Source organism: Loxodonta africana, chromosome 15 (genome assembly GCF_030014295.1).
Source record: "Loxodonta africana isolate mLoxAfr1 chromosome 15, mLoxAfr1.hap2, whole genome shotgun sequence".
Lineage (NCBI taxonomy): Eukaryota > Metazoa > Chordata > Mammalia > Proboscidea > Elephantidae > Loxodonta > Loxodonta africana.
The window spans coordinates 69,676,407-69,820,585 of NC_087356.1; the positions used below are offsets into that span (position 1 = coordinate 69,676,407).

At 38.0% G+C, this 144,179-nt stretch overlaps 1 long non-coding RNA gene and 1 pseudogene across 1 annotated transcript in view; both read right to left on the bottom strand.

Annotated features, from left to right (window-relative positions):
• Positions 1-44,865: 44,865 nt before the first annotated feature.
• On the bottom strand, positions 44,866-110,996 carry LOC135227722 (olfactory receptor 8G50-like; annotated as a pseudogene).
• Positions 110,997-133,576: 22,580 nt separating this feature from the next.
• The window catches only part of LOC135227822 (uncharacterized), a 12,027-nt gene continuing 1,424 nt past the window's right edge, over positions 133,577-144,179 (bottom strand). Inside the window, exons 1-3 of the long non-coding RNA XR_010318006.1 lie at positions 143,111-144,179; positions 140,901-141,021; positions 133,577-139,450 (exon numbers count right to left, since the gene is read on the bottom strand). The exon at positions 143,111-144,179 is cut by the window's right edge and continues 1,424 nt beyond it. This is a non-coding gene — a long non-coding RNA (uncharacterized LOC135227822). The remainder of the gene's footprint in view (positions 139,451-140,900; positions 141,022-143,110) is intronic.

Genomic DNA, 144,179 nt, shown 5'->3' on the forward strand with positions numbered 1-144,179 from the left:
CGAAACCTTATGTTGGCCTAGGACAGGAACCGTTCCCGAAGACTACTCATCAGACTTGGAAGGGACTGGACAATGGGTGGGAGAGAGATACTGATGAAGAGTGAGCTGCTTGTATCAGGTGGACACTTGAGACTGTGTTGGCATCTCCTGTCTGGAGGGGAGATGGGAGGGTAGAGAGGGTTAGAGACTGGCAAAATGGACACAAAAGGAGACACTGGAAGCGGGAGTGGGCTGACTCATTAGGGGAAGAGTAAATGGGAGTATGTAGTAAGGTGTATATAAGCTTATATGTGACAGACTGACTTGATTTGTAAACTTTCACTTAAAGCTCAATAAAAATTATTTAAAAAAAACAAAACCATTGCAGTTGAGTTTCTTCTGACTCATAGTGACCCTATAGGATAGAGTAGAACTGCCTCCAGAGGTTTCCAAGGAGCAGCTGGTAGATTTGAGCTGCTGACCTTTTGGTTAACAGCCGTAACACTTAAACAGTGTGCCACCAGGGTTCCATGCTTATAATAGTGGCAATGAAGTATAGTAGATAAGCATTTAAAAGAAAATTAATAAGTTAATTTCATTTCAAATCATATACATGAGAGAGTGCAGTTACAACATAAGATATAAACATTCCAGGCAATATTAAAGATAGTGTTCTTTTTCTTTACTCTAGATCCTGTAGTACAACTAGAGTTCTTGTGTTGTATATTAAATATCTAGCATATAAAAATGATCTAAAGTTAAAATAATGTCTTTTCTAGTTTTTTCCCCACAAAGCAAGCCTTGAATTAAATTGCTTGAAAACACATTTTTTACAACTTAATAAATTAATTTTTAGATACTTCTGAATTCCATTTGTTTCAAAAATATTTTAAAAACTTTTTTTTTTTTTTTTTTTTTTAATAGCTAAGAGGGCGCCCTGGTGGTGTGGTGGTTAACAGCTGTGGCTGCTTATCCAAAGGTCAGCAGTTCAAATGGACCTGCTGCTCCTTGAAAATCCTGTGGGGCAGGTCTACTCTGTCCGATAGGGTGCTATGAGTTGGAATCGAATGGATGGCAACCGGTTGATAGCTGAGATATGCGAAGTTCCAAAATCAAGGAAAAACAAGTTTAAAAGTTAGGAAGAATACTTGCCTAAGATATTTGAGAGGAGCAGAGCTTAAATTTCAAACAAAAAATGTGTGTATAATATAAAACAAGAAAAACCAAACCCACTGCTGTTGAGTCGATCCTGACTCATACCAGCAAAACAAAAAAGTCACTGTCTCGTCCAGCCTGACTTATGGCAAGTCCATGCGTGTCAGAGTAGAACAGTGCACCACAGGGTTTTCAGTGGCTTCTTTTGGGGGAAGTAGATCACCAGTCCTTTCTTCTGAGGCACCTGGGTAGACTTAATTTCCAACCTTTCTGCATCTCTGAATGGACTTAAACCTCCATTCTTCTGTTTAGCAGCTGAATAGTTTTACCATTTGCTCTACCCAGGGACTCCAAAGACACAGTAGTTATACTAAATTACTAGCATATTGTATCATAAATTAATTTCAAAATGATCTTTAGATACTTCCAGTATAAATAACATAACTCACATGTCTCCAGAGCAGGTACTAGCCTGGGTGCCATTAAAATATATATTTGTATGAAATGACTCAAGTTAAATCACACATATTAGCAGTGGTTTGCTCCTATGCTCCCTCTTACCTGGGCCATTATTCTTAAAACTGAGGAAAGAGTGCTTGTCTTACACACTCTATCGAGTCATTTCACACTACAGCCTGCTTCTCTGCTGTCACCTAGCCCCCATCTTCCAAAAACAACTCTATACTGGTTCTTTCTCATTTTTGCCACTCACTATTTCCTGGAGCTGATAGGACTGCTCATGCTAGCCTTTGTTTTTTTTAAAACTTTTTTTTTTAAGATGCCTCTAAAACATGACTGGGGAATAGAATACATTTTTATTAAAGGTTTGAGTATAAAGAGTTAATATACCACAGGCAGAATACAACTGCAAATGGAGTAGTAGAAAGCCATGGCCATGAAGAATGTCTTACTGGCATTGTCTCTCCAGCAGCCTGAGTTCGTCTGTAACGTTCTCCTGTCTTCCCTCATAAACAGCTGCAAATCCCTGAACTTGGGAAGAAGTAGTCCAGTAGATACATTTTGTTTCCTAACACAGTGCTTGAGAAATATGTTTGAATTTAGGGCCTTTTACAAAATCTGAATTTTTCAAATCACTAATCTTTATGTCCTACCCCTTTGTAAATTTCTGTTACCCGTTTGATCCATAAAGGCATTCAAGTTTGTGACTCCTCACTAAATCCTTCTTCCAGTTCTCAAATTTAGGGAACCAACTCTTCCTAGAGGGGAAAAATAACAACTCCAAAATTTCCTTTTATTAAAGTACTAAAAATTAACTTTAAGATTTGCCAAGATTCCTCAAATGTAAATGATTCTAAGGGTCAGCTCATAATATTACATCAATCCCTGGAGCTTTGTTTTTCGCGAATGCCTTCAGTGCAGCTTGGACTTCTTCCTTCAGTAACATCGGTTCCTGATCATATGCTACCTCTTGAAATGGTTGAACGTCGACTAATTTTTTTTGGTATAATGACTCAGTATATTCCTTCCACCATCTTTTGACGCTTCCTGCATTGTTTAATATTTTCCCCTACAGAATTCTTCGGTATTGTAACTTGAGGCTTAAATTTTTTCTTCAGTTCTTTCAGCTTGAGAAATATGGACCGTGTTCTTCCTTTTTGGTTTTCTATATCCAGCTCTTTGCGCCTGTCATTATAATACTTTACTTTGTCTTCTCGGGCTGCCCTTTGAATATTTTTTCAGTTCTTTTACTTTATCATTTCTTCCTTTTTCTTTAGCTGCTCGATGTTCAAGAGCAAGTTTCAGAGTCTCCCCTGACATCCATCTTTGTCTTTTCTTTCATGTCTTTTCAATGACCTCTTGCTTTCTTCATGTATGATGTTCTTGATGTCATTCCACAAGTCATCTGGTCTTCGGTCATTAGTGTTTAAGGGGTCAAATTTATTCTTGGGATGGTCTCTAAATCCAGATGGGATATACTTAAGGTCATATTTTGGCTCTTGTGGACTTGCTCTGATTTTCTTCAGTTTCAGCTTGAACTTCCATATGAGCAATTGATGGTCTGTTCCACAGTGAGCCCCTGGCCTTGTTTTGACTGATGATATTGAGCTTTTCCATCGTCTCTTTCCACAGATGCAGTCGATTCGATTCCTGTGTATTCCATCTGGCAAGGTCCATGTCGCCATTTATGTTGGTGAAAAAAGGTATTTGCAACGAAGAAGTCATTAGTCTTTCACAATTCTATCATTTGATTTCCAGCATTGTCACTATCACCAAGGCCATACTTTCCAACTACTGATCCTTTTTTCTTGTTTCCATCTTTTGCATTCCAATCACCAGTAATTATCAATGCATCCTGATTGCATATTCGATCAATTTCAGACCGCAGAAGCTGATAAAAATCGTCAATTTCTTCATCTTTGGCCTCAGTGGTTGGTGCATAAACTTGAATAATAGTGGCATAACTGGTCTTCCTTGTAGGTGTATGGATATTATCCTATCACTGACAGCATTGTACTTCAGGATAGATCTTGAAATGTTCTTTTTGACAAAGAATACAACACCATTCCTTTTCAAGTTGTCATTCCTGGCATAGTAGGCTACATGAATGTTCAATTCAAGATGTCCAATACCAGACCATTTGGCCTCACTAATGCTTAGGATATTGATGTTTATGCTTTCCATTTCTTCTTTGATGATTTTTCATTTTCGTAGATTGATACTTCGTACATTCTAGGTTCCAAGTGTTAATGGCTGTTTGCTGCTTTTTCTTCTCATTTTGAGTCATGCCATGTCAGCAAATGAAAGTCCTGAAAGCTTTACTCCATCCATGTCATTAAGGTCAACTCTACATTGAGAAGGCAGCTCTTCCCCAGTCATCTTTTGAGTGCCTTCCAATCTGGGGGGCTCATCTTCTGGCACTATATCAGACAATGTTCCACATAGATAAAGAGGCAGTTGTTCAGACAGAACAAGCAGACACTGGGTGGTTTAAAGTCACGAAAGGTGTGTGTCGGGGATGTATCCTCTCACCATACCTATTCAGTCTGTATGCTGAGATAATAATCCAGGAAGCTGGAGTATATGAAGAAGGATGGGCCATCAGGATTGGAGGAAGACTCATTAACAACCTGCATTATGCTGATGACATAACCTTTCTTGCTGAAAGTGAAGAGGACTTGAAACACTTACTAATGAAGATCAAAACCTTAGTATGGATTACACCTCAATGTAAAGAAAACAAAAATCCTCACAACTGGACCAATAAGCCACATAATGATAAATGGAGAAAAGATTGAAGTTGTCAAGGATTTCATTTTACTTGGATCCACAATCAATACCCATGGAAGCAGCAGTCAAGAAATCAAAAGACTCATTGCATTGGGCAAATCTGCTGCAAAGGACCTCTTTAAAATGTTGAAAAGCAAAGATTTTACCTTGAAGACTAAGGTGCACCTGACCCAAGCCATGGTATTTCCAATTGCATCATATACAATTGAAAGCTAGACACTGAATAAGGAAGACCAAAGAAGAATTGATGCCTTTGAATTGTGGTGTTGGCAAAGAATATTGAATGTACCATGGCCTGCCAAAAGAACAAAAAAAATCTGTCTTGGATTAAGCACAACCAGAATGCTCCTTAGAACCAGCGATAGTGAGGCTGGGTCTTACATGCTTTGGACATGTTGTCAGGAGGGATCAGCCCACGGAGAAAGACATCATGCTTGGTAAAGTACAGCGTCAGTGGAAAAGAGGAAGATCTTCGGCGAGATGGATTGACACCACGGCTACAATAATGAGCTCAGGCATAAGGAGCATAAGGATGGCGCAGCCCAGGCAGTGTTCCGTTCTGCGGTAGAGAGGGTCGCTATGAGTCGGAAATAACTCGACAGCACCTAAGAACAACAACAAGGATCAGCTGGATGTAAGGAATTAGTTTATGATAAAATACGGTGAGTATATGCTCTGCTGAAAAATATTCCTTTTTGTGTGTGTGTGGAAAAAATTAAAAAAACAGATAACAATACTTAATGCTTAAAGACTGGACTCTTTCCTTCAAGTATCAAGAATAAGAGACTACTCTAGCCATTTCTATTCAATATTACTTACACGTGAGGTTCAGGGCAGAGTGATTAGTCTGAAAATGAATTAAATTTGCCCAGATTGGAAAGGAGGAGGTAAAACCATCTCTACTACAATATTATAAAATTTATATATGGAAAATCCATAAAAAACATATTAAACTTAATTGAAAAGTACAGCAAAGTTGCAGCTTAAAGATCAACATACAAAATTCAATTGCATTTCTATATGCTGACAATGTTGTTTTTAGGTGCCATCTAGTCACTTCTGACTCCTAGCAACCATATGCAAAAAAGAACAAAACACTGCCAGGACCTGAACCATCCTCGTCATTGTTGCTTGTTTGAGCCCATTGTTGCAGCCACTTGTGTGACTCCATCTCATTGAGGGTCTTCCTCTTTTTTGCTGACCCTCTACTTTACCAAGCAAGATGTCCTTCTCCAGGGGCTGGACCTTCCTGAGAATATGTCCAACGTACCTGAGGTGAAGTCTTGCCATCTTCTCTTCTAAAGAGCATTCTGGCTGTACTTCTTCCAAGACAAATTTATTCATTTTTTTGGCAGTCCATGATATATTCAATATTCTTCACCAATGCCATAATTGAAATACATCAGCTCCTTTTCCATCTTCGTTATTCATTGTCCAGCTTTCACACGCATATGAGGCAAATGAAAAGACCATGGCTTGGGTGAGAAGCACTCTAGTCCTCAAGGTAACATTCTTACTTTTTAATAATATGTCATTAGATTTCTGGTATTAGCCATTTTGAACTGAACAACCACATGGTCTATTATCGAGGAATGACAAATTGAAGAGGATTGGAGTCACATTCATCTTCAAAAAGAACATTTCAAGATCTCTCCTGAAATACAACCATGTCAGTGATAAGATAATATCCATACGCCTACAAGGCAGACAAGTTAATACATTATTATTCAAATTTAAGCATCAACCACTAAGGCCAGAGATTTAAAAAAATGAAGATTTTTACCAACTCCTGCAATCTGAAAATGATCAAACATACAATCAAGATGCGTTGATAATTACTGGTGATTGGAATGCAAAAGTTGGAAATAAAGATGAACGGTCAGTAGTTGCAAAACATGACCTTGGTATTAGAAATGATATGGGAGATCACATGATACAATTTTGCAAGACCAACAACTTATTCATTGGAAATGCCTTATTACAACAACATAAATGGCAGCTAAATGAATAGACCTTGCCACATAGAGTGAACAGGAATCAAATAGACTATTTCCGTGAACAGAGACAATGGAGAAACTCGGTATCATCAGTCAACAAAGGCAGGGGCTGACTACAGAACAGAGCATCAATTGCTCGTGTGCAAGTTCAAATTAAAGCTGAAGAAAATTAAAACAAGTTCCCAAGAGCCAAAATACAACCTTAAGAGTATTCAAACATCTCAAGAGTAGGTTTGACAGATTGAACACTAATGACCGAAGACTAGATGGTACCTAACCACAACAACATCTAGAATATGTTAAGAATTCTTTCAACTGAACAACAGACAAACCCTCAATAAAAATACCAGCAAAGAACTTAAATATACATTTCTCTAAAGAAGATATACAAATGGCCTATAAACACATTAGAAAATGCTCAACATTATTAGCTTATACAAGAATAGAAATCAAAGCCAGAATGAGACACCACTTCTCACCCACTAGGATAACTATAATTACAAAGAAAAGCAATAAAAAGTTTTCCAAAGATGTGGAGAAATCAGAGGCTTCATACTTTGCTGGAGGGATTGTAAAATGTTATAACTGCTTAGGCAGTTCATTGAATGCTAAATACAGAGTTAGCCAGCAATTACACTCTTAGGTACATAACCAAAAGAATTGAAAGCATAGGTACACACAAAAGCTTCTGCATGAATGTTCAGAGGAAAGTTATTCATAAAAGCCCAATGTCCACCAAGTGATAAATGAATAAACAACATGTGGTTTATCCATAAAAGGGAAAGTTATTCTGCAATAAGAAGAAACGAAGTACTAAGATCTGAAACATCATAAATAAAATTTGAAAACATTATGTTAAATGAAAGAAGCCATTCACAAAAGGCCACCTATTGTATGATTCCATTCATATGAAAAGTTCAAAATATACAGATGTATGGAGACAGAAAATAACTTAGTGTCTGCCAGGTGGTAGGGCAAGAGGAGAGTGAAGTATAACAATCCAATGAGTATGGGGATTGTTATGAAGGAGATGATGAAAATGCTCTAAAATTAGATAGTTGTGAGGGTTGTACAACTCTATGGACATAGTTAAAAACACTGAATTGTACGCTTTAAAAGGGATAAGTTTGTCGTGTGAAATTATATGTCAAAGCTGCTGTAAAAGTAATAAAAACCGCCACCACCACAGCAACAACAAAATAGTAACTCCATGCTGATAGTTCTCCACCCTCCTCTAAGCCTTTCCCATCTAGGTTACACCTGGTGTATACCTCTTTATTTATTTCAAACACGCCCTTAAGTTCTTCTACAAACAATGAAGTATTACCCTGTCAAAAAAAGTATGCTATAGTTATCAAAAACTATGACTATTTTTTACAATTATAATGGTTTTTTCTCTCTAATACATTAGCAAGAAAAATATAGGTCTTGCTAATCATGAATTGGGATCTCTGGTGGCACAGTGGTTGAAAATTCAGCTGCTAACCAAAAGATAAGCAGTTCAAGTCCACCAGGCTTGGAAACCCTATGGAGCAGTTGTACCCTGTCCTATAGGGACACTGTGAGCCAGAATCCACTCAATGGCAACAAGTTGGTTTTGGTTTCTTAATCATGAATTATTAATAAATTACATATATGTGGTAACCTGACCCTATGAATGCCAGTAAAATTTCATGATCTTTAAACTAGCTCAAGGCAGATTTGGCCTGTCCTGCATGTTCGGAAAGGCCAGCTGTGACCACTAATTGGCGTCAAGAGAGAAAGAAGCAACAGGGGGAACCAATCAGAAGGAAAATCAGCATCTGAACCCTATTCCAAAGCAAGAGATCCAAAAGAACCACATCACCTCCTGTTTCCTGACTGCCTTCTAGAATTTTCCCTTCTCAGTATGCCTATGTGGCTTCCATTTTGCTGCCCAAATCACATATAAGCCCTGCTTCTCCATAGCTCAGGTAGATAGATCTCAGGAACTTCCTTCCTTTCCTTGCTCTGGGCACTGCAATAAAGTTACATTCTCTTTCTCAAAGACCAGTGACCAGATACTTGGCAAGTCTGAGCATTCCAGACAAGGACCCAGCTTCTAGAGTGAGCATATATAACGGTAGGCATATATCCTATTTAAGATTTCCTCCTATGTCGTTTATCACAGAACAGTAATGAACAAATATAAAAATAAAATTATACCTTCAAACCAAATCAAACCCATCATCCATGAGTGAATTCCAACTCACAGTGATGCTTTAGGACAGGGTAGAACTGCTCCATAGGATTTCTAAGGCTATAAATCTTTACAGAAGCAGACTGCCACATCTTTCTCCATTCAGCAGCTGATAGGTTTGGACTGCCACTTCCAGGCAGATTTAAGTGAGGTACCCAGTAATGTGTTAACTGACATAGGCTTTCCTCTGACTCCCAGATAGCTTGCCATTAGCAGATGGCAACATTCCCCAGGTCTGGGTCAGTTCTGTACATTATTATGAGGAATTCAAAGATGTTTAGAGCACAAGTGCTTTGCACTTGGTTACCAACTGAAAGGTTGGTGGTCGAACCCAACAAGAAGTGCCATGAACAAAATGCTTGGCAATTTGTGTCCGTAACAATTTTAGCCAAAAACTGTATGCACCTCAGTTCTATTGTGTAACATAGGGGGTCACCACAAATCAGAACCAAACTGACGACAATAGGTTTAGAGTGCAAACCTGTCCATTCATGATCAAGCCAAAACTGCAGCTGCTTTCGTAACCCCAGAAATTGTGATTTACCAGTAAGTTACTTTTCATAGGAAACCCTGGTGGTGTAGTGATCAAGTGCTACAGCTGCTAATCAAAAGGTCAGCAGTTCGAATGCGCCAGGCGCTCCTTGGAAACTCTACAGGACAGTTCTACTCTGTCCTATAGGGTTGCTATGAGTTGGAATTGACTCGACGGCAGTGGGTGGGTACTTTTCATAAAATCTCAGTTACGTTTTTAAATCAGTCCCTTTATTTGATCTCTTTTAAAGGAGCTGAGTTGCTGTATCCTCCCATATCCCTGACTCTTTACATTGGCCAGTTGACTGATTTTCCTGTATTCTTTGCCTCACAAGGCTTAATAATAGCCCCCATCAGAGAAGCCCCAGTATCTATTGTACAGTCTTTGTAACTCTGATTGCAGATGTAGGGCTGTGATCCATTGCTATAATTTTACATAAATAACATGTGTCTCCTACAGTTGTTTGCCACCCATTCCCTCCCCCACACCCAAGGTATTTCAATAAGTGTGCTAAGCTAATTAGTCTTTACAGAATTATGTTTAAAAAATTGGCATACTGCACTTCTGAAAACAGCTCACAGGGGAAGGAAGTGGCTGGCAAACAAACCTAGAAGGCACACATTATTTGAGTAAAAATACAGTATATGTGACAAGCACTCCCGCCCTTGAAATCTGACTCTGACACATGCTGTTTAACTCCTGCTGCTTTCTGTTCTGCCACCCTGTTTAATACCACCTGTCTGTTCGAATCTCCTGTAACTGCTGTGTGTGGAGGGTTCACAAAATCACCTGCCCTGTATCAGTAGTCTTAGCCGACGTTAACTGACTCACCTTAGAAATCAATGAATCCTGAGCAAAATAGTTCAAGAAAAAATATATTGTGAGCTCTCATAAAGAAAGCAGCAACAATTCAAAGCCAGCATAAGATTGCTAAGGTACCTCAAGCATTTTTGTTTTGAGTTTTACTGGATTGGTAGAATAAAAGAATGTTATAGTCCTAGGTTATCTTGATTTCAGTAAAGTATTTGCTAAATGTCTTGTAATATTCTCAAGTACATGATGTGGTTATGTGTGGTTGATAAAATATAGAAGAGTATCTGTGAATTCAAAGAGGATCCCAAGACTAAATATAAGATGAATAATCTGGAGTTACCATTCCATAGGACTTTATACATAGTTTTGTCTTGAGAAATCATTTTTTGAATAATTGAATGAAGCCATAGAAAAAATTATTACAAAATTCATAGATAGCATCAACATAAAAAATAGTAATGAATGCTTATAAGATAATAATGATTCAAAAAGATATTCTTAGGCTGTGGAAATGGACTGAGATTTAAAAGAATAAATTTAACAGTGATGAACATGAAATTTTCTGTGTAACATAAATTTATTCACTTCATGGATATCTGGACACCTAGCATGAGCCAGAAATTATTTAGAGCACTCAAAGAGAGATGAAGAGGGTGGGGCCAAGGTGGCTGATTAGGTGGAACTACTGCGGATCCCTCCTGCAACAAAGACTTGGAAAAACAAGTGAATTGACCACATACATGACAATCTACAAACCCTGACCATCAAACACAGTACTAAAGACTTGAGCTGAGTGACGGGGAGAGAAAAGTGCACCCTGAAGTAGCAACCACTTCTGGAACCGGCGTCCTGCACCACAGGCTTGAGCCCTCATGGTTCCCTGGTGCCAGAGAGGTGGGGCTCATTGCAACTTACTGAGACAGGGCAAGCACAGGACATAGCCCTAACCCCTAAGTCCTTGGAGTAACCTGGGTAGAGACTCAGCCAGTGCAAGCAGGCTTCACACTGACGTGGCTGACAAGAGAACGAGCAACTACCGGGAAGCAGTGACTGTTTTCGGACCCTGGAGCCAGCATCCCAGTCAGAAAACCTTGGAACCAGGCTTTGGACTGAGCGCAGAGGAGCCGAGTATGGTTTCTTGAGATGGCCCAAGCATGGGATGCAGCCCTAGCCCCCGGAAGTAACCTCGGGGGAAACCCAGCCAGTGCACACAGGCTGCACAACGACGCGGCTGACAGGAGGAGAAATCACTGGGAAGCAACGACTGTTTTTGGAGCCTGGAGTGCAGCGTCCCAGCTAGAAATCCTTGGTGCTGGGCTTTGGACTAGAAGCAGAGGAGCTGATCACAACTTCCTGAGATGGTGCAAGGACGGGATGCAGGCCTGAACCTCGGGGGCAATCTTGACCTAGCCAGCACACATGGGCTACATGCCCCTCTGGAATCTCAGATAAAACAGTCATCACCAACCAAGATAAGTAACTTTGTCTATATTGCTACTCTCCCCCATCTATCTGATCCCTCCCCTCCCTGCCCCAGGCAGCTTCATTAATATTGGAATTTCCTGGACCAGGGCGTGAAGAGCTCAGCGGGTTTTTTTTTTTTTTTTTTTCCCTAACCCATTCTCCTGGCCTGAGAGAAGCAGCAACTAAAAACCAGGAGGGAAAAAATCCTTCCCTGACTTCCCTAAACTGGAATAAAAATGCAGAAGCAGCTCCAGCCAAGCATATGAGATCCACAGTCTTTGGCTTTCATCCCTACAGGGAACAAGGTGGCTATTATAATGCAAAGGCAAGTCTGATAGAGATCTGACTGTAATTGTTTTAGCTTTAGTGGAACAGGGAAAGACAAGTTTTCGGGGTCTGATACCTCTCTACCGATTAAACAGAGAACTCACTGTTCCACAGCGAGGAACTGAAGACTGAAGCTCCACCCAAACCACCTAGCCACCTGCTAAAGGGGACTGAGGATAGTGACGCCTACCAATCTTTAGAGGTACAGGCATTGGGTGTCTTAGGTACAGCTGCAGAACCCACCCACCAAAATGCTCTAGGAATAGAGACACAGCTACCTCATTGGCACGAGGGGGAAGGCTGTCAGCATCCTGATGCCTTTGGAGTGTGACCCTTGCCCCTACTAGAATCTGGTGCGCACAACTATCACCTCTACTCCTCTAGGTTAATGGGTTACAGTCTACACAACACACTTGGTAACCCAAAATCAGAACACCTAAGCTCATTCTATTCAAGAATAGTGAATGGACACTTAGGGTATATATCTGGTAATAGCTCAAACAAACTGGTAATAGCACATAAGTGATTCGAAGTCTCCAACTATCAAGACAGCACAATCTAGTAGACCATTTGGGTATATTGAAACAAAACAAAACAAGAAGATAAGACTCAGTGAGCAAATATAAAATAAATCATTATAATATCTTATAGATGGCCCAGAGAGAGCAGTCAATATCAAATCACATAAAGAAGCAGACCATGATTGATCCTACAAATCCACAAATTAAAGAATCAAAATCTTTCCCAAATGAAGATACAATCCTGGAATTGCCTGTTGCAGAATATAAAAAATAATATACAGAAAGCTTGAAGATATCAGGGATGACCTCAGAAATGAAATAAGGCAATCTACAGAATAAGCCAAGGAACACACTGATAAAGCAGTTGAAGAAATCAAAGAGATTATTCAAGACCATAGTGGAAAAAATAATAAGCTGCAAGAATCCATAGAGAGACAGCATTCAGAAATCCAAAAGACTAACAGTAAAATTACAGAATTAGACAACTCAATAGGAAGTCGGAGGAGCAGAATCAAGGAATTGGAATACAGAGTTTGGGAGTTGGAGGATAAGGCAATTGGCACCAATACACTTGAAGTAAAATCAGATAAAAGAATTAAAAAAAATGAAGAAACCCTAAGAATCATGTGGGACTCTATCAAGAAGAATAACTTGCATGTGACTGGAGTTCCAGAACAGGGAGAGATAACAGAAAATACAGAGAGAATAGCTGAAGATCTGTTGGCAGAAAACTTCCCTGACATAGAGAAAGATGAAAGGATATCTATCCAAGATGCTTATTGAACCCCATAAAAGATTGATCCAAAAACAAAATTACCACGGCATATTATCAACAAACTTGCCAAAACCAAAGATAAAGAGAAAATTTTAAAAGCACCCAGGGATAAATAAAAGTCTCCTACAAAGGAGAATCAATAAGTTCAGATTACTCAGCAGAAACCATGCAGTCAAGAAGGCAATGGGATGACATATATAGAGCACTGAAGGAGAAAAACTGCCAGCCAAGAATCATATATCCAGCAAAACTCTCTCTCAAACATGAAGGTGAAATTAAAACATTTAGAGATAAACACAAGCTTAGAGAATTTGCAAAAACCAAACCAAAGCTACAAGAATTACTAAAGGAAATTCTTTGGTCAGAAAATCAATAATATCACATACCAACACAACACAAGGTCATAGAACAGAACATCCTGATATCAACTCAAATAGGGAGATCACAAAAACAAAATAAGATTAATTCAAAAAAGAAAAAAATGTTCAAACCTGGGAATCGGTGAAGTCATTACGTAAAGGATTACAATAATCCAAAAAGAGGGAATAAATACAGGAGGCACAGAGCTAACATACGGAGAGGAAAACAAGGCTATATAGCACAATACGAGTTAGGTTTTTACTTAGAAAAATAGGGGTAAATCTTATGGCAACCACAAAGAGGCCTAACAATTCCATACTTCAAAATAAAAACCAAGATAAATATAATGACTCAGCAAATATAAATTAAACAACTATGAAAATGAGGAACACACAATTTACAAAGAAAAACTTATCAGCACAAAAAAGTAAGTGGAAAAATAAAACTGTCAACAACACACAAAAAAGTCATCAAAATGACAGCACTAAACTCATCTATAATTACACTGTCTATATGCTGCCTACAAGAGACACACCTTAGACTTAGAGACACGAACAAACTAAAACTCAAAGGATGGAAAAAAATATCAAGCAAACAACAATCAAAAAAGAGCAGGAGTGGCAATATTAATTTCTGACAAAATAGACTTTAGAGTTAAATCCACCACAAAGGATAAACAAGGACACTACATAATGATTAAAGGGACAATTGACCAGGAAGATATAACCATATTAAATATTTATGCACCCAATGACAGGGCTGCAAGATACATAAAAGAAACTTAAACAGAATTGAAATGTGAGATAGACACATCCACAATTATAGTAGGAGGCTTCAACACACCACTTTCAGAGAAGGACAGGACTTCCAATAAGAAGCTCAATAGAGACATGGAAGATCTAATTGCTACAATCAACCAGCTTGACCTCACAAGCTTATATGGAGCACTCCACATAACAGCTGCAAAGTATGCTTTTTTTTTTTTTTCTAGTGCACATGGAACATTTTCTAGAATAGATCACATATTAGGTCATAAAACAAGCCTTTGTGGAATCCAAAACATTGAACTATTACAAAGGATCTTCTCAGACCATAAGGCCATAAAAGTGGAAATTAAAAACAGAAAAACCAGGGAAAAGAAATCAAATACTTGGAAACAGAACAACACCCTGCTCATAAAAGACTGGGTTATAGAAGACATTAAGGAGGGAATAAAGAAATTCATAGAATGCAATGAAAATGAAAACACTTCATATCAAAACCTTTGGGACACAGCAAAAGCAGTGCTCAGAGGTCAATTTATATCAATAAATGCACACATACATAAAGAAGAAAGAGCCAAAATCAGAGAACTTTTCCTACAACTTGAATAGAAAGCGAGCAACAAAAGAATCCATCAGGCACCAGAAAAAAACAAATAATAAAAATTACAGCAGAATTAAATGAATTAGAGAACAGAAAAACAATCGAAAGAATTAACAAAGCCAAAAGCTGGTTCTTTGAAACAATTAACAAAATTGGTAAGGTATTGGCCAGACTGACCAAAGAAATAGAGGAAAGGAAACAAATAACCCAAATAAGAAATGAGATGGGCCATATCACAACAGACTCAAATGAAATTAAAATAATCATATGAGATTATTACGAAAAATTGTACTCTAACAAATTTGAAAACCTAGAAGAAATGGATAAATTCCTAGAAACACACTACCTACCTAAACTAACACAATCAGAAGTAGAACAACTAAATAGACCCATAACAAAAAAAGAGTTTGAAAAGACAATCAAAAAGCTCTCAAAAAAAAAAAAAGCCCTGGCTTGAATGGCTTCACTGCAGAGTTTACCAAACTTTCAGAGAAGAGTTAACGCCACTACTACTGAAGGTATTTCAAAGCATAGAAAAGGGTGGAATACTACCTAACTCATTCTATGAAGCCACCATATCCTTGATACCAAAACCAAGTAAAGACATGAGAAAAAAAGAAAAATACAGACCTATATCCCTCGTGAACATAGATGTGAAAATCCTCAAGAAAAGTCTAGCCAATGGAATTCAACAAACTATGAAAAAAGTAATCTACCATGACCAAGTGGGATTTATACCAGGTATGCAAGGTTGGTTTAATATTAGAAAAACCATTAATGTAATCCACCGTATAAATAAAAACAAAAGACAAAAACCACATGATCTTATCAATTGATGCAGAAAAGGCATTTGATGAAGTCCAACACCCATTCGTGATAAAAACTCTCAGCAAAATAAGAATTGAAGAAAAATTCCTCAACATAGTAAAGGGCATTTGTGCAAAGCAAACAGCCAACATCATCCAAAATGGACAGAGCCTGAAAGCATTTCCCTTGAGAATGGGAAGCAGACAAGGATGCCCTTTATCACCGCTTTTATTCAACATTGTGCTGGAGGTCCTAGACAGAGCAATTAGGCTAGACAAAGAAATAAAGGGCATCCGGATTGGCAAGGAGGAAGTAAAATTATCTCTATTTGCAGATGACATGATCTTATACACAGAAAACCCTAAGGAATCCTCCAGAAAACTACTGAAACTAATAGAAGAGTTCCGCAGAGTCTCAGGTTATAAAATAAACATACAAAAATCACTTGGATTCCTCTACATCAACGAAAAGAACATCGAAGGGGAAATCACCAAATCAAAACCATTCACCATAGCCCCCAAGAACATAAAATACTTAGGAATAAATCTTACCAAAGATGTAAAAGACCTATACAAAGAAACTACAAAGTACTACTGCAAGAAGCCAAAATGGACCTACATAAGTGGAAAAACATACCTTGTTCATGGATAGGAACACTTAACATAGTAAAAATGTCTGTTCTACAAAAAGCCATCTATACATACAATGCACTTCCAATCCAAATTCCAATGACTTTTTTTAATGTGATGGAGAAACAAATCACCAACTTCATATGGAAGGGAAAGAAGCCCCGAATGAGTAAATCATAACTGAAAGAGAAGGAGAAAGTGGGACGCCTCACTCTACCTGATTTTAGAACCTATTATACCGCCACAGTAGTCAAAACAGCCTGGTACTGGTACAACAACAGGCACATAGACCAATGGAACAGAATTGAGAACCCAGATATAAATCCATCCACATATGAGCAGCTGATATTTGACAAAGGCCCAGTGTCAGTTAATTGGGGAAAAGATAGCCTTTTTAACAAATGGTGCTGGCATAACTGGATATCCATCTGCAAAAAAATGGATGCATACCTCACACCATGCACAAAAAGTAACTCCAATGGATCAAAGACCGAAACATAAAGACTAAAACGGTAAAGATCATGGAAGAAAAAATGGGGACAATGTTAGGAGCCCTAATACAAGCATAAACACAATACAAAACATTACTAAAAGTGATGAAGATAAACCAGATAACTGGGAGCTCCTAAAAATCAAACACCTATGCTCATCTAAAGACCTTACTGAAAGAGTAAAAAGACCACCTACAGACTGGGAAAAAAATTTCAGCTATGACATCTCTGACCAGTGCCTGATCTCTAAAATCTATATGATTCTGTTAAAACTGAACCACAAAAAGAAAAACAACCCAATCAAAAAGTGGACAAAGAATATGAACACGCACTTCACTAAAGAAGATATTCAAGTGGCTAACAGATACGTGAGGAAATGCTCTCGATCATTAGCCATCAGAGAAATGCAAATTAAAACTATGATGAGATTCCATCTCATTCCAACAAGGCTGTCATTAATCCAAAAAACACAAAATAATAACTGTTGGAGAGGCTGTGGAGAGATTGGAACTCTTATACACTGCTGGTGGGAATGTAAAATGTTACAACCACTTTGGAAATCAATCTGGCATTTCCTTAAAAAGCTGGAAATAGAACTACCATACCAGCCAGTAATTCCACTCCGGGAATATATCCTAGAGAAATAAGAGCCTTTACAGGAACAGATATATGCACTTCCATGTTTATTGCAGCACTTTTTACAATAGCAAAAAGCTGGAAGCAACCAAGGTGTCCATCAAAGCTTGTTGTTGTTGTTAGGTGCTGTCAAGTCTGTTCTGACTCATAGCGACCCTATGCACAACAGAACGAAACACTGCCTGGTCCTGTGCCATCCTTTCAATGGTTGTTATGCTTGAGCTCATTATTGCAGCCACTGTGTCAATCCACCTTGTTGAGGATCTTCCTCTTTTCTGCTGACCCTGTACTCTGCCAAGCATGATGTCCTTCTCCAGGAACTGATCCCTCCTGACAACATGTCCAAAGCATGTAAGATGCAGTCTCGCCATCCTTGCCTCTAAAGGCATTCTGGCCGCACTTCTTCCAAGACAGATTTGTTCGTTCTTTTGGCAGTTCATGGTATATTCAATATTCGTCGCCAACACAATTCAAAGGCGTCAACTCTTCTCCGGTTTTCCTTATTCATTGTCCAGCTTTCACATGCATGTGATGTGATTGAAAATACCATGGCTTGGGTCAGGCGCACCTTAGTCTTCAGGGTGACATCTTTGCTCTTCAACACTTTAAAGAGGTCCTTTGCAGCAGATTTGCCCAATGCAATGCGTCTTTTGATTTCTTGACTGCTGCTTCCATGGCTGTTGATTGTGGATCCAAGTAAAATGAAGTCCTTGACAACTTCAATCTTTTCTCCGTTTCTCACGATGTTGCTCATTGGTCCAGTTGTGAGGATTTTTGTTTTCTTTATGTTGAGGTGTAATCCATCCTGAAGGCTGTGGTCTTTGATCCTCATTAGTAATTGCTTCAAGTCCTCTTCACTTTCAGCATACAAGGTTGTGTCATCTGCATAATGCATGTTGTTAATGAGTCTTCCTGCAATCCTGATCCCCCATTCTTCTTCACATAGTCCAGTTTCTCATATTATTTGTTCAGCATACAGATTACATAGGCATGGTGAAAGAATACAACCCTGAGGCCCACCTTTCCTGACTTCAAACCAATCAGTATCCCCTTATTCTGTCCGAACAACTGCCTCGTGATCTATGTAAAGGTTCCTTATGAGCACCATTAAGTGCTCTGGAATTCCCATTCTTCGCAGTGTTATCCATAGTTTGTTCTGATCCACACAGCCAAATGCCTTTGCATAGTGAATAAAACACAGGTAAATATCTTTTTTAAACATCCTTCTGGTATTCTCTGCTTTCAGCCAGGATCCATCTGACATCAGCAGTGATATCCCAGGTTCCACGTCCTCTTCTGAAACCAGCCTGAATTTCTGGCAGTTCCCTGCCGATATACTGCTGTAGCCATTTTTGAATGATCTTCAGCAAAATTTTGCTTGCTGTGATATTAATGATATTGTTCTATAATTTCCACTTTTGGTTGGATCACCTTTCTTGGGAATAGGCATAAATATGGACTTCTTCCAGTCTGTTGGCCAGGAAGCTCTCTTCCATATTTCTTGGCATAGGCAAGTGAGTACCTCCAGCGCTGCATCTGTTTGTTGAAACATCTCAATTGATATTCCATCAATTCCTGTTGCCTTGTTTTTCGCCAATGCCTTCAGAGCAGCTTGGACTTCTTCCTTCAGTACCATTGGTTCCTGATCATATGCCACCTCTTGAAATGGTTGAATATCGACAAATTCTTTTTGGTATAATGACTATCTGTATTCCTTCCATCTTCTTTTGATGCTTCCTGCGTTGTTTATTTTCCCCATGGAATCCTTCACTATTGCAACTCGAGGCTTAAATTTTTTATTCAGTTCTTTCAGCTTGAGAAATGCTGAGCACGTTCTTCCCTTTTGGTTTTCCATCTCCAGCTCTTTGCACATGTCATTATAGTACTTTACTTTGTCTTCTTGAGAGACCCTTTGAAATCTTTTGTTCAGTTCTTTTACTTCATCAATTCTTGCTTTTGCTTTAGCTGCTGGACACTCAAGAGCAAGTTTCAGTGTCTCCTCTGACATCCATCTTGGTCTTCTCTTTCTTTCCTATCTTTTCAGTGACCTCTTGCTTTCTTCAGGGATGATGTCCTTGATGTCATTCCACAACTCGTCTGGTCTTCGGTCACTAGGGTTCAATGTGTGAAATCTATTCTTGAGATGGTCTCTAAATTCAGGTGGGATATACTCAAGATCATATTTTGGCTCTCATGGACTTGCTCTGATTTTCTTCAGTTTCAGCTTGAACTTGCATATGAGCAATTGATGGTCTATTCCACAGTCGGCCCCTAGCCTTGTTCTGACTGATGCTATTGAGCTTTTCTATCATCTCTTTCCACAGATGTAGTCAATCAATGGACAAAAGAATCAATAAATTATGGTATATTGACACAGTGGAATACTATGCATCATTAAAGAACAATGATGAATCTGTGAAACATTTCATAACATGGAGGAACCTGGAAGGCATTATGCTGAGGGAAATTAGTCAGAAGCAAAAGGTCAAATATTGTATAAGACCACTATTATAAGATCTTGAGAAATATTTTAAACTGAGAAGAGCACAATCTTTTGTGGTTACAAGAGTGGGGAGGGAGGGAGGTTGGGAGAGGATTATTTACTGATTAGATAGTAGATAAGAACTACTTTAGGTGAAGGGAAGGACAACACTCAATACAGGGGAGGTCAGCACAACTGGACTGGACCAAAAGCAAAGAAGTTTTCTGAATAAACTGAATACTTGAAGGTCAGTGGAGCAAGGGCAGGGGTTTGGAGACTATGGATTTAGGGGACATCTAAGTCAATTGGCATAATAAAATCTATTAAAAAAACATTCTGCACCCCACTTTGAAGTGCTGCATCTGGGGTCTTAAATGCTAACAAGTGGCCATCTAATATACATCAATTGGTCTCAACCCACCTGGAGCAAAAGAGAATGAAGAATACCAAGGTCACAAGATAATTATGACCCCGAGAGAGAAAGGGCCACATGAACTAGAGACTACACCATCCTGAGACAAGAAGAACTAGATGGTGCCCGGCCATAACCAATGACTGCCCTGACAGGGAGCACAACAGAGGACCCCTCAGGGAGCAGGAGAACAGTGGGATGCAGACCCCAAATTTTCATAAAAAGACCAGACTTAACGGTCTGACTAAGACTAGAAGAATCTGGCAGTCATGGTCCCGAAAACTTCTGTCGGCCCAGGAGAGGAACCATTCCTGAAGCCAACTCAGCAGACTTGGATTGGGCTGGACAATGGGTTGGAGAGGGTTGCTGATGAGGAGTGAGCTACTTGCATCAGGTGGACACTTGAGACTATGTTGGCATTTCTTCTCTGGAGGGGAGATAGGAGGGTAGAGGGGCTTAGAAACTTGCAAAATGGTCACGAAAGGAGAGACTGGAAGGAGGAAGTGGGCTGACTCCTTAGGGGGAGAGTAAGTGGGAGTATGTAGTAAAGTGTACATAAGTTTATATGTGAGAGACTGACTTGATCTGTAAATTTTCACTTAAAGCACAATAAAAATTATTTGAAAAAATAAGAGATGAATATGGTAGAATTCCCTGTTATTCAGAATCTTACAGTCTGAAAAGAGAGAAGGGCAGACTGGGAACTGTAATCAATGTTATGACCTCACAGGCCCAATAGGAACACTGTGAATATGGTCCCAACTCAGAATTTGGGGGAGAGGGGGTTCATTGCAGAGACATAGCAGGAGGGACAGAGAGAAGCATTTGCTTCTGCATACCAGACAAAGCTCAGAAGAACATTAAGAGGCAAGGCAAATGGGAAAGGCACCTGACTGAAGAAATCTGATGGCAGGGGGGTTGTGTAGGGAGGGGGAGACATTTGTGCTAACAGGTCATGGCTATCAATGTCTATTCTTCAAACTGCGGTGGAGGTAAAAATTAGAGATTGCCCTTGTGCACTTTTTACCCTCTTTTCCCCCAGGTCATTGATGACTTCTAAGAGAAACCTGAATATAGAAAGGGAAGTAGGAGTTAGCCCCTTTTGCACAATGTTCAAAATTGAGAAGCACTGAACTAACAGATCTTCATGTTCTGCATGAACAATCTGCATCAAGAGAAAAACCAAAAAAACCAAACCCGTTGTCGTAGAGTCAGTTCAGTCTCATAACGACCCTATAGGGCAGAGTAGAACTGTCCCATAGGGTTTCCAAGGAGTGCCTGGTGGATTTGAACTGCTGACCCTTTAGTTAGCAGCCATAGCACTTAACCACTATGACACCAGGGTTTTCATCAAGAGAAAATCACCTGAAAATGCAATTAATCCCAAAGGACTCATTAAAAGGATCATAATATTCACAATAAGGGACGTGATAGCCACACAAGATCAACTGCATCTGGTGAACCGTGCTTAGTTCTAGGTGCTGTATTTCAGGAGGGCCATTTACAGATTATAATTATCCAGAAAAATTGAAGATTTGGATCACGATGATTCACAACAAATATCCACGATTAATAACTCAGTACAGAGATTGGACTTATTTATGTTACCTCAGGTGGCAGAGCTATGTCTAATGTCTCAACATCAAAACATTTCTAATGATAAATGTGTCTGAAAGTCGGATAGTTTAAAATGTGAAAAAAGATAATTTTCTATATTCGAATGCATTACATGGAACAATGGGTAGCCGTTTGGCAGGTCCCCTGTGACAGGCAGCTTCATGAAATTCCTATATTGTTGTAACAAGGCTAAGGCTTCACAAAGATTAAAACGTTCTAGAACAGATGGGATTCAGATACTTACCGTTTCTCTGTGTGGAATGCTTAGCCAGGCTGCTCTGTTTGCTTTAGATCAAATGCCCCTGAAGGAAATAGCTCTAAGTAATGTTAGTGGCGGCAGTTCAAAATACAGACTCCTTGGTTCTCTTTTACTGAGAGTTCAGAATGCACATCTCAGTTTCTGAGTTGCTCATGAAAATATTATGAATCCAAGTTGTGATTCCCTAGTGTAACTCCTCAAGTGCTACCTGAGACACACACAAGTGGCATGTTTTTATCCAGGGTTTGGATATACAAGAGGTCTCATCAAAACCATATAGATAGAAGGTCCCTCAAGATTTCTGTTTACCAGGGATTCGCTATTGGGAAAAAAGGAGCAATTAAAATTTCCTTTTCTCATCATTAGCTCTCCTGTGTATAATATTCTCTCTCAGTGTTAAACAGTAGACAGTCATTAGATTATTGACTAGAAATTAAGTCCTGGCAGACATTGTTCTAGGAGGTCCTCAAGACAACAGCTTCCAACATGAATATAATTTCTGAAATATTTGAAGCCATGTTTTAATCTTTTTCTGTTTATTTAAGGTTTAGAGAAATAGTTCATTTTTTTTTTTATTTTTAGTGTTCTCTTTGTGGTTTTGAAGACTATTTTTATTGAACACTTATTATGTTCCATACACAATTCTAAACTTGTTACATTTATTAACACATTTAATCCTCACACAGCCCAGTGTGGAAGATAATATTAGATTGGATTAAGCAGCAATTTCATATGACTTAATATATTATGCTCTTTTAAAAAATAGTGGAGCTGAACCACAGAAACATAATTTGCCTATACTTACCCAGGTAGTAAGATGAACTTCAGTTTGCTTATAAATGATCATATTTAGGATGCTATAGTTTTAAAGTATTCATTCATTTATTCATTTAACACATGGGCAAAGCATCATGTTGTGTGTTACAATACAAAAACCCATTGTCATCAAGTCAATACTGACTCATAGCAACCCTATAGGACACAGCAGAGCTGCCCTATAGGGTTTCCAAGAAGCTGCTGATGGATTCGAACTGTCGGCCATTTGGTTAGCTGCAGAGCTATTAACCAGTGTGCCACCAGGGCTTTGTGTGTTAAAATATACACTTAGATTTACAAAACTATATTTTTAAACAATCTGTCTTTTTAGCTGAGCTTAATATATGTTTTGTAAACAGTTACATAACACTTGCCCTGTTGGTGCAGTGGTTAAAACAATCAACTGTGAACCAAAAAGCCAGTAGTTCTAAACCACCAGTGGCTCTGAGGGAGAAAAAGGTGGCAGTCTGCTTCCTTAGAGATTTAGGGCCATGGAAACCTTATAGTCAGAATCCACTGGGCAGCAGTGGGTTTGGTTATTTTGGATTTGTACATCAAATGTTTGAAGCACTCTACCACTTTAGTCCTCCCATGCTTATCAATATGCTTTATTCTCTTTTATGAATCAGGAAACTGAAGCACAGAAAGGTTAATCAACTTTTGAGCATGAATGCACCATTAATAATTATGCAAAGACCAGGTATAAATCAAAATTGTGCATGGTAAGCTGAGATATGTGGTAACCTATTATGAAAAATAAATAAATAAATAAAACTGAATTTATGCTATCATTAAAGACTCATAAAATCATTCAGTCATTTGTCCATTAAAGGTATTTATTTCCTATTATGTGCAAAGTTTGTGCTGGATGCTAAGTTTATAATGGTGAGCAAACTAAATGTAGTATTTTTCTTAGGGAGATAACTGTCTAGAGCTGTGCTGTGCTCTCCAATACGGCTGCCACTAGCCACGTGGGGCTATTTAAAATTTAACTAAATTAAATTAGATTAAATACTTAATTTCACAGTTATGCTAGCACATTTCAAGTGCTCAATAGCCACATGACCAGTGACTAATGTATTGGGGAATACAGTGAGAGCGTTACCATTATTGCCGGAATTTCTACTGGACAGCGCTAATCTAGTGGAAGAGGAAGAAATGATGAAATAATTTAACGTAAAGTCATAACAGTGATACTTGCTGTGGAGTACAGGTCCATTTGCTAATGAGGCCTCAAGCATCACGTATTTGCGTAACTAGAGGAAATCACTCAAGTGATGGAGCCCAGAAGCTCTACTCCAAGGTTATGTTATATCCATCTTGACAGCAAAGTGGAAGAGGTATGGGGAATTTCTGGTTTCCACTGCACTAAAGTATCTCCATCTGTCACATATTTCTCATGTCACATTTCATGTAACATTTCTCAAGCCCTCAACATTCTGGGCACTCAGGTGGGTCCTGATAGTTTGTCAATTTCCGTTTCAAAGATATTGTCTAGAAATTATCAAGATACATGTAATCTGACTAGGGCATTCCGTTTTACCTACCAATTGGCACCTTCAGGCCTTCCCTGACCTTAAAAGTCTTTGGTCATGTACATCATTCACAGGCTTTTGTCTAGAAATGTTTTTCTATCCTATGGGAGATAGTACTAGTTAAGAACATGAACTTTGGAGTCACATGAGTTGTAGCTCAGGTCCTTGTCCTGCCCTTTATTGTTGCATGACACAGGAAAGTGACTTAATCTGTGTAAAAGTCAGTTTCCTTACCTTCAAAATGACACTAATAACAGTACTTATGTCATAGATTTATTGTAAGAATTAATAACATAATGTATATGCCTGAAATATAGTAAGTATGAGGGAAATGTTAGTAATTATTAGTATACATTAGCACTTTGGCTACCATGGACTCAGTAGTATTTCCAGAAAAGTTATTCTAGACATATCTTTAATTTCTTTTCTGTAGCTACACTAAATTTTCTAAAAGTAATGAACCTCTTTATTTTCTTTCAAGTCCGTTTTCTTTACAGGACCAATGTTTCAGGTTTTCTACTTCTTGATTTCAATTTTTTGTTTTTTTGCTTTTGCATCTGAAGAGTGTCCAAAAACCAACACTACTTCCAGTGCCTTGACCATAATGCTCACAAAAAGCATTGTCCAATACGGTCCATGAAGCTGACAAATCAATAGCCTGAGCTCAGGGACGACGCTGGTGTGCGTCTGATGCTTTCGGAATAACTTCACGCTGTCTGCTGCAGGGACTGCTTTATTAGAATCATTTTGCTATTTTTAATCTAGTACATTTGTTCCCTTCATGTGTCAAATCAAACTTCTAAATAATCCAACATGGTGGCTAGAATCAGAACTCTGAAAAGGGCTGGATTTATTCCTTGAAATATACATCGCAATATATGTGGTGCCCTTGAATTAAACTAAAGTTTTCCTTTTGCTAGGGCTACCTCTACATTTATAAGAATCATATACAATCAAAAAATATTGTTTGAGCAACTAAAATGAGATTTGTCTTGAAGGGATACAGGGAAGACTCATGCCTTCATGGAGTTCAGTTAGAAGGCTAGACTAAAACCTGTCACAAAACAGTAAACAATGCAAGACCCAAGTGTATACTTGAGTCAGAATTAGAATGACAGACCATTCATTATGTGCTTTAGCAGTCAGAGAAAGCAGCGTGGAGAAAGCATCAACTAGGTCTTGAAGACAAAGAAATAAAAGTTAAACAGGATATAGAAATTGTAATTTTAAACAAACGGAGTAGAATGTTTATAAATAGGACATGGGATGAAGCAGTGTGCCTGAGGAATATGAAGACTGTTTTGAGGAGAATGAGCATTTTTTTCCTGTAGAATAGTAAGAGTTGAAGTGGGTGGTAGTAGGTAGACAGGGCTTTGAAAACCATATGGAGACTTTTTGACATGAAATTTATTAATTCATTTATTTTCATTATCCGGTAAACATTAAATTATTATTATGTGTCAAACAATAAACCGGGTGTCATGAGAGACATAAAAATGAGTTAGACATGGATGCCATTATCAAAATGTTTACTCTTTGAGGCTGTAAGGAGACATTTACTTATTCTTCTATTGTTTTCTAATTCTATCTTCATTCTTCCCTCCTTGGTGCCTCAGTTACTTTCCCCTAGCTCTATAGTTGACTGTGTTGATTAGTGAATAGTTATTCTCTAAAATTAATTGCTTCTTTATAGAACCGTGAAGAATAAATATAACCATAATCAGTTATTTCAGTTTCAATTTCTAGATGTGATATTGAAATCGACATTGGTTGTCAGAAATCAGGAATGAACCCAGTTGGACAGAGGTGCAATCCTGAATGATGAGTCCTAAGTCTGTTGCATCTTTTGGACTCAATAGCCTATTTTCCTTCAATGGTATTTAATTCAGTGGGGAGAAGTCACAATATAAAAGCATTTATTTATGTGACGTGTCCTATAGGGTCTCTAGGAGTGGGAATCAACTCGACAGCAGTGGGTTTTTTTGGTGGACTTGTCATTATCTTTGTTGCCTCATTTCCAAAGAAAAACACTTGAACTCTATCGCCTTCATGGTCCCTTCCATTGTTATCAAGCTTTGAGAAAAATGTATTCCACAGAACAAGGGATTGAAGGGCTATGACACATTGGTCTAGACAACTAAAAAAAAAGACAACTAACAATACTATAAATTCCTTTCTTGGAAATTTTAAAAATTATATAATTTATGGTTTACTTTCATTTCTCCTTAGAGACAATTAACTTACTGATTGCTCTTTCTTGTTTTTGAGCTTTTTCTCACATTTAAAAATTGAAACCTTTCACCATCCCCCTTCCATGGTTTTGGCCTAGTTCATTCTCAGATCTGTTATTTCCTTGGACTGAATATGGATTATACCCTGAAAACCAAATTTACCTGCAAGGCCATTGTTTTAGGCATCTCATAGCACAGTTTTTTTTTGTTTTGTTTTGTTTTGTTTTTTTTTACCTTGGACTGCCAGGAGACAAGGAACCTTGAAATCAATGTAAATGTTGTTTTGCCCCTCAGAAAAACTTAAAACAACTGGTACCATTGGTGTCAAATTGATTTCAACTAATAACAACATTATAGGACAGAATAGAACTTCTCCATAGAGTTTCCAAGGAGCAGCTTGTGATTCAAACTGCCAATCTTTTTGGTCAGTGGCTGAAAGCTTAACCAATGCCCCATCAGGGCTACCTGAAATACTTACCTACTGTCTTTGAGTAGATTGTGACTTATAATGACCCTAAATAGGACTGAGTAGAACTGCATCATAGGGTTGGAAGCACCTTTTGAGACGGAATTGCTGATCTTTTGGTTTGCAGCTGAGCTCTTAACCACTTAATCACCAGAATGTTAAAATAGTCAATCATTTAGGAAAAATATCTCTGAGTCTCTATTAGCCAGAAACATCAGAGACTTTAATTCTCTTAGATAGAAGTCAAAATTCAGGAAAGGAATATTTACACTGACTCTAAACTATTAACAGCATTTATCGTTATACAGCAATGATGCCTTTATTTTGGCTACTTTTCTATATCTTGAGAGGCAATTGTAAGTCAGTTCCATTTGTAACCATCTGGTATAATCTCTACATTTAGAACAACAACTATGAAGACCAGAGAAGCCTGTTGCTGTGGAGTTGATTCTTATTCATAGTGACCTTTTAGGACAGAGTAGAGCTGCCCCATAGGATTTCCAAGGCTGTAAATACTTACAGAATCAGACTGCTACATCTTTCTTCCAGGGGCAGCTGGTGGGTTTCAGCCATCAACCTTTTGGCTAGCAGCTGAGCTCTTTAGACATTGTGCCACCAGGCCTCCTTAGCAATAAGTATAGTAGCAAAAATTAATTTTGATATAGCACAGAAAATGGAAAACACAGACTGGAGTTCCAGGGAATCACAATATCAGTCAGGATGCTACCCTCTTAAAAAAAAAAAAAAAAAAAAAAAATTTTTTTTTTTTAATTCCTTCTTCAATTCACACATTCTATACTTTTTTTTTTTTATATACTCGCTCCTTTGATTTTATCATGAATGCCATTATGAGTTTTAAGGTATAAGTTCCCCTGCCTTTGTGTAATTAGTATTTACCAAAGAAATAACCCTGGAATGATTCTCCTATTAAAGAGAACAGGTTAGCAATTACTTGATTCCTACTCGAGAACACTTAGAAAAAAAAAAAAAAAACAAATTTTTATGATTTGAATGTAATAACAGAATATGGCAAAGAGAAAATTCTAATTTATTTCTTAAAGATGCAGTTTTGTTGGTAGCACTCTCCCCACCACGACCCAAGATACATTCTTTATATCATCCAAACCCCCAAAACCAAACACACTGCCATCGTGCCACAACTGCATCCGTGGGTGTTGATTGTGGATCCAAGTAAAATGAAATCTTTGACAACATCAATCTTTTCTTCCTTTATCATGATGTTGCTCTTGGTCCAGTTGTGAAGATTTGTGTTTTCTTTATGTTGAGGTATAATCCATACTGAAGGCTGTGGTATTTGATCTTCATCAGTAAGTGCTTCAAGTCCTCTTTACTTTCAGCAAGCAAGGTTGTGTCATCTGAACAGTGCAGGTTGTTAATGAGTCTTCCTCCAATCCTGATGTTCTGTTTGTCTTTATATAGTCCAGCTTCTCAGAAAATTTCTCAGCATAGAAATTGAATAGGTATGGTGTAAGGATACAACCCTGACACACACATTTCCTGTCTTTAAACCACGTAGTATCCCCTTGTTCTGGCCGAACAACTGCCTCGTGATCTATGTACAGGTTTGTCATAAGCACAACTAAGTGTTCTGGAATTCCCATTCTTTGCCATGCTATCCATAATTTGTTATGACCCACACAGTCGAATGCCTTTGCATAGTCAATAAAACACAGGTAAACATTATCCTGGTATTCTCTGCTTTCAGCCAGGATCCATCTGATATCAGCAATGATATCCCTGGTTCCATGTCCTCTCCTGAATCTGGCCTGAATTTCCGGCAGTTCTCTGTGGATATACTGCTGCGGTCTCTTTAGAACAATCTTCAGCAAAATTTTACTTGTGTGTGATATTAATGATATTACTTGATAATTTCTGCGTTCGATTGGATCATTTTTCTTGGGAAGAGGCATAAGTACGGGTCTCTTCAAGTCAGTTGGCCAGGTAGCTCTCTTCCAAGTTTCTTAGCATAGAAGGCTGAGCACTTCCAGGGCTGCATCTATTTGTTGAAACATCTCGTTTGGTATTCTGTCAATTCCTGGAGCCTTGTTTTTCACCAATGCCTTCAGTGCAGCTTGGACTTCCTCCTTCAGTACCATTGGTCCTTGATCATATGCTACCTCTTGAAATGGTTGAACGTCAACAAGTTCTTTTTGATATAATGACTCTGTGTATTCATTCCATCTTCTTTTGATGCTTCCTGCGTTGTTTAATATTTCCCCACAGAATCCTTCACTGTTGTAGCTTGAGGCTTGAATTTTTTCTTCAGTTCTTTCAGCTTGAGAAATGCCGAGCATGTTCTTCCCTTTTGGTTTTCTATCTCCAGCTCTTTGCACATGGCATTATAATACTTTACTTTGTCTTCTCAAGCCCTCCTTTTAAATTTTCTGTTCAGCTCTTTTAGTTCATCATTTGTTCCTTTTGCTTTAGCTACTCAGTGTTCAGAAGTAAGTTTCAGAGTCTCTTCTGACATCTGTTTTGGTCTTTTCTTTCTTTCCTGTCTTTTTAGTGACCTCTTGCTTTCTTCATGTATGATGTCCTTGATGTCATTTCACAACTCATCTGGTCTTCAGGTATTAGTGTTCAACATGTCAAATCTCTTCTTGAGACGGCCTCTAAATTCAGGTAGGATATACTCAAGATTGAACTTCAGCTCTTGTGAACTTGTTCTAATTTTCTTCAGTTTCAGTTTGAACTTGCATATGAGCAACTCATAGACTAAATGTAAGTGAACAAATATATTTCTATACCTGAATTGAAATGAATGAACAAAAAAGTGTTTGCCAAAATTTCATAACATATGGGACAGGGAGACGTTACAGATAATGTGTGTGTAAATATTAGAGTGAGGGTGTTATGGATTGAATTTATCTCCAGAAAATGTGTGTTGTGAATCCTAAACTCCATGTCCCCAGTGGGGAGTGGATTGTCTTTTTTATGTTAATGAGGCAGAATTACTACAGTTGTATCTTGAGTCAATCTCTTTTGAGGTGTAAAAGAGATTAAACAAGCAAAAGTAGCAGAGATGGGGGAAGAGGGATGCCAAGCCACATGAAGATGGCAAAAGCTCTGAAGAGGCAAGGACCTTCCTCCAGAGCCGTCAGAGAGAGAAAGCCTTTCTGTAGAGCTTGCACCCTGAATTCAGATTTCTAGCCTCCTAAATTGAGAAAATAAATTTCTGTTTGTTAAAGCCATCCACTTGTGATATTTCTGTTATAGTAGCACTAGATAATTAAGACGGAGGACAAGTGGAGATATATAAGTAGTTATGCTCATCATGAAGTACGTTGGTACAGAGGCTAGGGCAAAGAACTCTAAGATTCTAAGAATCAGAGATTAGGATCTAAACACAATCCTCCTTCTTCCTGAAGAGTTCAGTGCTATAAATTTTTCTCTTTCATTTTTCTGGAGGGTAATATGATTCTGATGATCCTGATGGATAGTTCTGAATACTAACCTTGTAATTTTTTTTTTCTAGTACTCTTTGATGATGAATGAGGCATAATCTAAAAGTCTCATTTGGCAATTATTATGAACCACTGGCCTTGATTTCTTATGATGCTGATGCCCAAGGCCATCAAACATTTTGCATTGGTTGGTTGATATGACAGAAACAATTTATACTCTCAGCATAGATGGTAAGGGTCTGATTAGAAATAAACAACCACCATGGCCTCCCACTAGATTCATATCTCACAGGTTTCAACTCTTAGGAAAAAAAGTATTTAGAATTTCCTTTTTTCCCCATTGGTTCTCAAGTATTTAACATTATCCCATAAGTGTAATTTATTGCTTACATTTCATTATGGATTTCAAACAAAAATGTGACAGATATTGTTAGACCTCCAGTGGGCTTCTGCTAAGTTATTTAAATTTTTAAAATTCAAATTTTCAGAAAATGTTGAAGATATAAGGGAAATATATTTTCTAAAGCGATTTCCTACAGGGAAAATAAAACAACCTAAGATATAAGAATTAAAAGGTTTTCTTTTCTATTTTTCCTCAATGATATGTTCTAACAGTATTTAGATATTATGTATTCATAAAGCAGCAACACTTGGAATACTTTAATACGGAGGCTGAATGAAAGCATCTTTCAGATATTACCCTGAGTTCCTAACAAGCCTACCATGGAGTGATAATACCTTTTTTCTTTTAAAAGTAAAAGAGAATTGCTTTAAAAAACTGGAAGCATATGCATTACACTGATTATTTTATTTCTCTATAAAGACCGATTTGCATCGTTAGGTATAATATTTGTATTGTGAAATACTTACTCAAAATATTTATTAAATGTTATATAATTTTCTTATAATAATTACAATTAATAAATACAATAATTGCAATAATTTGATTAGTTGAGTTTACCTCATATGTTTTAATTACTGATTGATGGAGGGCTTTAATCTGTTTATTTTTAAATCATTTTTGCAAACTGGAGTGTGAAGTGCAAAAATTTACTAAAAGAATAATTCATAAACTCTGTGGAAAATTTGCATATAAATAATTACATAAGGAACCTTGGTGGCACGATGGGTAATGTGGTTGGTTGCTAACCAAAAGGTCAGCAGTTCCTACCCACCAGCCTCTCCATGTGAGAAAAGACATGACGATCTGCTTCTGTAAAGTTACAGCCTTGGAAACCCTATGAGGCAGTTCTACTCTATCCTATAGGGTTGATAAGAGTTGGAATCTTCTTGATGGCACACATAACAACAAAAATTATATAACTATAAACCAAGAAATACGAGACAACACAAAACACAATTTTCTATTTTCAAGAATTTGACAATCTTGATGGAGATATCTACAATCATTCATTAACAGCAAACAAAGTCAAAAAGACATTTTTATTATAGAAAGTGTGATGAACTAGAAATATGCCTAATGATAACCCAGGGTGTTCAAATATGCATTGAGAAATAGACATTTGAGTTTTTCGTTAAAAGGGGTATAAAATTTGGAAAGGCACGATGGAATCAAGAGGCCATTTCAGGGTAGAGAAGCAGCATGAATGAAGGCAAGGCCATGGACATGAGCCCAGTTTTGTTGCGATATTCTGTTAACTTCCCTACCCAGCAAAGTTTATACCTTTCTAGCATATCATGATAGTTATTAAAATATTAATACATTTTGTTTATGCATTATACATCTTATTTGAACCACATTTAACACTATTATTCTTCTTAGATACAATGCCTGACTCAAATATCATACTCTTGAGATATCACCATAGAGTTGTCTTCACTAAACAAAAATTTTGTAAGATGTGGCTGAAACTGCTAATTTTTCTTTATATTCGCTCTCCTTTCTTCCTCAAAAATATGTGTCCTGAATCTTAGTCTGGCACATGGTCATATAGAATAAGCACTGCATTTCTCAGCATCCCTGGTATTTGGGTTTGATAAAGTGACTAAGTCTAGCCAAAGGGATATTAGTGGATATTAGTGTCAGTTCTAGGTAGTGTTCTTCAAGTGAGGGGGTGTTCTTTTCTCCTTCACAGCTTTCTTTCTGCTGACTGGGTGGTGGAAATGAATGATGAATCTGGAGCTATTCTCTAGGACGATAAGGTAAAATCCACTATGTTAGAGCCAGCAGAGGAACAAGTTAAAAGCAGCTTAGGTCCCTGATCAGTGAGCCAACATACCAGCTCTGAATTGTCTTCTAGTTAAGGCACTCTGATGTGTGTGTGTGTGTGTCTGTGTGTGTGTGTGTGTGTGCATGCACATGCCCAGGTGCATGTGCATATCTCATAGCCATACCTAATCCTAACTAATACAGAAGGTAAATGTCAGACCAAAAGTGCCAGGCAGCCTTTCTAGCTGCCGTCTTGCAGGCTGAAGGCCATTTCCCAAGAAAGCAAAGAAGGAGAGGGAGATAAGGCCATAAGAGCTAAGAAGGTCCCACACCTCTTTGGAAAGAGACCACTGCAGCTGGTACAGTAAAAAACTTACAGGTTACTTAGACTATCATTATGGCATTCTTTATGTCAAGCTCTCAGTTGCTCATTTTGGAAAGAAGAAAACATGCTGCAAGCTATTAGGCTCACATATTCCTCCCCCCCTTTTGAAGCTGAGGGGCCATATACATCTATGCCAAGTTTTAATTTAGTGCCTTAGATCAGAATATTGCAACTCTTTCTTTATGTGTTTAAAAATGGTGAAATTTCTCAAAGCCTCTAGGGCAGTACAAACCCTGATGAGATAGGATTTGAGGGCACAGTTGGCACACAACCCCCCAACCACACAGAAATTAGTAATGTTTAACACTTCTCTAGCAATATAGATCCAAAAAATTTCATCCCTCAACAGGGGATCAGAGGGAGTGTCTATTTTAGGGATGGGAATTCCCCAGGCACAACTCTCTGAAGTACCTAATAATATACCCATCTAAGCTAGTATCAAGAACATTTTTACTTTTTTTTTATTTAAATAAACTTTATTGAGGTAAGACAAATATGATAAAATGTCCTCATTTTCAGTGTGCAGTTTAATGAGTTTTTTTAAAATAATTTTTATTGTGCTTTAAGTGGAAGTTTACAAATAAAGTCAGTCTGTCACATATAAGCTTATATACACGTTACTACATACTCCCATTTACTCTCCCTCTAATGAGTCAGCCCACTCCCATCGTACAGTCTCTCCTTTCCTGACCGTTTTGCCAGTTTCTAACCCTCTCTACCCTCCCATCTCCCCTCCAGACAGGAGATGCCAACACAGTCTCAAGTGTCCACCTGATACAAGGAGCTCACTCTTCATCAGCATCTCTCTCCAGCCCATTGTCCAGTCCCTTCCATGTCTGATGAGTTGTCTTTGGGAATGGTTCCTGTCCTGGGCCAACAGAAGCTTTGGGGACCATGACTGCTGGGATTCTTCTAGTCTCAGTCAGACCATTAAGTCTGGTCTTTTTATGAGAATTTGGGGTCTGCACCCCACTGTTCTCCTGCTCCCTCAGGGGTTCTCTGTTGTGCTCCCTGTCAGGACAGTCATCGGTTGTGGCTGGGCACCATCTAGTTCTTCCGATCTCAGGATGATGTAAGTCTCTAGTTCATGTGGCCCTTTCTGTCTCGGGCTCATAGTCATCGTCTGACCTTGGTGTTCTTCATTCTTCTTTGATCCAGGTGGGTTGAGACCAATTGATGCATCTTAGATGGCCGCTCGTTAGCATTTAAGACCCCAGATGCCACACTTCAAAGTGGGATACAGAATGTTTTCATAATAAAGTTTATCATGCCAGTTGACCAAGAAGTCCCTTTAAGCCATAGTCCCCAAACCCGCGCCCTTGCTCGGCTGACCTTCGAAGCATTCAATTTATCCTGGAAACTTCCTTGCTTTTGGTCCAGTCCAGTTGAGCTGACCTTCCCTGTATTAAGTATTGTCTTTCCCTTCACCTACAATAGTTCTTATCTACTAACTAATCAGTAAATAACCCTCTCCCACCCTCCCTCACCCCCCGCCTCATAACCACAAAAGTATGTGTTCTTCTCAGTTTATACTATTTCTCAAGAACTTATAATAGTGGTCTTATACAGTATTTGTCCTTTTGCATCTGATTACTTTCACTCAGCATACTATCTTCCAGGTTCCTCCATGTTATGAACAGTTTCACAGATTCGTCACTGTTCTTTCTCGATGCGTAATATTCCATTGTGTGAATGTGCCATAATTTATTTAACCATTCATCTATTGATGGACACCTTAGTTGCTTCCAGCTTTTTGCTATTGTAAACAGTGCTGCAGTAAACAAGGATGTGCATATATCTGTTCGTGTAAAGGCTCTTATTTCTCTAGGGTATGTTCCGAGGAGTGGGATTTCTGGGTTGTATGGTAGTCCTATTTCTAACTTTTTAAGAAAACACCAGATAAATTTCCAAAATGGTTCTACCATTTTACATTCCCACCAGCAGTGTATAAGAGTTCCAATCTCTCTGCAGCCCCTCCAACAGTTATTATTTTGTGTTTTTTGGATTAATGCCAGCCTTGGAGTGAGATGGAATCTCATCGTAGTTTTAATTTGCATTTCCCTAATGGCTAATGATTGAGAGCATTTTCTCATGTGTCTGTTAGCCGCCTGAATATCTTCTTTAGTGAAGTGCCTGTTCATATCCTTTGCCCACTTTTTGATTGGGTTGTTTGTCTTTTTGTGGTTGAGTTTTAACAGAATCATATAGATTTTAGAGATCAGGCACTGGTCAGAGATGTCATAGCTGAAAATTTTTTCCCATTCTGTAGGTGGTCTTTTTACTCTTTTGGTGAAGTCTTTAGATGAGCATAGGTGTTTGATTTTTAGGAGCTCCCAGTTATCTGGTTTATCTTCATCACTTTTAGTAATGTTTTGTATTCTATTTATGCCTTGTATTAGGGCTCCTAACTTTGTTCCTATTTTTTCTTCCAGGATCTTTATCATTTTAGTCTTTATGTTTAGGTCTTTGATCCACTTGGAGTTAGTTTTTGTGCATGGTGTGAGGTATGGATCCTGTTTCACTTTTTTGCAAATGGATATCCAGTTATGCCAGCACCATTTGTTAAAAAGACTATCTTTTCCCCAATTAACTGACACTGGGCCTTTGTCAAATATCAGCTGCTCATATGCAGATGGATTTATATCTGGGTTCTCAATTCTGTTCCATTGCTCTATGTGCCTGTTGTTGTACCAGTACTAGGCTGTTTTGACTACTGTGGCTGTATAATAGGTTCTAAAATCAGGCAGAGTGAGGCCTCCCACTTTCTTCTTCTTTTTCAGTAATGCTTTACTTATCCAGGCTTCTTTCCCTTCCATATGAAGTTGGTGATTTGTTTCTCCATCACATTAAAATATGTCATTGGAATTTGGATTGGAAGTGCATTGTATGTATAGATGGCTTTTTGTAGAACAGACATTTTTACTATGTTAAGTCTTCCTATCCATGAGCAAGGTATGTTTTTCCACTTATGTAGGTCCCTTTTAGTTTCTTGCACTAGTACTTCATAGTTTTCTTTGTATAGGTCTTTTACATCCTTGGTAAGATTTATTCCTAAATATTTTATCTTCTTGGGGGCTACTGTGAATGGTATTGATTTGGTGATTTCCTCTTCGATGTTCTTTTTGTTGATGTAGAGGGATCCAAGTGATTTTTGTATGTTTATCTTATAACCTGAGACTCTGTGGAACTCTTCTATTAGTTTCAGTAGTTTTCTGGAGGATTCCTTAGGGTTTTCTGTGCATAAGATCATGTCATCTGCAAATAGAGATAATTTTACTTCTTTCTTGCCAGTCCGGATGCCCTTTATTTCTTTGTCTAGCCTAATTGCTCTTGCTAGGACCTCTAGCACAATGTTGCATAAGAGGGGTGATAAAGAGCATCCTTGTCTGTTTCCCCTTCTTTAGGGAAATGCTTTAAAACTCTCTCCATTTAGAATGATGTTGGCTGTTGGCTTTGTATAGATGCCCTTTATTATGTTGAGGAATTTTCCTTCAATTCCTATTTTGCTAAGAATTTTTATCATGAATGTGTGTTGGACTTTGTCAAATGCCTTTTCTGCATCAATTGATAAGATCATGTGGTTTTTGTCTTTTGTTTTATTTATATGGTGGATTACATTCATGGTTTTTCTAATATTAAACCAGCCTTGCATACCTGGTAAAAATCCCACTTGGTCATGGTGGATTATTTTTCTGATATGTTGTTGAATTCTATTGGCTAGAATTTTGTTGAGGATTTTTGCATCTATGTTCATGAGGGATATAGGTCTGTAGTTTTCTTTTTTTGTGGTGTCTTTGCCTGGTTTTGGTATCAGGGAGATGGTGGCTTCATAGAATGAGTTGGGTAGTATTACATCATTTTCTATGCTTTGAAATACCTTTAGTGGTAGTGGTGTTAACTCTTCTCTGAAAGTTTGGTAGAAGTCTGCAGTAAAGCCATCCAGGCCAGGGCTTTTTTTTTGTTGGGAGATTTTTGATTACCCTTTCAATCTCTTTTTTTGTTATGGGTCTATTTAGTTGTTCTACATCTTTTTGCGTTAGTTTAGGTAGGTAGTGTTTTTCTAGGAATTCATCCATTTCTTCTAGGTTTGCAAATTTGTTAGAGTACAATTTTTCATAATAATCTGATATGATTCTTTTAATTTCAGTTGGGTCTGTTGTGATATGGACAATCTCGTCTCTTATTCGGGTTATTTGTTTCCTTTCCTGTATTTCTTTACTCAGTCTGGCCAATGGTTTATCAATTTTGTTAATTTCTTCAAAGAACCAGCTTTTGGCTTTGTTAATTCTTTCAATTGTTTTTCTGTTCTCTAATTCATTTAGTTAGCTCTGATTTTTATTATTTGTTTTCTTCTGGTGTATGATGGATTCTTTTGTTGCTCACTTTCTATTTGTTCAAGTTTTAGGGACAGTTCTCTGATTTTGGCTCTTTCTTCTTTTTGTATGTGTGCATTTATCGATATAAATTGACCTCTGAGCCCTGTTTTTGCTATGTCCCAGAAGTTTTGATGGGAAGTGTTTTCATTCTGGTTGCATTCTAGGAATTTCTTTATTCCCTCCTTAATGTCTTCTATAACCCAGTCTTTTTTCAGCAGGGTATTGTTCAGTTTCCAAGTATTTGATTTCTTTTCCCTAATTTTTCTGTTGTTGATTTCCACTTTTATGGCCTTATGGTCTGAGAAGATGCTTTGTAATATTGCAATGTTTTGGATTCTGCAAAGTTTTGTTTTATGACCTAATATGTGATCTATTCTAGAGAATGTTCCATGTGCACTAGAAGAAAACATATATTTTGCAGCTGTTGGGTGGAGTGTTCTGTATAGGTCTATGAAGTCAAGTGGGTTGATTGTAGCAATTAGGTCTTCCGTGTCTCTGTTGAGCTTCTTACTGGAATCCTGTCCTTCTCCGAAAGTGGTGTGTTGAAGTCTCCTACTATAATTGTGGATGTGTCTATCTCACTTTTCAGTTCTGTTAGAGTTTGTTTTATGTATCTTGCAGCCCTGTCATTGGGTGCATAAATGTTTAATGTGATTATATCTTCCTGGTCAATTGTCCCTTTAATCATTATGTAGTGTCCTTCTTTATCCTTTGTGGTGGATTTAAGTTTGAAGTCTATTTTGTCAGAAATTAATATTGCTACTCCTGCTCTTTTTTGATTGTTGTTTGCTTGATATACTTTTTTCCATCCTTTGCGTTTTAGTTTGTTCGTGTCTCTAAGTCTAAGGTGTGTCTGTTGTAGGCAGCATATAGACGGATCGTGTTTCTTTATTTTGTCTGAGACTCTCTGTCTCTTTATTGGTGCATTTAGTCCATTTACATTCAGTGTAATTATACATAAGAATGTGTTTAGTGCTGTCATTTTGATGCCTTTTTGTGTGTGTTGTGGATAATTTCATTTTTCCACTTACTTTTTTGTGCTGAGACATTTTTCTTTGTAAATTGTGTGTTCCTCATTTTCATAGTAGTCGAATTTATGTTTGCTGAGTCGTTATGTTTTTCTTGGTTTCTATTTTGAGTTATGGAATTTCTTAGACCTCTTTGTGTTTACTTTAATATTTGCCCCAATTTTTCTAAGTAAATACCTAACTTGTATCATTCTATATCGCCTTGTTTTCCTCTTCATATGGCAGTTCTATGTCTCATGTGTTTAGTCCCTTTTTTTGATTATTGTGATCTTTTACATATTGACTTCAATGATTCCCTCTTTTGAGCATTTTTTCCTTTCTAAAATTAATCTTAATTTACTTTTGTGATTTCCTTGTTTGAGTTGATATCAGGGTGTTCTGTTCTGTGTCTTTGTGTTGTGCTGGTATCTGATGTTATTTATTTTGGGACCAAAAAATGTCCTTTAGTATTTCTTGTAGCTTTGGTTTGGTTTTTGCAAATTCTCTAAGCTTGTGTTTATCTGTAAATGTCTTAATTTCACCTTCTTATTTCAGAGAGAGTTTTGCTGGATAAATGATCCTTAGCTGGCAGTTTTTCCAATGTTAATGAAGCCACCTGGGAAGGGGAGGGGAGGGATCAGATAGATAGCAGAGAGTACACCCATTAATATAGACAGTTACTTATCTTGCTTGGGATGACTGTTTCACCTGAGAATCCTGAGGGACATGTCGACTATGTGCACTGGCTGGGCAGAGATTGCCCCCAAGGGTCAGGCCCGCGTCCTGTGCTCGTGCTGTCTCAGAAGCTGTGGTTATTTCCTCCTCTCCCAGTCCAAAGCCCAGTGCCAAGGTTCCCTGGCTGGGATGCCTCACTCCCAGCTCCAAAATCAGTCGCTGCCTCCCGGTAACTTCTTCTACTCTCAGCCGTGTCACAGTGCTGCCTGCGTGCACTGGCCGGGCTTCCTGCAAGGTCACTTCAGGGGGCTAGGGCTGTGCCCCGTGTTTGCACCATCTCAGGATGACGTGCTCAGCTCCCCTGCTCCCAGTCCAAAGTCCGGCGCGAAGGTTTTCCGACTAGGACGCTGGCTCCAGGCTCCGAAAAGAGTTGCTGCTTCCCCTTGGTTGTTCGTTGTCTCATTAGCCCCATCAGTGTGCAGCATGCTTGCGCTGGCTGATTCTCTACAGAGGTTACCCCAGGGGGCTAGGGGTTAGGGCTGTGTCCCGTGCCTGCCCCATCTCAGCAAGCCGCAGTCAGCCCCACCACTTGGCACCAGGGAACCGCAGGGGCTCAAGGCTGTGGGGTGGGTCGCGGGTTCCAGAAGCGGTTGCTGGTTCAGGGTGCAGCTTTTCGCTCACCTGTCACTCAGGTCAACTCTTTAGATCTGTGTTTGATGGTCAGGGTTCTTAGATTGTCAAGTATGTGATCGATTCACTTGTTTTTCTGAGTCTTTGTTGCTAGAGGAATCCTAGGTAGCGTCTGCCTAGTCAGCCATCTTGGCCCCCTCAACATTTTTACTTTTTAACCCTAGAAAATCTTAACTTTAAGCTGTGGATGGGTTGGGCTTTCCAATCCTTCTTGTCACTATTGGCTGGACAGAGCTTGACTTAGGAATGACGGGTCTTCGGTTCACTTCTGCAAACTTCATGCTTGTATGAGTGCTGAGTAGTATGGTGAAGGATCCAGTCCACTTGAGCTGTAAAGGGAGTTCCTTCTACATGTGGAAAAGCACCTGATTCCTAGGTTGGAAAAAGTGTGCAGCTATCTCAGGAGGGAAATTCTGCCAGATCCACACTGCCCGATGTAACTGGGAAAGAATTTTGGTTAGAGAAAGCAAGTATTGAGACATCATTACATCAGGAGTTTAAGTGGAGGATTGTGGGGAGAGTTGGTTGAGACAATTTGGTCTCCCATAAAGTATCTCAAAGTGCAATACAGACTTGGAGGCAAGCCAGTGACAGAACATCTGTTCAGGGCAGCCTGGGCTCTTGACACAGTTTATTAAGATCACATTTTATGGTCTGATTCATTCATTCAACCTTTCCACAAGATTGAGATCTCCATGCTGTGTGAAGTTTCCACTTTATTCCAAAAGCAGCCGAAACCTGTCGTACCACTCTCTAGCTGTCTCAGTCCAGCAAAGGAAAAGCTTTTACCCATCCTGAAAAAGAATCTACACACACCAGTAAATATATATTTCATCAGATGTTTAGTTTTGAACACTTCACAAAAGTCAGTTTGCCATATTTCACCTGGAAAGGGCCTCATTCCTTGAGTGCTGGAAATCTTGAGCCCATGAGTCTTTGGATTATTAACTGCACAAAGTAAGCAAATGTCAACCGCATGATAATGAGCTTTTTTCTCAAGACATGTTTTGATATCTAATCAAACATGGTTCTCTCCCAAAATGTGAATCCTGATGTAAATAAAAAATTAAGTTAAAAACTTGATTGTTGGGGATGAAAATCTTACCATCAGGGATGTGTTTCCAGCTCTGACTCTGGGTGGCACCATAGTCTTGAGTTCTCTGTAGATCTTCCTGAGTATATTGGGGATATTTCCTCGTAGTATTTCTTTTTTGGTGAGCTCAGCAGTAGACTACTGCCACCTTTTGAGGTTTTAAGACAGTGTCCAAAAGTTGCAACAGTTCAGTTCCATACTTAATTTTTTTTTTTCCCTCCTGCATTCAGGAGACTTTTTTCTTTCCATAAGGTTCCATGTGCATGCAGAGCTTTAAAAACAGAATTCGAATCTGTGTATATTGTAATTCTCTTACCTTCTGCCAATTCCAAGGCTCTTATATGGTAACAAATTCGGCTTTCTGGGCCGAGTTGTCCCGTGTGAGGGTTTGCTGGTGTTACTGTCAGAGACAAGCTTTTCTCATCAAGACGTTTCAGCATGCACTTTACTTGGGAAATCCCACCCCGATAAGGGGGAACTGGGCATTCGGGCATGTATAGAAACTGGTGGGACATTTTGGTTTTTCCTATTTCACATTGCCTGGCTACAAAAATGGTCTAGTTACCTCTTTTCCAGTAACCCCGACAACCTCAGTACTGCTGGTCAAGGAAGTCCTTTAGGCTACTGGGTGAGTTCCGAGAAGGCTGCTCCAGTATCATAACTTTTACCAGGGGGTCAGTAGGAGGGAAGTGAAAAGCTGTCTCCCCCTGTCTCTGTCATTCAGAGTCCTCCTCCTGCTCTTCCATAACTCCTTGAAAAAGCTTCTCCCCCCTTTCAATTTTGTCGGGCCCTTTTCCCTTCTTTCTTTTGGGATGCTCATTTTTCTAGTGTCCTTCCTCCTTGCAAAATGCACATTTTTGGGGGGAGGGCATCCTTACCTTGGTCTCATTGTTTTCCTCTAGTTGATTCTAGGCAATGGCCAGTAGATTGGCCTGTTTCTTCATATCCTGGTCTCTTTCTTTTTCTTAGCCTCCTTTCTAGCCTACCCCCTCCCAAATCAGTAGTATACATATTCATTTATTCATTCCACTTGCATACAATGCTCTTCATTATACAGTCTTGTACACTTGAAGGTGATTTATTAACAGAGGCAAAAGAAGGAAATGCTTAATTTCATGAACTACTATAAATTCCCCATCCCAAGGTCCTTGTTTCCAAAGCAGCACTTGGGAAACAAAGACCAGTTCAGGCAGAGTTTATTTTCTTCTTAACCACATTTATCCCCAGCATTCAAAGTAGTCTAAAATACACAGGTGCTCAGCCTGCCTTTCTAACTCTTCCTCTGAAGTGAAAATATCATTCCTTCATGGTTGTTTACATGGTTTTATATCTATGAAGGGCTTCCCCTTTCTTAAAACTCTGAAAATCTCCCTTCTATTTAATTGACTGTTCCTGACTTTACATTTTTCAGTAATTTTTTTAATAATATCTATCTTCCAGGGTTTCTTCTTTCTCCATCCATATTTATCCTTCATCTTCATACTTTTTCTACTTTCTCTTAGATCTCTGCTGTCATGCTTCAGGATGGATTATGGACCCCCATTATCTGAGGTGGCCCTTCTGCAGCTGGGACTGACACCTTCCAGAGTGGGTAAAGCCCTCCTGGGGGAACTGGGGTGAATTGTGCCCAACACCTGGTATGGGGAGTGGAGACCATATATATCTCACCTCCTCCACCCCTTTTTAATGCCTTCCAATCCTCATCCTCTGATACCACAAGAGAGGGGTCACTTATAGTTGCTGATGGGGGCTTTTCGAGGTGGGGGAATAAGAAGAACATTCAATGGTTCTTCATCCCTTTCTCCATCTTCAGTTTGGATCTGCAGAGGAAGGGCTAAAACAAAAGTTTTATCCTTTTTCTCATTCTGTAATGTCATAAAACATTCTACATGCAGGTTTTTTTTTTTATTATTATTTTTTTAATCTCACTTGTTAGTTCAAAAACAAAACAGATCATTCACTGGCCTTCTGACCCCGTCTGGAAGCTGGTATTGAGGCCACACTTGATTACACAAAATTTTAAGATGTCTCTTCCTTAGGGAATCCCCTCTGAAATAATTCCAGTTCCTAGTGGACTCTCAGCCAGAACCTTACTCTCTGGGTACCCACTTCTAACTGTGAACCTCACTAGTCTCTCCTCCATCTTCATGGGACCCAGATACCCATTCTTGGATGGAGTCTATGAGAATCGACACCCCTATGGCATTTACAGAGGGTTTGCCACAGGATGCTTAGTTACCTACTTTGGCAGGGAAACTTTCTCCCTCTGTCTGGAGCTCAGTGCCATGGGGTCCCCCCCACCCCACCCATCACTGGACCTCTGGGCCACCACATGTGGAGAGACTTCAAAAACTCAACGGGGGTGAACCTTCTCTCTTCCTCGGTCCTTCCCAGGGCTCAGTCCTTAGGGAGACAGAACTAGCACCAGAGTAATTCAAGCAACATATTGGGCGCCAAAATTTGTTACCCTATGCTACTCCATTCCCTGAAGCCATTGAACCAATGAAACGTACTCCAGTCAGAAAGAGAGTGAAAGTTTATTAGGAGGTGACACTAACAGGTAGCCTGACAGCAACACAGGCTGTCTTTATGGAGTCCCGAAAAGCAATTTTTTACATTGGAGCTTACATATCATTTTTGCAAGCATTACCTAGCCCATAGATGGTCTAATGAGCACACACCACAAAACAGTTATAAGAAACTCTTTATTAAGCTAAAGATATGCATACTGGACATGTGGACTCTAATTGTATGTTTGTAACAAGCAAAAAAAAAGTTATATAAAAATATCTTGGCTAGCGGAACTGGCCTGCCAAGTTTACCCTGACCAAGATAAGAAGCAAGAAAGAAAGTTGCAGACTAAAAGTGCCAGGCAGCCTTCCTAGCTGTCATCTTGCAGGCTGAAGGCCATCTCCCAAAAGAACAAGAAGAGGAGGAAGACCAAGACCACAAGAGCTGAGAAGCCCCCATACACTTTTGGAAAAAAGCCAGTGCAGCTGGTACAGTTAAAAAAGTTTTACAGGTTACTTAGCATATCATTATGGCATTAGTTATGTCAAGCTCTCAATTGCCCTTTTTGGAAAGGAAAAAACATGCTGCAAGGCATTAGGGTCACAGAAATGATCCATATGGTTTAATGCACAGTCAGAGAATGTCACTTCTACATCTGTGATTCTATAATATGTGTGAAAAGAAAAACCTTTTAGAATTAGGGGAAAATGAATATAGGATTCTTTGGGAAATGGAGGTGGTAGCAAGATACTAAAACCATGAAGAAGAGTGTTGCAAAAGAAATAATTAAAAATACACATAATGTATTCAGCCCTGTTTAGTCTATCAATCTCTTCTACCATAGAGTTATCATTTTGTGTATGGTAGTTATGTCTCACTAGCCATCACATTCCCCTATATTCCTTAATACGATTATCTGCAATTAGTAAGTAATAGGGATTGAATTTTGTACATTTCAAATGATTTCAAATTATTTATTTTAGAGATCATATTTTTTCCAGTTTATTTGTACACTTTTTAATAAACAAAGGCCAATACACAAATTATTACGAGGATCAAAGGATACAGACCAAACAGATCATTTTATGAGTAATGATAGGTAAATCTTATGTAACAAATTGCCAAATTCCACATATACAAATTCTAATCCCCCAAATGAAGGCCTTTGAAGATTTTTCAAAAAATGATTAGAGGTAATGTGGGTTACTGTGGGTGACCTATGGAAAATCCTAAACTTGACACTGCCACTCATGTCACTGCCCTCCAAGTGATACTTGGAATCCAGTCTTATCCTTGGGGTCTTTCTTCCAAATAATCAAGTGTTGTCAATAATCTCACTATTTTTGTATATATATTACTGACTTTGGATTCCTTTCTTACAGAATCTTCTCCAGAAACTATAAATCTTTGTTAAAGCAAAATAATCTCTTCTCAATGATTTTATTTAAGGCAACTTTGACATCCTTATTCTTCAGGCTGTAGATTGGGGGTTCAGCATTGGCACAATAATGGTGTAAAACACAGAAGACACTTTGCCTTGGTCCATGGAGCTGACATTTGATGACTGCAGATACATGAATGCTAGAGAACCATAGAAGATGGAAACAGCCGAGATGTGAGAGCAGCATATGCTGAAGGCTTTGGACCTGCCAGCAGTGGAGTGGATTTGCAGGATGCTGGCAATGATGAAGATATACAAGCCAAGGATGGCCAAGGCTGGTCCAAGAATATTGAGCCCACTGAAGCAAAAGAGTACCGGTTCATTGGTATATGTGCTGGAGCAGGAGAGCTCCAGTAGTGGAAAAAGATCACAGATGTAATGGTTGATAATTTTAGCCTTGCAGAAAATCACTCTTAGCGTGCAACCTGTGTGAACTGTGGCACCAATTAAGCCCGTCATATACACCTCAACTACCAACCAAGAGCAGACTTGGTAAGACATGGTGACATTGTAAAGCAAAATATTACAGATGGCAACACAGTGATCAATGCCATCACAGCCAACATATGACACTCTGCAATATCAAAAACAAAGAAATAGAGCTGAGTCATGCATTCACGACAGGAGATGATGTTTTTCTCTGTCACAAAGTTCACCAGCATTTTAGGAGTATGACAGTGGAATAGCAGAGATCAATGAAGGACAAACTGCTAAGGAAATAGTACATGGGGGTGTGCAGGTGAGAACTAAGCCCAATCAGTGTGATCATGCCTAGGTCCCCCATCACTGTGACCACATAGGTTGCTAAGAAAAAAAGAAAGAGGGGAAGCTGGAGCTCTGGTTTTTCTGTTAGCCCAGCGAGGATGAACTCAATCACTGTGGAGTGCTTTCCTGTGGGAATTTTACGGAGGAAGAGAAGCAGAAATTTGAGGTACGTGTTTATTTATGCATTGTGAAACAGATCTAATTCTTATCATTCAGATATCTCTAACTCTCCCTCTCTGTCTCTGTTCTATGTTGAAAGTATGGACTCTGGGATCCTTGTATTATGGGTCATGAAAATAAAAAACAGGTGGAATTATATCTTTTTTCTTTCTGTGCTATAAGTGTGTTTCTTAGTACTGATCAGTCTCTGAACATCCAAAGAACAGTTCTGAAAACTTAGAATAATGAGTGTTCTGAGCCCTGGCTGTGCAATGGCTAAGCACTCGGATGTTAACTGGAATGTTAGAAGTTCAAACCCGCCAAGTGACTCTGCAGAACAAAGACCTGGCAATATGTTTCTGTAACGATTACAGCCTAGAAAACCCTATGTGGTAGTTCTGATCTGTCACATGAGATCAATAAGAGTTGAACATTTACTCAATGACACCTAACAGCTTCGAAAAGGAAGCACTTCCCATGCCTTATTTGCAATCTTCTCACCTCTTCTGCCAAACATATACTACCAGTAACTAAGTACTGGTTGCCATTGAGTTGATTCTGACTCATGGCAATCTCATGTGTGTCAAAGTGGAGGTATGCTCCACAGGATTTTCAGTGTTCATTTTTTGGAATTGTATCACCAGGACATTCTTCTTTGGCACCTTAAACATTTGCACTAAACAGGGACTACACAACAATTACTAGTATACTTATTTTACATATTAGATTGCTAAGGCTCACAGTGGTTTAATTTTTTCCCATAGTTAGGCATATTATACCAAGTTATAGTGGTTTAATTTTTTTTCCCCACAGTTAAGCATATTTTAACAAGTCATCAGTATATGACAGAAGGCCTATCTATCCCTATATGGTTTCTTCCCCATTTCACCTTCCATTTCTTCTTTTAGCTACTCATGTCTGCTCTCCTGTCTTATCTCTGTCATATCAGAGAAACCATTCACTGCAATTAACATGAGGCAAGTATTAACAGAAAGTACAAAAATAATGTATTGACCACTGATGTAGGCTGATTTCCCATTAGACAGTACATTGGATACTGGAACCAATACAAAAATACAGAAATAGTGGCTCTGGAAAGTCACTGAATAGCCAACATTAAGTATATCACTCAAATTGAGCTCTACATCCAAGAAAGAAGTGTGTTTTCCAATGAAGAGAATCCAGAAGTTCCTATGAAGAAAGGTAAAACTCATTCATTCCCAAAGCACCATGTGCTACATATTCTTGTATAACCTGAAGTTGTCCATGACCCTTGGAGCTTTTGTTCTGGAGAACCATAGCTACAGAATGGAAATTTTGCATGGTGTTTAGACAACGTTGTCTTTGCAGCTTTTAGGCTTGTTGTCTTGATGTATTTTGTACTCACCTTCAAAGAAGATCTATTACCAATCCTTTGATGGCATTAAAGACCAAAGCAGAAAGCATACGTATATCTGAGATGGGAGTTTTGAAGGAAATTGATGAGTTCCTGGCTTGGGATACCCAGATGACTGTTCCATGTTCAATAAAAAAAAAAAAAAAAAAAAAAAATCAATACAAAGAGATAAAAAAAAAATCATCAAAGATTGGTGGTATAAAAAAAAATTGGAGGCAAGGCCAAGATGGTGGAGTAGTTAGACTCTTCTGGTGATCCGTCTTACAACAAAGATCAAAAAAAAAAAAAAAACAAGTGAATCAATTATATATATGACAAGCTAGGAACCCTGAGCATCAAAGGCAAAGTTAAGAAATTGGACTTAGTGATGGGGTTGGGAGAGATGGTGCAGAAGCAGTGAGGAGTTGCCCAGCCCACAGCAGTGCCTCAGCCCAATTCCTTTATGCAATTCTAGCAGGGCTGATGGTAGTTTTTGGAGACATGGCCACTTCAGCAAAAGAAGACAAGCAAAGTGGTGCACCCCTAGCCCTGGGTGTGTCTGCAGTGGAGCAGGCAGTGGCATTTAGGAAGTGGTAGCTTCAATGAAAGAAGACGACCAAAGTGCCGGCACCCTTGAGTCCTGGTGAGGTGGCTGTAGGGCTGGCCATGGTGTTTAGGATGGGGCAGGTTCAGTGAAAGAAAGCAAGGATGGGACGCAGCCCTAAACCCCTGCGGCAATCTTGGTGGAGACCCAGTCACTGCGCACAGGCTACACACACCTCTGGAACCTAAGATAAAACAGCGCTCTTGGCACAAGATAAGTGATTTTGTCTAATTTACTATGCGGATCTAATAGCTCCTCCTTTGAAAGAACTCTATCCTGTCTATCTGATCCCTTCTCCCTCTCCCCCAGCTGGCTTCATTAACAGTTGATTTCCCTGGGCCTGAGATAGGGTCCACTGCATTTCCTGAGCTCTTCTCCTGGCCTTGGAGAAGAAACAAATTAACAAACATGGAAAAAAATGTTCTGCCAACTCCCCTAAACTGGAAACTCAGAGCAGAAGCAGCTGCAGTCCAGGCTCAAATGATCCACAGATGGTGTCTTTCACCTTTGCATGGGTCCAGGTGGCTAGACTACACCAGATGGGATCTGGCTATTGTATTGCAAGGGCAAATCTGTTTGAGGCCTGACTAACTGTTTCAGGTGTGTGGTACAGAGGGAGGTTTTGGATGTATGATGCTGCTCTGCCTATTAAACAAGGCCTTCACCTACCCACAACAGGGGCCTAAGGACTGGAGACTACAACCATGCCACCTAGCCACCCACAAAAGGGCTCCAAGGACAAGTGGTGCCTACCAGTCCTTACAGGTAAAAGCATTGGGTGCCTATGGTATGGCTGCAGAGCTCACCCGCCAGAGCACTCTAGAGAACAGGGACATGACTTCCTCACAGAGACTCAGAGGAAAGTTGTCAGCCTCCTGCCTTCCTCAGAATGTGACCCCCTGCTGCTACCAGAAACCTGTGCATACACCAATCACCACTGCTCCTCTAAGATAGTAGGTGAGAGTCTACACTACACACTAGGTGACCGACTATCAGGACACCTGATCTGAATCCATACAAGAATAGTGAATGGACTCCTAGGCTCATATACCTGGTAACAGCTTTAGCCATCTGGTAACAGGACATTAGTGCTTCAAAGGCTCCAATAATCAAGTTAGGTCACTCTAGGAGCCTATATGGGTATATCAAAACAAAACAAAGCAAGAAACTAGGAGAGAGTGAGAAAACATAAAATAAATTAATACAAAGAGTTATAGATGTCTCAAAGACAATAGTCAATATCAAATCACATAAAGAAATAGGCCATGATTGCTTCAACAAACTCCCAAAACAATCAAGGACTCTCCCTGATGAAGGTGTATTCCTGGAATTACCCGTTATAGAATACAAAAGGTTAATATATGGAACTCTTCAAGACATCAGGAACGAGATCAGACAAACTGCAGAACAAGCCAAGGAACACACAGATAAAGCAGTTGTGGAAATTAAAATGATTATTCAAGAACATAATGAAAAATTTAATAAGCTGCAAGAATCCATAGAGAGACAGAAAACAGAAATTCAGAAGATTAACAATAAAATTGCAGAATAAGACAAATCAATAGAAAGCCAGAGGAGCAGAATTGAGGAAATGGAAGGCAGAATTAGTGAGAATGAAGATAGAACACTTGGCAACAATATAGTTGAAGAAAAATCAGATAAAAGAATTAAAAAAAATGAAATAACCCTAAGAATCATGTGGGACTCTATTAAGAAGAATAACTTGTGAGTGATTGGAATACCATAACAGGGAGGGATAACAGAAAATAGAGAGAATTGTTGAAGATTTGTTGGCAGAAAACTTCCTAGACATCATGAAAGACAAAAGGATATCTTTTCAAGATGCTCATCGAACCCCATACAAGGTAGATCCCAAAAGAAAGTCACCAAGACATATTATAATGAAACTTTCCAAAACCAAAGTTAAAGAGAAAATTTTAAGAGCAGCCAGGGATAAGAGAAAAGTCACCTACAAAGGAGAATCAAAAAGAATAAGCTTGGACTACACGGCAAAAACCATTAAGGCAAGAAGGCAATGGGATAACATATATAAAACATTGCAGGAGAAAAATTGCCAGGCGAGAAGCATATATCCAGGAAAAGTGTCTCTCAAAGATGAAGGCAAAATTAAAACATTTCCAGATAAACAGAAGCTTAGGGAATTTGCAAAAACCAAACAAAAACTACAAGGAATACTGAAGGGAATTCCATGGTTAGAAAATCAGTAATATCAGGTACCAAGCCAACACTAGAACACAGGACAGAGCAACCAGATATCAACCCAGATAGGGAAATCACAAAAATAAACTAAGATAAAAAATGCTCAAAACAGGGAATCAGTGATGTCATTATGTAAAAATGACAACATTAAATCAATAAAAAGGGACTAAATAAAGTAGGCATAGCTCTTCCATACAGAGAGAAAGTCAAGGCGATATAGGGAGATATGAGTTAGGTTTAAATTTGGAAAAATGGGTAAATATTAAGGTAACCACAAAAAAGACTAACAATCCTGCGCATCAAAATAAAAAAACAAGAAAACATAAAGACTCGACAAAAACAAAATCAACTACAGTGAAAAAGAAGAACACATAATTTACAAAGAAAAACTACTCAACACAAAAAAAATGGAAAAATGAAACTGTCAACAACACACACAAAAAAGGAATCAAAATGGCAGCACTAAATTCATACCTATCCATAATCACTCTGAATGTAAATGGACTAAATGCACCAATAGAGAGACAGAGAGTTGCAGAAGGCATAAAGAAACATGATCCGTCTATATGCTGCCTACATGAGACACACCTTAGAATTAAAGACACAAACAAACTAAAATTCAAAGGATGGAAAAAATATAACAAGCAAACAACAATCAAAAAAGAGCAGGAGTGGCTATACTAATTTCTGACAAAACAGACTTGAAACTTAAATCTACCACAAAGGGCAAGGAAGGACACTGTATAATGATTAAGGGGACAGTATGCCAAAAAAAAAAAAAAAAATTTTTTTTTTATACCAAGGGGACATTACTATATTAAATATTTATACACCCAACAGCAGGCCTTCAAGATACATAAAACAACATTGAAACAATCTAACAGCATTGAAATGCAAAACAGACAGCTCCACAGTAATAGTAAGAGACTTCAGCACACCACTTTCAGTGAAGGACAGAACATCGAGAAAGAAGATCAGTAAAGACATGGAGGGTTAAATGGCACAATTAACCAACTTGACCTCATAGAAATGTACAGAACACTCCAGCCAACAGCATCCAAGTATACTTTCTGTTCCAATGCACATGGAACATTCTCTAGAATAGACTACGGATTAGGCCGAAAAGCAAGCCTTAACAGAATCTAAAATATTGAAATATTACAAAGCCTCTTCTCTGACCATGAAGACATAAAACTAGAAGTCAATAACAGAAAAATCAGGGAACAGAAATCAAACACATGGAAACTGAACAACACCTTGCTTGAAAACGATTGGATTATCGAACAAATTAAGGATGGAATAAAGAAATTCATAGAATCCAATAAGGATGAAAAGACTTCCTATCAGAACCTTTGGGACACAACGAAAGTAGTGCTCGGAGGTCAATTTATAGCAATAAAAGCACACATACAAAAAGAAGAAAGGGCCAAAATTGAAGATTTATTCCTACAATTGGAACAAGTGGAGACCAACCAAAGAAACCTTCAGGCACCAGAAGAAAGCAAATAATAAAAATTAGAGCAGAATTACATAAAACAGAAAAACAATTGAAAGAATTAACAACACCAAAAGCTGGTTCTTTGAAATGATTAACAATATCAGTAAACCACTGGCCAGGCTGACAAAAGAAAAACAGGAGAGGAAGCAAATAACCCAAATGAGAAATGAGATGGGCAATATCACAACAGACCCAACTGAAATTTAAAAAATCATAGCAGAGTACTATGAAAAGTTGTACTCCTAACAAAATTGAAAACCTAGAGGAAATGGACAAGTTTCTGTAAATACATTACATTCCTAAACTAACACAAACACAGGCAGAACAACTAAATAAACCAAAAACAAAAGAAGAGATTGAAAAAGTATTAAAAAAAAAAAAAAAAAAACTCCCAACAAAGAAAAGCCCTGGCCCTGACGGCTTCACTGAAGAATTCTACCAAACTTTCAGAGAAGCCTTGACACCACTACTACTAAAGGTATTTCAGAGCATACAAAAGGATGGAATACTCCCAAACTCATTCTATGAAGCCAACATAACCCTGACACCAAATCCAGGTAAAGCCTCCACAAAAAAAGAAAATTACAGGTAAATATCCTATATGCAAAATTTCTCAACAAAATTTTAGCCAATACAATTCAACAACATATCAAAAACATAATTCACCATGACCAAGTGAGATTCTTACCAGGTATGCAGGGATGGTTCAACATTAGAAAAGCAATCAATTTAATCCATCACATAAATAAAATAAAAGACAAGAATCCCATGATCTTATCAAATGATGCAGAAAAGGCATTTGACAAAGTCCAACACCGATTCATGATAAAAGCTCTCAGCAAAATAGGAATAGAAGGAAAATTCCTCAACATATTAAATGGCTTAGTATACAAAGCCAAGAGTTACCAACATCATCCTTAACAGAGAGAAATTGAAAGCATTCCGCTTGAAAATAGGAACTGGGCAAGGATGCCATTCATTATCACTTTTTTTCAACATTGTACTAGATGTCCTAGCCAGAGCTATTAGGCTAAATAAAGAAATAAAGGGCATCCAAATTGGCAAAGAGGTCAAAGTATCTGTTTGCAGATGACTTGATCTTATACACAGAAAACCTTAAGGAATCCTCAAGAAAACTATTGAGACTAATAGAAGAGTTTAGCAGCATATCAGGATACAAGATAAACATGCATGAATCACTTGGATTCTCCTACACCAATAAAGAGAGCTTCGAAGAGGAAATCACTAAGTCAGTACAAGTTGCAATAGCCCCCAAAAAGGTAAAATACTTAGGAATAAATCTAACAAGAGATGCAAAAGAGCTATACAAAGAAAACTATAAGACACTACTGCAAGAAACCAAAAGAGACTTACAGAAGTGGAAAAACATACCTCGCTCGTGGATAGGAAGACTCAGCATTGTAAAAATGTCTATTTTGGCTAAAGCGATCTCTAGATATTAGGCAATCCTGATCCAAATACCAGTGACATTTTTTAATGAGATGGAGAAAGAAATCAACAACTTCATATGGAAGGGCAAGAGGCCCCAAATAAGGTAAGCATTACTGAAAAAGAACAAAGTGGGAGACCTTACACTACCTGATTTTGGGACATATTATACCGCCACAGTAGTCAAAACAGCCTAGTACTGGTAGAACAACAGACACATAGGCCAATAGAACGGAATTGAGAATCCAGGCATAAATCCATCCACATACCAGCAGCTGAAATTTGACAAAGGCCAAAAGTTTGTTAAATGGGGAAAAGAGAATCCCTCTAACAAATGGTGTTGACATAACTGGATATCCATCTGCAAAAAAAATGAAACAAGACCCATACCTCATACCATGCACAAAAAACAACTCAAAATGGATCAAAGACCTAAATACAAAATCTAGAACGATAAAGATCATGGAAGAAAAAATAAGAGCCCTAATAAATGGCATAAGCAGTATACAAAACATTACTAACAATGTACAAACACCAGAAGAGAAATCAGATAACTGAGAACTCCTAAAAGTCAAACACCTATGCTCATCCAAAGGCTTCATCAAAACAGCAAAAAGATTACCGAGAGACTGGGAAAAAGTTTTTAGCTATGATATATCTGATCAGTGGCTGATCTCTAAAATCTACATGTTATTGCAAAAACTCAACTATTAAAAGAAAAATAACCAGATTAAAAAATGGGCAAAGGATATGAACAGGCACTTCACTAAAGAGGACATTCAGGTAGCTAACAGATACAGGAAGAGATGCACATGATCATTCGCCATTAGAGGAATGCAAATCAAAAGTGCAATGAGATTCCATCCGATTCCAACGAGGCTGACATTAATCCAAAAAACAAAAAATAATGAACGTTAGAGAGGTGGTGGAGACTCTGGAACACTGACAGAGTGCTGGTCCGAATGTAAAATGGTACAACTTCTTTTGAAATTGATTTGGCTTTTCTTTAAAAAGCTAGAAATAGAACTACCATACGATCCAGGAATCCCACTCCTTGGAATATATCCTAGAGAAATAAGAGCCTTTACACAAACTGATATATGCACACCCATGTTTATTGCAGCACTGTTTACAATAGCAAAAAGATGGAAGCAAACAAGGTGCCCATTAACGGATGAATGAGTAAATAAATTATGGTACATTCATACAGTGGAATACTATGCAGCAATAAAGAACAAAGATGAATCTATGAAATATTTCATAACATGGAGGAATCTGGAAGGCATTATGCTGAGTGAAATTAGTCAGTTGCAAACGGACAAATAGTGTATGAGACAACTATTATAAGAACTCAAGAAATAATTTAAGTGGAGGAGAAAATATTCTTTGATGGTTACAAGGGGCAGAAGGAAGGGAGGGAGGGAGAGGGGTATTCACGAATTAGACAGAGGACAAGAACTATTTTAGGCAAAGGGAAAGACAACACGCAATACAGGCAAGGTCAGCACAAGTGGACTAAACCAAAAGCAAAGAAGTTTCCTGAAAAAATCAAACACTTCGAAGGCCAGTGTAGCAGAGGCAAGGATTTGGGGACCATGATTTCAGGGAATATCTAGGTCAATTGGCATAATAAAATCTATTAAGAAAACATTCTGCATGCCATTCTAAGATGCATTAATTGCTCTCAACCCACATGGAGCAAAAGAGAATGAAGAACACCAAAGACACAAGGTAATTATGAGCCCAAGAGACAGAAAGGGCCTCATAAATCAGGGACTACATCAGCCTGAGTCAGAACTAGATGGTTCCTGCCTACAATCAATGACTGCCATCACAGGAAACACAACAGAGAAGGAGCAGAACAGTGGGAGGCAGACCTCAAATTCTCATAAAAAGACCAGACTTAATGGTCTGACTGAGACTAGAAGGACCCTGGAGTTCATGGTCCCCAGACCTTCTGTTAGCCCAAGACAAGAACCATTCCCAAAGCCAACTCTTCAGACAGGGATTGGACTGCACTATAAGATAGAAAATGACACTGGTGAGGAGTGAGCCTCTTGGATCAAGTAGACACATGAGACTATGTTCGCAGTTTTTGTCTGGAGGGGAGATGTGAAGGCCGAGGGGGACAAAAGCAAGCTAAATGGACATGGAAATACAGGGTGGAGAGAAGGAATGTGTTGTCTCTTTAGGGGGAGAGCAACTAGGAGTATATAAAAAAAAAAAAAAAAAGGTGTATATAAGTTTTTCTATGAGAGACTGACTTGATTTGTAAACTTGCACTGAAAGCACAGTAAAATTAAAAAAAAAAAATCTTCACAACTGGACCAATAAGCCACATCACGATTACAAAAAAAAAAAAAGATTAGTGGTGTGTCAAAAACAAGGAAAAGAGTGTTGAGATAAAAATGAATGTGAGGGTGATATTACTATTTATTTATTATAGGGTGATATTATTCAGTGCTTACCATGTGTCACGGATTGAATTATGTCCCTCCAAAATACCTGTCAACTGGGCTATTACCGTGGATTGAATTTTGTACCTCAAAAATATGCGTCAACTTGGTTAGGCAATGATTCCAAGTATTGTGTGATTGTGCAGCCTTTGTCATCTGATGTATTTTCCTGTGTATTGTAAATCCTATCAGTAGGATGTTAATCACCATGGATTAGTGGCAGTTGTGTTAATTGGGCAGGGCCCAATCTACAAAATTAGGTTGCATTTTTAGTCAACCTCTTTTGACATATAAAAGAAAGAAGCAAACAGAAGTACAAGGGGACCTTATACCACCAAGAAATCAGAACCAGGAACATGTGTCCTTTGGACCGGGGGTCCCTGAGCTGAAACGCTCCAATACCAGGGGAAGATTGATGACAAGGACTTCCCCCAGATCCAAGAGAGATAGCCTTCCCTTGAAGCTGGCACCCTGAATTCAGGCTTCTGGCCTGCTAAATTGTGAGAGAATAAATTTCTATCGTTAAAGCCATCCACTTGTGGTATTTGTGTTATAGCAGCACTAGCTAAGATACCATATGATTAGAACTGTCCAGGCACTTCATAAATATTATTTGATATATTTTCCCCAGCAACTCTATATGGTATGAGCTTATTATTCCTATTTTGTAGGTGAAATAACTGAAACTTCAGAGACTTAAGTGAGTTACTAATGGTGATCCTGTGGATTTTCAATATAGATGTGGATGATGGTTTCACAATACTACAGGTAAATCTGATATATCTATGGGAAATAAAATTTATAATAAAAGACTTGAATGAATGCTGACATCTTCTACAAATACCAATCTGCTAAAAAAAATAATAATAAAGTGCAAAATACATGCTAGGTTCAAAGAGCTTAAGAGCTAGAAAAAATTGTGATAGCAATAATTAAGATTTTTGTGTGATTCCAATTAGAGCAGCATCTGGACTAGATCACACAGAAATGAATCCTGTACTTGTCATTTATCCATGTTCAGATAGCTCAATGAATGGTGGAGGGATAAAGGGAAATAAATATGTTCACAATTTGAAATTAAAAAAAGGCATTATCTCTCTCAAATTGTCAATTTCATTTGAAATTCTCCTGTTGTAAGAGTAAGGTGCCATTCTGCCACTAAAATGTTTACTGAAGGTATCCATGCTTACACTGTGCAAGTGATACCCGAACACAAGTAAATATAAATTATAGCCAAAAATGTCCTCTTCTGTGGAGGCCTTTGCTTTCATGTTCCAAGATGTTTCAAGTGCAATACTAATGAAGAAGGTTATTAGTAATCTCAGTCTTTGGTACTGGCAATTTTCACAGGCTTACTACTTTACGGATAATTGTTAAAACTGAAGTCCTCTAAAGTTTTAAATAATTATATTTTGAAAGATTCTTGTTTGTTATTAGGAAATAGTTTTCTCTTGTTGTTGAAGCTTCTTATCTATAGGAATAGAGTTTACCCATGATTGTGAAGGAATCCTAGAGGGAGGGCCTAGTCTTTAGATTATATCATTGCACTGCAAAATTATGATTCAGAAGTGATTTGTCTAGAATTTAGTAATAGTACCAGGAAAAACCCCTTACCTTCTCTGGTACACAATTAACTGACTTGCTTTGAAAAATAATATGAGTTGGAAACAGAGAAGAAAGATGTGTAGTTGGAAAATATGACCTTCATGATACAAATGGCTTGGAAGATCGCATGATAAATTTTACAAGACCAACAACCTCTTCACTGGAAATGCTTTTTTACAACAACATAAATCACTACTAAGCAAGTAGATGTTGCCAGACTGAATACACACTAATCAAAATTGACCATATCTGTGGAAAAGAGATGATGGAAAAGCTCAATATCATTTGTCGGAAGAAGGCCAGGAGACGACTACAAAATACACCATCAATTGCTCATATGTGAGTTCAAATTGAAGCTGAAGAAAATTAAAACAAGTTCACAAGAGCCAAAATACAACCTTGAATATATCCAATGTGAATTTAGAGTAGATTTAACACATTGAACACTAATGACTGAAGACAAGTTGTGGAAGGACATCATTCGTGAAGAAAGCAAAAGGTCATAAACAAAAAGAAAAGGGAGGAAAAAAGACCAAAAATGGATGTCAGAAGAGAACTGAAACTTGCTTTTGAAGAACTGAGCAGAAGATTTCAAAGGGTGAATCAAGAAGACAAAGTAAAGTATTATAATGAAATGAATTATAACTCCAAGATCTGGAGTTAGAAAATCAAAAGAGAAGAACACACTATAGAAGATATATAAATGATCTATAAACACATTAAAAAATGCTGAACATCATTGATCAATAGGAGAATGGAAAAATAACCACAATGAGCCACCACTTCTCAACCACTAGGATGACTATAACTCAAAATACAGGCAATAACAAGTTTTGACAAGGATATGGAGAAATTGGAACCCTCATATATTGCTGGTGGGATTGTAAAATGGTACACTGCTTTGGCAGTTCATCAAAATATTCAACACAGAGTTAGCCAGCAATTACCCTCTTAGGTTCATAACAAAGAGAATTGAAACACACACATAAAAACTTGTGCATGAAAGTTCAGGGAAGAATTATTCATAACACCCAAAGAGTGGAAATAGCCCAAATGTCCACCAAGTGATAAATGGATAAACAAAATGTGGTATATCCATAAAATGGAATGTTCTTCTACAATAAGAAGCAATGAAATACTGAGACATGTCACATCGTGAATGAAACCTGAAAATATTACATTAAATGAAAGAAGCCATTCACAAAAGGCCACCTATTGTATGATTCCATTCATATGAAAGTTCAAAATAGCCAGATTTATAGAGACAGAAAATAACTTAGTGTCTGCCAGGTAGAAGTGGAAAGGGAGAGTGAAGAGTGACTGCCAGTGAGTATGGGGATTGTTTTGGAGGGGGACCATGAAAATGCTCTAAAGTTAGATAGCTGTGAGGGTTATACAACTCTATGAACATACTTAAATACAGTGAACCGTACTCTTTCAATGGTTAAATTTTGTGGTATGTAAATTTTTTAGTTAATTCTATGTCAAGGATGCTGTAAATGGTAAAAAGAACCACCATCACCACGGCAACAACGACAAAATAGTAACTCAATGCTGATAGTTTACCACCCTCCTCTAAGCCTTTCCCATCTAGGTTGTACCTGGTGTCCACCTCTTTATTTATTTCAAACCTACCATTAAGGTCTTCTCCAAACAATGAAGTAATCCCCTAGTTCAAATTGGCTCAAAAACTCTGACAATCTTTTAAAATTGCAGTCTTTTTATTTTTTCTCTTTAATACATTAGCAAGAAAAATACAGGCCTTTCTAATCATGAATTATTAATAAGTTACACACATGTGACAAGCACATATTCTATTTAAAATTTTCTCCTATGTCTGTTATCAGAGAAAACAAATCAAGAAATATAAAAATAAACTTAAAAATAAATCCATTGTCATTGAATCAAATCTGGCTCATAGTGACTGTATAGAACAGGATACAACTGTCCCACAGTGCTTCCAAAGCTATAAATCTTTACAGAAGCAGGCTTCCACATCTTTCTCCCACAGAGTGGCTGGTGGGTTTGAACAGCTAATCTTTTGGTCGTCAGTCAAGTGCTTTAACCACTGCACCACAACCATTGCCCTCTAGTTGATTCCGACTCATAGTGACTGCACCACAAGGACCCCTAAATGTAGCATACCAAAAATCAAACCCAAACCTGTTACTGCCTAGGCAATTTCGACTCATAGCAACTCTATAGGACAGAGTAGAACTACCCTATATCGTTGCTAAGGAGCACATGGGGGATTCCAAATGGCTACCTTTGAAGACTAAGGTGTGCCTGACCCAAGCCACAGTATTTTCAACTGGACCAATAAGCCACATCATGATAAATGAAGAAAAGACTGAGGTTGTCAAGGATTTCATTTTACTTGGATCCACAATCAACACCCATGGAAGCAGCAGTCAAGAAGTCAAAACACACATTGCATTGGGCAAATCTGCTGCAAAGGACGTCTTTAAAGTGTTGAAAAGCACGTATGTCACCTTGAAGCCTGACCCAAGCCATGGTATTTTCAGTCACATCATACGTGTGTGAAAGCTGGACGATGCATAAGAAAACCGAAGTAAAATTGACACCTTTAAATTGTGGTATTGGTGAAGAATATTGAATATACCATGGACTGCCAAAAGAACAAACAGATCTGTCTTGGAAAAAGTACAACCAGAATGCTCCTTAGAAGCAAGAATGGCGAGACTGTGTCTTATATACTTTGGACATGTTGTCAGGAGGGATCAGTCCCTGGAGAAGGACATTATGTCGGGCAGACGACAGGGTCAACGGAAAAGAGGAAGACCCTCAACGGGGTGGACTGACACACTGGCTGCAACAATGATTGTTAAGGATGGCTCAGGACTGGGCAGTGTTTCATTCTGTTGTGCATAGGGTCGCTACGAGTGGGAACTGACTCCACGACACCTAACAACAACAACACCTTTGGTTAACAGCTGTAGCTTTTAGCCACTATGCCACCAGCGTTTCCAAATGTGGCTTAGAAGGTCTGAAATCACGATACAGCTGCATAGATTGTCAGAAAATGCCCAGCAGATTTAATCAAGGTATCTAGTAAAGGGTTACCTGACATCACCTTTCCTCTGACTCCCAGATAGCCAGTCAGCCATCTGCAGACAGCAATATGCCCTGACTCTGGGTCATTTCCATACTTTACTATGAAGAATTTAAAGATGTCTAGAGTACAAGTGGTTTGTGCTTGGTTACCGACTGAAAGGTCGGTGGATTGAACCCACTCAGCTGTGCCATGAAAGAAATGCTTGGCAATCTGTGTTCATAAAGATTAGAGCCAAAAAACTCTGTGGACCTCAGTTCTATTCTGTAACACAGGCAGTCGACATGAACCAGAATCAAATCGAGGGCAACAGGTTTAGATTACAAACCTGTCCATTCATGATCAAGCCAAATCTGCTGCTCTTATAAGCCCAGAAATTGTGACTTACCAATTACTGTTCATAAAATCTCAGTTATGCTTTTAAATCTGTCCCTTTGCTTCACCCCCATTAAAAGAGGATTCACAAAATCACCTGCCCTGTGTCAGTGGTCTTAGCCTATGTTGACTGACTCACTTTAGAGATCAATGAATCCTGAGCAAATATATATATATTTGCAGTGAGCTCTCCTAAAAGAAAGCAGTGATGACTCAAACCCAGCATAAGATTGCTCAGATACGTCAAACACTTTTGTACACAGGGGCCCTGGTGGTGCAGTGATGAAGCTTTTGGCTGCTAACCAAAAGGTCAGTAGTTTGAATCTACCACCCGCCCCTTGGAAAACCTAAGGAGGCAGTTCTACTTTGTCCTATAGGATTGCTATGAGCCAGAACACAATTGATGGCAAAAAGTTTGGTTTTGATTTTAAGGGGAGCTGAGCTGCTGTATTCCTCATATCTCTGACTCTTTACATTGGCCAGTTGACTGTTTTTCCTGTATTCTTTGTCTCACAAGGCTGGCCCACTAATAATAGCCCCCATCAGAGGAGCCCAATTATCTATTGTCTTTGTAAGTCTAACTCAGATATAGGGCTGTGATCCATTACTGTATTTTTATATAAATAATGAGCACCTTTTACATTTGTTTGCCACCCACTCCCTCCCCACCTTGAGGTATTTTAGCAAACACTTTGATAATTTTTTACAGCAATGTATAAAAAAATGGCATAGAGGCACTTCTAAAAATATCTCAGGGCGGAGGGAATGGTTGGCAAACAAACATAGAAGGCACTTGTTATTTGTGTAAACATATAGTACACATGGCCAACGCCCCCCAAAACTGACTCTGACACATGCATTCAATTCTTGTTGTTTTCTGTTTGGCCACTCTGTTTAACACCACCTGTCTGTTTCAATGCCCTGTGACTGCTATTTCTGGAGGATTCACAAAATCACCTACCCAATGTCAGGGGTCTCAGTCTACGTAGACTGATTCACCTTAGAGAGCAATGAATCCTGAGCAAAATAGATTAAGAAAAAAAAATACATATGTATGTGTATATATATATATATATATATATATAAAGAGAGAGAGCTTTCAAAAAAGAAAGCAGGGATGATTCAAAGCCAGCATAAGATTGCTAAATAATGCCACGCATTTTGGTTTTGAGTTTTACTAATTGGTAGAATAAAAGACCTAGTCCTAGGTTATCCTGATTTTAGTAAAGTATTTGTTAAATCTTTTGTAATATTCTTATGTACATGATGTAGTTATATGTGGCGGATGAAAATATGAAAAATATCTCATAATTACATGAATGCAAAAAGGATCCCAAGACTGAATATAAAGTGAATAATCTCAAGTTACCTTTCCATAGGACTTTATATATAGTTTTACCTTGAAAAACCATTTTATGAATAACTGGAGGAAGCCATAGAAGAAATTATTATAAAATTCATAGCATCAACATAGAAAAGAGTGACGAATTTTTTCATAATAAGGATTCAAGAAGATTTTGTCAGGCTGTGCGAATTAAATTTAACAGTAATAAACATAGAATTTTCTGTGGAACATAAAGTTATTCATTTCGTAGATATTTGGGCACGTATCATGAGACAAAAGTTATTTAAATCAAACCAAACCTAAAGCCATTGGGTCAATTCTGAGTCATAGCGACCCTATAAGACAAAGTAGAACTGCCCTCATACGGTTTCCAAGGAGCAGCTGGTGAATTTGAATTGCCAATCTTTTGATTAGCAGCCAAGCTCTTAACCACTGCACCACCAGGGCTCCCAAAGGGCACTCAAAATAGAGAGACGAATAAGATAGAATTCCCTGCGCTTCAGAATCTCACAGACTAGAAAGAGAGAAGGGCAGACTAGAAACTGTAACGAATGTTATGGTTGCACAGGTCCTAGAGAAGCACAGAGAATATGAATGGGGGGTTGTTGCAGAGGCATAGTGGGGGTGGGGGTGGAGGCACAGGGAGGAACTTGCTCCTGAGTGCAAGCCCAAGGAGACGCCAGACAAGGCATGGAATGACATCACCCAAACCCCCCCCCCCAAAATGACATCACCAGACACCACAAATACGAAAGACACCTGACTGAGGAGGCCAGACAAGACAGGGGAAGGCATTTTTGCTGATGCATCACCTCTATCAACACCTATTCATCTCGAAATTGGAGGGGGGCAACTTAGAGATCGTCCCTGTGAGCTCATTACACTCCCTTCCCCCCAGGATCACTGAAGACTCCCAAGAGAAACCTGAATCTAGAAGCAGAAGTAAGAGTAAGCCAGTCTATCACAACGTTCACAATTGAGAAGAAGCCAACTAGCGGACCTTCATTTTCAAAAGATCTACATTAGGAGAAAAAAAACCCTAAAAAATGCAAGGAACCCCAAAGGATTTATTAAAAGGAACGTAATATCCAGAACAAGGGGGATGATAGTCACACAAGATCAACTGCATCTGGTGAACTGGGCTTAGTTCTAGGTGCTGTATTTTAGGATGGCCATTTATAAATTATAATTATCCAGAAAAATTGAAGATTTGGATCCAAATGATATATAACAAATATCAACATGACTAATAACACAACAGAGGGATTGGATTTATTGTATGTTACCTCAGATGGTGGAGCTATGCATAATGTCTCAGCATCAGAACGTTTCTAACGATAAATGTCCAAAAGCAGGATAAGTTGAAATATGAAAAAAAGATAATTTTTTGTCTTCAAATGCATTACATGGAAAAATAAGTAACCATTTGACGGAGGTGGCTTTAAGTATTTTGTATATTACTGTGAGGAGGCTAAGCCTTCATGAAGATTAAACTGGTCTAGGGCACATGGGATTCAGATACTCCCCGTTTCTCTGCGTGGAATGGTTAGCCAGGGTGCTCTGCAGGCTTTAGACTGAGTGCCCTGTAAAGGAAATAGCTTTTAGTAATGGTGGTGGTGGCAGTTCAAAATAGATATCCCTTGGTTCTCTTTTATGGAGGGTTCAGAATGCAGATCTCAGTTTCTGAGTTGCTAATGTAAATATTAGGAATCAAAGTCATGATTCCCTAGTGTAGCTCCCTCCTAGTGCCACCTGAGATGCTTGCCAAAGTGGAGTGTTTTTATCCAGGGTTTGGAAATTCAAGAGATCTCTTCAAAAACATACAGATAGAAGGTCCCTCAAGATTTCTGTTTACCAGGAATGAGCTATTGGGAAAAGAGAGCAATTTAAATTTCCTTTTCTTGTCCTTATGAGGCTCTCATTAGCTCCCTTGTGTATAATATTCTCTCTAGGTGATGAAATAGTAGTCAGTACATTACTGACTAGAAATTAAGACCTGGCATTGCTCTAGGAGGTCCTCATGACAACAGCTTCCAATGTGAATGTAATTTCTGAAATATTTGAAGGCATGTTTTATTTTTTTCTATTTATTTAAAGTTTAGAGAAATAATTCATTATGTTTGTTAGTGTTGCTCTTTGTAGTTTTGAAGACTATTTTTATTGAACACTTACTATATGCCACACACAATCCTAACCCTGTTACATTTATTAACACATTTAATCCTCACGAGGCCCAGTGATAAAGATGATATTAGACTGAATCATGTACAATTTCACATGATTTATGTTTTTCTCATGTATATTTTTCCATAAGTGGAAGGTATGTTTTTCCACTTATGTAGGTCTCTTTTGGTTCCTTGCAGTAGTGTCTTACAGTTTTCTTTGTATAGGTCTTTTACATCTCTGATTAAATTAATTCTTAAGTATTTTATCTTTTAATGGCATTGATTTGGTGACTTCCTCCTCGAAGTTCTCTTTGTTGAAGTAGAGGAATCCAACTGAATTTTGTATGTTTATCTAGTATCCTTATACTTTGCTGAAATCTTCTATTAGTTCTACTAGTTTTCTTGTGAATTCTTTGTGGTTTTATGTGTATAAGATTATAACATCTACAAATAGGGATATTTTTACTTCTGCCTTAGCAATTGGATGTTCTTTATTTCTTTTTCTTGCTTTATTGTTATGGCTAGGACCTCCAGCACAATGCTGAATAAGAGTGGTGATAAAGGGCATCCTTGTCTGGTTCCTGTTCTCAAGGGAAAGGCTTTCAGACTCTTTCTGTTTATGATGTTGGCTCTCGTCTTTGTATAAATATCCTTTATTATGTTGAGGAGTTTCTGTTCTATTTTTATTTTGCTAAGAGTTTTTATCACGAATGGGTGTTGGACTTTGTCAAATGCCTTTTCTGCATCAATTGGTAAGATCGTGTGGTTCTTATCTTTTGTTTTATTTATGTGATGGATTACACTGATTGTTTTTCTAATGTTGAACCATCCCTGCATACCTGGTATGAATCCCTCTTGTTCATGGTGAATTATTTTTTTGATATGTTGTTGAATTCTATTGGCTAGAATTTCATTAAATACTTTTGCATCTATGCTCATGAAGGGTATTGGTCTGTAATTTTCTTTATTTGTGGTGCCTTTTTTTTTTACCTGCTTTTGGTATCAGGGTTATGGAGGCGTCATAGAATGAGTTCAGGAGTATTCCAGCATTTTCTATGCTCTGAAATACCTTTAATAGGAGTGATATCAGCTCTTCTCTGAAAGTTTGGTAGAATTCTCCAGTGAAGCTGTCAGGGTCGGGTTTTTTTTTGTTTGTTTGTTTTTTTTACCTCTTCAATGTCTTCTTTTGTTACAGGTGTATTTGGTCAGTCTACCTCGGTTTGTGTTAGCTTGGGTGGGTAAAGTGTTTCTGGAAACTTGTCTGTTTTCTGTAGTTTTTCAAATTTGTTGGAGTACAGATTTTCACAATACTCCATTATGATTGTTTTCATTGCATTTGGATCTGTTGTGATATCATCCATGTTATTTCTTATTCAAGTTATTTGGTTCCTCTCTTTTTTTTTTTTTTTTGTCAGTTTGGCCAGTGGTTTATTGCTTTTGTTGATCTTTTAAAAGAACCAGCTTTTGGTACTGCTGACTTTTTCAATAGTTTTTCTATTCTCTATTTCAATAATTTTTATGTTTTTTTTTCTGGTGGCTGAGGCTTCTTTTGCTCTTCTCTTTCTGTTTGTTTGAGTTATAGGGTTAATGCTTTGATTCTGGCCCTTTCTTGTTTTTGGATATGTGCCTTTATTGCTGTAAATTGACCTCTGAACACTGCTTTTATTATGTCCCCAAGGTTCTGGTAGGATGTTTTCATCCTCATTTGATTGTATAATTTTTTTTTTTATTTCATCCTTGATTTCTTTTATAACCCAGTAGTTTTGAGCAAGGTATTTTTCTCTTTCCATGTATTTGATTTTTTTTTTCTTGCTATTTCTCTTATTAATTTCTACTTTATGGCATTTTGGTCACAGAAGATGCTTTGTGTTGTTTTGATGTTTTGGATTCTGTTAAGGCTTGCTTTGTGCCCTAATAATGTGGTCTAATCAGGAAGATGTTCCATGGGCATTGGAAAAGAATGTATACTTGCCTGCTATTAGGTGTGGTGTTCTTTATATGTCCATGAGATCAAGTTGGTTGATTGTGGCATTTAAATCTTCTGTGTCTTTATTGAGCTTCTTTCTGGATGATCTGTCCTTCACCGAAAGTGGTGTGTTGCAGTCTACTACTATTGTGGAGCTATCTATTTCTCTTTCCAGTGCTGTTAGAATTTGTGTTATGTATTTTGGAGCCCTGTCATTGGGTGTGTAAATATTTATCATGGTTATGTCCTACTGGTGTATTGACCCTTTAATCATTATATAGTGTCCTTCCTTATCCTTTGCGGTGGATTTTGCTTCAAAGCCTATGTTGTGAGAGATTAATATTGCCACTCCTGCTCTTTTTTGATTGTTGTTTGCCTTATATATTTATTTCCATCCTTTGAGTTTTAGTTTGTTTTTGTCTTTGAGTCTAAGGTATGTCTCTTGAAGGCAGAATATAGACAGTGATTTTTTTTTTAACATTCTGCTACTTTCTGTCTCTTTATTGGTGCATTTAGTCTATTTTCATTAAGCATAATTATTGATTGGTATGAGTTTCGTAATGTCATTTTGATTTTTTTTCTTTTTTTTTGTGGTATTGACAGTTCCTTTGTCCCACTTAATATTCCGTGCTGAGTCGTTTTACTTTATATGTTTTCTTTTTATCTTTTTCCTTGTTGTTGATTTTGTATTTGCTGAGTCTTTATGTTTTTCTTCTTTTTTATTTCTATTTTGATGTGTAGGTTTGTTAGTTTCCTTTGTGGTTACCTTTGAATTTATCCCTATTTTTCTAAGTTTATTCCAATCTTTTATTTCTTCTTATTGCCTTAATTTCCTCTCCATATGAAAGTTCTATGAATACACTATTTAATTGCTCTATAGGGTTGCTATGAGTCGGAATCGACTTGATGACAGTGGGTTTGGTTTTGTGGCTTTTTTTTGTCTTAATGTTGTCATATTTTACATATTGATATCTTTGTTTCCCTATATTTTCAGTGTTTTAGCTTTGACTTATTTTTGTGACTTTCCCATCTAGGTCGATAGCTGATTGTTCTGCCCTGTATTCTAGTCTTGGTTTGTTATTTTAGATTTTATATTCTCTATCTGGTACAACTCCTTTAGTATTTCTTATAATTTTGGTTTGATTTTCACAAATTCCCTTAACTTCTGTTTATGAAAATGCCCTAATTTCATCATCGTTCTTGGCTGGCAATTTTTTTTTTTTCCCTTCAAGGCTTTATATATGTCATCCCACTGTGTTCTTGCCTGCATAGTTTCTTCTGAGTAGTCAGAGCTTAGTGTTATTGACTCTCTTTTGTAGGTGACTTTTCTTTTATCATTCTTAAAAGTCTCTATCTTTGGTTTTGGCTAGTTTGATTATAATACATCTTGGTGACTTTCTTTTGGCATCTACCCTGTGTGGGGTTTAATGAGATTCTTGGATAAATATCTTCTCATCTTTCATGATATCGGCAAAGTTTTCTACCAACAAGTATTCAACATTTTTTTTCTATATTTTCTGTTATCCCTTCTCCCTTCTTCAGGTACTCCAGTCCCTCATAGGTTATTCTTCTTGATAGTAAAAAAAAATAGAGTCCTCTATAATTCTTAAAATTTCTTCATTCTTTAAAATTCTTTTATCTGTTTTTTCCTCAAATAAGTTGATCTCAAGTGCTTTCTCTTCAGTCTCACTAATTCTAACTTTCATTGCCTCAATTCTGCTACTCTGAGTTTCTATTGAGTTGTCTAATTCTGAAATTTTATTATTAATCTTTTGCATTTCTATCCCCTGTCTCTCTATGGATTCTAGCAGCCTGTAAAATTTTCATTTTGCACTTGTATAGCTTTCCTAAATTCCTCTATTATTTTGTCTGTCTGTTCCTTGCCTTAGTCTGAGTTTTGTCTGATCTCCTTCCTTACCTCTTGAAGAGCTCTGTATATTAATCTTTTGAATTCTGCTTCCCATAATTCCAAGAACTTGTCTTCCAAAGGAGGTTTCTTGGTTCTTTGTCTTGATCACTTGCTGAGCAATCATGGTCTTCCTCTTTATGTGATTCGATATTGACTCTTGTCTCTGAGCCATCAATAAGTTATTACATTTATTTATTGTATGTTTGCTTACTGTGTCCTTTCTTCTTCTTTTTTTTTCTTTTCATATGCCCCAATAGGCTGGGCATGTGAGCTACTTTGATTATTGACATCCTTGGAGCTCTCACAACCTGTCATCAGGTTATTAGAGCTGCTACTAGGTATGTGAGCCCAGGAGTCCCTTTACTTTTCTTGTGCAAATTCAGCTCAATCATCCAGTTCGTCACTCACTGAGTGTATGGTGTAAGCTCTCACCTACAGTCCTAGATGGGCAGGGCTACATAGGGGTGATTGGAGCAGGCACAGGTATCTCTCTGAAGTAGGGCATTATGTGCTGGGCAAAGTAGGTGGCTCACGGCTGCCCCTGAGTGCCTAGCTCCCTGTCCCCTGGATTGCATAGGTGGGTGGGTTTTGCAGCCAGACTTTGGGCACCCAGTACTGTTGCGTGTAAGGATTGGGAGGCACCACTTATTCTCAGACCACTGTCATGGGTGTCTAGCTGGACTGGGTGGACACACCAGTCAGTCTTCTGAGGTGGGTGAGTTAGAACCTTACTTAATGGCCAGGGTGGTGTCAGATGTCATGAATCTGCTACCCCCCTTAACTGTTGCAGTTGAAAATAGGCTTCAGGTATGTACCGTGTTGTACTATGCTAATGAGAGCCTACATTATGGAATGGGCCTACACAGGTTTAGGCAGGGTGAAAGGCATTTAAAGTCCATGGACCCCTTAGGCCTCTGACTAGACAAAGGGGCAGTGACTGCCCTGAGTTTTGGGTTTTGGGGGAGCTGGCAGTTTCTCTTTTTCCATTTGTCTGTTTTTTTTTTTTTTTTATCAGTTGCCTCCTCAGAGCTGGGAAACTGACTCAGGTGCAAAGGGATCCACTTCCAGAATGGTAGGCATGGCAATCACTGAATGCTGCCAGACTGACAACAGAACAGAGGGGGGAGGGTCAGGGGAGGAGAAGAGAGGCACTTCTCAATGGGGGAAGGGTTATTTTGATCTCAACACTTGCATTTAACTTTTGCAAATCCAGCTTCTCTTCCCCCTGGCTCAGGAGGCTTGTGCAATCTCTCCACCACTCGGTATCTTCTGACATGGAAAACACGTCCCGAGTGCTAATGCTTGTTTCAGCCTGTGTGCACCAGTTGGTCCAGCCTGTAGCATGACTGCCAGGTCAGGTATGACACTTCCTTACTGCTTCTGAACTGTCTCTCCCTTGCCCTGCAGCTCAGTCTTACTCCTCAAGTTTGTCTTTGATGTTCAGGGCCCCTAGATTGTCATGTGTAATTGATTCACTTGTTTTGGGAGGTCTTTTTTGTAAAAGGGACCACAGGAAGCATCTGACTGTTCTGCCATCTTATCCCCTCTCCTGGAAGACTATTTTTAATGAACACTCATTACGCACCACACATATTCTAAACTTGTTACATTTATTAACTCATTTTCTCCTCCCACAACCCAATGTGAAAGAAGACATTAGATTTAATTGAGCAGCAATTTCCTATGATTTAATTTAATATATTATGTCCATTTTAAAAATAATGGAGCTGAGGCACAGAAAGGTAATTTGCCTACACTTACCCAGATAGTGAGTTGAATTTAGTTTGCTCATAAAATGTTGACATTTAGTATGCTATATTTTTAAAGCATTCATTTATTCATTTGACACATGTACAAAACACCATGTTGTGTGTTAGGATATATATTTAGAAATTCAAAACTGTATATTTAAAAAAAATTGTCTGCAACAGAACTTAATATATATTTTGTAAACAGTTATACAGCACTTATCATGGTGGTGTAGTGGTGAAAGCTATCATCAGAAACACCAGTGGCTCCGAGGGAGAAAGATGTGGCAGTCTGCTTCTGTGGAGGTTTACAATCTTGGAAACCCCATAGGGTCAATATGAGCCGGAATTGACTTGACTGCAGTGGGTTTGGTTTTTTTTGGTTTTACACATCAAATAATGTTTGAAGCTCTCTACTGCTTTCTTCCTCCCATGTCTATCTAGATGCATAATCCTCTTTTGTGAATGAGGAAACTGAGGCACAGAGAGGTTAATCAACTTTAAAGCATGAAGACACTATCAATAATTATGCAAAGACAACAGGTATAAACCAAAATTGTGCACAGTAAGCTGAGATATGTGGTTATCTATTTAGAAAAAAAAATGAATTTATGCTATGGCTAATGATGCATAAAATCATTCATTCATTTATTCATTAAAAATATTTATTTTCCTGTTATGCACAAAGCTTTGTGGTTGGGGTTAAAGTTATCATGGTGAGCAAGCTAAATATAGTAACTTTTTCTTAGGGAGAAGACTGTCCACCCCTGTGCTGTACTCTCCAACATGGCAGTCACTAGCCACATGTGGCTATTTAAAATTTAACTAAATTAAATTAAGTTAAATATTTACTTTCTCAGTCACACTCACACATTTCCAGCGCTCAATAGCCACATGTGACCAGTGACTACTGTATTGGGGAACGCAGTGAGAACATCACCATTATTGCTGGAAGTTCTGTCGGACAGTGTTAGTCTAGTGGAAGAGGGAGAAGAGATGAAATAATCAATTTAACAGAAAATCATAGTTTGATACTTGCTGTGAAGGATAGGTCCATTTTGCAATGAAACCTTGGCATTTTTGGCCTCAAGCATCCAAGCATTTGCATAAGTATAGGAACTCTCTCAGGTGATGGAACCCAGAAGTTCTTTTTCTTTTTTTATTGTGCTTTACGTGAAAGTTTACAGAGCAAATTATTTTCTCATCAAATGATTAATACACATATTGTTTGGTGACCTTGGTTACCATCCCAGAGATGTGTCAACACTCTCCCCTTCTCGACCTTGGGTTCCCTATTTCCATTTGTCCAGCTTTCCTGTCCCTTCCTGCCTTTATCTCCTTGCCTCGGGCTGGTGTGCCTATTTATTCTTGTATACATGGTTGAGCTATGTGTATTACTGTTTGTTTTATGGGCCTGTCTAATCTTTGATTGATGGAACCCTGATGATGCTATGGTTAAGAGCTCAGGCTAACCAAAGGTGGCCAGTTCAGAGCCACCAGCCACTCCTTGGAAACCCTATGGAGCAATTCCACTCTGTCCTACATGGTTGCTATAATTCGGAATTGACTTGATGGCAACAGGTTTGGTTTTTGGTTTTGGTAATCTTTGCCTGAAGCGTGAACCTCAGGATTGACTTCAGTACTGAGTTAAAAGGGTGTCCACAGACTATACTCTCTGTCAGACCAGTAAATCTGGTCTTTTTTTGTGAGATTGAACTTTGTTCTACATTTTTCTCCAGCTCTGTCTAGGATCCTCTACTGCAATCCCTGTCAGAGCAGTCGGTGGTGGTAGCCTAGTTGTGCTGAACTCAGCCTGGTGGAGGCTGTGTTAGTTGTGGTCCGTTAGTCCTTTGGACTAAGCTTTCCTTTTTGTCTTTGGTTTTCTTCATTCTCCCTTGCTCCAGACTGAGTAGAACCAGTGGAGTATCTTAGATGGCCCCTACACACTTTTAAGAAAACAGAGGCTACTCACTGAAGTAGGATGATAGAACATTTTCTTTATAAAGTATATTATACCAGTTGACCTAGGTGTCCCACAAGACTGTTGTTTCAATCTCTTTTTTTGTTATGGGTCTATTTAGTTGTTTTACTTCTGATTGTGGTAGTTTATGTAGGTAGTGTTTTTCTAGGAATTCATCCATTTCTTCTAGGTTTGCAAATTTGTTAGAGTACAATTTTTTGTAATAATCTGATATGATTCTTTTAATTTCCGTTGCATCTGTTGTGATGTGGCCCATCTCGTTTCTTATTCTGGTGGTTTCCTTTCCTGTATTTCTTTACTCAGTCTGGCCAATGGTTTATCAATTTTGTTAATTTTTTCAAAGAACCAGCTTTTGGCTTTGTTAATTCTTTCAATTGTTTTTCTGTTCTCTAATTCATTTAGTTCAGCTCTAATTTTTATTATTTGTTTTCTTCTGGTGCCTGATGGATTCTTTTGTTGCTCATTTTCTATTTGTTCAAGATGTAGGGACAGTTCTCTGATTTTGGCTTTCTCTTCTTTTTGTTTGTGTGCATTTATCGATATAAATTGACCTCTGAGCACTGCTTTTGCTGTGTCCCAGAGGTTTTGATAGGAAGTACTTTCATTCTCGTTGCATTCTAGGAATGTCTTTATTCCCTCCGTAATGTCTTCTATAACTCAGTCTTTTTTCAGCAGGGTTTTGTTCAGTTTCCAAATATTTGATTTCTTTTCCCTAATTTTTCTGTTATTGATTTCTACTTTTATGGCCTTGTGGTCTGAGAAGATGCTTTGCAATGTTTCGATATTTTGAATTCTGCAAAGGTTTGTTTTATGACCTAATATGTGGTCTATTCTAGAGAATGTTTCATGTGCGCTAGAAAAAAAAGTATACTTTGCAGCAGTTGGGTGAATTGTTCTGTATCAGTCAATGAGGTCAAGTTGGTTGATTGTAGCAATTAGGTCTTCCGTGTCTCTACTGAGCTTCTTACTGGATGTCCTGTCCTTCTCCGAAAGTGGTGTGTTGAAGTCTCCTACTATAATTGTGGAGGTGTCTATCTCACTTTTCAGTTCTGTTGAAGTTTGTTTTATGTATCACACAGCCCTGTCATTGAGTGCATAAATATTTAATATGGTTATATATTCCTGGTCAATTGTCCCTTTAATCATTATGTAGTGTCCTTCTTTATTCTTTGTGGTGGATTTAACTTTAAAGTCTATTTTGTCAGAAATTAATATTGCTACTCTGGCTCTTTTTTGCTTATTGTTTGCTTGATATATTTTTTCCATCCTTTGAGTTTGAGTTTGTTTGTGTCTCTAAGTCTAAGGTGTGTCTCTTGTAGGGAGCATATACACGGATCGTGTTTCTTTATCCAGTCTGAGACTCTCTGTCTCTTCATTGGTGCATTTAGTCCATTTACATTCAGCATAATTATAGATAAGTGTGTGTTTAGTGCTGTCATTTTGATGCCTTTTTATGTGTGTTGTTGACAATTTCATTTTTCCACTTATTTTTTTTGTGCTGAGACGTTTTTCTTTGTAAATTGTGTGTTCCTTGTTCTCAAGGTATTTGACTTTATGTTTGCTGAGTTGTTATGTTTTTCTTGGTTTTTATTTTGAGTTATGGAGTTGCTATAACTCTTTGTGGTTACCTTAATATTTACCCCTGTTTTTCTAAGTAAAAACCTAACTCGTAATGTCCTATATCGCCTTGTTTTCCTTTCCATATTGCAGTTCTATGCCTCCTATATTAAGTCCCTCTTTTTGATTAGTGTGATCTTTTACATATTGACTTCAATGATTCCCTGTTTTGAGCATTTTTTTTTAATTAATCTTAATTTGTTTTTGTGATTTCCCTATTTGAGCTGATATCAGGATGCTCTGTTTTGTGACCTTGTGTTGTGCCGTATCTGATATTTTTGGTTTTCTGACCAAACAATTTCCTTTAGTATTTCTTGTAGCTTTGGTTTGGTTTTTGCAAATTCTCTAAGCTTATGTTTATCTGTAAATGTCGTAATTTTGCCTTCATAGTTCAGAGAGAGTTTTGCTGGATATATGATCCTTGGCTGGCAGTTTTTCTCCTTCAGTGCTCTGTATATGTCATCCCACTGCCTTCTTGACTGCATGGTTTCTGCTGAGTAGTCTGAACTTATTCTTATTGATTCCCCTTTGTAGGAAACCTTTCTTTTATCCCTGGCTGCTTTTAAAATTTTCTGTTTATCTTTGGGTTTGGCAAGTTTGATAATAATATCTCTTGGTGTTTTTCTTTTTGGATCAATCTTAAATGGGGTTCGATGAGCATCTTGGATAGATATGCTTTCATCTTTCATGATGTCAGGGAAGTTTTCTGCCAACAGATCTTCAACTATTCTCTCTGTGTTTTCTCTTATCCCTCCCTGTTCTGGGACTCCAAACACACGCAAGTTATTCTTCTTGATAGAGTCCCACATGATTCTTAGGGTTTCTTCATTTTTTTAGATTCTTTTATCTGATTTTTTTTTTCCAGCTATATTGGTGTCAATTCCCTGGTCTTCCAGATCTCCCACTCTGCATTCTTATTGCTTGAGTCTGTTCCTCTGACTTCCTATTGTATTGTCTAATTCTGTAATTTTAGTGTTAATCTTTTGGATTTCTGAATGCTGTCTCTCTATGGATTCTTGCAACTTATTAATTTTTCCAGTACGTTCTTGAATAATCCTTTTGAGTTTTTCAACTGCTTTATCAGTGTGTTCCTTGGCTTTTTCTGTAGATTTCCTTATTTCATTTCTGAGGTCATCCCTGATGTCTTGAAGCATTCTGTAAATTAGTTTTTCATATTCTGTATCTGGTAATTCCAGGATTGTATCTTCATTTGGGAAAGATTTTGATTCTTTAGTTTGGGGAGTTGTAGAAGCAATCATGGTCTGCTTCTTTATGTGGTTTGATATCGACTGCTGTCTCTGAGCCATCACTAAGATATTGTAGTGATTTATTCTATATTTGCTCACTGAGTCTTATCTTGTTTTGTTTTCTTTCAATATATGTAGATGGGCTAGTAGATTGCGCTGTCTTGATTGTTGTAGCCCTTGACTCACTTATGTCCTATTACCAGCTGGTTTGGGCTCTTACCAGATATATAAGCCTGAGTCCATTCACTATTCTTGAGTAGAATCTGATTTTGGGTCATCAAGTGTGTGGTGCAGACTGTCACCTATCCACTTAGAGAGGTAGTGGTGATAGTTGTGTGCACCAGATTCTAGTAGCAGCAGGGGTTTACACTCCAGGGGGGCAGGATGCTGACAAGTTTCCCCCAAGTGTCAGTGAGGTAGGTGTGTCTCTATTCCTAAAGCACCTTGGTGGGTGGGCTCTGCAGCTGTACCTTAGGCCCCCAATGCAAGTACCTCTACAGATTGGTAGGGGTCACCCTCCTTAGACCCCTAAGGCAGGAGGCTAGGTGGTCTGGGGGAGCTTCAGCCCTCAGTTCCCTGTTGTGGGTCAGTGAGGGCTCTGTTGAATATGCAGAGATATCAGACCTGGGAAACTTGTCTTTCCAGGAATCCTCTAAAACAATTGCAGTCAGATCCCTATCAGAAATGCCTTTGCATTGTAATAGCCACCTTGTTACCTGTAGGGATGAAAGCCCAAGACTGTGGATCACATGTGCTTGGCTGGAGCTGGTTCTGTGTTTTTAGTTCAGTTAGGGAAGGGTTTTTGTTCCCTGGGTTTTTTTGTAGCTGCTTCTCTCAGACCAGGAGAATATGTTAGGAAAAGACCAAAATAAATAAATAAATAAATAAATAAAAGGAAGAAAGAAAATCCTCAGTGCAGTTCACTCTCTGGCTCAGGAAATTCCAATGTTAATGAAGCCGCCTGGGAAGGGGAGGGGAGGGTTCAGATAAATAGGAGAGAGTAGCACCCTGGAATATAGACAAAGTTACTTATCTTGCTTGGGATGACTTTTTTATCTGAGATTCCTGAGAGGCGCGTCGACTGTGTGTGTTGGCTGGGTAGAGATTGCCCGCAAGGGTCAGGCCCACGTCCCGTGCTTGCGCTGTCTCAGAAGCCGCAGTTAGTTCCTCTGCTCCCAGCGCAAAGACCAGCGCCAAGGTTCCCTGGCTAGGACGCCCCACTCCCGGCTCCAGAACCAGTTGCTGCCTCCCGGTGACTTCTCCTCCTGTCAGCCACGTTGCTGTGCTGCCTGCGTGCACTGCCTGGGCTTCCCCCAGGTTCAGTTCAGGGGGCTAGGGCTGTGCCCCGTGTTTGCGCCATCACAGGATGCCGTGCTCAGCTCCCCTGTTCCCAGTCCAAAGCCCGGCGCCAAGGTTTCCTGACTGGGACACTGGCTCCAGGCTCTGAAAACAGTTGCTGCTTCCCCGTGGTTGTTCGTTCTCAGTCTCTGTCACTCAGGTCAACTCTAGATCTGTGTTTGATGGTCAGGGTTCGTAGATTGTCATGTATGTGATCGATTCACTTGTTTTTCCGAGTCTTTGTTGCAAGAGGGATCCGAGGTAGCGTCTACCTAGTCAGCCATCTTGGCCCCGCCTCCAATTTCCTATTTCTTAATTGGCCGATAGATTCTGTGTCCTCATCTTGAATTGTTTCCTGATATTTTTATTTCTCTAACCAGAAAACCAGAGATCTCCCTTTAATATCTGTTGTAATTTTGGTCTGATTTTTAAAAATTCCCTTTATTTCTGTTTATCTAGAAATGAACTAATTTCACCATAGTATTTGAGAGACAATTTTGATGAATATATAATCCTTAGCTGACATTTTCTGCTTTTTTGTTTTTCCTTCAAGGTTTTCTATGTGTTATTCCATTGCTTTCTTGCTTGCATGGTTTCTGCTGAGTAGTCAGAGTTTAGTCTTATTGGTTCTCCTTTGCGGGTGACTTTTTGTTTATCCCTAGCCACTCTCAAGATTCTTTTTGTTTGGTTTTGGTAAGTTTGATTATGTAATGTCTTGGTGATTTTCTTTCGGGGCCAACCCTGTATATTGTCCTTGAGCTTCTTGGATAGATAGGGAAGTTTTCTGCCAGCAAGTCTTCAGCAATTGTCTTTGTGTTTTCTGTTATCCTCCCCTGTTCTGGTACTCCAATTTCTTGATAGTGTCCCACATAATTGTTAGGCTTTGTCCATTTTATTTTTAATTCTTTTTTCTGATTTTTCCTCAAACAAGTGATGTTGAGGTATTTATCTTAAGTCTCACTAATTCTGACCTTCCTTGCCTCAACTCTGCTCCTATGACATCGTATTGAGTCTTCTAATTCTGAAATTCAGTTGTTAATCTTTTGGATTTCTAGTTTCTGTCTCTGTATGGTTTCTAGCAACATGTTTATTCTGTTATTTTGTTCTTGTATTACTTTCATGAATTCTTCTACTGCTTTGTCTTTGTGTCCCTTGTCTTTGTTTTACCTGATTGCCTTCCTGATCTTCGGAAAGCTCTGTATATTAGTCTTTTGAATTCATTATGAGGTAGTTCCATTGCCTTATTTTCATCTGGATAGTTTTCTGGTTCCTTATTTTGGTTGCTTCCTGGACCACGTTGTCCTCCTTCTTTATGTGGTTTGATATTGTCTGTTGTCTGTGTTGTCTCTGCACAAACCCTGGAGGCGTAGTGGTTAAGTGCCACAGCGGCTAACCAAAAGAGCAGCAGATCAAAGTGTATGAACATATTTATTATTCTCAATTCTTTTCTAAAATTATTTTTCTAAAGAATGCACTGATATGTTTTAAGACCTTGAGTGAATCATTCTACTTTATTCCTCTGTGCTTTCATTAACCTTGCTCACAGTGAAGTTTAATATTAATTTAAGGTTTCTCTCCTCATTGTAATTTTTTTCCTAGTATAGCCCCTATTTTCATATAAATACCACTCTTCAATGTTCTTATAAAACCTGCCAGTTCCTATATCATTGCAATAATCTCCTTGAGGGCATAGCCACTGTCTAATTCAATTCATGACTCCAGTTCCTGTCACTATGTCTATTCTAGAATAGACAATAAATAAAAGCTGAATGAATGCATGAATAAAGAAATGCTTCCAGGATTAATGAATGTCACAGGATTCTTGGAGCCTTTTTAATATGTATTTTGATCACAATATTATTTTGCTAATTGAGTAGTTATAAAATGGTACCATAGTATCACATTGTTTAGTGTATTTAAAAAATATTAACAGTGAAGTTGAGCATCTATGTGCATTAACTATTTGAGTTTTCTCTTGTGTGAACTACATTATATTTCAGTATATATTTGAAATTATTATATTGGTATGTTGCTTTTTTCTCTTCAATTTTATCTATATGTAATTTTTCTATTATCATCTGAAAAATCTGAAACATATTAAATTTTGTCTGCTTCTCCCACTATTCAATAATGCGTAATTCCTCTTCCTCCAATTATTGAGTTCCTTCTGTGAACCCAGCACATATTGTGAAGAGTAACATACAGAAATGAGAAGCACACCTTTGACCCTTAGGAAACTCAGAAAGCACAATATAATGTACCATGAGTAATAGCACGGTATTCACCTTCTACAATTAGAGCACAAAGGAAACACAGCCTGTGTATCTTGTGGGAAACAGGGCAGACAGGCTTTCTGCAGAGGAATTTTGACAGATGAAAATAGAGTAAATTGCATTCCAGAGGATGGGGGCAGCATATCCAAAGACACTAACATGTGATAGATTCTGTTCTGGGGGAATGACAAATAAATTGGTAATTTGGGAGTGTAAGGAGGAAAGGAAAAATATAAAATGAGGTTGCCATTTAGATTATATGCCAGTCAGATCATAAAAATCATTGTATATGTATTAGAATTTAGGTTTTACTCTAAAGTTAATAGGAAGACAGTGAAAGATTCTACAGCAAGGAAGTAACATCATATGTGCTTTGAAACGAATTGGTAAAACTGATTTTTAAAAACATTTAACTTTATTCAGTAGCTTTAACACTTAAAGAAATAAAATTAATTTTATCAGATTACAAAAACAATCACACATAGTAAGTATAAGCAACTCATTAAATAATGTATATTAGAAGAAATGCCCACAATCCAACTAATTAGATATAACTGTTTTTCATCCTAAAGCCCTGAGGGCACAGTGTTTAAAGTGCTCCGCTGCTAACCAAAGGTCGGTGGTTGGAACCCACCAGCTCCTCCAAGGAAGCAGTTAGCTTCCATAGAGATTTACACCCTTGGAAATCCAATGGGACATTTCTACTCTGTCCTATGTTGTCGCTATGAGTCCACTCCATGGCAGTGACTTTTTTTACAATATCATTTTTCAGTATTTCTATTGTTTCCAATTGTACAAATCTAATAAGTAACATAGTGATAAATGTCTGTGCACATAATTTTTTATGCAGATATTGTCATCTCTTCCAAATTCTCGAGTACCTTGCAAAACAAATTTCCTCCCCTACCCCCACCCATCCAAACACAAACACCGCCATGATCCCTAAAGCCAGGGCGAATCCTTACTCCTGGTGACCTAGTGGTTAAGGGCTATGGCTGCTAACCAAAAAGTCTGCAGTTCGAATCCACCAGGTGCTGCTTCAGACTGTATGGGGCAGTTCTACTCTGTCCTATAGGGTCTCTATGATTCGAAATCGACTCCACAGCAGTACGTCCTGGTATGTACTAAGACTGAAGGTGATTTTACTTCCACCAGGGGGCAATACAGCACAGTTTGCAGATTACGAATAGTTGGAAGGAGAACTTTATTTTCACTCATCACTGACATAATTAGACTGTACCACAGATCCAATATGCTGCCTCAATCTTCACTATTTGTAGAGCTGATATAGGCTAGGAAGAAGAAGAAGACAACCATACTGGCCATCTTAGTGCAGAGGAACAGATCAGAAGGGACAGACAGGGGAGATTTGAGGAGCCAAAAGAGATGTCCGTACACCTCGTTCTTTTAAAGTACCAGCCCAGAAAGCAAGACAATAAAAGTGAGTTCCTCATTCTTGGTCAGTCCTCCTTCCACCCTCCAGTCAGGTCAGGGCTTGCAATGGGGACTGCGTGCACTGATTTGCTTTGGGTTTGGTGGTGTAGTTCACCAGTGGAGTCACTGTGACCATCGAAGCATCCATCTTTTCATTCCACAGTCACCTGTTGTGATAAAAAAAAACGTTTATCTACATGCAGCCTGGAGGCACAGGGCCCAATGCAGTCATCTTTTTTCTCATATTACAGGAACCCGAGAAGCTAAAGAGAAAGAATCGGATTCCGTGACTGACACATCTGCCCAAGGGAAATTCTGTGTTCTCCAGCTCCTAGGGCTGCTGAGAATCAAAACATAAGAAAATGCTTTTATGACCACGGCTTGAAATTTAGTATAAATCTATCTCAGATTCAATATAAAATTAAAGTGTACTGTCTAAAATCTAAGATATTCCATATTTGTTACTTCCCTTTTACCTAAGTACACAATCCTCAATGGAACGTTAAGAAAACGCATGAGGCATTCAGTTTAGCCACACTGAATACAAGCACTTTCCTGTGATGATCATTGGTTCCAAAATTGTCATGAACATTTTGTGCCAGTTACCAATAGTTTTCATGGCATCCTAAGTATAACCGCTTATCGGAACTTGTAGTATACCTCAAACTCTTCTCACAACTTGCTGAAGTTGAACATCAGATATACTGCTATAAGGGCCATTCTGATCTTATATGAACTTCTTGATCTTAGTAGTACTTGATTCCACTGTATATGGTAGGGAAGATACCACGACCCAGATTCAACAGGGTCTTGGATCAGGCATAATGTGTGACACATAGACTAACATAGCAACAGAATATTTTAAGATAGAATTGTCCTGGGGAATCCAAGCTATATTGTTAAATTATTTTGGAGAATTATAAAGTAGTTTGGGTTGATTTGTGGAAAAGTCAAGTATGAAAAGGAAAATTTGTTTTTGCTATTGATGCTGTCAAGTCGGTTCTGACTCATAGATAACCTACGTACAACAGTAAGGAAGCACTGCCTGCTCCTGCATCATCCTCGCAATCTTTGTTCTGTTTGAGCCCATTGTTCCAGCCACTGTGTCAGTCCATCTAGTTGAGGGTCTTCCTCTTCCACTGACCCTCTACTTTACAAAGCATGATGTCCTTCTGCAGGGAATGGTCCCTGCTGATATCATGTCCAAAGTAGGTGAGACTAAGTCTACCCATCCTGGCTTCCGAAGGAGCATTCTTCAAAGAGAGATTCATTTTGTTTGTTCTTTGGGGAGTCCCTGGTATATTCAGTATTCGTTGCCAACACCAAAATTCAAAGGCATCAATTCTTCTTCAGTCTTCTGTATTCATTGTCCAGCTTTTCCATGCATATGAGGCAATTGAAAATACCATGGCTTGGTTCAGTCTCACTTTCCCTAGCCCTCCAAGTGACACCTTTGCTTTTTTAAACACTTTAAAGAGGTCTTTTGTAGTAGATTAGCCCAATGCAACAAGTCAACTGATTTCTTGATTGCTGCTTCCCTGGGCATTGATTGTGGAACCAAGTGAAAAAAAAAAAATCCTTGACAATTTCAATTTTTTCTCTCTTTATCATGATGTTGCTTATTGGTCCAGAAGTGAGGATTTTTCTTTCTTTATGCTGAGGTACAATCGCTACTGAAGGCTGTGATCTCTGATCTTTGTCAGTAAGTGTTTCAAGTCCTCTTCACTTTTAGAAAATGAGGTTGTGCCATTGGATATCACAGGTTGTTAATGAATCTTCCTCCAATCCTGATGCCTCATTATTCTTCATATAGGCCAGCTTCTGGGGTTATTTGCTCAGCTTACAAATGGAATAAGTATGGCGAAAGAATACAACACTGATGCATGCCTTTCCTGATTTTAAAATATGCAGTATCCCCTTATCCTGTTTGAAAGATTGCATCTTGGTCTATATACAGGTTTCTCATTAGCACAATTAAGTGTTCTGGAATTCCCATTATTTGCAATGTTATCCATAATTGTTATCATCCACACAGTTGAGTGCCTTTTCGTAATCAATAAAACACAGATAAACCCCTTTCTGGTATTCTCTGCTTTCAGCCAGGATCCGTCTGACATTGGTAATGATATCCGTGGTTCCACATGCTCTTCTGAATTCAACTTGAATTTCTGGTAGTTCCCTGTAAATGTACTGCTGCAGCCAGTTTTCAGTGATAATAGGCAAAATTGATAATTTCTGTGTTTGTTTGGATGACCTTTCTTTGGAACAGGCACATATACAGATCGCTTTCTGCCAGCTGGCCAGGTAGCTCTCTTCCAAATTACTTGGCATAGACAAATGAGCACTTCCAGAGCTCCATCTGCTTTTTGAAATGTCTCTAGTGGTATTTCATCAATGCCTGGAGACTTGTTTTTTGCCAGTGTTTTCAGTGCAGCTTGAATTTCTTCCTTCAGTGCCACAGGTTCTTGATATATGCGACCTCATGAAATGGTTGAGTGTTGACCAGTTCTTTTTGGTATAGTGACTCTGTGTATTCCTTCCATCTTCTCTTGATGTGTCCTGCATCATTCAGTATTTTGCCCATAAACACTCTCACTGTTGCAACTCAAGGCTTAAATTTTTTCCTCAGGTCTTTCATTTGAGAAATGCTACCCGTGTTCTTTCCTTTTGGTTTTCAAACTCCACGTCTTCACACATGTCATTATATTTCACTTTGTCTTCTTGAGCCGCCCTTTGAAATCTTCTGTTCAGCTCTTTTACTTCATCATTTCTTCCTTTTGCTTTAGCTACTCGATGTTCAAAAGCAAGTTTCAGAGTCTTTTCTGACATCCATTTTGGCCTTTTCTTTCTTTCTTTCTTGTCTTTTTAATGACCTCTTGCTTTCTACAGGTATCATGTCCTTGGAGTCAGTCCTCAGCTTGTCTGATCTTCAGTCATTAGTGTTCAGTGCATCAAATCTATTCTTGAGATGGTCTCCAGATTCAGGTGGGATGTACTCAAGGTTGTGCTTTGGCTCTCCTGGACTTGCTCTAATTTTCTTCAGCTTCACCTTGAACTTGCATATGAGCAATTGATAGTCTATTCTGCAGTTGGCCCCTCACCTTGTTCTGACTGATGATATTGAGCTTTTCCTTCTTCTCTTTCCGAAATGTAGCAGATTTGATTCCTCTGTGTTCTGTCCAGCCAGGTCCGAACATAGGGTCACCCTTTATGTTGCTCATAAAAGGTATTTTCATTGAAGAAGTTGCTGGTCTTACAAAATTCTATCATGTGATTTCCAGCATCATTTCTATAACCAAGGCCATATTTTCCAACTACTGATCCTTCTTTGTTTCCAACTTTCACATTCCAATCACCAGTAATTATTTGTGAATCCTGATTGCCTGTTTGATAAATTTCATATTGCAGAGCTTGGTAAAAATCTTCATCTCTTCATCTTTGGCCTTAGTGATTGGTGCATAAATTTGAAGAGTGGTCTTATTAACTGGTCTTCCTTATAGGCCTTTGAATACTATTGTATTACTGACAGCATTGTACTTCAGGATAGATCTTAGAATGTTCTTTTTCACAATGAAGTGAAAGCTATTTTTCTTTGTCATCCTTGGCATAGCAGACCATATGATTGTGCGACTCAAAATGGCTAATACCAGTTCATTTCAGCTCACTGGAGCCTAGGATATTGATATTCATTTATTCCATTTCATTTTTACATTTCTAATTTAAAAAAGAAAGACCATAATCACAACATTGAACCTAATCACGAAAGTCTGTGTGATTATGAGAACTTTTTGCTTTCTTCCTTATGATTTATCTGTTTTCAAATTTCATGCATTAGTTTTCCCAACATAAATATAGAACAAAATTTGGAATTTGACAAAATATCAATTTTAGGTACAATATGATTATTTCCTATTTTTAAGGAAAATATAAAGGGGGGAAAAACTACCCTTTTTCCATCACTACAATAAAACTCTTTTAAATATCCTTTCAGTATAATTTTCATTTTTCCATAATAAAAGAATTCAATTAATTGTGAATCATATATTTCCCTTAATACAATATTATATACATGCATATATTTTCTATATCCTGATACATTATTTCAATTCCTTAGTTAATGATATTTTTGCATATTTAATGTCCTTTTACTTTTCTATTGAATAAATAAATATGAATGCAACATCATTCACCCTGTAAGTCTGACTTGCCCACCAAATGACATGGCAAGCCAAGCAGTATTTAATTCTGTTTATGCAAAACTTCCTTGAGCATTTTTACTTGCTACAACACTGCTCCCATTCCATTCCTGTCATTGGTGGTTTCAGACTTTTGAATGTGGCAATCGACTCTGTACAGATTACAGCCTTGGAAACCCTATGGGGCACTTCTATTCTGTCATATAGTGTCACTAGGTGTCAAAATCGACTCTACAACAATTGACTTTTTGGTTTTTTGGACTTTTTTTTACATGTCTTAAAAAGGTTGAAGTGAAACTAACTGCTGGAAACCATGGAGAGAGAAATTTTGTTTCAACACAAGTGAGAACATTCTGGCAGTGAGACACACCCAGAAATACAATCAGATGCCTTAGTGTGCAGCCATGTACTCACAATTAGAACTGTTCAAGCATAGCCTGAGTTATCACTTAGCACTTATATTGTTCAAGGACAAAAGCACTAGATGGAACATTAGATATATCATCTTCAATACCTCTTTCGATTCCAGTATTTCATGATTGTATAAATTTAATCTGACTATTGTTAGACGCACAACGGTTAAGAGCTCAGCTGCTAACCAAAAGGTCAGCAGTTTGAATCCAATCCAATCCCAACCCTTGGAAACCAGTTCTACTCTATACTATACCGTTGCTATGACTTGGAATTGAGTTGACAGCAACGGGTTATTGTTAGACAGTCTTGCATTCAAATCTCAGCATGCGCTTGCTCTGTAACCTTGGGCAAGGTATTATCACTCTCCAAACCTTTAGAAAAAAACAAAGCAGATGTTAATATCTATGTTCTGGATGTGATGTGAAAGCTATATAAAGTGACACCTGGAAGATACTTAATACAGTTCCTGGCTATTGGCAAGAACTTCATAAATGTTAGCGTTGTTTTAATTGCAATCTATTGAGTTTCTCTCTAAAATAGCTTTCATTTGCCCAACATTTTCGTTTCTATAATCATGGCCGTAATTTATTTTCTTAGCATCACTTTCCTGTTGGTCCTTTGTACATTAATATGCATAATAATACAGAGATTTACAATTAATTTACTGATTATTAAACTCTTAAAAGTCATCAATATTCTCCATGGTCTATAAATAAAGTTCAGATCAATTTTCATGCCATTCAAAGATTACTTTTATTATAAACTTTTTATTTTATTTCCCAACAATATTGCATATTTTGGCTATTCCACAAAAGGGTGTTTGGTAGGCTCTTGGTTTTGACTCATCATGGTTCCTTGACTTTCTTCTTCTTCCAACTCTTCTCCCTATAAAAACTAAAATAATATTTAAGGCACAGCAGAAGAACAGACTTAATAAGACCATTTTCTATATCGCCATGAATTTGTTTACATTTACAGTTAGCACTTAATCATTTAATTCTGTATTACTTACCATGATTTATTTACTGGTTTTTCTTCTTCTCTAGACTGTAAACTAAAAAAGTGCCTAGCACAATGACTTGCATATAATAAGCTTCAACAAAAATGTGCTAAATGAAATCTCTGAAAGAAGGTTAGAAGTAAGTTAACACAGACTAAGTATCAGTAAACAGAGATATATCTATGTCTGAACTGAAATGTGCAAACAAAGAAATGTTTGCCATAATTTTATAATGGAGAGGACAGGGAGATGATAAGGAAACCTGTGTGTGAATATTAGAGTGAGGATGCCATGGATTGAACTATATCCTCCCAAAATACGTGTTATAACTCCTAACATCTATGTCTGTGGTTATAATCCTAGTCGGGGATGGATGGTCTTTGTTATGTTAATGAGGCAGGATTAGGGCAAGTTTATGTTGAATCAATCTCTTTTGAGATATAAAAGAGATTAAGCAAGCCAGAGAAGCAGAGATGGGGGGAGAGAGATGCCAAGTCTGAAGAGATCGCCCTGGAGCAGAAGATCAGAAAAGACAAGAACCTTCCTCCAGGGATGAAAGAGAGAAAAAAAAAACCTTCCCCTAGGGCTGCCAGCCTGAATTTGGACTTTTAGCCTCTTAAACTGTGAGGAAATAAATTACTGTTTGTTTAAGCCATCCATTTGTGGTATTTCTGTTATGCCAGCACTAGATAACTAAGACAGAGGACAAGTAGAGATACATAATTAGTTATGTTCATCATTAAGTGCATTGAGACGAAGGCTAGAGCAGAGGAATCTAATATTCTGAAAGTCAAAGACTGGGATTCAACATAAACCTCCTTCTTCCTAAAGAGTTCTGCTCTGTACATTTTTCTCCTCCTCTGTTCTGGAGAGGAAAATGATTCTGATGATCCTGTTGTATAGTTCTGAATACTAACCTTGCAGTACTCATTGATGATGTGTGACACATAACCTAATAAAATCTCCTTTGGCAATTATTATGAGTCACTAGTCTTGATTTCACAATACTGATGCCCAAGGCCCTTTGCATTGGTTGGTTGATATAACAGAGAGAATTTATTCTCTGGGTATAGATGCTATGTGTCTGATTAGAAATAAACAATCATAATGACCTCCCACTAGATTCATATCTCACAGGTATCAAATCTTGGGAAACTAAACAAGTAGAATTTCCCCTTTTGCCCATTGGCTCTCAAGTATTTAATATTCTCACATAAGTGTAATTTATTGTTCTTGTTTCATTCTGGATTTTAAAGATGTGACAGACATTGTTAGAGCTCCAGTGAGCTTCATGGTAATCTATTTGTATTTTTAAACATGGAAAATTTCAGGAAATGTCGAAGACATGGATGAAATATATTTTCTAGATGGATTTCCCACCGAGAAAAGAAAACAACCTAAGATATAAGATTTAAAAGGCCCCCCCACCAATGATCTCTACTAACACTATTTAAACATTAAGATGTACACGTCAACCAATAATACTTGGAATATTTTAATTTGGAGGCTGAATGAAAGCATCTTGCAGATATTGCTTTGAGTTCCTAACATGCCTACCATGGAGAGATAATGCTTTTTTTCTTTTAAAAGTAAAAGAAGGAGGCGGGGCCAAGATGGCGGACTAGGTAGATGCTACCTCGGATCCCTCTTGCAACAAAGACTCGGAAAAACAAGTGAATCGATCACATACATAACAATCTACGAACCCTGAACAACAAACACAGATTTAGAGATGGAAAATGAACAAATATGGGGAAGCAGCGATTGTTTTCAGAGCCTGGAGCCAGCGTCCCAGTCAGGTAACCTTGGCGCCCGATTTAGGGTAGGGCCCAAGGGAGCTGACAGCGCAAACAAGGGGCTCAGCCCTACCCCCCTGAACTCACCCCGGGAGGAGGCCCAGCTGGTCCGCACCGGTGGCGTGGCGACGCAGCCGGTGGGAGAAGTCCCCGGGAGGCAGTGACTGGTCTTGGAGCTGGGAGTGCAGCGTCCCAGCAGGGGAATCTTGCCGCCGGGGTTTTGACTGGGCGCTGTCACAGCTCAAGCAGAGGGAGCAGCTCCACTCCCCTAAACTAACCCCAGGAGGGGACCCAGCCAGTCTGCTAGGGCGGCACGGCAACGCGACTGGCGGGATGAGAAGTCCCTGGGAGGCAGCGACTGATTTTGGAGTCAAGAGTGCACATCCCAGCAGGGGAACCTTGAGGCGGGGTGTGGGACTGGCAGCGGAGGATCTGACCGCGGCTTCAGTGGGCCAGATCCCCGGGGGCAATCTCCACAGAGCCAGCACACATAGGCGACACGCCCCTCGGGAATCTCAGATAAAATAGTCATTCCAAGCAAGACAACCAACTCTGGCTATATTCTGAGGTACTACTCTCCTATCTCTCTGATCCCTCCCCCACCCTCCCCAGGCGGCTTCATTAACATTGGAACTTCCTGAGCCAGAGGGAGAATGGCTCCAGCTCCACGGTGGCTTTGCTTCCCCTCCCTCTTTTTTTCTTTTGGTCTTTTCCTAACCCACTCTTCCGGCCTGAGAGAAGGAACCACAAAAAAACCAGGGACCAAAAATCCAGCCCTAATTAGACTAAAAACACAGAACCAGCTAAAGCCAAGCATATACGATCCAAATCTCAGACTTTCATCCTTATAGGGAACAAGGTGGTGGTTATAATCCAAAGGCAGTTCTGATAGGGATCTGACTGCATTTTTTTTTTAGCGGATTTTCTGGAGAAACAAGTTTCCCAGTGATGGCTCGGAGACAGCAGTCCATATCAAACCACATAAAGAAGCAGACCATGACAGCTTCTCCAACCCCCCAAACAAAAGAATCAAAATCTTTCCCAAATGAAGATACAATCCTGGAATTATCAGATACAGAATACAAAAAACTAATTTACAGAATGCTTCAAGACATCAGGGATGACCTCAGAAATGAAATAAGGAAATCTACAGAAAAAGCCAAGGAACACACTGATAAAACAGTTGAAGAACGCAAAAAGATTATTCAAGAACATGGAGGAAAAATTAATAAGTTGCAAGAATCCATAGAGAGACAGCATTCAGAAATCCAAAAGATTAACAACAAAATTACAGATTTAGACAACACGATAGGAAGTCAGAGGAGCAGACTCAAGCAATAAGAATGCAGAGTGGGAGATCTGGAAGACCAGGGAATTGACACCAATATAGCTGGAAAAAAAAATCAGATAAAAGAATCTAAAAAAATGAAGAAACCCTAAGAATCATGTGGGACTCTATCAAGAAGAATAACTTGCGTGTGTTTGGAGTCCCAGAACAGGGAGGGATAAGAGAAAACACAGAGAGAATAGTTGAAGATCTGTTGGCAGACAACTTCCCTGACATCATGAAAGATGACAGGATATCTATACAAGATGCTCATCAAACCCCATTTAAGATTGATCCAAAAAGAAAAACACCAAGACATATTATCATCAAACTTGCCAAAACCAAAGATAAAGAGAACATTTTAAAAGCAGCCAGGGAGAAAAGAAAGGTCTCCTTCAAGGGAGAATCAATAAGAAGTTCAGACTACTCAGCAGAAACCATGCAGGCAAGAAGGCAATGGGATGACATATACAGAGCGCTGAAGGAGAAAAACTGCCAGCCAAGGATCATATATCCAGTAAAACTCTCTGTGAAATATGAAAGTGAAATTAAGATATTTACAGATAAACACAAGCTTAGAGAATTTGCAAAAACCAAACCAAAGCTACAAGAAATACTAAAGGAAATTGTTTGGTCAGAAAACCAATAATATCAGATACTAGCACAACACAAGGTCACAAAACAGAACATCCTGATATCAACTCAAATAGGGAAATCACAAAAACAAATAAAGATTAATTAAAAAAAGAAAAAAAGCTCATAACAGGGAATCATTGAAGTCAATACGTAAAAGATCACAATAATCAAAAAGAGGGACATAATACAGGTGGCATAGAACTGCCATATAGAGAGGAATACAAGGCGATAAAGGACAATACAAGTTAGGTTTTTACTTAGAAAAATAGGGGTAAATATTAAGGTAACCACAAAGAGGTATAACAATTCCATAACTCAAAATAAAAGCCACGAAAAACGTAACAACTCAACAAACATAAAGTCAAATACTATGAAAATGAGGATCTCACAATTTACAAAGAAAAACGTCTCAGCACAAAAAAGTAAGTGGAAAAATGAAATTGTCAACAACACACATAAAAAGGCATCAAAATGACAACACTAAACACTTACTTATCTATAATTACGCTGAATGTAAATGGACTAAATGCACCAATGAAGAGACAGAGAGTCTCGGACTGGATAAAGAAACACGGTCCGTCTATATGCTGCCTACAATAGACACATCTTAAACTTAGAGACACAAACAAACTAAAATTCAAAGGATGGAAAAAAATATATCAAGCAAACAATAAGCAAAAAAGAGCAGGAGTAGCAATATTAATTTCTGACAAAATAGATTTTAAAGTTAAATCCACCACAAAGGATAAAGAAGGACACTACATAATGATAAAAGGGACAATTGATCAGGAAGATATAACCATATTAAATATTTATGCACCCAATGACAGGGCTGCAAGATACATAAATCAAATTTTAACAGAACTGAAAAGTGAGATAGACACCTCCACAATTATAGCAGGAGACTTCAACACACCACTTTCGGAGAAGGACAGGACATCCAGTAAGAAGCTCAATAGAGACACGGAAGACCTAATTACAACAATCAACTAACTTGACCTCATTGACTTATACAGAACTCTCCACCCAACTGCTGCAAAGTATACTTTATTTTCTAGCACACATGGAACATTCTCTAGAATAGACCACATATTAGGTCATGACACAAACCTTTGCAGAATCCAAAACATCGAAATATTACAAAGCATCTTCTCAGACCACAAGGAAATAAAACTAGACATTAATAACAGAAAAACTAGGGAAAAGAAATCATATACTTGGAAACTGAACAATACCCTCATGAAAAATGACTGGGTTATAGAAGACATCAAGGAGGGAATAAAGAAATTCATAGAACGCAATGAGAATGAAAATACTTCCTATCAAAACCTCTGGGACACAGCAAAAGCAGTGCTCAGAGGTCAATTTATATCGATAAATGCACACATACAAAAAGAAGAAAGAGCCAAAATCAGAGAACTGTCCCTACAACTTGAACAAATAGAAAGTGAGCAACAAAAGAATCCATCAGGCACCAGAAGAAAACCAATAATAAAAATTAGAGCTGAACTAAATGAATTAGAGAACAGAAAAACAATTGAAAGAATTAACAAAGCCTAAAGCTGGTTCCTTGAAAAAATTAACAAAATTGATAAACCATTGGCTAGACTGACTAAAGAAATACAGGAAAGGAAACAAATAACCCAAATAAGAAACGAGAAGGGCCACATCACAACAGACCCAACTGAAATTAAAAGAATCATATCAGATTATTACAAAAAATTGTACTGTAACAATTTTGCAAACCTAGAAGAAACGGATGAATTCCTGGAGAACCCCACCTACCTAAACTAACACATTCAGAAGTAGGACAACTAAATAGACCCATAACAAAAAAAGAGATTGAAACGGTAATCAAAAAACTCCCAACAAAAAAAAAGCCCTGGCCCGGATGGCTTCACTGCAGAGTTCTACCAAACTTTCAGAGAAGAGTTAACACCACTACTACTAAAGGTATTTCAAAGCATAGAAAATGACGGAATACCACCCAACTCGTTCTATGAAGCCACCATCTCCCTGATACCAAAACCAGGTAAAGACATCAAAAAAAAAGAAAATTATAGACCTATATCCCTCATGAACATAGATGCAAAAATCCTCAACAAAATTCTAGCCAATAGAATTCAACAACATATCAAAAGAATAATTCACCACGACCAAGTGGGATTTTTACCATGTATGCAAGGCTGGTTTAATATTAGAAAAACCATTAATGTAATCCACCATATAAATAAAACAAAAGACAAAAACCACATGATCTTATCATTGATGCAGAAAAGGCATTTGACAAAGTCCAACACACATTTATGATAAAAACTCTCACCAAAATAGGATTTGAAGGAAAATTCCTCAACATAATAAAGGGCATCTATGCAAAGCCAACAGCCAACATCACTTTAAATGCAGAGAACCTGAAAGCATTTCCCTTGAGAACGGGAACCAGACAAGGATACCCTTTATCACCGCTCTTATTCAACATCGTGCTGGAAGTCCTAGCCAGAGCAATTAGGCTAGACAAAGAAGTAAAGGGCATCCGGACTGATGACATGATCTTATACACAGAAAACCCCAACGAATCCTCCAGAAAACTACTGAAACTAATAGAAGAGTTTGGCAGAGTCTCAGGTTATAAGATAAACATACAAAAATCACTTGGATTCCTCTACATCAACAAAAAGAACATCGAAGAGGAAATAACCAAATCAATACCATTCACAGTAGCCCCCAAGAGGATAAAATACTTAGGAATAAATCTTACCAAAGATGTAAAAGACCTATACAAAGAAAACTACAAAGCTCTACTACAAGAAATTCAAAAGGACATACTTAAGTGGAAAAACATACCCTGCTCATGGATAGGAAGACTTAACATAGGAAAAATGTCTATTCTACCAAAAGCCATCTATACATACAATGCACTTCCGATCCAAATTCCAATGTCATTTTTTAAGGTGATAGAGAAACAAATCACCAACTTCATATGGAAGGGAAAGAAGCCTCGGATAAGCAAAGCAGTACTGAAAAAGAAGAAGAAAGTGGGAGGCATCATTTTACCTGATTTCAGAACCTATTATACAGCCACAGTAGTCAAAACAGCCTGGTACTGGTACAACACCAGACACATAGTCCAGTGGGACAGAATTGAGAACCCAGATATAAATCCATCCACATATGAGCAGCTGATATTTGACAAAGGCCCAGTGTCAGTTAATTCGGGAAAAGATAGTCTTTTTAACAAATGGTGCTGGCATAACTGGATATCCATTTGCAAAAAAATGAAACAGGACCCATACCTCACACCAAGCACAAAAACTAACTCCAAGTGGATCAAAGACCTAAACATAAAGACTAAAACGATAAAGATCATGGAAGAAAAAATAGGGACAACCTTAGGAGCCCTAATACAAGGCATAAACAGAATACAAAACATTACCAAAAATGACGAAGAGAAACCAGATAACTGGGAGCTCCTAAAAATCAAACACCTATGCTCATCTAAAGACTTCACCAAAAGAGTAAAAAGACCATCTACAGACTGGGAAAAAATTTTCAGCTACGACATCTCCGACCAGCACCTGATCTCTAAAATCTATATGATTCTGTCAAAACTCAACCACAAAAAGACAAACAACCCAGTCAAGAAGTGGGCAAAGGATATGAACACACACTTCTCTAAAGAATATATTCAGGCAGCTAACAGATACATGAGAAAATGCTCTCGACATTAGCCATTAGAGAAATGCAAATTAAAACCATGATGAGATTCCATCTCAGTCCAAAAAGGCTGGCATTAATCCAAAAAACACAAAATAATAACTCTTGGAGAGGCTGCGGAGAGATTGGAACTCTTATACACTGCTGGTGGGAATGTACAACCACTTTGGAAATCTACCTGGCGTTATCTTAAACAGTTAGAAATAGAACTACCATAAAAAAAATAGAACCCAGAAATCCCACTCCTCAGAATATACCCTAGAGAAATAAGAACCTTCACACAAACAGATATATGCACACCCATGTTTATTGCAGCACTGTTTACAATAGCAAAAAGCTGGAAGCAACCAAGGTGTCCATCAATGGATGAATGGTTAAATAAATTGTGGTATATTCACACAATGGAATACTACGCATCGATAAAGAACAGTGACGAATCTGTGAAACATTTCATAACGTGGAGGAACCTGGAAGGCATTATGCTGAGCGAAATTAGTCAGAGGCAAAAGGACAAATATTGTATAAGCCCACTACTATAAGATCTTGAGAAATAGTATAAACTGAGAAGAACACATACTTTTGTGGTTACGAGGTGGGGAGGGAGGGAGAGTGGGAGAGGGTTTCTTACTGATTAGTTAGTAGATAAGAACTACTTTAGGTGAAGGGAAGGACAATACTCAATACACAGAAGGTCAGCTCAAATGGACTGGACGAAAAGCAAAGAAGTTTCCGGGATAAACTGAAAGCTTCAAAGGTCAGCGGAGCAAGGGTGGGGGTTTGGGAACTATGGCTTAAGGGGACTTCCAAGTCAATTGGCAAAATAATACTATTATGAAAACATTCTGCATCCTACTTTGAAATGCTAACAAGCGGCCATCTAAGATGCATCAATTGGTCTCAACCCACCTGGATCAAAGGAGACTGAAGAACACCAAGGTCACACGACAACTAGGAGCGCAAGAGACAGAAAGGGCCACATGAAACAGAAACTTGCATCATCCTGAGACCAGAAGAACTAGATGGTGTCCAGCCACAACTTATGACTGCCCTGACAGGGAGCACAACAGAGAACCCCTGAGGAAGGAGGAGATCAGTGGGATGCAGACCCCAAATTCTCATAAAAAGACCAGACTTAATGGTCTGACTGAGACTAGAGGAATCCTGGCGGTCATGGTCCCCAAACCTTCTGTTGGCCCAGGACAGGAACCATTCCCAAAGACAACTCATCAGACATGGAAGGGACTGGTCAATGGGTTGGAGAGAGATGCTGACGAAGAGTGAGCTACTTGTATCAGGTGGACACTTGAGACTGTGTTGGCATCTCCTGTCTGGAGGGGAGATGGGACGGTAGAGAATGTTAGGAACTGGCAAATTTTTACGAAAGAAGAGACGGGAAGGGCTGACTCATTAGGGGGAGAGTAAGTGGGAGTATGGAGTAAGGTGTATATAAGCTTATACGTGATAGACTGACTTGATTTGTAAACGTTCACTTAAAGCTCAATAAAACTTATTAAAAAAAAAAAGGTCTACCTCAGTTCTCTTCTGTAACACAGGGGGTGACCACAAAACACAATCAAATTGAGGGCAGCAGGTTTACAGCATAAAACTGTCCATTCATGATCAAGTCCAACTTGCTGCTGCTCTTTTAAACCCCTAAATTATGACTTACCAGTTACCCTTTATAAAATCTCAATTTTTTTTTTTTTTTTTTCGAATCAGTTCCTTTTTTTGACCTCTATTAAAGGAGCTGAGCTGCAGTATCCTCCCATTTCCCTGACTCTAATTCTTTGGCCAGTCGACTGTTTTTCCTGTATTCTTTGCCTCAGGAGAACCCAGAAAACCAGTGCCGTCGAGTCGGACTGACCCATTAATAACAGCCCGCAACAGAGAAGCCCCAGTATCTATTGTGCAGTCTCGGTAACTCTCGCTGCAAATGTGGGGCTGCGATCTATTACCATATATTTACATAAATAACAGGCACCTTCTACATTTTTTTGCCACCCATACCCTCCCCACCTTGAGGTATTTTGGTAACTATGTTATGCAAATTGAAATAGAGGCACTTATGAAAATACCTTGGGGAAAGAGAGTGGCTGGCAAACAAACATAAAAGGCACAAGTTATTTGTGTAAAAATACGGTACCTGTGACCAGACCACTTGAGAACTGACCTTGGCACATGCTTTCAATTTCTGTTGCTTTCTGTTCTGCTGCCCTGTTTTTTACCACCTGTCTGTTTGAATGCCCTGTGACTGCTATTTGTGGAGGATTCACCAAACTACCTACCCTGTGTCAGTGGTCTTAGCCTACGTTGACTTACTCACCTAGAGATCAATGAATCCTGAGCAAAATAGTTGAAATATGAAAAAAAAAAAAAGATAGTTTTCTACCTTTGAATGCATTACACGAAAAAATGAGTAACCATTGGACAGGTATCTTTATGAAATTCCAATATGATTGTAAGAAGCCTGAGACTTCATGAAGATTAAAAGGTTCTAGGACAGATGGTATTCAGATACTCACCTTTTCCTGTGTGGAATGTTTAGCTAGGGTGCTCTGTATGCTCTAGACCAAGTGCCCTCTGAAGGAAATAGCTCTTAGTAATGTCGGGGGTGGCAGTTCAAAATAGAGACCCCTTGGTTCTCTTTTACTGAGGGCTTAGAACGCAAATGTCCGTTTCTGAGTTTCTCATGTAAATATTATGAATCAAAGTTGTGGTTCCCTAGTGTAATTCCCTCATAGTGCTACCTGAGACACTTGCCAAAGTGGCACGTTTTTATCTAGGGTTTCAATATACAAGAGGTCTCAACAAAAACATACAGATAGAAGGTCCCCCAAGATTTCTGTTCACCAGGGATGAGCTACTTGGAAAAAGGAGTAATTAAAACTTTCTCTTCTCATCTTTCTTATGATGCTCTCATTGGCTCCCTAGTGTATAATATTCTCTCTCGGTGTTGAAATAGTAGACAGTCGGTACATTATTGACTCAAAATTAAGGTCTGGCAGACATTGTTCTAGGAGGTCCTTATGACAACAGCTTCCAACATGAATATAATTTCTGAACTATTTGAAACCATAGTTTTAATTCTTTTTCTATTTATTTAAGGTTCAGAGAAATGTTCATTGGATTTGTTGGTGTTGCTCTCTGTAGTTTTGAAGACTATCTTTTTGTGCATAAACTTTTGTTTATAATACCCAGGATTTACTGAACACTTACTATGCACCACACACACAATTCTAAACCCGTTACATTTAGTAATTTAATCCTCACACAGCCCAATGGGGAAGACAATATTATATTGAATCAAGTAGCAATTTCATATGATTTCACTTCATATATTATGCCCATTTAAAGAACAATGGAACTGAGGCACAGAAAGGTAACTTGCATACACTTACCTGGATAGTCAGATGAACTTCAGTTTTCTCATAAAATGATTACATTTAGTATGCTACATCTTTTTTAATAATTTTTATTGTGGTTTAAGTGAAAGTTTAAAAATCAAGTCAGTCTGTCACATATAAACTTACATACACCTTACTACATACACCCATTTACATTCCCCCTAATGAGTCAGCCCACTCCCTCCTTCCAGTCTCCTTTCATGACCATTTTGTCAGCTTCTAACCCTCTCTACCCTCTCATTTCCCCTCCGGACAGGAGATGCCAATGCAGTATCAAGTGTCCACCTGATACAAGTAGCTCACTCTTCATCAGCATCTCTCTCCAACCCATTGTCCAGTCCCTTCCATTTCTGATAAGTTTTCTTTGGGAATGGTTTCAGTCCTGGGCCAACAGAAGGTTTGGGGACCATGACCGCTGGGATTCTTCTAGTCTCAGTCAGAGCATTAAGTCTGGTCTTTTTATGAGAATTTGGGTTCTGTGTCCCACTGTTCTCCTGCTCCCTCAGGGGTTCTCTGTTGTGCTCCCTGTCAGGGCAGTCATCAGTTGTGGCCGGGCACCATGTAGTTCTTCTGGTCTCAGGATGATGTAAGTCTCTAGTTCATGTGGCCTTTTCTGTCTCTTGGGCTCATCGTTATCGTGTGACCTTGGTGTTCTTCATTCTCCTTTGATCCAGGTGGGCTTAGACCAATTGATGCATCTTAGATGGCCGCTTGTTAGCATTTAAGACCCCAGCCACCACATTTCAAAATGGGATGTAGAATGTTTTCTTAATAGAATTTATTTTGCCAATTGACTTAGAAGTCCCCTTAAGCCATAGTCCCCAAACACCCGCCCTTGCTCCGCTGACCTTCGAAGCATTCAGTCTATCCCAGAAACTTCTTTGCTTTCGGTCCAGTCCAGTTGAGCTGACCTTCCACATATTGAGTATTGTCCTTCCCTTCACCTAAAGTAGTTCTTATCTACTATCTGATCGGTAAATAACCCTCTCCCACCCTCCCTCCCTTCCCCCTCTCGTAACCACAAAAGAATGTGTTCTTCTCAGTTTATACTATTTCTCAAGAACTTATAATAGTGGTCTTATACAGTATTTGTCCTTTTGCATCTCACTAATTTCACTCAGCATAATGCTTTCCAAGTTCCTTCATGTTGTGAAATGTTTCACAGATTTGTCACTGTTCTTTATCGATGCATAGTATTCCATTGTGTGAATATACCATAATTTATTTAACCATTCATCTGTTGATGGACACCTTGGTTGCTTCCAAGTATGCTACATTTTTAAAGCATTCATTCATTTAACAAATGGGCAAAACATCATTTTGCATGTTATAATATCAAAAACCAGTTGCCGTCAAGTAGATGATCACTCATAGTGACCCTATAGGACAGAGTAGAACTGCCCCACATGGTTTCCGAGGAACAGCTGGTGGATTCGGACTGCCAAACTTTTGGTTAGCAGCCGAGCTCTTGATCCCTATGCCACCAGGGCTCAGTGTGTTAGAATATACACTTAGAATACAAAACTGTATTTTTAAACAAATTTGTCTTCAGCTGAGCTTAATACATATTTGGGAAACAGTTACATAGCACTTACCCTGGTGGTGCAGTGGTTAAAGCAAGCAACCGCTAACCAAAAGGTCAGTAGTTCTAAACCACCAGTTTCCAAGGGAGATAGATGTGACAGTCTGCTTCCTTAGAGATTAGGGCCGTGAAAGAACTATGAGTCAGATCTACTTGATAGCAGTGAGTTTGGTTATATTGGTTTTATACATCAAATAATGTTTGAAGCACTCTACAGCTTTAGTCCTCACATGTTTATCTATCCTCTTTCATGAATGAGGAAACTGAAGCACAAAAAGGTTAATCAACTTTTGAGCTTGTAGGCACTATCAATCATTATTTTAAGACAATGGGTATAAACCAAAATTGTGCATAATAAGCTGAGATACATGGTTACCTATTCAGAAAAAGGAAACCCTGGTGGCGTAGTGTTTAAGAGTTCAGTTGCCAACCAAAAAGGCAGTAGTTCTACTCCACCAGGTGCTCCTTGGAAGCCCTGTGGGGCAGTTCTACTCTATCTTACAGTGTCACTCTGAATCAGAATCGACTCAACAGCAACAGGTTTTATTTAGGGAAAAAAAAAATGAATTTATGTTATAGCTCATAACTCATGAAATCATTCATTCATTTCCCCATAAAATTATTTATTTTCCTTTTATGCACAAAACTTTGTGATAGGTGCTAAAGTGATAATGGCAAAAAAACTAAATACAATATTTGTCCAGTACTGTGTGCTCTCCAATATGGCAACCACTAACTACGTGTGGCAATCTGAAATTTAACTAAATTAAATTAGGCTAAATATTTACTCTCACAGTCACACTAGCACAGTTTCCGGTGCTCAACAGCCACACATGACCAGTGGCTACTGTATTGGGAAATGCAGAGAGAACACTGCCATCACTGCTGGAAGTTCTATTGGTCAATGCTAGTCTAGTGGAAGAGAGAGAAATGATGAAATAATCAATTTAACATAAAATCATAACAGTGGTACTTGCTGTGGAAGACAGGTTCATTTTGGAATGAGACCCTACCATTTTTGGCTTCAAGCATCCAAGCATAGCTAGAGGACATCATTCAATTGATAGAACTCAGAATTTTTTTTTAATTGTGCTTTACATGAAGGTTTTCAGAGCAAATTAGTTTCTCATTAAATGGTTAATGCACATATTGTTTTATGACCTTGGGTGCGATCCCAGAGACCTGTCAATACTCTCCCCTTCACGACCTTGAGTTCTCCATTCCTATTTGTCCAGCTTTCCTGTCCCTTTTTGCCTTCTCATCATTTTCCCTGGCTGATGGACCCATCGAGTCTTGTGTGAATGGTTGCTATCTGTATTATTGTTTGTTTTACAGGCCTGTCTGATCTTTGGCTGATGGAAACCTGCTGGCCCAGTGGCTAAGAGCTCAGTCTGTTACCCAAAATCGGCAGTTCAAATCCATCAGGTGCTCAGTGGAAACCCTGTAAGGGCAGTTCTGTCCTGTAGGGTCACTATGATTGTGAATCAACTGGATCACAAGGGGTTTAGTTTTTGGTTTTGGTAATCTTTGGCTGAAGGGTAAACCGCAGAAGTGACTTCAGTACTCAGTTAAGATGGTTTCTGGGGGCCATAATCTCAGCGTTTCTCCTGTCTCTGTTAGATGAGTAAGTCTGTTTGCATGTGTGTGTGTGTGTGTCTTTGAGATTATGAACTTTATTCTACATCTTTCTCCAGCTCTGTCCAAGGTCCCTTTATTGTGATTCTTCTCAGAGCAGTCAGTGGTAGTAGCCTAGATGTGCTAGACTCATTCCGGTGCATGCTGTGTTAGTTGTGGTTCATTAGTCCTTTGGCCTAATCTTTCCTTCGTGTCTTTGGTTTTCTTCATTCTCCCTTGCTCCAGGCTGGGTGGGACCAGTAGAGTATCTTAGATGGTCCCCATGAGCTTTAAAGAACCCGGATGCTACTCACTGAAGTAGGATGTAGAACATTTTCTTCATAAACTATGTTATGTCAATTGACCTAGGTGTCCAATGAGACTACTGTCCCCAGGCCCAAGCTCCAGCTACTCAGTCCCTCAAAGTGTTTAAATGTGTCTAGGAAACGTCTATCCTTTTGCTTTGGTCCAGTTGTGCCGAATTGTCCTGTATTATGTATTGTCCTTTACTTTGCCGAAATTGACACGTCTAATAAATCTAGTTAGTGATTTCCCGTCTCCTTCCCTCTCCACCCTCGGAACCATCAAAGAATGCTTTTTTCTGTGTGTAAACCTTTTCTTGAGTTCTTAGAATAGTGGTGTCATACAATATTTGTCATTTTGTGACAGACTTATTTCACTCAGTGTATTGTCCTCCGGATTCATCTATGGTGTGAGATGTTTCACAGATTCATCACTGTTCTTTATCATTGCATAGTGTTCCTTTGTGTGTATGTACCATAATTTTTTATCCATTCATATGTTGATGGGCATTTAGGTTGTTTCCATCTTTCTGATATTACGAATAGTGCTTCAGTGAACAGGGGTGTGAATATGCCTATTTGTGTGACGGGTCTTATTTCTCTGGGATGTATTCCTGGGAATGGGCTAGCTGGATTGTTTGGTATTTCTGCTTTTAGCTTTTTAAGGAAATGCCATATCGTTTTCCAAAGTGGATGTACCGTTTAATGTATGCACCAGCAGTGCATAAGACTTCAAATCTGCCCACAACATTTCCCACATTTGTTATTTTATGTTTTTGGATTAGTGTCAATATTGTTGGGGTGAGTTGGTATTTCAATATAGTTTTGATTTGTATTTTTATAATTGCTAACAATTGCAAGCAACTGCTCGTGTATCTGTTTTCCACCAGAATGTCTTCCTTGGTGAAGTGCCTGTTCATATGTTTTGCCCAATTTTTAGTCAGATTGTCTTTTTGTTGTTGAGGTGTTGCAGTATCATGTAGATTTTAGAGATTACACCCTTGTCAGATATATCATAGCCAAAAAATTATTCCCAGTGTAGGTTTTCATTTTACTCTTTTGGTGACTACTTTCGATGAGCATAAGAGTTTGATTTTTAGGAGCTCTGACTTATCTAGTTTCTCTTTTGGTGTTTGTCCATTTTTAGTTATGGTTTGTGTACTGTTTATACCTTTTATTGGAGCCCCTAGCTTTGTCCCCATTTTTTCTTCCATGATCTTTATTGTTTTAGATTTTATATTTAGATCCTTGATCCATTTTGAGATAGTTTTTGTGTACAGTGTGAAGTATGGGTCCTGTTTCATTTTTTTGTAGATGTATATCCAGTTATGCCAGAACCATTTGTTAAAGAGACTGTCTTTTCCCCATGTAACAGACATCAGCCCCATGTCAAACATCAGCTGCTCACAGATAGATGGATTTATGTCTGGGTTCTCAATTCTGTTCCACTGGTCTATGTGTCTGTTATTGTAACAGTATCAAGCTGTTTTGACTACCATCATTGCATGACAGGTTGTAAAATCAGGTAGTGTGAGCTCTCCCACTTTGTTCTTCTTCAGTAATGATTTACTTATCTGAGACCTCTTCCCTTTCCATATAAAGTTTGTGATTTGTTTCTCCATCTTCTTAAAAAGTACTATTGGAATTTGGAGCAGTATTGCATTGTATCTGTAGATAGCTTTGAGCAGAACTGTCATTTTCACAATGTTAGGTCTTCCTATCCATGAACATGATATGGTTTTCCACTTATGTAGGTCTCTTTTGATTTCTTTCAGTAGTGTTTTGTACTTTTCTTTATATAGGATTTTTATGTCCCTGGTTAGAATCATCCCTAAGTACTTTATTTTCTTGGGGGCTTTTGTAACTGTATTGATTTGGAGATTTCCTTTTCGAAGTTCTCTTTGTCAATGTAGAAGAATCTTACTGATTTTTCTCTGTTAATCTTGTATCCTGCTTCTTTGCTCAAATCTTCTATTTGTTGCAGTAGCTTTCTTGTAGATTCTTTGGGGTTTTCTGTGTATAAGATCCTATCATCTTCAAATGGGAATATTTCTACCTCTTCATTGCCAATTTGGATGTCCTTTATTTCCTTTGCTTTATTGCTCTAGCTAGGACCTCCAGCACAATATTGAATAAGAGTAGTGATAAGGGCCATCTTTGTCTGGTTCCCATTCTCAAGGGGACTGTCTTCAGTCTCTCTCTGTTTACAGTGATATTGGCTTTGGCTTTATACAAATGTCCTTTATTTTGTTGAGGAATTTCCCTCTGTTCCTATTTTGCTGAGAGTTTTTATCAGGAGTCGGTTTTGGTCTTTGTCACAGGCGTTTTCTGTATCAATTAATAAGATCGTGTGGCTCTTTTGTCTTATTTATGTGGGTGATTATGTTGATTGATTTTCTAATGTTGAACAGTCCCTGCATACCTGGTATTAATTCCATTTGGTCATGATCTATGATTTTTTTTTTGATATGCTGTTGAATTCTATTTTCTAGAATTTTGTTGAGAGTTTTTGCATTTATATACGCAAGGTACATTGACCTGTAATTTTCTTTCTCTCTCTCTTTTTTTTTTTTTGAAGTGTCTTTGCCTGGCTTTGGTATCAGGGTTATACTGGCTTCAGAAAATGAGTTCGGGAGTCTTCCTTCCTTTTCTGTCCTCTGACATAGTAGTCTTGGTGTTTAATCTTCTCTGAAAGTTTGGTAGAATTCTCCAGTGAAGCTGTCTGGGTCAAGATTTTTTTTGTTGTTTTAGTAATTTTTTTTTCTTTAATCCCTTCCTTTCTTATAGATTTGTTTAGTTTTCCTGCCTCAGTTTGTGTTAGTTTAGGTTGATAGTGTGATTCCAGAAATTTGTCCATTTCCTCTAAAATGGGATCTATCCTGGAGAATGTTCCATGTGAGTTGAAAAAAATGTATAATTTGCTGCTGTTGAGTAGACAGTTCTGTATATGTCTATGGGTCAATTTGGTTGATTACAGCATTTAGATTTTCCATATTTTTATTGAATTTATTTCTAGATGTTCTGTCTTTCACTGAAAAGGGCACACTGGAAGTCTCTTACTGCTGTTATGGAACTGTTTATTCCTTTTGTAAGTGCTGTTAGAGTTTATGTATTTTGGAGCACTGTCATTGGGTGCTTGTATATTTATTATGGTTACGTCCTCCTGGTGTACTGACCCTTTAATGATTATATAGTGTCCTTCTTTACCTTTATGGCAGATTTTGCTTTAAGTCCATTTATCAGAGATTAATATTGCCATTGATGCTCTTTTTTGCTTGTTGTTTGCTTCATATATATTTTTTCCATCCTTTCAGTTTTAGTTTGTGTCTAAACTGTGTCTCTTGTAGTCAGCATATAGACAGTGTTTTGTTTTTAACATATACATACATTCTGCCACTCTCTGTCTCCTTACTGGTGCATCTAAGGTATTTATATTTAGTATAATCATTGATAGGTATGAGTTTACTGCTGTCATTTTGATGGTTTTTTCTTTGATGTTGACAGTTTTTTTGTCCTACTTAATTTTCTGTGCTGAATTCTTTTTGTTTATATATTTTCTTTTCATCTCTTTTATTATTGTTAATTTTGTGTTTGCCGAGTCTTTATGTTTTTCGTCTTTTTTATTTTGATGGTTAGGTTTGTTAGCTTCCTCTGTGGTTACCTTGAAGTTTATCCTTTTTTGAGTTTAAATTAGTCTTTTATTTCTTAATATCACCTTAACTTCCTCTCCACATAGAAGTTCTGTGACTACACTGTTTATTCCCCCTCTTTTTTTTTGACATTGTCATTGATTACATATCGATGTCTCTGGTTGCCTTTTTACAGTCTTTTAGCTTTGATTTGATTTTCTGAATTCCCTATCTTGGCTGATAACTGGGTGATCTGTCCTGTGTCCTAGTCTTGAATTGTTTCTTGATGTTGTTATTTCTCTAACCAGGGGATTCCACCCTCTTGGCCCTGCCTTAAATGTTTTAATAATTCATAGACTAGGGGCTTAAATCTGCTTATTTTTAAGTCTTTTTTTTTTTTTTTTTTTTTTTGCTATTTGGAGTGAGAAGGGCACCAACTTAGAAACAGAATGATCCATAATCCCTGTGGAGAATTTTGCTGATGAATAATTATATAAGGAAACGGAGTAGCAAATTGGGTAAAGTGCTAGGCTGCTAACTGAAAGGTCAGCAGTTCAAATCCACCAGCCACTACAAGGGAGAAAAGGCCTATCAATCTGCTTCCATAAAGCTTACAACCTAGGAAACTCCATGGGGCTAGAGTTCTACTCTGTCCTGTAGGTTCACTATAAGTCAGAATCTACTATATGGCACACACAACAACCATTATATAACTATAGACCAAGAAATCTGAAATAATGTAAAACATAGTTTTCTGTTCTCATGAATTTGATAATCTTCATAGAGATATCTACAAGCATTCATTAATAGTAAACAGTACCAGAAAGGACATTATTACCATAGAATGTGTGATGACCTAAAAAAGTGCCTAATGATACCCTGGGGTGGTCAAAAATGCATGGAGAAATAGACACGACATTTTCATTGAAAGGTGTGTACAATTTGGAAAGGCAAGATGGAATCAAGAGGCCATTTCAGGACCGAGAAGCAGCATAAATGAAGGCAAGGCCTAAGAAATAAGCTTTGTTGAGATTTCTATTAGCTACCCCATCCAGCATATTTTTTACCTTTCTGGCAGATCTTAATAGCTATTAAAATATTAATACATTTTATTTATGCATTATGCATTTTATTTTAATCACACTATTATTCTTCTTAGACACAATGCCTAATCCAAATGTTAAACTCTTGAGAGATCACCAGAGTTTTCTGTGACTAAACACAAATTTTGTAAGGTGTGGCTGCAACTGCTAAATATCATTTATATTCATTCTTTCTTCCTCAATAACCAATGCCCTGGATCTTAGTTTGGCACATGGCCATATAGAATAATCAAGGCATTTCTCAGGCTCCCTTGCATCTGATTCGTAACCACTGTGCCACAAGGGTTCCAATCCTAACTGACACAGAAGGTGAACATCAACTCTGTCCCTGTAACACACTGATGGTCCATGAAAATGCTAATTATTAATGAGGAATTGCTTTCTTTTACACATTAAAATACACTTGTGTCAGAAGGAATGAGAGACAAACTCAGTATGCGAACATTATCCAAGTCCATCATAGGGCTTAGTGTTTGAATTTATTTAATATATCACGTTCTTTCTTGTTATTAAAACTTTTGATTATATGTACCCTTCTGTAATGGTACTTGGAGCTGTGGTTGTGCAGTGGTTAAGAGCCTGGCTGCTAACCAAAAGGTTGGCACTTCAAATCTACTAGCAAGCTGCCTCTTGGAAACCCTATTGGGCAGTTCTACTCTGTCCTATAGGGTCGCTATGAATCAAAATTGACTAGGTGGCAACAGGTTTGGTTTTGGTTTAGTAAGGGTACTTGACAAGCCCATGAATTTTTTCCTTTCTAATTTGTAATTTTTTTTTTTCTCTGTCTCTCCCTCTGTGTTGTGGTAGAGCTTTATTTCCATTTTGGCATCTGTCTAATAGCTATCCTAATATTTTAATAACATATTGTCTACGAGTCCTCAGAATAACTAGAGATGGCTCAAACAATTTTATCTCATTAACACCTTTAAGAACTTTTAATATATAAATAAATCCCCTTAAATACGAACAATTCTTATGCACAGTCATTTCAACCTATCACTCATTAGGGCAAAAAAAATTTCCCAATGGGTGTTGTTTGTTCAGTGCCTACATTAATACAATAAAAATTACATATAACATAGCCCTTCTGAAACATATCCAAGCAGTATACATATATGAATATAATTCACATACATATACATATATGTTACACATAAATATATACAAATATATAGAATCACATACATACAGAGATATACATATTTCTTTTTGCAGGATTAAGACATGAGATACGTAAAGACTGATTAGTAAGTACGTAGAAGGCCAAGAAAGAAGTTTCTTTTTAGTTTCCAAAGAGGGAAATACCTTCACCTCTCTCATTACAACTTGTGATTTTATGTGGTGACGTAAGGGGTGATATCACATCAGTGTATTAATGTTTCCTATTTGATGGCAAGTTGTAAAGCAAGCACAGTTTTAGGCATGCCAGTCCAGTCAGATAATTTTAAAAATACACTTTAACCAGATGTTAATGTTCATGCTTCGTCTAAAAAGACCCAGTAGCCCTGTGCTCTGCATCTGGGCACAGCATTATAGAGATGTGCAGTCAAAAGGATCATGTTATTTGGAGATGTCCATGCTTGTTTCTCCTTAATACAATTGTTTCAGAAGCTTTGAATCTTAGAAGCATTAGAAAAAACACACCAATAGCTCTTATCTAGAAGTGGCTCTAAAAATAAAGTGAAACATCTGGTCTTTAAGAGTCTGAAGAAACTTTCTAGGGAGAGATGGGGAAATATATCCAGATGCTCTACCGCCAGCAAGAGAAGATGTGGGAGCTCAGCAACTGGCCAGAGGAGCTGGTGGTAACTGAGGCAACAAAAGCTACTGAGAGTTATTAACAGGAATGACACCATGGTAATGGGTTTATTTTTTGTTTGTTTTTAGTTTATTGCCTCTCAAGAGGATGAAAAAGAGTTTTCTGATTGCTATTCTAAAAAAGACCAATGGGATCTTATTTGGGAAAGGGGAAGAGGAGTCAATTTATTGATTAGAAGTCTTTGCAATATATTCTGAGTCACATTTTCTATTTTACACTCCTTCTTTGACAAGTAAGGAATGAGATTACCAAATTTGTACTTGAAGCCTCAACAATTATTGAGTGTCTACAAAACAATTCTCCCAAATTTGTTTTCCTGAATAAACATTTAGTTTTGGGGGACGAAGGGCACAAGTAATTAGTCAGAAAACAAATTTTTCCAATTTTAACTTTTGCATGTGAATAAGTAATCCATCTGAGTTCAATGCACAAAGAATGTCACTTCTACATCTGTGATTCTCTAATATGGGTGCAAAGAAAAATCTATAGAAATAGTTGAAAATGAATATAGGATTCATAGGGAAATGGAGGTGACAGCGCAATACTAAAAATGCGAAAAATAGAATGTTGCATAACCCAACTGAAAAATGGACAAAGGATATGAACAGGCACTTCACCAAAGAAGGCATTCAGGCAACTAACAGATACATGAGGAAATGTTCTTGATCATTAGCCGTCAGAGAAATGTGAATCAAAACTACAGTGAGGTACCATCTCACCTCAACAAGGCTGGCATTAATGCAAAATAATAAACGTTGGAGAGGTTGTGGAGAGACTGGAACACTTATACACTGCTGGTGGGGATGTAAAATGGTACAACCACTTTGGAAATCAATTTGGTGCTTCCTTAAAAGACTAGAAATAGAACTACCATATGATCCAGCAACTGCACTCCTTGGAATATATTCTAGAGAAATAAGAGCCTTTACATGAACATATGTGCACACCCCTGTTCATTGCAGCACTGTTTACAATAGCAAAAAGATGGAAGCAACCAAGGAGCCCATCAAAGGATGAATGGATAAACAAATTATGGCATATTCACACACAATGGAATACTACACAATGATAAAGAACAATGAATCCTTGAAACATCTCATAACATGGATGAATCTAGAAGACATTATGCTGAGTGAAATTAGTTGAAAAGGAAAAATATTCTATGAGAACACTATTATAAGAACTCAAGAAAAGGTTTAAGCACAGAAGAAAACATTCTATGGTGGTTACAAAGGTAGAAGGGAGCGAGGGGGTATTCACTAATTAGATAGTAGGCAAGAATTATTTTAGGTGATGGGAAGGACAAAAGACAATACAGGGGAAGTCAGCACAACTGGACTAAGCCAAAAGCTAAGAAGTTTCCTGAATACGACCAAACACTTCAAGGGACAGAGTAACTGGGGTGGAGGTCTGGGGATCATGGTTTCAGGGGACATCTATGTCAATTGGCGTAACAAAGTATATTAAGAAAACATTCTGCATCGCACTTTGGTGAGTGGCATTTGGGGTCTTAAAAGCTATCAACTGGCCATCTAAGACACATCAATTGGTTTCAACCCACCTGGAGCAAAGGAGAATGAAGAGCACCAAAGACAAGGAAAATGTTAGCCCAAGAGACAGAAAGGGCCACATAAACCAGAGACTCCATCAGCCTGATATCAGGAGAACTAGATGGTGCCTGGCTACCTCTGACTACCCTGACAGGGAACACAACAAGGAATCCCCGATGGAGCAGGAGAAAAGTAGGATGCAGATCTCAAGTGCCAGTAAAAATATCATGGTTAATGGTCTTACTGAGATGTAAGAACCCCAGACGACAGGACCCCCAGGCTCTCTGTTAGCCCAAACTAAAACCATTCCTGAAGGCAAGTCTTCAGACAAAGATTGAACTGTACTATAAGCCATAAAGTGATACTCACTAGGAGTGTGCTTCTTAGCTCAAGTAGACACATGAGACTATGTGGGCAGCTCCTCTCCAGAGATGAGATGAGAAGGCAGAAGGGGACAGGAGATGGTTGAATGGACATGGGAAATACGAGGTGGAGAGGAGGAGTGTGCTGTCACATTACGGGGCGAGCAACTAAGGACACATAACAACGTGTGTATAAATTTTTGTATGAAAAACTGACTTGAAAAGTACACTTTCACTTAAAGCACAGTAAAAAAAAAAGTTGCATAAAGAAATAAGTACAAATACATATAATGTATTTAGCCATGATTATTCTACCAGTCTCTTCCACCATATTGTTATAATCTTATGGGGAGTAATTATGTCTTATAATTCACCATCTGCCCCATATTCCTTAATACAGTTCTCTGTACATAGTAGCTAGTAGGGATTGATTTTTGTAGACTTCAAATGATTAAAAATTATTTTGAGATCACTTTTTTCCAAAAGAGTGTGTTTGCACATTTATTAGTAATAAAGGTCAAATACACAAATTGTTAAGAAGATCAAAAGATATAACCCAAACAGATCATTCTATGAATTGAGATAAATAAATCTTTTTCAAACAAAGTGCTAAATCCCATGTATATAAATTATAATATCCCCACCTGAAGTCCTTTGTAGATTTTTACAAAAATGATTAGAGGTAATATGGGTTACTATGGGTGACGTCTGGGACTTCCTAGAATTGACACTGTCCTCCATGTGACCCTATGAATCTAGTCTTATCCTTTAGATATTTCTCCCAAACAAGTAATGCAATAATCTCACTACTTCTGTTGCTATCTCTACAATTCTTACTTACTAAATCTTCCCCAAGAATTAGAGGTGTTTGCCATTGCAAAATAGTTTTTTCTCAATGATTTTATTTAGAGCAACTTTGACATCCTAATCCCTCAGGCTGTAGATCAGCGAATTCAGCATTGGCACAATAATGGTATAAAATATAATAATAAAATATAAAATAAAAATAATGGTATAAAACTTTGCCTTGGTCCAGGGAGCTAACACTTGATGGCTGCAGGTACATGAATGCTGCAGAACCATAGAAGATTGTAACAGCTGAGATGTGGGAGCTGCATGTGCTGAAGGCTTTGGACCTGCCCACAGTGGAGCGGATGAGCAGAATGCTGGCAATGATGGAGACATAGGAGGCAAGGATGGTCAAGATTGATGCAAGAATATTAAATGTACTGAAGCACAAAATTACCCCTTCATTGATATAAGTGCTGGAGCAGGACAGCTCCAGTAGTGGAAAAAGATCACAGAAGTAATGGTTGATTATTTTAGCCTTGCAGAAAACCACTTTAAGCATGCAAAATGTATGAGCTGTGGCACCAATCAAACCCATCATATATACCTCAACTACCAGCCAGGAGCAGACCTGATAAGACACAGTGACATTGTAAAGCAATAGATTACAGATGGCAACATAGCGATCATATGCCATCACAGCCAGCATAGAGCCTTCTGATATAATAAAAAATGCAAATAGGTAGAGCTGAGTCATGCATTCAAGGTAGGAGATGCTGTTCTTCTCTGTCACAAAGTTCACCAGCATTTTGGGGGTAATGACAGTGGAACAGCAGAGATCAGCGAAGGACAAACTGCTGAGGAAATAGTACAGGGGGTGTGCAGGTGAGAACTGAGCCCAATCAGTGTGATCATGCCCAGATTCCCCACCACTGTGACCACATAGACTCCTAGGAAGAAAAGAAAAAGAGGCAACTGGAGCTCTTGCTTTTCTGTTAGCCCAGTGAGGAGGAACTCAGTCACTGTGGAGTGATTTCCTGCTGCCATTTACCTCTGGGTAGTTTCTGGAGGAAGAGAAGAAGAAACTTGAGGTAGGTGTTTGTTTAAGCAGTATGAAAAAGATGCAAGTCTTATTCAGGTGTCTCCGATTCTCTCTTCTGTCCCTGCTTTATGTTGGAAGTTAAGGACCCTGGGGTTTAAGTATTATGGATCATGCGAATAAACATCAGGTGGAATTATATCTTCTTTTATTTCTGTGCTCCAAGAGTGGGTCATAGTATTGACCGGCCTCTGAACATTCAAAGAACTATTCTGATAACTTAGAATATTGAGTGTTCTGATCCCTGGTGGTACAATCGCTTAGCACTGGGCTGCTAACCAGAAGGTTGTCCGTTCAAACCCACCAAGTGACTCTGCTGGCGAAATACCTGAAAGTCTGATTCTGTGAAGATTACAGCCTAGAAAACCGTATGGCTTTTCTACTTTGTCACAAGGAATCAATACAAGTTGAAAATTTACTCATTGGCACCTAACAGCAGTGACAACAACAAAGCACTTTCCATGCCTTATTTGCAATTCTCTCAACTCTTCTGCAGAACAAATCCTACCAGGAAACAGACAGGTTACCATCAAGTTGAGTTTGACTAATTTCGACCCTATGTGTATCAGAGTAGAACTGTGCTCCACAGGATTTTCAACGGTTGATTTTTTGCAAGTAGATCAACAAGACTTTCTTCCAAGGCACGTTAACCATTTGCACTATCCAGGGATTCCACAACAATTACTAGTATACTGATTTTATATATTAGCCTCATAGTGGTTAAATAATGCCCATAGTTAGGCATATTATAAACAAGTGATTGTGTATGAGAAAAGGCCTGCTGTCTCTACACGGGTCCATCCCCTTTTCACCATCTGTTTCTTCTTTTAGCTCTTCATGTCTGCTCTCCTGTCTTATCTTTTTGTCATATCAGAGAAACCATTCACTTCAATTAATATAAGGAAAATATTCATTTAAAGTACAAAAATAATGTACTGACCACTCATGTAGGCTGGTTTCCCTTTAGAGAGAACCTTGTTTACTGGTAACAATTCAAAAGTATACAAATAGTGGGTCTGGGAAGTAACTGAATGGCTAACATTATGTATATCACTCAAATTCAGCCGCACATTCTAGAAGGAAGTGCATTTTCTAATGAGGAGAATCTGGGCATGATCACCCTGGTTGGACTCACCTGCACACACCCATGTACTATTTCTGCAGTTTGTCCTTCATTGATGTCTGTTATTTCACAGTCATTACCTCCAAAATGCTGGTGAACTTTGTGACAGAGAAGAATAGAATCTCCTACCCTGAATGCATGCCTCAGCTCTACCTCTTTGCCTTTTTTATTATATCAGAAAGTCATATGTTGGCTGTGATGGCATATTTAGTTCTCTATGACTAAATGTAAAACTCAGTCATTCCCCAAACACTATGTGCTGCATACTATTGCATAACTTGTCATGGTCCATGATCTTGTGGCTTTTGTTCTGGAGGAGCAAGGCTGGAAAATGGAAATCTTGCATGGTATTTAGACCGTGTTGTCCTTGCACGTCTTAGGCAGGTTTTCTTAGTGTATTTTGCACTCACTTTCAAACAGATCTTTTATCACTCCAACAATGCCTTAAGGAAACCCTAGTGGCGCAGTGGTTAAGTGCTACGTCTGTTAACCAAAAGGTCGGTAGTTCAAATATGCCAGGTGCTCCATGGAAACTGTATGGGGCAGTTCTACTCTGTTTCATAGGGTCACAATGAGTTGGAATTGACTGGATGGCAGCAGGTTTTGTTTTGTTTGTTTGATGGCATTAAAGACCAAAGCAAAAAGAATGTGCGCATCTCTGAGATGCAAGTTGTGAAAAAAGTTGATGAGTTCCTGACACGGGATACTGTGATGACTGTTCAATATTCAAAAGAAAGAGATCTAAAAGATATTATCAAAGATTGATGCTGTATCAAAAGCAAGGAAATGTGTTTGAGAAAAGAACTAATATGAGGGTGATATTACTAGTTATTATAGAATGATATTATTCAGTGTTTACCATGTGATTAGAACTGTCCAGGTACCTCATAAATAACATTTGATATATTTTCCCAGCAACCCTATAAGGTATGAGCTTATTATTCTCACTTTGTAGATGAAAAAATTGAAACTGGAGAGACTTAAGTGAATTGTTCATGGTGACTCTGTCGATTTTTAATATAAAAGTCAAGGATAGTTTGCTAATAGTACAGATAAATTTGATATACTGATAGGAAATTAAAGTAATAATAAAAGACTTGGACTAATATTGATAACTTCTGGGGGTACCATTCTCCTAAAAGAAAAGCCTGTTGCGAAATACACACTAGATTCAAAGAACATAAGAGCTGGAAAAATTGGGATAGCAGTAATTAATATTTTTGTGTTATTCCATTTAGACTAGCATCTGACTAGATCCTACAGAGATGAGTCCTGCACTTTTCATTTATCCCTGCTGAGATTGCTGTATGAATGGTGGATGGATAAAGGGACATAATAAAGTTCACAATTTGAAATAAGTCAAAGTCATTATCTTTCCCAAATCGTCAATTCCATCTAAAATTCTCCTATTATAAGAGCAAGGTGTCATTTTGCCACTAAAATGTTCACTGAAGGTATTTGTGCTCACACTATGTGATAACTGAAAACAGTAAAAATAAAGCCAACTTTGCACCTTTTGTGGAGTCGTCTGCTTTCATGTTCCAAGATGTTTCAAGTACAATACTAAGACAAAGGTTATTATAAAGTAATCACATGCTTTCTACTTTGTGGATTATTGCTCAAATTAAAGTCATCTAAAATTTTAAATAATTATATTTTGAAAGTTCTTTTTTTTTTGTATGTTAACAGGAAATCATTTCCTCTTGTTGAAGCTTCTTATCTATAGGAGTAGAGTTTACCCATGATTGTGAAGGAATCCTTCTAGAGTGAGGGCCTGCTAGTCTCTGGATAACACAAGAGTGTTGCAAAATCATGATTTTAAAAGTGATTTGTCTAGAGTTTAGTCACAGTACCAGGAAAAACTGCTTACCTTCTCAGCTACACAATTCCTTGACTTGTTTTGAAAAATAAAGTGAGATTTGCAATCATTAAAAATGTTGCTAGCTTATTAGATATGCTTCTGAAAAAACTAAAAAATGTCTTAGGGATTGGTAAATGCTACAATTTCAACCTTTTATGGTGTTTATGTTTATTGGGTTTATGGTGTTGTATCCCTGTAGACCTTCTCTTTGAGATACCATGAAGGCATTGACATGATGAATACAATATTATTTGTATATCTTAAGCTGTCCTTAGATATATCATACCTTAAACAGTATAATAAATGTAACATCAAATAAGATTTTTAGGGCTCAAAACAAACTGTTTCATGGATTACAAAATTCTCAAACCCACTTTACATTGAAAAATTGTTAGCTATCACATTGCAAAATGAATACTGTCAATTGTAGTAATGAAGTATAGTAAACATTCAAAAGAAAATAATAATTCATTTCATTTAAAAAACACACACATAAGATAGTGCAGGTACAACATAACATACAAATACTTTGAGCACTACTAAAATTTAAGTTTTTTTAATCATTCTAGATCGTGTAGTAAAATTTGAGTTCTTTCTTATATATTATATCCTAGTGTATAAAAACCATCTAAAGTTAAAATAATATCTTTTGTAGATTATTTTTTCACAAAGAAAGTCCTAAATTAAGTCACTTGAATCACTTTTCACAAGTAAATAAATTACATTTTAGATATTTCAGAACTTCATTTTGTTTTCAAAAAGATTTAAAAATCTACTAGCTAAGAAAAAGAAAGTTCTGAAATCAAGGAAAAACAAGTTTAAAAATTTAAAACAATACCTCCCTAAGAAATCTGAGTGGTGCAGGGCATGAATTTTAAACAAAAAATGTGTTTGCAATATAAAACCTAACCTACCACCACTGAGTCAATACTGACTCAAATCTATTAAAAAAAAAAAAAAAGTAGTAACTGTCGAGTTCACTCTGACTCGTGGCAACCCCATGTGTCTCAGAGTAGAACAGTGCTCCACAGGGAATTCAATGGCTGACTTTTTTGGTAATAGATCTCCAGAAAACGTGGTGCCAAGAGGACAGAGTAGTCAGAGGCTCACGGTGGTCCCTCTTACAAGAAAGATCCCCCAAAAAACAAGTGAATCAATTATATATGACAGTCTGGGAGTGCTGAACATGAAGCATGAAGTTGAGGCATTGTACTGAGCAGCAGGAGAAGGAAGAGACATTTTACAAGCAGTGAGGAGATGCCAGACCTGACCCTGCAGGAACCAGCACCCTGCAGGCCAGATTCATTGGTGAGAATGTGGGGATGTGAGCAGTGGCATTCAGGACATGTTTTCCACAGTGGGAGAGACTGAGTGATGGAGAGTCCACCGATGCCTTCAGAGTCTGTGAAATGCAGTACTCAAAGAGCAAAAGATAAGTATGTGTGTCTAATCTACCATGTGGATAAAAAACACCCCTTTGGGAAAAAATTCTCCCATTTAACTGGCCTCTCCCCAAACTGCATCAGGTCCCAAGCTGGCTTCAGTGATAGCTGCTTTCCCTGGGATGGAAGTAAGACCTGTCAAGTATCCTGAGCCATTCTCCTGCCTTGGTGAAGGAAACAATTAGCAAACAGGGAAAAAATAATTTGCTGTCTCCCCTAAACTGGGAACTCAGGGCAGAAGTAGCTCCTTTGCCTAGACACAGGCATAAGGGGCCCACAGATTCTGAATGCCTTTCACCACTACATAGACCTCTGTGGGGCCATTTCAACAGCATATATCCTCATTAGCACAGTATAACAGGGTATATACCTGAAGTCCAACTTCAACTATTTCAGCTATATGGTGGAGAGGCAGGCATATGACATCTGACACTGCTCTACCTAGTAATCAGAGTCCTCACCTATCCACACCAGGGGCCTGAGGACTGGTGGCTACACCCATTCCACCTAGCCACCCAAGACAGGGTCCAAAGATAAGTGGTGCCTCCTAGTCCTTACAGTCAACAGCATTGAGTGTCCACATTCCAGCTGCAAAACCCATCCACCTACACACTCTAGGGAACAGGGACACCTGTTCCTCACAGACACACAAGGGCAGCTGTCAGATCCCTGCTTTGCTCTGCATGTGTCCCCCTACTGCAGCCAGATACCTGTGCCTGCACCAATCACACCTGCTGGTCTAAGAGTGTAGGTGAGATTATGCATCACACACTTGGTGTCTGACTACCTGGACAACTGAGCTGAATCCATACAAGAAAAGTAAACAGATTCCTGGGCTAATATACCTATAACAACTCTAACTACCTAGTAACAGGACATTACAGCTTCAAAGGCACCAATAAACAAACTAGCCCACAGGAGCAGCCTGTCTGGGCACATCAAAACAAAACAAAGCAAGAAGCTGGACATAGTAAGCAAACATAAAATAAATAACTACAATAACTTATTGATGGCTTGGAGACAACAGTCAATATCAAATCATATAAAGAGGCAGACCATAATGGCTTCAGCAAGTGCCCAAAACAAAGAATCAAGAAATCTTCCAGATGAAGATAATTTCCTAGAATTACCAGAGGTTGAACATAAAAGATTAATATATAGAACTCTTCAAGAGATCAGGAAGGAGATCAGGCAAAACACAGAACAAGCCAAGGGATACACAGACAAGGCATTAGAGGAACTTAAGAAGATTAGAGAAGAGCATAATGACAAATTTAATAGGGTGCAAGAATCCACAGAGAGAAAGCAAACAGAAATCCAGAAGATTAACAATAAAATTCAGAAGTAGACAACTAATAGTCATAGGAGCAGAATTGAGGCAGTGGAAATCAGAATTAGTGAGATTAAGGATAAAGCACTTGACACGAACTTATGTGAGGAAAAATCGGATAAAGTACTTAAAAAAAAATGAAGAAGCCCTGTCTTAGTCATCCAGTGCTGCTGTAACAGAAATACACAAGCGTATGGCTTTAACAAACAGAAATTAATTTTCTCACAGGGCATCAGCTCCAGGGGAAGAATTTCTGTCTCTGTCAGCTCTGGAGGAAGGTCCTTGTGATGCATCAGTCTTCCCTTGGCCTAGGAGTATCTCAGCACAAGTACATCAGGTCCAAAGAACAGACTCTGCTCCCCGCCCTGCTTTCTTGGTGATATGATGTCCTCCTCTCTGCTCACTTCCCCTTTCTTTTTATCTCCTGAGAAAGAAAAGATGGTGCAGGCCACGCCACAGCGAAACTCCCTTCATATTGGATCAGGGAGGTGACTTGTGCAACAGTGTTACATTCCACCCTAACCCCTTTAACCACAGGCAGAGATTATGGTTTATAACACATAGGAAAATGACAAAATGGAGGACAACCACACACCGCCTAAGCAAGTTGATGCATATTTTTGGGGAACACAATTCAATCCATTACAAACCCTAAGAATTATGTGTGACTCTATCAAGAGGAATAACCTATGAGTGCTTGGAGTACCAGAATATGGGGGGGGGGAGAAAATATGGAGAGAATTGTTGAAGACCTGTTGGCAGAAAACTTCTCTGACATTGTAAAAGATGAGAAGATATTTATCCAAGATGCTTATTGAACCCCACACAAGGTAGATCCCAAAAGAAAGTTACCAAGACATATTATAATCAAACTTGCCAAAACCAAAAACAGAGAATTTTAAGAGCAGCTAGGAATAAATGAAAAGTCAGCTACAAAGGAGAACCAACAAGACCTAGCTCGGACTACTCAGTAGAAACCATGCAGGCAAAAAGGAAATGGGATGACATATATAAAGCCTTGAAGGAAAAAAATTGCCAGCCAAGAATTTTATATTCAGCAACACTGTCTCTCAAATATGAAGGTAAAATTAGGGCATTTCCAGATAATCATAAGTTTAGGGAATTTGAAGAAACCAAACCAAAATTACAAGAAATACTAAAGGGAGACCGCTGGTTAGAAAATCGATAACATCAGGTAACAACCCAAGACTAGAACATAGGACAACGCAACCAGATACCAACTCAGATAGGGAAGTCACAACAATAAATCAAAGCTAAAACACTCAAAACAGGGAAACAGAGATGTCATTATGTAGAAGGTGAAACATTAAATAGAAAAGAGGGACTAAAAATGTAGTCATAGATCTTTCACATGGAGAGAAAGTCAAGGCTATATAAAGAAACAAAAGTTTGGTTTACACATAGAAAAATGAAGTATATATTAAGGTAACCAAAATGGAAAATGACAATCTTACACATCAAAATAAAAAACAAGAAAAACATACTCAGCAAATACAAAAGCAAGGTCAATGAAAAAGAGGAAAAGACAATATATAAAGAAAAACTACTCAGCACAAAAAATTAAGAGAAAAAAAGAAACTGTCAACAACACACACACAAGGATGTCAAAATGATAGCCCTAAACTGATATCTGTCAATAATCACCCTGAATGTAAATGGACTAAAAGCAACAATAAAGAGACAGAAAGTGGCAGAATGGATAACAAAAAAACACAATCCATCTATATGCTGCCTAAAGAAATGTACCTTAGACTTCAAGACACAAACTAAAACTCAAAGAATGGAAAATATATATATATCAAACAAACAACAATCCAAAAAGAGCAGGTGTGGCAATATTAATTTCTGACAAAATAGACTTTAAACTTAAATCTACCACAAAGGATAAGGAAGGGCACTAAATAATGATTCAGGAGTCAATACGCCAGGAGGATATAATCATAATAAATATTCATGCACCCAAGGACAGGGCTCCAAAATACATAAAACAAACTCTCACGGCATTGAAAAGAGATAGACAGGTCCACAGTAATAGTAGGAGGCTTCAACACACCACTTTCCATGAAAGACAGAACATCTGGAAAGAAGCTCAATAAAGACACAGAAGATCTAAATGCCACAATCAACCAACTTGACCTCATAGACATATACAGAACACTCCACCCAACAGAAGCTAAGTAGACTTTCTTTTCTAATTCACATGGAACATTGTCCTGAATAGACCACATATAAGGCCATAAAACAACCTTTAACAGAATCCAAAACATTGAAATATTACAAAGTGTCTTCTCTGACCATTAAGCCATAAAAGTAGAAATCAATAACAGGAAAAACAGGAAAAAAAAAAAAATCAAACACATGGAAAAAGAACACTTTGCTGAACAAGTACTGGGTTATAAAGAAATTAAGGATGGAATAAAGACATTCACAGCGTTGAGTAAGAAATTCATAGAACGCAATGAGAATGAAAATACTTCCTATCCAAACCTTTGGGACACAGCAAAAGCAGTTCTCAGAGGTCATTTTAGAGCAATAAAGGCACACATGCAAAAAAGAAGGGTCAAAATCAAAGAATTATCCCTATAACTCGAACAAATAGAAAGAGAGCATCAAAAGTAGCCCTCAGGCACCAGAAGAAAGCAAAAAATAAAAATTAGAGCAGAATTAAATGAAAAGGAGAAGAGAAAAACAACTGAAAGGGTTAACAAGACCAAAAGTTGGTTCTTTGAAAAGATCAACAAAATCGATAAACCATTGGCCAGAATGACAAAAGAAAAACAGGAGAGAAAGCAAATAACTAGAATAAGAAATGAGATGAGCGACATCACAACAGACCCAACTGAAATTAACAGAATCATAACAGAATACTAAGAAAAATTGTACTCTAACGAAATTGGACACTAGAGCAAAAGGACAAATTTCTAGAAAAACACTATCTACCTAAACTAACACAAACAGAAGCAGAAAAACTAAATAAATCTACAACAAAACAAAATATTGAAAAAGTAATTTAAAAAAACTCCCCAAAATGACGATAACAAAAGCCCAGGCCCTGACGGCTTCACCAGAGAATTTTACCTAACTTTCAGAGAATAGTTAATACCACTACTACTAACGTATTCCAGACCATAAAAAAAGACAGAATACCCCCAAACTCATTCTATGAAGCCAGCAGAGCCCTGACACTAAAACCAGGTAAAGACAACACGAAAAAAGAAAATGACAGACATATAACCCTCATGAACTTAGACGCAAAAATCCTCAACAAAATTCTAGCCAAAAGAATTCAACAACATAGCAAACAAATAATTCATCATGACCAAGTGGGATTCATACCAGGTATGTGGGGATGGTTTAACATCAGAAAAAACAACCAGTGCAACCCATCACAAATGTAAAACAGAAGACAAGGGCCACATGATCTTATCAATTGATGCAGAAAATGTACTTGACAAAGTCCAACACCCATTCATGATAAAAACTCTCAGCAAAATAGGAATAGAAGGGAAATTCCTCAACATCATAAAGGGCATTTATACAAAGCCAACAGCCAATATCATCCTTAATGGAGAGAGTCTGAAAGCTTTTCCCTTGAGAATGGGAACCAGACAATGATGCTCTTACTCAACACTGTGCTGGAGGTCCTAGCCAGAGCAATTAGGCTAGGAAAACTAATAAAGGACATCCAAGTTGGTAAGGAAGAAGTAAAGGTATCTCTATTTGCAGATGATATGATCTTATACACAGAAAGACCTACAGAATCCTCAAGAAAACTACTGGAACAAATAGAAGAGTTCAGCAGAGTAACAGGATACAAGATAAACATACAAAAATCAGTTGGATTCCTCTACACCAACAAAGAGAACATTGATGAGAAATCACCAAATCAATACCATGTACAACAGCCCCCAAGAAGATCAAATACTTAAGAATAAATATAACCAGAGAAGTAAAAGACCTATACAAAGAAAACTACAAGACTGCTGCAAGAAACCACAAGAGACCTACATAAGTGGAAAAACATACCTTGTTCATGGATAGGAAGACTTAACATCGTGTAAATGTCTATTCTACCCAAAGCGATCTATATAGATACAATGCAATCCCGATCCAAATTCCTGTGGCATTTTTTAATGGGATGGAGAAACAAATCACCAACTTCATGTGGAAAGGGAAGAGGTCCCTATAAGTAAAGCCTTACTGAAAAAGAAAAATGAAGTGGGAGGCCTCACACTACTTGATTTTAGAACCTATTTTATTGCCATGGTAATAAAAACAGCCTGGTGCTGGTAAAACAGTTACACAGAATAGAACAGAATTGAGAATTCAGGAGCTGTTTGAATTTATGAGCAGCTGATATTTGACAAAGTTCCAAAGTCTGTGAACTGGGAAAACACAGCCTCTTTAACAAATGGTGCTGATATAACTGTATATTCATCTGCAAAAAGAAATGAGACAAGGCCTATACTCACACCATGCACAAAAACTAATTCAAAATGGATCAAAGACCTAAATATGAAAGCTAAAACGACTAAGATCATGGATGAAAAAATTGGGACAATGCTCGGATCCGTAATATATGGCATAAACAGTATACAAAACATTACTAATAATGCAGAAACACCAGAAAACAGATACCTGGGAGCACCTAAAAATCAAACACCTATGCTCATCCAAAGACTTCACCAGAAGAGCAAAAGACAACGTACAGACTGGGAAAAAATTTTTGGCTGGGACAAATCTCATCAGTGTCTAATCTCTAAAACCTACAAGATACTGCAAATCCTCAACAACAAAAAGACAAATAAACCAATAAAAATGGGCAAAAGATATGAACCGGCACTTTACCAAAGAATATATTCAGGTGGATAACAAATATATGAGGAAATGCTCATGATCATTAGCCATCAGAGAAATGCAATTCAAAGCTACAATGAGATATGATCTCACACCAAAAAGGCTGGCATTAATCCCAAATACACAAAATAATAAATGTTGTAGAGGTTGTGGAGACACTGGAACACTTACACACTGCTGGTGGGAATGTAAAATGGTACAAAGACATTGGCATTTCTTTAAAAAGCTACAAATAGAACTACCATACGATTCAGCATTCCCACTCCTTGGAATGTATCCTAGAGATCTAAGAGCCCTCTCACAGATAGATATATACACACCCACGTTCATTTCAGCACTGTTTACAATAGCAAAAAGATGGAAACAACCAAGGTTCCCAGTAATAGATGAATGGATAAACAAATTATGGTATATTTGCACAATGGAATACTACACCATGATAAAGAACAAGGATGATACCGTGAAACATCTCATAACATGGATAAATCTGGAAGGCATTATGCTCCGTGAAATGAATCAGTTGAAAAAGGACAAATATTGTATGAGACCCCTGTTATAAGAACTCAAGAAAAGGTTTAAACACAGAAGAAAACATTCTTCGATGGTTACGAGTGTGGGGAAGGAGGGAGAAGGGTATTCACTAATTAAATAGTAACCCACCCAGTCAACCCAGTGCCGTTGAATTAGATAGTAGACAAGAATTATTTTAAGTGAAGGGAAGGACAACACACAATATGGGGGAAGTCAGTACAACTGGACTAAAAGCTAAGAACTTTCCTGAATACAACCAAACACTTTCAGGGACAGAGTAGCAGGGCTGAGGTTCTGGGATGAGGTTCTGGGGACCATGGTTTTAGGGGACATCTAGGTCATTTGGCATAACAAAGTATATTAATAAAACGTTCCGTATGCCACTTTGGTTTGTGGCATCTGGGGTTTTAAAAGCTGGCAAGTGGCCATCTAAGTTGCATCAATTGGTCTCAACCCTCCCGGAGCAAAGGAGAAAAAAGAACACCAAAGACACAAGGAAAATATGAGCCCAAGAGACAGAAAGGGCCACATGAACCAGAGACTTCATCGGCCTGAGTCCGGAAGAACTAGATGGTGCCTGGCTATCACCAATCAGTATTCTGTCAAGGAACTCAACAGAGAGTCCCTGAAGGACCAGGAGAAAAGTGGGATGCAGAACTCAAATTCTAGTAAAAAGACCAGACTTAATGGTCTGGCTGAGACTGGAGAGACCATACAGGACATGGCCCCTGGAGTCTCTCTTAGGCCAGAACTAAGACCGTTCCCAAATCCAACTCTTCATACAAAGATTAGACTGGACTACGAGACATAAAATGATACTGGCGAGGAGTGTGCTTCTTAACTCAAGTAGACACATGAGACTATGTGGTCAGCTCCTGACCGGAGGTGAGAGGAGAAGGCAGAGGGGGACAGGAGCTGGCTGAATGGACATGGGAAATACAGGGTGGAGAGGAGTATGCTGTCACATTGTAAGGAGAGCAACTAGGGTCACATAACAATGTGTGTATAAGTTCTGTATGAGAAACTGACTTAAATTATAAAAAATTCACTTAAAGCACAATAAAAAAAGAAGAAAAACAAGCAAACAAAAAAATCTCCAGGACTTTCTTCTGATGCAACACTGAGTGGATATAAACCTCAGATTTTTTTGTTAGCCTATGTGGCCATAGGTCAACCGTGTGCACCACCCAGGTACTCCATATACCCAGGAGTTACACTAAATTACTAGTATATTGGATCATAAATTTCAAAAATGATCTTTAGATACTTCTAGTATAATAATGCAACTCATATGTCTCCAGAGTAGGTAATATCCTGGGAAACATTAAACAATATATTCAAATGAAAAAAGTCAAATACAATCACACATATTATCACCATTTTGTTCCTATGCTGCCTCCACCTGAGCCACTACTTTAAACCTGAGAAAAGTGTGCTTGTCTTCCATCCTTTCCTGAGTCATTTCACACCACAGCCTACTTTTTTCCTGCCACCTGGCCCCCGTCTTCTAATAGTTGTATTTTGGATCTTTCTCATCTTTGCCACTCACTATTTCCTGGAACTGATAGGACTGCTCCAGCTATCATTTATTTTAAGGCCCCATTAACACATGACTGGTGAATGCACTTTTATTAAAAACAGTTTGGGGATAAAAAGTTATCACACCACAGGGAGAATACAACTGCAAATGGAGTGTTAGAAAGCCATGGCCATAAGGAATGTCTTAATAACACTGTCACTCCAGCAGCCTGAGTTTGTCTGCCACGTTCTCCTATCTGTCTACGTCAACAGATGTGAATCGCTGAGCTTGTGAAGAAGTAGTACAATAATTTTTTTTTTGGGGGGGGTAACACAGTGCTTTAGAAATATATTTGAATTTGGAACCTTTCACAAAACATGCATCTTTCAAATCACCAGTCTTTAAGTGTTACCCCTTTATGTAACTGTGTTATCTGCTTGATCCATAAAGGCATTCAAGTTTCTGACTCCTTGCTCGACCCTTTTCCCAATTCTCTCCTTTTTAAGAACCAACTCTTCCTAGGATGGACAAATGGCAACTCCAAATTTCCCCTTTTTAAAAATACTACAAATTCACTTTTATTTTTGAAAAGATTCCTCAAATTTAAATGATTATAAGGGTCAGATGGATATAAGAAATTAGAACTTTATGATACAATATGATGAGTACATGCTCTGATGAAAAACATTCTTTTTTTTCAAAAAAAAAAAAAAACACAGCTAACATCATACTTAATGATAAAAGACTGAATGTGTTCTCCAAATATCAAGAACAAGAGAAGAATGTTCACTCTAGGCATTCAATTCAATATTATACTTGAGGTTCAGGGCGGAACAGTTAAACAGAAAATGAATTAAAAGTGCCCGTACTAGAAAGGAAGAGGTAAAACTGTCTATTAAAAGATTATAGAAATTTGTATATGGAAACTCAAAAATTCAAACGTATTTCTATATATTAACAATGCTGTTGTTGCTAGGTGCCATCGAGTCAGTTCCAACTCATAGCAACCCTGTGTACAACAGAACAAAACACTGCCTGGTCCTGCCTCATCCTCATAATGTTGCTGTGTTTGAGCCCATTGTTGTAGTCACTGTGGGACTCCATCTCATTGAGGGTCTTCCTCTTTTTTGCTGACACTCTACTTTAGGAAAAATGATGTCCTTCTCCAGGGACTGGTCGCTCCTGATAACATGTCCAAAGAGTATGAGACAAAGTTTTGCCATCCTCCCTTTTAAGGAGCATTCTGGCTATACTTCATCCAAGACATTTCTTCTGGCAGTCCACGGCATATTCAGTATTCTTTGTCAATATCATGATTCAAATGCATCAATTCTCCTTTGGTCTTCCTTATTTATTGTCCAGCTTTCACATGCATATGAGACAAATGAAGAGGCCATGGATTGGGTTGAAACCAAAAAACCCATTGCTGTCCAGTCGACTGCCCCATAGGGTTTCCAAAGAGCAACTGATGGATTCGAACTGCCCACCTTTATGGGTAGCAGCTGAGCTCTTACCCACTGCACCACCAAGGCCTCAAGGTGATATTTTTACATTTTAACACTTTAAAGAGGTCTTTTACAGCAGATTTGCCCAATGCAATATGTCATTTTATTTCTGGTATTGACCATGTTGAATTGAGCAACCATATGGCCTACTATCCAAGAATGACAAATTGAAGAAGATGGGTGTCACATTCATCTTGAAAAAGAACATCTTGAGTACTATCCTGAAATACAACCCTGTCAGTGATAGTATCCATATGCCTACAAGGAAGTCCAGTTAATTAATACAATATTATTCTATTTTACACACCAACAACTAATGCCAAAGATTAAAAAAAAAAAAAAAATTGAAGATATTTACCAACTTCTGCCATCTGAAATTGATCAAATATGCAATCAAGATGCATTTATAATTATTGGTGATTGGAATGCAAAAGCTGGAAACAAAGTTAAAGGGTCAGAAGTTGGAAAATATTGCCTTGGTATGAGAAACGATGTGGGAGATCCTATGCTACAATTTTATAAGACCAACAACATATTCATTAGAAATACATTTTTGACAACATCAAAATGGCAACTAAACAAATGGACCTTGCCTGATGGAATGCAGAGCAATCAAATCAAATACATCTGTGGAAAGAGACAATGGAGAAGCTCAATATCATTAGTCAGCACAAAGCCTGGGGCTGACTGCAGAACAGATCATCAGTTGCTCATATACAAGTTCAAATTGAAGCTGAAGAAAATTAAAACAAGTTCACAAGATCCAAAGTATGACCTTGAGTACATCCCACCTGAATTTAGGCACTATTTCAAGAAAAGATTTGACATGTTGAAGGCTAATGACTGAAGACTAGCTGGCACCTAACCAAAACAATATCTAGAATATGCTAATAATTCTTACAACTGAACGAAAAAACCACACCCAATAAAAATACAAGCAAAAGAATTGAATAGATATTTCTCTCAAGAAGATATACAAATGGCCTATAAACACATCGAAAGATGTTCAACATTATTAGTCAATAAAAACTTTTGCCATCAAGTTGATTCCCATTCTTGTGATCCTATAGGACATAGTAGAGCTGCCCCATAGTGTTTCCAATGAGTGGCTGGTGGATTCAAACTGCTGACCTTTTGGTTAGCAGCCTTAGTACTTAACCACTACAATAGGGCTCCCATTTGTCAGCACCCAAAAACAAACCAAACCCATTGCTGTGGAGTCCCTTCTGACTCATAGCAACAGTATCGGACAGAGTAGAACCGCTCCGTAGAGTTTCCAAAGAGCACCTGGTGAATTTGAACTGCCAACCTTTTGTTTAGCAGCCTGAGCTAGAAAGGCACTATGTTATTTGTGTAAAAATACCGTATACGTGACCATATAACCGATTCTGACACAAGCTTTTAATTCCTGTTGTCGGTTCTGCTATCCTGTTCAACACTATCTGTCTGAATGCCCTGTGACTGCTGTTTGTGGAGGATTCACAAAATCACCTGCCCTGTGTCAGTGGTTTTAGCCTACTTTGACTACCTTGGAAATCAGTGAAACCTGAGCAAAATAGTTTAAGAAAAAATACATTGTGAGCTCTCATAAAAGAAAGCGCTGGTGATTCAAAGCTAGCATAAGATTGCTAAAGTAAGCCAGGGATTTTTGTTTTGAGTTTTACTGGGTTGGTAGAATAAAAGAATGTTACAGTCCCAGATTATCTTGATTTTAGTAAAGTATTTGGTAAATCTCTTGTATATTCTTATGTATGTGATGTTCTTATGTGTGATAGATGAAATATAGAAAAATATTTCATAGTAACATGAACTGAAAGAGCATCTCAAGAATAGATACGAGTGAATAATCTCAAGTTGTCATTTCATAGGACTTTATAATCTTCTCTTGAAAAATCATCTTACGAATAATTGGATGAAGTCATACAAGAAATTATTATAAAATCATAGATAGTATTAACATAGAAAAGAGTAATGAATACTTACATGATAATGATTCAAGAAGATATTGGTAAGCTGTGAATACGGACTGATAATTAAAAGGATAAATTTAACAGTGACAAAAATAAAATTTTATGTGGAACATCAATTTATTCTTTTCATGGATATTTGGGCACCTGGCATAAGCCAGAGCTTATTTAGGGCGCTCCAAATAGAAAGATGAATAAGATAGAATTCCCTGCTGTTCAGAATCTCACAGTCTAGAAAGAGAGAAGGGCAGATGAGAACCTCCACAGGTCCTAAAGAAACACAGTAACTACAATACTAACTCAGAATGGGGGGATCATTGCAGAAGCATAGCAAGGGAGTGTGCAGGGAGGCACTTCCCCCGGGAGCAAATCCGAGGAGGCGCCAGACAAGATGGAGAATGATATTAAGAGGTCATAAATAGGAAAGGCACCTGACTGAGGCAGCCAGACAAGGGGGGTGGAAGGCATTTCTGCTGACACAAGATCGCTTTCAATGTCTATTCATCTTGAAATTGGGGAGGGGGGTAACTTAGAGATTGCCCCGTACACTCGTTATCATCCCTAGACCTGGATCGTTGAAGGCTTCCATGAGAAACCTAAATCTAGAAGGAAAAATTATAATTATCCAGAAAAATTCAAGACTTGGATCAAGACGATTTGAAAGAAATAATAACATGACTGATAACATGGTAGTGGGATTGGACTTATTGTATGTTTCCTCAAATGGCACAGCTGTGTCTAATGTCTCAACATCAGAACCTTTCTAAGGATAAATGTGTCTGAAAGTAGGATAGGATGAAATATGAAAAAGAAAAAGATAATTTTCTGTCTTTGTAATATATTACACGAAAAAATGAGTAACTATTTGGCAGGTAGTTTTAGGAAATTCCGATATTGCCATACAGTGGCTAAGACTTCATGAAGACCAAAAGGTTCTAGGACAGAAGGGATTCAGATACTCACCTTTTCTCTATGTGGAATGTTCAGCCAGGCTGCTCTGTATGCTTTAGACCAAATGCCTTCTAAATGAAATAATATATATATATATATATATATATATATATATATATATATATATAAAATTAGTAATGTTGGTGGTGACAGTTCAAAGTACAGACCTCTGGGTTCTTTTTTACTGAGGGCTCAGGATGCAGATCTCAGTTTCTGAGTCGCTTTTGTAAATATTATGAATCAAAAGTCATAATTCCCTAGTGTAGCTCCCTCACAGTGCTACCTGAGACACTTGCCAAAGTGGCATTCCTATCCAGGGTTTGGATATACAAGAGGTCTCATCAAAAATATACAGAGAGAAGGTCCTTCAAGATTTCTTTTCACCAGGGATGAGTTAATGTGAAAAAGGAGCAATTAAAATTTTTCTTTTCTTGTCCTTTGGGCAATGCTCTCATTAGCTCCTTTGTGTATAATACTCTCCCTCAGTGCTGAAATACTAGACGGACATTACATTATTGACTAGAAATTAAGATCTGGCAGACTTTATCCTATGAGTTTTTACAGTAGTGGTCTCATACGATATTTTTCCTTTTGTGGTTGACTTATTTCACTCAGCATAATGTCCTCCAGATGCATCTATGCTATGAGATGCTTCCCAGATTCATCATTGTTCTTTAGCGTTGCATAATACTCCATGAGTATGTACCACAGCTTGTTTATCCATTCATCTGTTGATGGGCATCTAGGTTGTTTCCATCTTTTTGCTATTGTGAACAACGCATATATCTATAGGTGTGATGGCTCTTATTTCTCTAGGATATATTCTTAGGAATGGGATTGCTGGATCATAGGGTATTTCTGTTCCTAGCTTTCTAAGGAAGCACCATATCGTTTTCCAAAAAGGTTGTATCATTTTGCATTCCCACCAGCAGTGCATGAGAGTTCTGATCTCCCTGCAGCCTCTGCAAATTTTTATTTTCTGTTTTATTGGCTTCTGCCAGTAATGCTGGGGTGAGATAGTATCTCATTGTGGTTTTGATTTGCGTTTCTCTGATGGCTAGAGATCGTGAGCATTTCCTCATGTGTCTGTTGGCCACTTGAATGTCTTCTTTGGTGAAGTGCCTGTTTATTTCCTTTGCCCATTTTTAAATTGGATTATTTGTCTTTTTGTTGTAGAGGTGTTGGATTTTCTCATAGGTTTTAGAAATTAACCTTTGTCTAATTTGTAATACCCCGAAATTTTTTCCCAGTCTGTACGTTCTCTTTTTACCCTTTTGGTGAAGTCTTTTAGTGAGCATAAACGTTTAATTTTTTGAAGATCCCTGTCATCTAGCTTATCCTCTGGAGCTTGTGTGCTGTTGGTTGCAGTTTGTATCCTGTTAATGCTGTGTATTAAGGCCTCTAGCGTTGATCCTATTTTTTCTTCTATGAACTTCATAGTTTTTGGCTTTATATTCAGGTTTTTGATCCATTTTGAGTTAGTTTTTGTATCAGGTATGAAGTATGGGTCCTGTTTCATTTTTTTTTTATTTGCAGGTGGACATCCAGTTTTTCCAGCACCATTTGTTAAGACTGTCTTTTCCCCATTTGATGGACTTTGGGCTCTTGTCGAATACCAGGTGACCATAAGTGGATGGATTTACATCTGGGTTCTCAATTCTGTTCCATTGGTCAATGTGTCTGTCATTGTACTAGTACCAGGCTGTATTGACTACTGTAGCTGTATAGTAGGTCCTGCTCTTTTTTGATTGTTGTTTGCTTGACATATTTTTTCCATCCTCTGAGTTTCTTTGTTTCTGTCTTTATGTCTAAGGTGTGTCTCTTGTAGGCAACATATAGAAGGATTGTTTGTTTTTTTTTTTTTAATTCATCCTGCTACTTTGTCTCTTTTTGGTGCATTTAGTCAATTTATATTCAACATAACTATTGGTAGGTATGCCTTTCGTACTGTCATTTTGATGTCTTATTTTGTGTGTGTGTTGCTGACAGTTTCTTCATTTCACTTGATTTTCTGTGCTGAGCCATTTTTCTTATTGTATTTTCTTTTCCTCTTTTTCATGGTTGTTGATTTTGTATTTGCTGAGTCTTTGTCTTTCTGTTTTTTATTTTGCCGTTTAAGAATGTTAGTTTCCTTTGTGGTTACCTTAATATTTAACCCTATTTTACTAAGTTTAAACTAATCTTTTATTTCTTTATATTGCCTTGACTTCTCTCCATATGACACATCTATTACTACATTGTTTAGTCCCTCTTTTATGTTTTAATGTTGTCATCTTTTATATAATTACATCTGTTTCCTTATTTTCAGTGTTTTAGGTTTGACTTATTTTTGTGATTTCCCTATCTGGGTTGATATCTGGTTGCTCTGTCCTGTGCTCCAGTCTTGTGGTGTTATCTGATGTCATTGATTTTTTAACCAGAGGACCCCATTTAGTATATCTTGTAATTTTGTTTTGGTTTTTGCAAATTCCCTAAACTTCTGTTTATCTGGAAATGTCCTAATTTCACCATCATATTTGACAGGTATTTTTGATGGATATATAATTTTTGGCTGGCAATTTTTTTCCTTCAAGGCTTTATATATGTCATTCCATTGCATTCTTGCCTGTGTGGTTTCTTCTGGGTAGTCCGAGTTTAGTCTTATTTACTCTCCCTTGTGAGTGACTTTTTGTTTATACTTAGCCTCTTTTAAAATTCTCTATCTTTGGTTTTGGCAAGTTTGATTATGTCTTGGTGACTTTCTTTTGGGATCTATCTTGTGTGGGGTTTGATGACCTTCTTTGATAGATATCTTGCCACCTTTCATGATACCAGAGAAGTTTTCTGCCAACAAATCTTCAACAATTCTCTCTGTATTTTCTGTTACCTACCCCCCCCCCCCGCCCCATTCTGGTGCTTCGGTCACTCGTAGGTTATTCCTCTTGATAGAGTCCCACATAATTCTTAGGTTTTCTTCATTTTTTAAAATTCTTTTATCTGATTTTTCCTCAGATATGTTGGTGTCAGGTCTAGCAGTTCAAATCCACCAGGTACTCCTTGGAAACCCTATGAGGCAGTTATACTCTGTCTTATAGGGTCGCTATGAGTTGGAATCAACTCCACGGCAGTGAGTATGTTGGTGTCAAGTGCTTTATCTTCAATCTCAGTAATTCTGACTTCCATTGCTTCAATTCTGCTCCTATAACTTTCTATTGAGTTGTCTAATTTTGAAATTTTATTATTAATATTCTGGATTTCTGTTTGCTGTCTCTCTATGGATTCTTGCAGCCTATTAAATTTGTTGTTATACTCTTCTCTAATCTTCTTCATTTCCTCTATCGTTTTTTATGTGTGCTCCTTGACTCGTTCTGCATTTTGCCTGATCTCCTTCCTGATCTCTTGAAAAATTCTGTATATTAATCTTATGTATTTCACCTCCGGTAATTCCAGGATGTTTTCTTCACCTGGAAGAATTCTTGATTCTTTGATATGATAGCTTGCTGAAGCCATAGTGGTCTGCCTCTTTATGTGGTTTGATAGTGACTGTTTCTCTGAGCCATCAATAAGTTGTTGTACTTATTTATTTATTTAATGTTTGCTTACTGTGTCCTATCTTCTTGTTTGGTTTTGATATCCCCTAATAGGCTGTTCGTATGAGCTAGTTTGATTACTGGCACCTTTGAAGATTTAATGTCCTGGCTCCAGGTGGTTAGAGCTGTTACTAGGTTTGGGAGCCCAGGAGCCCATTTTCTTTTCTTGTATGGATTCAGCTCAGGTACCTAGGTCGTTGGTCACCAAGTGTGTGATGTAGGCTGTCACCTATGGTCCTAGATAAGTAGGGGTGATTGGTGTAGACACAGGTATTTGGGTGTGGTAGGGGGTCCAGCTCTGCGCAAGGCAGACTTTAACAAGATTCCTTTCTGCTTCTAGTTTAAGGTGTTTTTGTTTTGTTATAAAACAAAATAAATAATTGTTAAAGGCTAATGTTTTGTAAAGGGTTTTTCTTTGTATATTTTTAAGGAATAGGTATTTAGGGTATTTTTTTGAATTTGTGTGTGGGCTTTTTTTTTTTTTTTACTTCTTAATCTGGTTTTGGTGTCAGAATGTCAGGTATCAGGATATGCCAGCCTCATTAAATGAGTTGGAATGTGGTCCCATCTCTTCCATTTTCTGGAAAAGATTGTGTGGAATTGATGCTTTTTCTTCTTTAAATGTTTGAAAGAATTGACCAGTGAAATCATCCGGGCTTGAAGTTACCATTTTTGAAAGATTTTTTTTGTATAAATGCAATTTCTTTAATAGATATAGGGCTATTGAGATTGTCAATGTCTTCTAGGAAAAATCTTGATAATTTTTGGCTTTGAGAAATTGGTTTTTGGGCAGGGCCAAGATGGCATAGTCGTCAGACGCCTCCTGTGGTCCCTCTTACAACAAAGACCCTGAAAACGAGTCAATTGGTTACATATGACAATCTGGGTGAACATCAAAGACTAAGTTGAGAAATTGGACTGAGCTGCAGGGGGAGGTAGAGATGGTTCAGAAGCAGCGAGGAGTTGCCAGACCTGACCTGGCTGGCACCAGCACCCTGCAGGATGGATCAGCTAGCTCAGGAGGGGTGAGGTAAGCAGTAGCACTCAGGAGGCATTTTCCCAGTGGTGGAGAGCCTGCTGAAGTCTCCAGAACCACGAAGAAATGGTACTCAATCAGGGAAAGTACAAGTGTCTAGCCTACTGCACAGATCAAAAAAAAAGAAACTTTTTGCAAAGTACCTCTCTCCCATTTACCTGCCCCCTCCCCACTCTGCTCAGGGTCCCAGCCTGCCTTCAGCGATTCTTATACTTCCTGGGTCAGAAGTAGGACCCATCTTGTGCTCTGAGCCATTCTCCCAGCTTTGAAGAGGGAACAAAATAACTAAAAGGAAAAAATAATCTGTCAGATCCCCTAAGCCAGTAACTCAGACCAGGCACAGCCCCTTTGCCTAGGCACAGGCATAAGGGGTCCAAGAACTTTGGATGCCTTTCACCCTGCATAGATCTGTGTGGGCCCATTTCAACAGTGCAGGCCCTCATTAACACAGTATGACAGGGTATATACTTGAAAACTATTTTCATCTCTATCAGCTATAAGGGGTAGTGGCAGATTTGTGACATTTAACACAACCCTCCCCATTAGGCAGGGTCCTCACCTACCCACATTAGGGGCCTGAGGACTGGTGGCTCCACCCACTCCACTGAGCCACCCATGACAGGGGTCCAAGTGTAAGTACAAATAAAAAGCAAGAAAAACATAAATACTCAGCAAATACAAAATCAACAAGAATAAAAAACATGAAAAGAAAATATATAAAGAAATTGGTCTTCATTTATGTAAAAAACCTAAACCAAACCTGCTGCCATTCAATCGATTCTGACTCATAGTGACTTTATAGGACAGAGTAGAACTGCCCTAAAGAGTTTCCAAGAGTGCTTGGTGGATTTGAACTGCCAACCTTTTGGTTAGCATCCATAGCTCTTAACCACTACGCCACTAGGGCTTCCTCCATTTATATAGGTTATCACAAATTCAGACCTAATATCAGCTTGGGAATATCTGCCGTGCTGTTTGTGTTTGTCCTGCATGTGGACTACCCCATGGCAAATCTGGGACTGGGACTAGAGCAGTCCTGTACCCCAGGTTATCAAAGCCTTTTTTTTTTTTTTTCCTAATCTTCAGATCCATGAATGTACAGCTTGGGAACGATTCCAGGAGTTCATAAACAAACTTGATGGGATAACAAATTTTTACCTCTTGACACTCTTAAGGAGCTACAATTTTAGCTTCCTTCACTCATGTTGTAGCTAGAAAGTTGGGACTTTAGTTTTTTTACTCTGTTTCACATTTTTGTGATGGCATCTGCCTTTAGGGACAATCGGGGGTAAACAGAAAACACAACAGGGCTTCTTCTCACTTCCTTGAAAACATGGTTATAGGCACTTGCCTAGCTATCATTGTTCTCACTGTCACACCACAATCACTGCTCCCTCAGTATTATCTGGTGAGAGGAAGGGGGAGGAGGAAAATGGACACAACAAACACACACACAAGAACCAGGGGATTTCCCTCACTCTACTCTTCCACCACACATCTGTCAGTTTGTCATACTGTGGTGGCTTGTGTGTTGCTTTGTTGCTGTGATGCTGGTAGCTATGCCACTGGTATTTCAAATACCAGCTAGTAGCTATGCCACTGCTATTTCAGCTGAGCTTCCACTCTAAGTCAGACTAGGGAGAAGGTCCTAGTTGTGTACTTCTGAAAAAATTGGCCAGTGAAAACCATATGAACATTAGCAGAACATTGTCTGATATAGTGCAAGAAGATGGGCCCCTCAGGTTGCAAGGTACTTAAAATCATCGTGCTTAGTAACGTAAAGGATCAGTGCAAAAGAGGAAGACCCTCGAGGAGATGGATTTACACAGAGGCTGCAACAATAGGCTCAAACATAACAATTGTGAGGATGGCGCAGGTCTGAGCAGTGTTTCGTCCTGCTGTACATAGGGTCACTATGAGTTGGAAACAACTGGACAACATCTAACAACAAAAATAAGTCTAACTTTGGACCCCTCTTTTAAACTCTTCAGATCAGAATGAAAAGGCTTCTGTTAGAGATGTCTCTGTGCGCAAGAAGTGTGAAATTTTGCATTTCAAGCTGCCTTTGAGTTCAGGGTAGAGGACTCTGGAGAAACAGGAAAAAAAAGGGACATTCACTGTTGGATTGACCTTAATTTGGGTCTTTTTTTTTTTTCTCTCTCCGACCTCCCTGCTACCACTTACCTTTCAGAGTCTTCAGGTAGCAGCTCCATGCATTCAGTGTGAGAATCCAGGTAGAGAGCACTTTTTCCATCTTAACCATAACCAGATGCTTTTAAAGGTGTTTTTAATGAGCAGAAATGTTTAACTTATATAAAGTTTAACTTTTCTTTTCCAATAAATTCAACATTTTAGATAAAACATACAAATTCCTTAAAAAGCATACATTTCTAAAACTGACACAAGTTGAAAGAGAAAATCACGTTAGCTCTTGGACCATAAAATAAATTGAATATGTAATCAAAAACTTGCTGTAAAGGAAACTCAAGGTCCAGATGGTTTTATAAAAATTTTAAGAAAAAATAAAGTCAAATCTAAACACTCTTTTACAAAATAGAGTAGGAAGGAATACATAGCAATTCTTTTTATGAGAGGAGTATAAATCTGATCCTAAAACTTGACAAAGATATGACAAGAAATAAAAATTAAGACACTGCATCTTTAACAAAATATTAGCAACTAGAATCCTATATTATACAAAAAGAGCAATACAACATGACAAAGTCGAGTTTATCTCACTAATACAATTTGGTTAACATTTGAAAATTAATAAATCAACATTTAAACAGAATAAGGAGAGAAAAACAAGTGATCATCTCAATAGAGGCAGGAAAATAGCATAATTTTTTATGGCAAAATATTGAATGACGTTCCCTTAAGATTAATATTTTCTTTTTTGTTTTGCTAACTTTATCCAAAATTGTACCAGAGACCCTTGCAAATGCAGCCCCATTTCCAGTTGCCATGGAGTCGATTCTGACTCATATCGACCCTATAGGACAGAGTAGAACTGCTCCATAGCATGTCCAAGGCTGTACATTTTTATAGGAGCAGCCTGCATCATCTTACTCCCATGGTGTGGCTGATGGATTCGAACCGCTGACCTTTCGGTTAGCAGCTTAGCCATTAACCACTGTCCCACCAGGGCTCCTGCAAGTGTAGTAGGGCAATAAAAAGGGGAGGTGTATAAAATTGGAAAGGAATATGTAAAACTTTGCTTTTGCAGATGACATGATTTTCTGCAAAGAAACTTTTAAGGCATGTACAAAGCAACTACAAAGTCAAACAGGTAAATTTAACATAACTAGAAGATTCTCTATAAAGCAGCCATGTACAATGCAGTGTGGAAGTGGCATAAGGATAGACAACTAGGTCAGTGAAATAGAATAGAAGGTCCAAGAGAGGCCCATTCATCTATAGTCAATTGATTTTTCACCAAAACCTCACAGCAGTTCAGTAGGAAAAGAAAACTCTTAACAAATTTTGCTGGAACAACACAAAACCCATATGGAAACAAAGTTAACCTCAAATTTTATCCCATATGCTAAACAGAAATTAATTTGAAATGGATCATAGGTCTAAGCATTTTATAAAAAGTGAGGCTGTAAGTCTTCTAGAAAAAAATAACAAACAGTATTCACAATCTGGTAACATAAATGTAGCATTTCATTGTTCCCCTACCTCATTTTATAAACTTTTCCCATGCTGCTATATAATTTTAATACTCAATAATATTGAGAACCATATAATAATGTGGTAAATCAATATGCTATCATTTACCTAATAAGTTACCCAATTCTGGACATTTAAGCTATTTCCTTTTCCTTTAGCTTTAGAAATGAACTGGCATTATAGTTTGCCCTTTGGAATGTTTTAGCATCATAATTTTCCAAACACAAAACTCATTGAGTCAAAGTGTATGAACATATTTATTATTATTCTTTTTTAAATTTACTTTTTTAAATGATGCACCAATATTTAAGCCCTTGAGTGAGTCATCCCACTTTATTACTTTGTGCTTTCATTAACCTTGCTCACTTTTTCCCCTGCCTTATTCTTGGTTTAAATATTAATTTAAGGTTTCTCTCCTCATTGGAATTTTTTTCCTGATGTAGCCCCTATTTTGACATAAATATCTCTCTTGAGTTATCTCCTAAAATCTGTCTGTTCATGTATCATTGCAATAATCTCCTTGAGGGCATGGCCAATATCTTATTCAATTTGTATCCCCAGTTCCTGTCAGTACGCATAACACAGAATAGATAATAAATGCAGGTTGAATGGATGCATGAATAAAGAAATGCTTCCATGATTTATGAATGTTGCAGGATTTCTGCAGCCTTGTTAATACATATTTTGATTGTTTAATATTATTTTGCTAAAGGAATAGATGTAAAATGGTACCATAGCATCCACTGTTTAAGAAAAAAAAAAAAACTAATAGTGAACTCTTAGTTTTATCTCATGTGAGCTATATTATATATCATTTTATGCTTGACATTATTATATTGATATGTTGATTTTTTGTATTCAATTTTGATCTATGTGTAATTTTTATATTATCATTTGAAAAATTTGAAATATACTGAATTACGTCTACTTCTCCCACTCTTTGATGTGTAATTCCTCTTCCTCCAATTATTGAGTTCCTTCTGTGAACCCAGCACACGTTGTGAAGACTAACATACAGAAATCAGAAGCACACCTTTGACCCTCAGGAAACTCAGAAAGCACTGTTCCAGGAGTAATAGCATGGTATTCACCATCTACAATTAGAGCACAAAAGAAACACAGCCTGTGTATCTTGTGGGAATCAGGGCAGACAGGCTTTCTGCAGAGGAATTTTGACAGATGAAAATAGAGTGAATTGCATTCCAGAGGGTGGGGGCAGCATATCCAAAGACACTAACATGTGATAGATTCTGTTCTGGAGGAATAACAAATAAATTGGTAATCTGAGAGTGCAAGGAGGAAAGGAAAACTAGATAGAAAGTGAGGTTGCCATTTAGATATGATCAGATTATAAAAATCATTGTATATATATTAGAATTTAGACTTTAAAGTTAATAGGAAGTCAGTGAAAGATTTTACAGCAAGGGAGTAACATCGTATTTGCTATCAAATAAATGGATAAAACTGATTTTTAAAAATATTTGACTTTAGTCAGTGGCTTTGCTACTTAAAGAAATAAAATTAATTTTAGAGATTCCAAAAATAATCACCCATATTAATCCCATATTAATTATAAGGAATTCATTAAAAATGCATATTAGAAGAAATGGTCACAATACAACTAATTAGATGTTAACTATTTTTAACATACAGCCCTGGTGGCACAGTGGTTAACATGCTCAGCTGCTAAATAAAATGTTAGTGATTTGAGATATGAACCCACCAGGTGCTCTGCAGGACAAAGATGTGGCTGTCTGCTTCCACAGAGATTTTACAGCCTTGGAAACCCTATGGGACATTTCTACTCTGTCTTATAGGGCGGCTATGATGCAGAATTCACTCGATGGCAGTGGGTTTGATTTTTTTTTAAACATTTTTCAATATTTCTATTGTTTACAATTTTCCAAATCTTGTCAGTAACATAATGATAAACATCTCTGTACATAAATATTTACGCAGATATTAATATCTCTTCCAAATTCTCAAGTACCTGGAAAAACAATTTTTCTTTCCCTTTCCCCACCCATCCAAACACAAACACATCATGATCCTTAAAACCAGGGAGAATCCTTATTACCAGATGCTAAGAATGAAGATGGTTTTACTTCCACCACGGGGAAAACAGCACAGCTTCCAGACTATGAACAGGTAGAAGGAGAAATTTATTTTCACTAGTTACTGACATATTAGGCTGTATCATGTGTCCCATATGCTGCCTGAATCTTTACTATCTGTAGAGCTAATATAGGCTAAGGTGGAGAAGAAGGCGACCATACTGGCCATCTTAGTGCAGGGAAACAGACCAGAAGGGGCAAGGAAGATTTAGAGAACCAAAAGAGATGTCTGTATGTCTCATTTTTTAAAGTACAAGCCCAGAAAGCAAGAAGATAAAAGTGAGTTCCTCATCTTGATCAGTTCTCCTTCCACCCTCCAGTCAGCTCAGGGCTTGCAATGGGGACTGCACACACTGATTTGCTTTCAGTTTGGTGCGGTAGGTCACAAGTGGGGTCACTGTGACCATCCAGACATACGTCCTTTTCATTCCTCATTCCCCTGTTGTGACAAAAAAAAAAAAAAAAGGTTTTTCTAAATGCAACCTGAAGGCATGAAGCCCAATGTGGTCATTCTTTCTCTCATATTACAGGATCCTAAGACTCTAAAGACGAGGATTAGAGCCCATGACTGACATATCTGCCCATGGGAAGGTCCAAATTCCCCAGCTCCTAGGGTTGCTAGAAGCAAAACATAAGGAACATTTTTGTGATCAGGGCTTGAAGATTAGTACAAATCTTAGATTCAATATAAAGTGTACTGTCTAAAATCTATCATATTCTGTATTTGTTACTTCCCTTTTACCCAAGTGGGTAATCATAAATAGAACTTTAAGAAAACCTACGAAGGCTTTCTGTTCTCTAAAACGAGGCATTCAGTTTAGCCACAATGAATACAAGTACTTTCCAGTGATGACCACTGGTTCTGTAATTGTCATGAACACTGTGGGTCAGTTACCAATACATATCTTTAGTTTTCATGGCATCCTAAATATATAACTGCTTGTCAGAGTTTGTAGTGTACTTCAAACTCTTCTTACAATTTGCCAAAACTGAGCATCAGACATTCTGCTATAAGCACCATTCTGGGCTTACTTTTTATGAACTTCTCGAACTTAGTAGAACTTGATTCCATTGTATATGGTAGGGATAATACCAAGACCCAGAATCACCATGGCATTGGATCAAGCATAATGTGTGAAACATGGACTAACATAAGAACAAAAAAACAAAAAAATATAGCAACAGATTATTTTACGTTAGGATTGTCATGAAGGATTCAAGCTATATTGTTACATTATTTTGGAGAATTTTAAAGTAGTTTGGGTTGACTTGTAGAAAAGTCAAGTATAAAAGGGGAATATTGTCATTGTTATTGTTAGGTGTCTTTGAGTCTGTTCTGACTCATAGGTACCCTATGTACAACACAGTGAAACACTGCCTGGTCCTGTGCCATCCTCACAATCTTTGTTATGTTTGTTGTAGCCACTGTGTCAATCCACCTCACTGAGGGCCTTCCTCTTTGTCGTTAACCTTCTACTTTACCAAGCATGATGTCCTTCTCCAGAGACTTGTCCCTCCTGATAACATATCCAAAGTATGTGAGATGAAGTCTCGCCATCTTTGCTTCTAAGGAACACTCTGATTGTACTTCTTCCAAGACAGATTTGTTCATCCTTCTGGCAGTTCATGTATATTCAATGTTCTTTGTCAACACCATATTTCTAAGGTGTCAGTTCTTCCTTGATCTTCCTTGTTCATTGTCCAGCTTTTACATGTATATGACGCAATTGAAAACATCATGGTTTTGTTCAGGCACACCTTAGTCCTCAAAGCGATATCTTTGCTTTTCAACACTTTAAATACGTCTTTTGCCGCTGATTTGCCCAATGCAATACATCATCTGATTTCTTGATTTCTGCTTCCATGGGTGTTGATTGTAGATCCAAGTAAAATGAAGTTCTTGATAACTTCAATATTTTCTCCGTTTACCATGATATTGCTTATTGGTCTGGTTGTATTTTTTTTTCTTTATGTTGAGGTGCAATTCATACTGAAGGCTATAATCTTTGATCTTCCTCAGTAAGTACTTCAAGTTCCTCTTTGTAAAACATTATAATCCCAAGAAGGATGAAAAGAAAAATCTCACACATATCAGAGGGGAACTACTAAAAAAGGAAAAAAAAAAAAAACAGAGAAAATCATAAATGTGGTAAGGAAATGATTATTTCATTTCTTAAATGATAAAGTCAGAAGACAATGGGAAAATATTTCTAAAGTGTTAAACAAAATAACAACCAACCTAAAATTCTACAGCCACTGCCAATATACTTCAAAAGTGATGGCTGGAAAATAAAAGCATTTCCAGATGAATAAATATAATAATAATAATAATAATTATTCTCTCTATTAGGCACAAACTTCAAGAAATGTTAAGAGACATCTTCTGGCAAAAAGAAAATAAACTAAATGGAAATGTCCATCTACACAAAATAATAAAGAATGGCAAATATGTAGGGAAATATAAAAGCAATTTCTATCATCTTAAAAGCTCTTTAAAAGGTAAATACTAATGAATAATAATAATAGTTTATTATGCATTTTATAACATATGTGGAAGTAAAATGGATAACAACAGTAGTACAGATCATGGGAGGAGTCAAAGGAAAGTATACTGTAAATTTCTTACATTATACATGACGTGGTATGGTATTATTTGAAGATAGACTGTGGTAAGTTAAAGTGGTAAAACCTTTATCATTCACCAAAAATAAAAACAAAGGTATAACTGATAAGCCAATGTTCTATTACTGGTGTTAGGTGCCGTCAAGCTGATTCAACTCATATCAACCCCGTGACAGAGTAAAACAGCCCTACAGGGTTTTCTTGGCTATAATCTTTATGGAAGCATATCACCAGGTCCTTCTCCAGTGAAGCTGCTGGATGGGTTTAGCAGTTTTAAAGCCAAGCACTTAAACATTTGTGCCGCCACAGCTCCATGATAAGCCAAAAAAACCAAAAGCAAACCCATTGCCACTGAGTCGATTGCAACTCCTAGCGACACTATGGGACAGAGTAGAACTGCCCCATAGGGTTCCCAAGGTGCGACTGGTGGATTCAAACTGCCAACCTTTTGGTCAGCAGCTGAGTTCTTAACCACTGGGCCACCAGGGCTCCGGAGATAAAATGGAATATAAGAAAAATGAAGAAAGATTGTCTATTACAAATAGAAAACAAGCAGCAATGTGGTAAGTTTAAACCTAATCATATCAAAAATTAAATGTAGTCTAAACACTCCAATTAAAAAAAGGAGAATGTCAGGGAAGGAAAAAAAAAAAGAAGAAATACATGTGGTCTAAAAAATAAAATAACCAACCAAAACAAAGAAACAAGCAAAAAAAAAAAGAAACCACAAACTTCAAATGTAAAGGTATGGAGGTTAAAAAGTAAAAAGATAAAAAAGATATACAAAGTAAAAAACAAAGCTAGAATAGCTATATTAACATCAATGAAACTAGATATCAGAAAAAAGAAATCTACCAGGGGCAAAGAGTAATATTTTGTGATGACAGAAGGTCAATTCATCAGTAATACATGAAAACTCACATATGTATTCACCTAATAACAGGGTTTCATAATAGACATGTCTATGTCTGTGAGGTCTCGCTCTTCAGATAGGCATGGCTATCATACTTTGTTTGAACACCAGCTTGCTACCTTGGAGTCAGGAAATTCTGTCCTGGCAGAGAACAAACAAGGTTGTGAGACCTAGATCACGAGTTTTTCTTTACTCAGTAATCATGGTTTTTGCAATACTTGTCCATTGCCTACAAACAGTTTATATATTTTGTCCAGTTTTTTGTACTGCCTTAGCAGTCTAGTACCAATAACAGTGTCAAGATGCAAGTATATTTTAAACTTCCCAATTCCTATTATCTTCCCTCAATTTCAGTCTAAAATGATGTAAGCCATCAGATCTAGAATGGTGAAAAAATCATCTTAAATTCCCTCAATATGTTGTCACACATTTTTTAAATTTTTTTCTTTCCTGCTTCTTTGAATCTGCTCGACTGAGGGTAAGGCCAGTCTTGAAAATCTTTGTCTCTCACCTTGCAGTCCTTTGTTTGGATGGCTCAAGCATCTTCCTGTATTTTTGACAGAACCCAACCTACCGCCCAGGAGAAGACAGCCTGTGCTTTCCACCACGGTGATCTTCATGCTCATTTCCCAGCTCTATAGTCTGAGGACAACAATGCTTCCAGTGCCCGAGACCATACTGCAAACAGCCTAATTAAATACGGCTGTGATTTATTTCTGAGTCACTGGTTACTTTTAAGACAGTGTTTTATCAAAAAAAAAAAAAAAATAGACATTATTAAATGTGTGTGTAAAAAGCTTTTGGTTGACCTTTATGCCTATTCCAACTGCCCAGTGCCTTCTCAGATCCCTAGCTTCCTAGAAAAAACAAAAAAAAATTTTTTTTTAGAAGCCCCTGATAATTCAGTTCTTCTGACCCACTAATCCAGAGCAAGCTTCTCTGACCTATGCCCTGGAGTCAGTTCTGAATGGTAAAACAAAAACAAACAAAACACAGGTCTGCACATTCACATTTACAAAAGAAAGACTATTAACACAACATGGAACTTAATCATGAATGTCTATCGTGGGATTATGAGAACTTTTCCCTTTCTTCCTTATGATTTACCTCTTTTCAAACTTCATTCATTAGCTATACAATCATAAATTGCAATTTAAACACAAGATAAATTTTAGAGAAAATATAATCATTATTTTTGAAAAAAAATAAAGAAAAAAACTACCTTTTTTTCTATCACTACATTAACTCTTTCAAATATCCTTTCAGTATAACGTTAGTTTTTCCATAAGTGAATTCAATTGATTGTGAATCATATATTTCCCTTAATATATTATATGTGTGTATTTCCTATATCCTGATACATTGCTCCAATTTCTTACTTAATGATTTTTTGCATATTTAATGTCCTTGGAGATTTCTATTGAATAAATAAATGTGAATATAACATCATTCACCCTGTAAGTCTGACTTGCATGCCGAGTGACTTAGCAAACCAAGCAGTAGGTATTTAACTCTATTTATGCCAAAGTTTCTTGATCCATTTCTACTTGCTACAAAACTGCCCCATTCCATTACTGCCATTGTTGGTTCCAGACTTCTGAGTGTGGCAGTCGACTCTGTGCAGATTACAGCCTTGGAAACCCCTATGGGGCACTTCTACTTTGACATATAGAGTCACTAGGAGTTGAAATAGGCTCGACAGGAATGAAATTTATCCATTTTTAAAAAAATTTTTTTTTTAATATGTCTTTAAGAGATTGAAGTAAAACTAACTGCTGGAAACTATGGGGAGACATATTTTGTTTCAAGACAAATAAAAACATTTTAGCAGTCAGACATCCAGAAATGAAACTAGCTGCCTTACTGTGCAGCCACATACCCAAATTAGAACTGTTCAAGCATAGCCTGAAAATCACTTAGCATTTATATTGTTCAAGGACAAAAGCACTGGATGGAACATTGGATATATCATCTTTAATACCTCTCTCAATTCTAGCATTTCAAGATTTTATACATTTAATTGGACTACTGTTAGACACCTCAGTGGTTAACAGCTCAGCCGCTAACCAAAATGTCTGCAGTTCGAATTTACCAGGGGCTTCTTTTTTTCTTGGAAACCCTATGGGGCAGTTCTGTTCTGCCCTATAGGGTCTCTGTGAGTTGTAACTGACTCAGTGGAAAGGGGTTCTTGTTAGACAGTCCTGCATTCAAATCTCAGCTCAACACATACTTGCTGTGTGACCTTGGGCAAAGTATTATTACTCTCCAAACTTCTGGAAAAAAAAAAAAAACAGAGATGTTAATATCTATGCTCTGGAGGTGGTGTGAAAAGAAACAATTAGAATTTCCCCTTTTCCTCATTGGTTCTCAAGTATTTACTATTCTCATATAAGTGTAATTTATTGCTCATATGTCACTGTAGATTTCAAACAAAGAGTGACAGATATCGTTGCAACACCAGTGGGCTTCATGCTATTCTATTTAAATTTGTCAACATTCAAAATTTCAGGAAATTTTGAAGATATAGATGAAATATATTTTCTAAAGTGATTCCCCGACCTTGCTTGCTGAAAGTGAAGAGGACTTGAAGCACTTACTAATGAAGATTAAAGACCACAGCCTTCAGTATGGATTGCACCTCAACATAAAGAAAACAAAAATCATCACAAATGGACCAATGAGCAACATCATGATAATCGGAGAAAAGACTGAAGTTGTCAAGGACTTCATTTTACTTGGATCCACAATCAACAGCCACGGAAGCAGCAGTCAAGAAATCAAAAGACACGTTGCATTGGGTAAATCTGCTGCAAAGGACCTCTTCAAAGTGTTAAAGAGCCAAGATGTCACCTTGAAGACTAAGGTGTGCCTGACGTAAGCCATGTTATTTTCAATCACATCATATGCATGTGAAAGCTGGACAATGAATAAGGAAGACTGAAGAAGAATTGACACCTTTGAATTGTGGTGTTGGAGAAGAATATTAAATATACCACGGACTGCCAAAAGAACCAACAAATCTGTCTTCGAAGAAGTATAGCCAGAATGCTCCTTAGAGGCAAGGATGGCGAAACTGCGTCTTACATACTTTGGACGTGTTGTCAGCAGGGATCAGTCCCTAGAGAAGGACATTATGCTTGGCAGAGTACAGGGTCAGTGGAAAAGAGGAAGACACTCAACGAGGCGGATTGACACAGTGGCTGCAACAATGAGCTCAAGCTTAACAACGATTGTAAGGATGGCTCAGGACCAGGCAGTGTTTCATTCTGCTGTGCATAGGGTCGCTATGAGTCGGAACC